The sequence below is a fragment of the Bos indicus x Bos taurus genome, chromosome X, assembly GCF_003369695.1.
Source record: "Bos indicus x Bos taurus breed Angus x Brahman F1 hybrid chromosome X, Bos_hybrid_MaternalHap_v2.0, whole genome shotgun sequence".
In the NCBI taxonomy this organism is placed as follows: domain Eukaryota; kingdom Metazoa; phylum Chordata; class Mammalia; order Artiodactyla; family Bovidae; genus Bos; species Bos indicus x Bos taurus.
Window position 1 is genome coordinate 58,068,367 of NC_040105.1, and position 142,166 is coordinate 58,210,532.

Here is a 142,166-nt window from a genome sequence, read left to right on the forward strand (position 1 = left end):
TATTTCTACCTACCTACTGTCTCTTTTGATCAAACTAAATATAATTGTAACTATATGTAACATGAGATGATTTACCAAAAATAATTTTTTAAACTCACAAAGTTTTCCTTGTAATCATCTTGTTCTAAGGGTAAAGAAAAGTTTGACTTGCTCGTTTTGAGCATTTAAAACAAAGCTTGGTTTTAGACCGCAAACCCACAAATTATCTGGGAAAACTTCCCTGATATGGTGGGCGCTCTAGGGCCTGCAGGCGGGAGTATCATTTGGGAGATCCGGCATTGGAGTTCTTCAGGCCTGGACTTACTGAGTTAGATGCTATTATTTGAAAATCTAACATAGGAAATAAATCCATTCGGTAATTTGAGTGCATAAAAATAAATAAAAACTTTACACATTTAAATAAAAACATAGGAACTCTTTCTAACGACAAGATAACCTATCTTGGGCAAAGGACTTCAGCAACCCTCCATTTGACGCCCCGATTAAATGACGTGATCAGCCATGAAATTAAAAGACGCTTACTCCTTGGAAGGAAAGTTATGACCAACCTAGATAGCATATTCAAAAGCAGAGACATTGCTTTGCCAACTAAGGTCCGTCTAGTCAAGGCTATGGTTTTTCCAGTGGTCATGTATGGATGTGAGAGTTGGACTGTGAAGAAAGCTGAGCGCCGAAGAATTGATGCTTTTGAACTGTGGTGTTGGAGAAGACTCTTGAGAGTCCCTTGGACTGCAAGGAGATCCAACCAGTCCATTCTGAAGGAGATCAGCCCTGGGATTTCTTTGGAGGGAATGATGCTAAAGCTGAAACTCCAGTACTTTGGCCACCTCATGCGAAGAGTTGACTCATTGGAAAAGACTCTGATGCTGGGAGGGATTGGGGGCAGGAGTAGAAGGGGACGACAGAGGATGAGATGGCTGGATGGCATCACTGACTCGATGGACGTGAGTCTGGGTGAACTCCGGGAGTTGGTGATGGACAGGGAGGCCTGGCGTGCTGCGATTCATGGGGTCGCAAAGAGTCGGACACGACTGAGCGACTGAACTGAACTGAACTGATTAGACATAGTGCGTTATCAACCTCTGCTTGAACTCCAGTCATGGACTGTGGGCTACAGAGCTGGAGTCGTCAAAGGTGCATGTCAGAAAATTTGTCTCCTTTTCAAAACTTTTTTTTAATGCTGACATTTATTTCCATTATTGGAAGTCAAACCCAAGCTTCCCTTGTGAAAACTCAAAATCCAGGGCGATACTTGCCTTTTTACAGACCAGATTCATAATCTTTTCTTGCCCGACTGCTTCTGAAGCTCTGACTTTTAAATACCCAAAGCTCTACTCGCTCTGTGTGTCCCGCCTCCTCCGGAACCCGCCAAATCCCATCAAACCCCACCCCCAGCAACAGTGCACTATCCCCATAGGCTTGTTGCGCAGTCCAGGTTCCCACGCTCTGCAGCCTTCCTTAATCAGCGGATTTCTTAAAGCCCAGCCCTTTCCTTCTCTCCGGCGATTTTTTCCGTTCAGGACCGCCTCACCCCACCTGGTTATTTGGTTGGCCAGCGCCCCCGTCGTACGTCATTTACCCGCGCCACCCGGAAGCCACGGTTCTTACTAACAGTTCTTTTTGCCGGCGGCTTTCAGGTAACGGCCGCACTTGGGTGTCCCTGTGTGATGGGGTCCCAGAGCTGGGAGGGGCGGAAGGCTGAACTCTTGGCATAAGCCGGACGACCCAACTCCCAACACTGAAAAGGTGCAGTTGTACTGTGCTTGAGACCAAACTGAGACCAGTGGTCTTCAACGTGGTCTTCTCCCTCCCCATTCCTCAGGAGCCCATCATGGCGACGCCCCCTAAACGGCGGGCGGTGGAGGCCACGGCGGAGAAAGTGCTGCGCTACGAGGCTTTCATCTCTGACGTGCTGCAGCGGGACTTGCAGTAAGTGACAGAACAGGGGGCGGAGCGATTGGAGCGGTCCACGTGGTGAGCGGGGCGTTCGAAGTCAGGGCCTGGCCTTCTGATTGGTGGGTGAGGCGTTCAGAGCCCGGCCCCGTGCGCCATTCGAGGAGGAAGGAGGGGCGATATCCGGGGTGCAACGTGGGGTGAGGAGGGAGACACGGTGATTTAATGGTGCCTGTGTCCGCGCTTGCGCGGCTTCCGATGCCCCCTAAAGGGTTAAGAATTAGATTTCTGAAGCTGGAGTTTTCAGGTTCGAATCCTGGCTTGACCATTTTGCTTTCCGTGTGAACACATACTTTGCCTCCACTTTCTGTGCCTCAGTTTCCTCATCTGTGAAATGGGGAAGTTAATGCAACCTTCCTCACGGCAGTGGGTTTGGGTTTTCAGTGTATTCAGTCCTTGTAAAGGGTTTAACTTGGATACTAGAGGCTCAATGAGTATAAAAAATTATTATTACTGTCATTATTAATCTGAGCAGGAAGGAGAGTGTTCAGGTCTAGGATTATGAGCATCCTAAAAGAGACTGAGGATTTTTTTCTAGGGTGAGAATGGCATATTCTGATTGGAGGGAGGCATTGGGAATAGAGTGTAATAATAATACTCATAAATAAGAGCTAACGCATATAGAGAACTTTGTTTGGAGGGCACTATTCTAAATGCCTTATAGTAAATACTCATTTAATCCTCTTAATGACTCTATGAAGTAATACTCCTCATTCCTATTTTAAAGATGGGGAGATTGAGTTCCAAAGAGGTTACTCACTTGCCAAAGTCACACAGCTAGTAAAATGGAAAGCCTGGATTCAAACCGAAGCAATCTGACCCAGAGTCCAAACCTTGACTTCTGCACTAAAATTCCTGTTTAGACCCTGGTGACAGGAGAGTCTCAGGGGGTCATGATGTGAGATATTCCAAGAGGGACAGGGTTTCCTCTTGGTCACCATTTTACTCTTGTCCTGTCATGTCCCATCAGAAAGGTCCTGGACCATCGTGACAAGGTATATGAGCAGCTGGCCAAATACCTTCAACTGAGAAATGTCATTGAGCGACTCCAGGTAAAGATGCCAGGGTTAGGTACTGTCTTTTTGTGGGCAAAGGAGGGGGAAGAGAGGAGATACCCAAGACCAAAACCTGTCACCTGACCTAAAAGTTGACCACTGATCCCTACCTCTTTTTCCCTGGCCCCACAGGAAGCTAATCACTCGGAGTTATATATGCAGGTGGATTTGGGCTGTAACTTCTTCGTTGACACAGTGGTGTGAGTGTCTACCTGCCCCTCTGAGCCCACAGGGTTCAGCTTCCCTTTTCCTTCATTCAACAAATATTTTTGTTAGTATTTGCTATGAACCCGACACTGCTCGGTGCTAAAGATGTGACAGTAAATAAAATAGGACAGATTCTCTGCCCACCCTTACCTTCGGTTTGGGGAAGATGTGGGGTGGGGAATAAAAGAAATGTTAAACTGTGTAGTATGCTAAACAGTGACAAGGACTTCTCCACTTCCTATCACCACTGTTTCCTTAGCCCAGACACTTCACGGATCTATGTGGCCCTTGGATATGGTTTTTTCCTGGAGTTAACACTGGCAGAAGCTCTCAAGTTCATTGATCGTAAGAGCAGTCTCCTCACAGAGTAAGTCCATTGCATGAGGATACTGTCTAAAACACCACCATTTGTAACCCTTCTTCCCCCTTTCACCCTGGCTACCTGGGATGGTACCTAGGAACCACTTTCCCCTCTCTCTAGGGGAGAGAACAGTGGGGATGCAAAGCTTAGCCCCAGGTGTAGCACATAATAAGTACTCAATAAATGGTCTCTGTATTGTTCACTCACACAAAAATTTATTGGGCATTTGCTGTATGCCAGGCTCTGTGCTTGGTGTTGGGGAGGCAGCATGAACAAGACAGAAGAATTCCTTGAAAGCTTATATTCTACAAGGGCTATAACTGTTACACATCAGCACAGTTTTGACCAGATCCTGGAGGTCTCAGTCTGTATATCAGTAACAGTAAAACAAGTTACCTCTGACTTCACCTCCTGCTAATTTTCCTGCTCATTCACTGTGCTCTCATCACACTAACCTTCACAGGCTTCTTTAAATGCCCACAGAGTGATCCCACCTCAGTACAATTGCAGTAACTGTTCTCTGTCTGCCTACAGCACTTTCCCCTCTGATACATGCATGGCTTCCTTTCTCCTTATTCACTTGAAGTCTTGCTTAAATGTCACTTCCCATAACCTAACTTGAAAATTTCAACCCTTGGCACTCCTGATTCCCCTCCCTTGTTCTACTTTTTCTTTTTTTCCATAGCACTTATGACCTCCTAATGTTTACTGTGTGATTTACTTTTTTGTAATGTTCATTGCCTGCTCCCATTAGGATATAAGCTTTGCAAACGGAGAGATTTTCTCTGCATCTCAAGTCACTAGAATAGCACAAAGCATATAGGAGGCACCCTGTGTTTGTTGAATGAATTTCAAAGCATATGCTGGAAATAGATTTAAGTGGGGATTGAAGGATTAGTAGATCTCTGTTGGTGGTGATGGAGGTAATGTGGGGATAAAGGATGAACTCTGATGAGTGTAAGGTTCTATGCAGGAAAGGGGAATTGTGATTGTGGAGAGATTTCTGAAATGTGGCTAGGGAAGGCCTTCCAGAGGAAGCAGCATTTGAGTTCCTTGGTTGAGTGAACAAACCATAGGGCTCTCTAGGGAAGAGCATTCCTGGCAAGGGGACCAGTGTGCCTGCCATGTTAGAGGAACTGCTGAGAATGGTGAGCATTCAGTCACTCAGATGGAGTGAGTGAGGGGACGCTGAGAAAATACACTTAGATTAACAACATCTCACAAGTGTGAATACTACTGATCTAAAATTCTACCTTCTAGGTTATATTTCCCTTTATGTCTCGTTCATTTCTTCCAGAGTTGCCTACCTTAGGTTTTAGTAATTCTTCTCTTTTCAGACCTTTTCGAGGTTTCAGTATTCATAAACTCAAATGAGCCTCAGACCTGTGGAGATTTCTAAATCTTAGTGATCCGATCAGTTGGTGAATAGTTTGGTTGAGGGGACTGCTTTAATAGGCCAGTATAATTCTGAACCAGCAGCCATTTAGACCAAGTCTGTTTTTGGTTTTTTTTGTTTTTTTGTTTTTAATGACAAAGCCTTCCTTATTATGTCACCGGATTCCTGAGCCTTTCAAATAGATTTTAATTTTTTGAGACTTGATGTGTTTCCCCAGAATGAGGTATTTGTCATTGCCTGCTCCGTTTGGTCTTTCTGATTTATTGATCTGGTCTAATAGTGTGATGAGAAATGTGAATTCCTTACTGTGCTAAGTCGCTTCAGTTGTGTCCAACTCTGCAACCCCATAGACTGTAGCTGGCCAGGCTCCTCTATCCATGGAATTCTCCAGGCAAGAATACCAGAGTGCGTTGCCATGCCTTCCTCCAGGTCATCTTCCCGACCCAGGGATTGAACCCACGTCTCTTACATCTCCTACATTGGCAGGCGGGTTCTTTACCACTAGTGCTACCTGGGAAGCCCATGAATCTCTTTACTTTATTATAATTAGTAGGACTCCCTAGTAATTGAAAAAGATGAAGATTTGAGAATGCTTGATTGGAAGTGGGGTGTGAGAAAAAGGAGTCCAGGTCTTCAGCTGAGCAAAGGATGGAATTGCCCTTTTATGAGATGGAGAAGATAAGGGGAGAGCAGATTTGGAGGGGAAAATCAGGAGTTCAGTCTGGGACCTGTTAAGTGTGAGGTGATCATTAAACATTGAAGTAAGTTTTCTGACTATGTAGTTAAAACTCCCAAGGCTGGAATTCGGGAGAGAGGGCTAGACTAAAAATACAACTTTGAAAAAAAAAGAAAATACAACTTTGAGAGATAGTGATATATAAATGGGTTCATACTATTTTTTCCCAATTTAATATCCTTTGTTGTTGCCTTCTACTTTTCTTAACAGTATTTCATTTCCCTGAAACTGACTCTTACATTGACAGATAGCTCAACACAGTAAAATCCATATTCCTCTCATAATATCAAGATTACATGATCTGTCCCCTACCTACCTCTTGGATCCTAACTTGTGCCACTTTTCTTCCACCATTCACTTAGTTTCTAACACTCTGGCCTCCTGACTATTCCTTAAAAAGCTCTTTCCTGTCTTTTGGACTTTTTGTGGAAAAGACTATCTCCTACTGTTTTACTCATTCTTCAGAGGCCTTCCTTGATCCTTTGGGTGAATTAGGATTGTTTGGGTGAGACTGGTGCCAGTTGGCATAGAGAGAAAAAAGTGACTGGTTCATGTAAATGGCAACCCAATCCAGGATTCTTGCCTGGAGAATTCCATGGATGGAGGAGCCTGGTGAGCCCCAGTCCATGGGGTTGCAAAGAGTCCAACATGACTGAGCAACTAATACTTCCACTTTTTTTCTTTCATGTAACTCAACAGCCCAGAGCCGGCATGGTTTCAGGCAACTCTGGCTTCCCAGTCACTTAGACTTGGTGTCTTCCTTGAGTTCTCTTTCTCACGCCCAACACCCTCCTTTGGTAAATCCTGTTGACTTTACCTTCAAAGTGAAAGTGAAGTCGCTCAGTCGTGTCCGACTCTTTGCGACCCGTGGACTGTAGCCCACCAAGCTCCTCTGTCCATGGGATTCTCCAGGCAAGAATACTAGAGTGGGTTGCCATTTCCTTCTCCAGGGGATCTTCCTGACCCAGGGATTGAACCCAGGTCTCCCACATTGCAGGCAGACGCTTTAACCTCTGCGCCACCAGGGAAGCCCCCATGTATCCCAAATCTAGTCATTTCTTATCACCTCAACTGCTGCCACTGTGGTCTGAGTCTGCCTCTCTCACCTGGACTGCCTCCTCACTGGACTTCCTCTTCCACACTAGCTGTCCTTATCCCCAGTCAGTTCTCCACACAGCAACCAGATGGATCCTCTTAAACCCTAGTCATGTCACATCCCTTCTCTGATCACAATCCTCCTCTGGCTCCCATATCACTTAGAATAAAAGCCAGAGTCCTTACCATGGCCTGGTAGGTCTTACATGATCTTTCTCCCCTGCTTACCTCTGTGACCTCACCTTCTACAACCCCCCTTCACTGATCCTTCTCCAGTCCTGCTGGCCTCTCTGCTGTACCTCAGACATGCCAGGTGCACTCCCACCTCAGAGCCTCTGCATTTGCTGCCCCTTGTGTCTGGAACACTCATCCTCTATCTAGCCACACAATTCGCTTCTTCATTTTAAGTCTTTACTCAAATGCGCTTCTCCATGAAGCCATCCCTAAGCACTGTAATTAGAATTACAGCCCCCCACTCCGGCACTCGTTATTCTCTCTTAACATTTAATTTTTTCATTGTACTTATAACCATCTGACAAACTGCATATTGTATTCCCATCATTTTCCCCCCATAATGAGAATTTGAGTTCCACAAGGCCAAGATTTTTGTTTGCTGTGTTTGCTGCTATCTCCCAGTAACTAAAACGACCTGGTGTAGAGTAGGCACTCAGTAAATGTCTCTGAATCAGTGCAGTCCAGATGGCAGCCAGGCATCTCTGCATAGGAGCAGCTCAGGTAGTAGGATGTCCTACCACCTACCGTGTGGAAGTCATACAGAATGTAGGTAGTTCTTGAAGTGATGAAGCAGCATCATCCTCCTGCCCACTTCACCTTTCTTGTTTCTTTTCTCCAGGCTCAGCGACAACCTCACCAAGGACTCCATGAATATCAAGGCCCATATCCACATGTTGCTAGAGGTGAGAGCAGCTCACTCCATTCCCAGACTCTATCTCCAAATGTTTAGGGTGGTGACCCGAGAAGGAGAGAGAGCCAGAGATGGGAAGGACCATATTTTCGTCTAAACTGGAGTCAAACTGGAGCCAGGCTGGCTCAGAGGGAAGAGAGTTCTGAGCAAGCCTGGGATGGGGCCTGGACCCAGTCTCTGTTCAGTCTCTTATGTTCTCTTTTTCAGGGGCTTAGAGAGCTACAAGGTCTGCAGAATTTCCCAGAGACTCAGCACTGACTTCTTCCTACCTCCCCTGACATTAAAGAGCCTGAATGTCTTTGAGTCACACGGCCCTTCTTTCCCCCCTTAACCCCTACTGTTTGCTAAAGTGCCCTGTTTCTAAAGCACAAAGTACTAGGAGGCCCAGAAATCCGGTCTGTGTGGGACCATTAATGCACCACTGAAGTCCTGCCATTTGACTTCTGTGCCCTCTCTACCGTTGCCTTGGCAACCTGGGCCCCCACCTGACCCATTTCTTTTCATGTACACTACTCTGAATTACCAGAGAATGGGCCGATTCACGGTGGAGGTTTGTTCCCCAAAGCAATTCAGCCTTTCACTCCTGGCCGGAAGGTTTACCTTTCTCCCACACCCCAATCGTTCCTCAGGTACCTTAAATTACACTCACGCCCATCTAGGCTCAACCTTGGCCTTGCCCCAGCCGCTAAGAAGTTCCAGCTTCCAGCAATAGGGCTGATCCCGCCCTCCCTGGTCTGGTTTCTATTCTAGGTTGAGTCCAGCTTCCGCCAATCCATGCAAAGCCAGGTTCCGCCTGTTTGTAACTGGTTGCAGCTCGACCCCGCCCCCGTAGGTATTTAGTTTCCCCCACTCAGCACACACTTTTATATGTCTGGCAGCTGCTCCGTTCTAAATTCGTCTTTTCCAGCCAATCACTACACAGTTACCCTGTCCGCCTACGCAGTACCCAGACCTCCTCCCTCTGGGCTGGTATGCCTGTGTACTTCTATACAAGTCTTGCTTCCGCTGAGCTGCGTGGAGTTCGGCACCGCCCCGTTGGGGTTTTGGCAGCCGTCTAGGGAGTCGCTCGGTAGCCAATCAGCAGAAAGCAGGACCTAATCACCCGTATCCTCGGAGGGTGGCTGTCTTCCATCAATCCCATATAGGCCAATCCATGCGAGGCAGGCGCCCCCAAAACCTTGTCAATCGCCCCCGGCCTATCAGTCTGTCTTGAGCCAATCAGCATGAAGCACCGCAGAGCCGAGCTCTCCTCTTCGGAACCCAGGCGGCCATCAGCGTTCCATCAGTTCCCCTCGGGCCAATCACAGCATAGGTCTGTGGAGCAGTGCCCGCCTCCCCAGCCCTGGAAGCCGCGCGGTCGATCCATGGTACTTTGGCCAATTAGCGAGCGGCAGAACGCTCGGCTCCTCCTTCACGGGCCCACGTGAGCGATGAAGAAACGCAGGGGCGGCTTCTAGGTGCTGCCGCCGCCGCCGCCGCCGCCGCCGCCGCCGCCGCCGCCTCCGCCTCGGAGCCCGGGCCTGGGGGGCGGTGGGGCAGCGCATGGAGCCCCCGCCCCCCGGAGCTGCCAACACCGCCGCTGCTCTACGCGCAGGTGAGTCCGGGGCCTGGAGGTTGGAGGGCCTGGTCCATGACCCCAAGTATCCTTCCCGCCCCCGCGGGGGGAGGAGGGGAGATGTGGCTTGGCCCAAGCCCTGCGAGTGTTCGGCTCCCCACCACCGCCACTACGGCTGGTGGACTTGCCTGTGGCATTGTCCCCTCCCATCGCCCCTTGTAGTGGATCTGACCGTGGCCTAACCCCCCTTTCTGTTTTATAATGGATCAGTCTTCGTGCTTGTGTTTCTCCCCACCCCACCTTACAGTAGACTGGTCTGTGGTCTTGCCCCCCCACCCCACGCTTATAGGGAACCAGTTTGCGGCAGTGTCCGACTCCTTGACCGTAGGTGCATCTGAGTGTTTGTATTTATCCTGTCCTCAACTTTCAGGGGCCCCTGCTGTGGCCTTGTTTTTCCACCCTTACTGTTCCTGTAGTTAGTCAATCCGTAGCGTTGTACCCTCCCCCCCCCAAACAGTGAGTTAATCTGTGAACTTGTATTCCTGCCTCCAGTGCATCAGTTCATGGATTTATCACACACACACCACTGTACAGTGGATCCGTCTACATGCTTGTTTTTCACGTGCCCCTGCTTATTAGCCCGTTGCCTTATTCTCCCTTTTTTGTAAACTGTCACTCCAGTCCTTGGGCTTCTCCCTTCCTTAAGAGTGGATCAGTTTAGTGCGTTTTATCTCCCCATTTTCAGTAGCCCAGTCCATGGCCTTGTCCCCCTCTCCTTTTAATCAGTCTGTGGGATGGCTCTCCACTATTGTGCAGGAGTCAATGTGCTTTCTGATCTCCTTGCTCCTAGTAAATAAGGTGAGCCTTTACACACATACACACCTTTACTGTGGATCTGTCCATTGGCCTTCCTGCCACCCTTGTGCTTGGGTTCACACCCTTCCCTTCTGTTATAACCTCCAATGAGTCCAGTGCCTTGTAATCCCTCCAGGAGGGTCAACATGTGTGCTTTTATTTTCCCCCTCCTTTCATGGTGGTGGATCAGTCCATGGCCTTCCCTGCCACCCTCCCTCCTTCTTAATCGTGGATCAGCCTGTGTGCTTGTTGAACTTAGGTCTTTTTTTACCCTAGAACACACTTTCTCATACACACTTTTAACCACTGAGACATCCTACCTCACTCCAGTAAATGAATACATTAGTGATAGTGATATTGCCAATAGATGCTAACATTTATTGAGCACCTACTTGTACCAGGCAAAATGCTTTATGTTATGAGCTTTTTTAATCCAGCCTTTAAGATAGGTACTGAGGGAATTTCAGCATAGGGATACCTTACTCAAAGGTGATCCAGTAGGTATCAGATTAGATTGCTCCTCAGAACATAGGATAATTTTTGACGCTTTCCTCTCTCACTTCATCTCACCCCACTTGAGGCCCCATTCCTTAAAAACCAAATTAGTTCCTGTCTCCACGCTTTGGTTTTTGCTGTTCCCTCAGCTGTCTCCATTCCACACCTTGTCTCAGGACATATCCACACCTGATCCCAGCAGCTATGTGACCTTTGTGATTTAACCACTTTCTCTCGTGTTTCCTCATTGGTAAAGTGGGGGAATCAGAACTAGAATCCCCTCCAGGGTAAATAAAGAATGTGCGTGTGCAGTTGCTCTGTCATGTCCTATTCTCTTGCCACCCCATGGACTGTAGCCTGCCAGGCTCTGCTGTCCATGGAATTTTCCAGGCAAGAATATTGGAGTGGGTTGCCTTGTGAATTAATAAAACAAATAACTTCTCTGACCTTACCTCCTACCCACCCCTAACTCTGTTCCAGCCACAATGACCTCACTCATCCTCAGAAATACCAGGCGCAATCCAGCCTTGGGGTCTTTGCCTTGCCTATTTTTTCTGCCTGGAACAGTCTACCCCCATCTCTGCATGGTTCCTTTCAGGACTGTGTTCAAATGTCACCTGTCCCTGACCATCTGAACCTGCACACCTAGCAGGACTCAGGCCCCTTTTCTGCTTTATTTCTGTTTTTGCCCTTTATCACTGTCAGGCACTCTGTTTACCAATTTATCATATTTGTCTTTCCCCATTAAAATAGGAGTCCCATGAGGAACTCTTTCTGTCTGCTTATTCATTGCTAGGTCTCCAACACCTAAAATTCTTACCTAGTACTTGATAAGAATTTATTGCACAAATGAATGGAGAAAATAACAATTTCAGACAAATCAGAGTTGGGGACAGATGGAGATGAAGAGGCCATAAGAGAGTTAGTTAAGAGGCTAGTCAGGACTGTTTATTCAACAAAAACTTACTGAGCACCAGGCATTCTTCTAGGTGGTGGGGACATGAAAGGGAACAAAACAGGCAGAAATCCCTGCCTTTGTGGAGCAGACATTTGCTAAGAGTGCAGACTATATAAATAAGTCAATCTAATTAGTATGTTAGACAAGTGCTAAGGAGGAAAAGTGAAGAAGGGAAGGTAGGAATAGAGTATCAGGGTGGTTGGAATCTTAGGCACAGGGCAGGCCTCATTTAGAAGGTGATGCTTGAATTAAGGCTTGAAGGAGTTCAAGAAGGGACCCATGATGTGTAAGGGAAGAGTGTACCAGGCAAAAGGAACAGCCAATGCAAAGGCCCTGAGGAGGGATTGTGCCTGGCGTGTTCAAGGGCCATGAAGGAGGCCACCGTGGCTGGAGCAAAAGTCCTTTACATATCAGTTCAGTTCAGTTGCTCAGTTGTATCTGACTCTTAGTGATCCCATGAACCACAGCATGCCAGGCCTCCCTGTCCATCACCAACTCGAAGAGTTTACCCAAACTCATGTCCATTGAGTCAGTGATGCCATCCAACCATCTCATCCTCTGTTGTCCCCTTCTCCTCCCGCCCTCAATCTTTCCCAGCATCAGGGTCTTTTCAAATAAGTCAGCTCTTCCCATCAGGTGGCCAGACTATTGGAGTTTCAGCTTTAACATCAGTCCTTCCAATGAACACCCAGGACTGATCTCCTAATGTCTTTGCTTTTTAATATATTGTCTAGGTTGGTCATAACTTTCCTTCCAAGGAGTGTCTTTTAATTTCATGGCTGCAATCACCATCTGCAGTAATTTTGGAGCCCCAAAAAATAAAGTCAGCCACTGTTTCCACTGTTTACCCATCTATTTGCCATGAAGTGATGGGACCAGATGCCATGATCTTAGTTTTCTGAATGTTGAGTTTTAAGCCAACTTTTTCACTCTCCTCTTTCACTTTCATCAAGAGGCTCTTTAGTTCTTCTTCACTCTCTGCCATAAGGGTGGTGTCATCTGCATATCTGAGGTTATTGATATTTCTCCTGGCAATTTTGATTCCAGCTTGTGCTTCATCCAGCCCAGCGTTTCTCATGATGTACTCTGCATATAAGTTAAATAAGCAGGGTGACAGTATACAGCCTTGATGTACTCCTTTCCTTATTTGGAACCAGTCTGTTGTTCATGTCCAGTTCTAACTGTTGCTTCCTGACCTGCATACAGGTTTTTCAAGGGGCAGATCAGGTGGCCTGGTATTCCTGTCTCTTTCAGAATTTTCCACAGTTTATTGTGATCCACACAGTCAAAGGCTTTGGCATAGTCAATAAAGCAGAAATAGATGTTTTTCTGGAACTCTTGCTTTTTTGATGATCCAGCGGATATTGGCATATATTGACATTTAATCCTCCCAGAAACCTTTCAGGTAGGTGTATCTTGAAGATACTTAACTTTGAGATTGGCATATCCCCCATTTTATAGGTACGGGAACAGACCCAGAGAGGTTGAGTAACTTGCTCATGGTCACAGAGCTAGAACAGGACAAAGGAGTATGAGGCTGGCAAGCCAGAGAGAAGAAAGATCTGCTGGGGTAGACAAGTTATTCATCACACAAAGGAAGAATTAATTCTGCCTGGGAGATCTCAGAACTTGATGATGTGTATAACAAAGGGTTCATCGTATGTTGAGAAGAGGGAAGGACATTCCTGGCAGGGAGAACAGCACATGCATATCCTTAGAGATGGGAACTGGATGAACTCAGGGTGCCTACGATGTAACATGCCAAGCTTCAGTCCACCTCAGAGCCTTTGTACATTCTGTTCCCTGTGCTTGAAAGACCCTTCCCACAGATGTCAGCATAGCTTGCTACCTCCCCTCCTTCAGATTTCTACTCATATGTCACTTCCTCAGGGAAGCCCTCCCTGAACACCCTCTGTAAAATAGCATCCCTGTCCCCCTCAAGGATCTTACCCTTCAGTTTTGCTCTATGGAGAGCTGATGGAACAAAGTGGCTAGGATCACTGCCTAGAGCCAAACTGCCACAGTTTGATTGCTGTCTCTGTGTGACCTTAGGCAAGTTATATTACTTCTCTGTGCCTCCATTTCCTCATCTGGAACACGGGAGGGTAATAAGAGTGCCCACCCATGGTGTTGGTTTGAGGATTGAATGAGTTAAATGACTAAAATGGTAAGGGCTGTGTGGCTGGTTCCTGTTTTTTAAATTGGTAATGCTATTCCTGGCATACATGTAGGTGTCTCACAGGCCTCTGAGACTGACCATCTCCAAATCTGACCCCATGTTCTCCCTTCAAAACCTGCTCTCCCACAGGGCTCCTATCTCAGGTGATCAGGCCACAAACCTAGAGTCATCTCTCACCCCACCCCACCCCCAATGCTATCTGTCAACAAATTCCATTCATTCTGTCTTTAGGTTTTATCCAGAACACAGCCGCTTCTCACCAGTTCCACTGCTAACACCACCATCTCTTACATGGACTATTGCAGTAGCCTCTTCAGCCCCTACAGCTGGTTCTCCTCCCAACAACCTGAGGGATTCTGTTAAAATCCAAGTCACATCCTGTCACTTCTCTGCTCACAGCCAGCTCATGGCTCCTATCTCATTCAGTCAAGTCAAAGCCCTTCCTGGCCTAAAAGAGCCTCACACAGTCTGGCCTCCATTGCCCCTCTGTTCTCAGCTCCTACTGTTGATACTTTCCCCTCACTGTTTTCTCTCTGACCGTGCCAGATTCCTTTCCCTTCCCCTGACCTGCCAGGCTCTCCAGCCTCAGGATCTTTCACCCTAGCTATTTCCTCTGCCTGGATGACTGCTTTCCAGGTTGTCACAAAACTGACACCTTCACCTCTCTTAGGTCTTTGCTCAAATATCACCTCCACAGTGACTACCTTTTCAGAAAATAACTTCTCCCCTGCTTCTTTGTTTTTTTCTCAGAGCTCTTATCACCATCTGAAGAATTCTTGTTTATCTTGCTTCTTGTCTGTCTGCCCCACTAAAACGTGAGTTATGCCAGAGCAGGGATTTTTGTTGTATCCACTGCTGTCTCCCCAGCACCTGGCCCACAGCAGGCCCTCCATAAATGCTTGCTAAATGAGTGAAATAAAGAGAAGTAAATGCATCTGAGAGAGGCATATGACTAGAACTCTTATTAGGGGTTATGTGGGAGATGTGATAATAAACAAAATACAAAACCTCGTGTGCTGCTGAGGCTTGAAGCCAACTGTCAGGTTTCACCTTAAGTGATAGATTCTGTGGCTGCTGAAAGGGGAACTGATAAAATTGCCTGTTGTCACCACCAGGAGTCACAGTGGACTCTCTGCCTCTGAAACAAACAGGCCTTCCAAATAAACCAAGCAAGGTTTCTGATGACGGGACTGTAATCTGAATACTTTGTGGCCTTATGACTTACATAATTGCCTAAAATTGTATCTGCCAAATGAACTTCGAAACAGCTCAGACATAAGAGGATCAGACTGTATTTCATTACAGATTAAAGACTCAAGCTATAAATTATAGAAAGAAGTTCTTTCTTAACCCAGCAGTCCCAGTTGGGTAATTGATGAAAACTCTTTCCTTAAGAAATAGGAAGCTCATGTTTATTTCCAACTCACACTGAGCAAAAGGAGCAGTTATAGGTTGGGGGAAGAAGGCCAGGGAAGGTCCTGTTCTGTGCATTACATGCTGAGGGAATAGTCAGTATGAGGGGCAGTTTAGTCTAATGGTTGAAAAGCTCAGACAACAGGAACTTGGCTGCCTGGGTCCAAATCTTGACTATGCCACTTAGAGCTGTGTGGTACATAAATGTCATTTAGAAATTTTGTGCCTCAGCTTCCTCCTTTATAAATTAGAGATAATAAGAGTACCTATTTCCCAACGTTGTGATGAGAGAGAAGTGAGTCAATAGCTGTAAAAATAGCAATCCAGGTCTACATGCCCTTATCTAAAACCCTTGGGGCCAGATGTGTTTCACAATTTTGAATTTTTCAGATTTTAGAAAAGTAACAAGGTACACATACAAGATGTTACATAATACTCTTAGTGGGCTCTGTAATCAGCTACATTCAGATTTCTGTAGCAAGATGTATGAACAATCACACCAAGTGAAGATCCATAAAGACCACAAAAGGCCTTACTTTGTTTCAAATCAGGTTTTAGAGTAGCAGATAAGGAATTAGGAACAAATTAGAAATGGATATTTTGTAAGAGCTTATACCCCAGGCATAGTATATTTACTGTACAATAACCCTGTGAGCTAGGTGGTATTACCATCTATTTTAGAGATGGAAGAAATGAGGCACAAAGAGGTTAAAGAACACACCCAGGGTCACACTGCTAATAAGTAGCAGAATGAGGATTCCAGCCCTGGCAGTCTGGGTCTGGAGCCTGGGTGATCGTCCAATAGGCCATATTGCCTCTAATTGGTACAATGCCTGGCACATATTTCAGTTCAGTTCAGTTCAGTCGCTCAGTCGTGTCCGACTCTTTGCGACCCCATGAATCGCAGCACGCCAGGCCTCCCGGTCCATCACCAACTCCCGGAGTTCACTCAAACTCACGTCCATCTAGTCAGTGATGCCATCCAGCCATCTCATCCTCTGTCGTCCCCTTCTCTTCCTGCCCCCAATCCCTCCCAGCATCAGAGTCTTTTCCAATGAGTCAACTCTTCGCATGAGGTGGCCAAAGTACTGGAATTTCAGCTTCAGCATCATTCCCTCCAAAGAAATCCCAGGGCTGATCTCCTTCAGAATGGACTGGTTGGATCTCCTTGCAGTCCAAGGGACTCTCAAGAGTCTTCTCCAACACCACAGTTGAAAAGCATCAATTCTTTGGTGCTCAACTTTCTTCACAGTCCAACTCTCCCATCCATACATGACCACTGGAAAAACCACGTATTTAGCACTCAGTAAATGTTCATTATTGCTGTTGTCAAGAAGGAGAACCAGAAGGAAAGGAACAGGTCAGAGGAGCATGGGGTAGACAGAAGAAAGCAGACATTTCAATGTCAGAAATTTTCATAAAGTCAAGGCTCCTTGGGATGAGACTTGAACGATGGAGAAGACTTGAAAGCAGAGGAAGGGAACCCAGTATGGAGTAAACAGCCTTTATGAGACGCTGACAGAAGGAACCTCCTGGGAAACTTGGTATTTGATGTGGTAGAAGGTACAAATGAAAATGTTCAGGTGAGGGGCATTGTTCTGGTTTTCTATTCATGCTGTAACAAATTATCACAAACTTTTAACTGCTTTCAGTTCAGTTCAGTCACTCAGTTGTGTCCAACTCTTTGCAACCCCATGGACTGCAGCACACCAGGCCTCCCTGTCCATCACCAACTCCCGGAGTTTACTCAAACTCATGTCCATTGATTGAGTCTGTGATGCCATCCAACCATCTCATCCTCTGTCGTCCCCTTCTCCTCCCACCTTCAGTCTTTCCCAGCATCAGGGTCTTTTCAAATGAATCAGTTCTTCCCATCAGGTGGCCAAAGGATTGGAGTTTCAGCTTCAGCATCAGTCCTTCCAATGAATATTCAGGACTGATCTCCTTTAGGATGGACTGGTTGGATCTCCTTGCTGTCCAGAGGACTCTGAAGAGTCTTCTCCAACACCACAGTTCAAAAGCATCAATTCTTTGTTGCTCAGCTTTCTTTATAGTCCAACTCTCATCCACACATGACTACTGGAAAAACCATAGCTTTGACTAGCTGGACCTTTGTTGGCAAAGTGATGTCTCTGCTTTTTAATATGCCGTCTAGGTTGGTCATAACTTTTCTTCCAAGGAGCAATCATCTTTTAATTTCATGGCTGCAGTTACCATCTGCAGTGATTTTGGAGCCCCAAAAAATAAAGTCTGTCACTGTTTCCACTGTTTCCCCATCTATTTGCCATGAAGTGATGGGACCAGATGCCATGATCTTAGTTTTCTGAGTGTTGAGTTTTAAGACAGCTTTTTCACTCTCCTCTTTCACTTTCATCAAGAGGCTCTTTAGTTCTTCTTCACTTTCTGCCATAAGGGTGGTGTCATCTGCATATCTGAGGTTATTGGTATTTCTCTCAGCAATCTTGATTCCAGCTTGTGTTTAACTGCTTAAAACAACACAAATTATTCTCTTAAGAGTTCTGGAGGTCAGAAGTTCAGCACAGGTCTTACCAGGCTAAAATCCAGGTGTTATCAGGGCTGCTTTCCTTTCTGGAAGCTTCATGTGATTAGATTGAGCTCACCCAAACATCTCTCTAGCTTAAGGTCCATAACCTTAAATCCATCTGCAAAGTTCCTTTTGCCATGTAACATATTCACAGTTTCCAGAAATTAGAACGTGGACATCTTTGGGTGGGGGGCATTATTCTGCCTAGCACAGTCTGCCCTTTGGCCCCCAGAGGTTCAGATTTGTCCCACAGGCAGAACACGTTCACACTATCCTATCATTTCCAAAATTCTCATCCCACCCCTCCGTCATCCAAAGCCAGGCTGAGGGTACTCAGGGAATGATGGTGGTGGCTGGGGTCAGAGGTGGAGACAAAGTGGAAAGAAAGGAATCTTTCTCCTACTGACCTCTTCCCCTTTATGTATTCACAGCCGCTTAGCTCTGAGCTGTCTGCCCTCCAGGTACCCCTGGGATGGCGTGAGTACTTCCCCAGCGATGGACCCTTCTGTGACGCTGTGGCAGTTTCTGCTGCAGCTGCTGAGAGAGCAAGGCAATGGCCACATCATCTCCTGGACCTCACGGGATGGCGGTGAGTTCAAGCTGGTGGACGCTGAGGAGGTGGCCCGGCTGTGGGGGCTGCGCAAGAATAAGACCAACATGAATTATGACAAGCTCAGCCGGGCCTTGCGGTACTATTATGACAAGGTAAGGTGTCTGAGACCAGGGCTGGGAACGCACTCCCCCCGCCCCAACACCAGCAAACATTTATACCAGTTATTTCATTTTCTTGTCTTAATTTGATCTAGCTCTAATTTTGAAAACAGTATTAAAATTTACCATTTTTTACCCCATCCTCTGGTACTCTCAGACCAATATTGGGGCCCCCAAGCATTTATTCCAGTTATTTTATTTTCTTGTATTTTAACTTTGGCTAAAACCTTCAAAGCAACATTAATACTGACCCCTACTCACTCCATTCTTTCTGAGATCCCCAGAATCCTGCTGTCCCAACCACACCCCACACAACATTTCATTTTCTTGCCTTATTCCTTATTCCTCTGACCAAAACTTTTGAAAACACTATTAATAATGAGTCTTCCTCATCCTGGAACAGTCCTGGGCTCCCCCAGGTATTTCATGGTTTGCTCTTATCCAAGAATAAGAATTCTAGAATAGCCTTATTCTTAGAATCAAAACCTCCATGATAGCATTATCCTAACCTTTGCTTATCTCATCCTCCAAGACCCTCAACATTTTTATCAATTCTTTTCATATCCTATTTCGTTAGCTAAGACCTCCAAAACAACATGTATAATGCCCGCTCCACGCCCCATCCTCTTGTATTCCCAGAGCAACACTAGTCCTCTCCAATATTCACATCAGTTATTTTATTTTATCATCTTATTCCTGTAGCTAAAATTGTAAATTTTCCTTTTCCTCTCAGACTGCCAAACCAGTGCTAGATATCCCACCTCACATTTATACCAGTTATTTCATTTTCTTATTTTTTTACCTGAAACTTCCAAAACAGTGTTTTTCTTCTTCCAATTTTATTGCAGTATGATTGACACACATTACTGTATAAGTTTAAGGTGTACAGCATAAAGATTTGACTTGTATACATCAAGAAATAATTATCACAATAAGTTTAATGAACATTCACCAACTCATACAGACACAAAATAAAAAGGAAAAAAAATCTTTACACTCTTAACTTTCATATATAACATACAGCAGTGTGAATCATATTTATCATGTTGTGCATTACATCCCTAGTATTTACTTTTCTTATAACTGGAAGTTTGTGCCTTTTGACTGCCTTCATCCAATTCCCTTTCCTCTCACCCCACACTGAAACTTCTCAAACAATATTAATGAGTCTCCCTTTTCATTCCTTTTCTGAGAAACACAAACCCACCCTGTGACATTTGTGGCCAACATGAAGATGTCTTCAGGGTGCCCTAATGCCCCCCAGATGCCTCTTGTTCCTCAGAACAGCCCTAGACCTGTGCTGCTGCCCACCCTTACTCACTTACAGCATTTATTTCATTTTTATATTTTAAACCTTTAGCTGAAACCTCCAGAACACTATTCATAATGAGTCTGCCTCATTCTATGCGCTGAAACCACCAGAACATACCTGAGATCCAGCTATCCTGAAATACCCCAAACATGCTCTGTGACCCACCCAAGCCAGCCTTAAGATTCCCACAGTATTTATACCAGTATTTTAAATTCTTGTTAGTTGCTAACAGTTACTTCATTTTCCAATTGTCTCAGCTTAAACCTCCCCAGTGGTATTAAGAATAAGGCTCCTCATCCTGTCCACCCTGATGACTTTGCCCTGTTTCACGGCTATGTCAAGAGCTTTAAATCATCCTCTAATAATTCATATTTATTAACAATTCATCACCATATTCTTCCACATTCAGTCTCTTCCAACATTTATATCAGTGACTTCATTTCCCTGTCTTACTGCATTAGCTAGACTCCAAAACTGTGTCCTGGCAGCCACCCCCAAGGCCTGGCCCTATTAGCCCACAGACACCCCTGGTTCCAGGAGCCAAGAGGAAAGCCTGTTCCTAGATCTACTTCCCTAGTTGGGCCTCAGTGTGGAGAGGAGCCAGTGGGTGTGGCCGTGTGTATCTAAGGTGAGGTGGGGGAATCGAACAGAAGGAGGTGAGAGTATGACAGAGGGAGACTTGGAGGGGGATGGATGGGACTGAGATGTGGAAGGGAGAAGGGCAGTAGACTAAAGGAAGGATTATGCAGTGGGGAGAGAGAGAAGGGGAAGAAGCTGGGGGAGAAGACAGGGAAATTGGGTTGGGGAAGAGTAGTAGAAAGTAGGGGAGAAGGGAGGAGGCCTCAGATTAAGAGATGAGTGAGATGTGAAAGAAGCTGGGAAGAGGACCCCATGGGGACACAGACACTGAGCAGGGACAGTGTATATGTAAAAGGACAGGAGAGGCATGCAGGGGAAAAAACACCAGGAGACACTCCTCACCGTCCACTCTCTCTGGCCCTTTCTTCTAAGACACTCTATCCTGTCTCTTCCCCCTTACCAGAACATCATCCGCAAAGTGAGCGGCCAGAAGTTTGTCTACAAGTTTGTGTCCTACCCTGAGGTTGCAGGGTGCTCCACTGAGGACTGCCCGCCTCAGCCTGAGGTGTCTGTCACCTCCACTCTGGCAAATGCAGGCGCCACAGCTGTACACGCCATACCCGGGGACACTGCCTCTGGGAAGCCAGGCACACTCAAGGGTGCAGGAATGGCAGGCCCAGGCGGCTTGGCACGCAGCAGCCGAAATGATTACATGCGCTCAGGCCTCTATTCCACCTTCACCATCCAGTCCCTGCAGCCACAACCGCCCTCTCACCCTCGACCTTCCACAGTGCTCCCCAACACCGGCCCTGCAGGAGTAGCAGTGCCTCCCTCGGGGAGCAGGAGCACCAGTCCAAACCCCTTGGAGGCCTGCCTGGAGGCTGAGGAGGCTGGCCTGCCTCTGCAGGTAAGGACTGGAATATGGAATTTCAGCAAGGGGAGGGATATACAGTTCCCAAATGAAGAGAGGGACTGGGAAGAGGAGGGACATAATGTCCTGTTAAAGATAATATAATGGAAGGAGGGACACAGAAGTCCCCTTGGAGAAAGAGATGGGGAGGAAAACTATTCAAACCCTGGGAAAGAAGAAGGAAATTGAGTGCACTACAATTAGCAGTACACCCAATATGTAGTAGGTGCCCTTGAATGTATTTGGTTAATGCACTGGCTCTCACACTTTTAGCACTCATCAGAAAGCACTTGGAGGGCTTTTTAAGCCAGAGGTGCTGAGGGACACCCCCAGAGTTTTTTTTTATGTGAGTCTGGGGATGAGCCCAAGAGTCTACATTTTTAACAAATTTCCAGATGAGGTGTATGCTGCTGCTCCATAAAGCAAATTTTTGAGAACCACTGCTTTTATAAATGGGGGCAGTATCTCCTGGAGTCCCACCCCTGAAGGCATCCCAGATAGGAGGACCAGAAGAAGCCCCATTTTCTTGTCAAAGTACCACATCTTGTTAAAGGACCAGCCCCTACTCTCAGGTCCCACTTTCCATGGGAAATAACTGGCTTCACTACCCCAGCAATCCTTAGGCATCCCCTCTGCACTCGTTCCTCTCCCAGGTCATCCTGACCCCACCCGAGGCCCCAAACCTTAAATCCGAAGAGCCAAATATGGAGCCTGGGTTAGGCCGGCCACTGCCCCCAGAAGTCAAAGTGGAAGAGCCCAAGGAAGAGTTAGAAGCTGCAGCCAGTGGGGAGGCGGGGTTTGTGCTGGAAGCCGTCAAGGCCGAGCCCTTTGAACCCAAAGTCGACCCAGAAGTCCCTCCAGCAGAGGGCGTGCCAGCCCGGCTGTCTGCTGTCGCAATGGAAACTGCGGCGCAGGCGGGCAGCCTCACGGCTTCCACAACACCCAGCACGGAGATCGCCCAGCCTCAGAAGGGCCGGAAGCCCCGGGACCTGGAGCTTCCACTCAGCCCGAGCCTGCTGGGTGGACCAGGACCCGAACGGACTCCGGGATCGGGAACTGGTTCAGGTCTACAGGCGCCAGGTCCAGCTCTGACGCCTTCCCTGCTACCTACGCACACATTGGTGAGAACTTTCGAAGGGGCGGGGCCGGCACCTGGAACAAATGGGATTGGGGCAAGGTGGGGGAGGGAGGAGTTAGACTTACTGTGAAGGCCGATGCGATTACCTCTGAAAGAGTGGGAGGGTGGAGCCTTTGAGTGGGGTTGGCTGCGTGGAGGACAGCAATCCTCCATCCAGGATTGCTACTGGACGGAGGAGTCTGCAATGCCAAGGATCAAGTGCCCAAAGAAGGGCAGTTCTGGGGAGTTTGGTGGGCAGGGACCGAGAGGCTTTCTGCAGGAACTGTTTCTAGTTTGAGGCATGGCTTGAGGAACCTGAGTGGGGCTTTGGGGTCTGGGATTTTCTCAGCGGGTTTCCTGTGAGGTATGCACGTAGGGGATAAGAGTTGGAAGTTGATCCTGAGCTACTGGGATTGTGAGGTTTGAAAACAGCATGTGGGTGGGCTCTTGGAGGTGGTCTTGCCTAGTGAGGCTGGGGTGGGCCCTCCAAAGTTAGAAACAGTTGTCTGTGTGAAGTCAGAGAGCTGTCACAGACATGGCCTCAGTAGTTATGGTCTAGGCCTGTGCACTTTTGAGGAGTGATCTTGGAAGTATGAGTGGGAAATCAGGTGGGGCCAGAACCAAGTTCCTTTGGTTTTCCCACAGCTGCCCTCTTGCTCACTTGTGCTCTTACCACCCCTTCCCCACAGACCCCGGTGCTGCTGACTCCCAGCTCGCTGCCCCCCAGCATTCACTTCTGGAGCACACTGAGTCCCATTGCACCCCGTAGCCCGGCCAAGCTCTCCTTCCAGGTAGGATCAGCTCCCCCATCTCAGAAAGGGTGAGTGACCCTAGCACAGTCCCCTTCCATGACCTCTCCCTATTTCTGTCCTCAGTTTCCGTCCAGTGGCAGCGCCCAGGTGCACATCCCTTCCATCAGCGTGGATGGCCTCTCAACCCCCGTGGTGCTCTCCCCAGGGCCCCAGAAGCCATGACTATCACCACCACCACCACCACCACAACCACCACCACCCCTTTCTGGGGTTACTCCTTCCATGCCCTGAACTTCTCTCCAGCCAGCTGTCTCAAGGAGAAACATAGTTCAGCTGACAGACTCGTGCTCCAGTCGTGGTTGGGTAGGGATTCTTAGGAAGAAGGATCTCTCAATAACCCTTCCACAAAAAAACATACAACTTCTCTCTTCTTGATCAGTCCCCCAGTGGCCGCTCTTATACGTCTCCTACTGCAGTGGTGGGGATGGTTTATTTATTTATTTTTTGAAGGCCACTGGGAGGAGCCTGGCCCAACTCTTTTGGAGGGGGTGGCAAGGGCATCTCCCCCGTATTCCACATTTTTTCCCCAAGATGAGACAATCGGGGTCTGGCTTGAGACAGGCCTTTCTTTATTTATTTCTCAGCCTGCCCTTGGGGAGCTGAGGGAGCCCTGTCTTCACTTTGGGGTATGGGTAGAAGAGCTAGCTTGTTGTAGTTTATTATTCCTGGCCCTCCCCAAGGGTCCAGGAAGAATTTGTGCCATTTAATGGTTTGGGAGTCTTGGCCAAGGAAGACTCACACCCTTGGAGATGGGAATTTCCACCTCCCCAGCCTTTCTCTCAGACAGGTTGTCCTTTCTCAACCACCTTTTCGGCCAGGGAGGAATGCCTCTTTTGTTCTTCTCCCCCTGAGAAGCCATTCCTGTGTCTGCCAAACTCCTGGGGTCCTGCCTGTTACCTCCCAATGGAGGGATTTTTGGGGAGTGGTCCCCGTCTGGGGGGCCCCTCCAGCCAGTACTCCAGGTCTCCCTGTCCCCCACCCCCTTCCATTTTGATAGTATAATCTATTTTTAAACAGGGCTTTTCAATAAGGGAGAGGGAGGTATCTCTTCCTATATCTGAGATGGGGTGGGTGGGAAGGAAGGGATTTGGGGGATCTCCCTGCCACCCCCAAGTGTTTATTTTTGATACCAAATGTGTATTTTCAACTCCCTCCCAGCCCCCCAATTTTCCTGCGGGCGGGTACAAAGGACCCTTTATGTGTCCCTGGAGTTGGGAGGGAGGAACAAGGGACATAAAGCCTGCTCAATCTGAATTCCAGGCTGGAGGAGGGTGGGTTCAGAGGACTCCTGGGTTCACCTCCCATCAACACCGTCCCAGCCCAGGCCTATGACCTGGGTCTTGGTGATTTGGGGGACGGTGCTACACCTGTCTCCACTGTTTGTTTTACTTCCTCCCAAATGAATTTTTTTTCTAAGAGTCCCAGAGAATGGGGAATTGTTCCTGTAAATATATATTTTTAAAGGTGATGCTGGAGGCTGGTAGCATTTTTTTCCCTGAAGCTGTTGGGAATAACTGTGTGCAAAGGCACGACTCTGTGTGAAAGGCCATAAGGGTGTGAGATTGATCATGGGGGAGAGAGCATAATGGTGTGTGTCAGAAAGAGTAAAGACTGCAGATTGGTAACCAGGTATGAGAAAAAGAGAAAACTCTGGCAAGCTGTGATTGCACGTGTACATTTGTGAAGCCATGTATTGAGAGAGTGGAAGTTGTAACCACAAACTTGACGTTGTGTCTATGTGAGAAATTGTGGCTGGGTGGCAAAAAAATACAAAAACTGAATGAGTGATTAAGATAGTATGCCAGAAACTGGTGCTTTGTGTGAAACAGTGTTTATGAGAAGGAAGTGGGGATTGCACATCAGTCACTGTTGGACAAGCTGACGGTGAGCAAGAGAGAGTAACCAAAACAACATGTGAGAGCCTGTATAGGCATGAAAGTGCAGTGGAGATTGTCAGGGACAGTGCATACGTGAGAAACTTCATTATAAGTAAGCAGGTGACTCAGTGTTTAGGAGATGGGTTGTGTGTGAAACCGTTCATGCAAGGCTGTTGGATCAACTAAAATAATGAGAGCGTATGTGTGAGAGGTTGATTGTATGAGAGAAAATAGCTGTGAGGCCAGATGGGTGCCTGAGATTTAAGATACCAGAATGCGTGATTGTATGTATGAAAACTTTCTGCGAGATTAAACTAGCAAAGACTGCATGAGAAACAGAAGAAGTGGCTGCAGCTGGGAGAGCATGAGAGGCTGTAATTTGTGTGTGTGTGTGTGTGTGTGTGTGTGTGTTCGTGTTCCTGAGCCTAGTGGCAGATGGATGCAGTTAGTACTCCAATCTAGCCAACAGGTTCAGGGACCATGGAAGTATAAGAGAAGATGATGGTGAGACAGAGTGAGTGGAAGTGTGCTAGAGACTACTTCACTGTGAGTGAGAGGCGAGGAGTAAAAAGAAGGAAGGAAGTGCCACGTGAGAGAAAACTGATGACTGAGCAGTGTGTGAGAGTGAAACATTTCATGAGAGACAGTAAACCAGAGAAAACATGCTGGTGAAAAACTGAGAAGATGAAGCTGAGCAAATGAGACACTGAGAGACTATGCGATCAGTTTGTGCAAGAAATCTGGGAGGCTCTACTTGTGTTTGAATGTACAGGATACTCTGGCTGGATGGTGTAAACAACTAAGATGAGCTGTGAGAGACTGTGTGTGTGAGACTTGCAGAGAGCCTAGTAACAGTTGTGAATTAGTGACTACAGGATGTCAGAGGGTGAATGAGGGCAAGTGACTGTGACACTGTACCTGTGACAGAATGTCTGACAGGCTGAGGGTCTGTGAAAAACTCTAAAAGAGACTTTAAAGACTATAGAACAAAGACTGGGCATGTTGGAAGCTGCTTGCAAAGAAATGTGAGACTAGGTGACTAAGACAGTGTCTGAGACACTGATTGTGCATGAATGAAATTCAGCCTAGTCAGGCACTCTAGGTGTGTGAAATGGGCATGAGTATGGAGAGGTGGGAGAGAGAGTAACCATGTGTGTGCAGGGAACTTCCGGAGGAACTAGCGGTGGCTATAAATCACCAAACATTTGTGTATATGAGAAAATGATGGCCCGAATGAGCAGTTGAAACATCAAAACGCATGACTGTGTGTATGTGCAAAACTGACCGGTGAGAGTCATTGTGGCCTTGGCTGAAGGACACAGGCTAGATGACGTGACTGTGTGGGAAACTGTTCTTGAAAGAAGACCACAGTCAGGCTGATGTCAATGACAGCAAATGACTCCCTGAAAGAGTGGCTGAGAAAGGCTGTGTGTTCAAGTATGTATGTGATCTTGTTTGTATGTGGCTGTGGTAGAAGCTGTAAATTCTGAAGTGTGTGTATAAATATGTAAAAAAGAAGAGAGATCTCAAGAGAGAATGACTGAAACTGAATTAGTGGGTGAGAGCTGGTGGATGGATTGTGCCAGGCTTAGGGGAAAGCTCTCTTCTGTCTGTCTTCTTCCTCCTTGGGCCCTTGGGTTGGCTTCTCCCAGTTCTCCACAAGGTGAAATGCTGGAGTTTCTCAGGGCTTAGCCTGGGCTTCCCTTCTCTCTTCTCACAAGCCAAGCCCTCTCCAGATTGTTTGGTCCAGTTCCAGCACTTGAAACACTGCTGCTCCCCGCCATGATGATCACATTTTCACCTCCAATCCAGATTATTCCTCTAAGCACTTTTCAGAATCTTGAAAGCACTGTTTGTTGCATTTACTTACTCATTCAGCAGATGTTGATTGAGCACCTACTGTTTGCTGGTGCCCATCCAGGCCCTGCAGATACAGCAGTTAACAAACCAGACACAAATCCCACCTTTGTGGAGCTGGCATTGTAGTGGAGACAACAGACAAGCAACAAATGCATCGTGGTGGTGTTGCAATGATTACATGAGATAAGACTCTCAGTCTTTGTTTAAATAAGAAATCTGCAGTCATTTTATTGCCTAAACGTGTGGGAGAAGATGAAAGTAGCGACAGTCCTCTTCCCAGGGGAACCAGTAAGTAGGTACAGAGTTTAGGAATAAATGAAGTATCGATTATAACATCATTACCAGGGCAAAAGATGATTAGATAAAGCAACCAACCAGAATTACAGGTTTCTTGAGGAGTTTGTTTTCATAGGATAACAGCACTGAAGTCCTGGAAACTTAACAAGACCGCTTTGTTCAAAGACAGGCTTATGTTATCAGAAAACAGTACATCTGTAACGGATATGAATTGTCAACATGCCTTATCACCCATAAAGTAAGACCAGTATTCTTGAGAAAGCTCTGTTTTAACACACCTGACCGAATCAAATCATTCAACCTTGTTTTAATTTGCAGAATAGTGCTCCTAAATGGATGTAGAGGAAATGAGACATTGCCTTCCTAACTTTCTTACACTCCTTTTTGTTAATTAAAAGATTTCTGTTTTTAAAGCAGGCTCTGGAGTTTCACTCATTAGGCTTATTTTAAAAAAAAGGGCTCTGTGGAGCTTAGGCTGAATTGGAATTAATTATTAACAGTAAAATAAGGACTACAACGAACAGTTTTCCTACATGAGACCCACAGAGAAAAGGGTCAGGAACTAGAATGATGGCTCTTAAAGTGTGGTCCTCGAACAGCAACATCAGTGTCAGATGGGGCTTATTAGAAATTCACCTTCTTGAGCCCCACCTCAAATCTATAGGATCAGAAACTGGGGTGGCCTGGCAATCTGGACTTAATGAACCTTCCAGATGATTCTGATGTGTACTTAGATTTGAGAGCCTCTGGGCTAGAGAGTGACAGATACCCTTTTGTGAGGGAGGTGACCTTGTCTCCCTCTCTTAGAACAAAAGTCCTTTGAGGGCTAGCATTTGGGGCTTCTTATTGTCTGCTCCATCCAATGTCCAGAACAGCACTTGGCACCCAGTAGTTGCTCAATAAATGTTTAATCAATGTATTTAACAAACAGCACCTGCTGTTTGCCAGGCACTAAACTAAGGACTTTTAAATACCTTAACTCCAGATCTGCTCAAAATGCCTTATGATGTTGGCTGTGTATGGGATGGGGAGGGGGGCAGTTATTACCTATCCAAGATAGTCGATGGAACGTGGCCAAGCCAACCACCCCCTCCTTGGGACCTGAAGGTACCCCCAGCTGCCCGTGGGGCAGTGGATAGCACCAGTTCAGTCCTGAATTCTCCCCGCACTCTTGCCACTTCCCCTTCTCACTTCCTTTGTGCTGACCTCCCCTCCACATTGCTGACCATGAAGAATCTCACTTTCAGGAAAGAGGAGGGTGGTGGTGAAGGCAGGATGGAGAATGAAGCAATTACCTCGATGCCCGCTCCACCCCATGAGGCAGGGCACGCTGAGCACACCGTGCTCACTTCACTAATGTTCAGCACCCCCGTAGGGTTGGCCCTGTCATTGTGGTAGAGGGCATGCTTTTTATAGGTGGGGAAACAGGCTCAGAGAGGTTCAAGTGACTTGCTCAAGGTCACACAGTGAGGAAGTTCTATCTTGCTTCCAACTGCCAGGCTCCATTTCCCCCTCAGTAAGAACTTGTCCAAGGTGCATTGAATGAGTGCCCATGGGCTGCTGGGCGGGGCCTGGGGTGCTGGGGTGCTGGGGATATGGTGACAAACACAATAGGACCTCACAAGAGTGATGCAGGAAGTAGGGAGGGGAGAGGAGAGGAGGAAGCTCAGGGACAGAGGTGGCCAGGAGAGTTTGGAGCTGAAGAGACCAGCACAGTACCCTCCCCTCCCCCCACTCCTCCTCTCCCACACTGCCCTTCGCCCTCCTAGTTCCTCCTGCCCCTGGTTCCTCTTTTCCACTAACTCTGGGAGCAGGTCAGCGCACATAAAGCCAGGCCTCCTCCCTGGCGGGGCTGCAGGGGTACAGTGCTCAACATGCCCGCCCAAGCACAGGCCCTGCTGCTGCTGCTGCTGCTGCCACTGCTGCTGCTCACCTTGCCAGCCACAGGTGAGTGGGTGGGGGCCCAACTGGCCCCCAGGGGTGCCTGGGCTCCTCACAACCCTGACCATGCTCCCCCACCCTGTTACAGGCTCAGACCCTGTATTCTGCTTCGCCCAGTATGAGGAATCTACGGGCAAGTGCAAGGACCTCCTTGGGAGAGGGGTCAGCGTGGAAGACTGCTGTCTCAATGCTGGCTATGCCTTCCAGAAGCCTGGCAGCAATCTCTGTATGGCGTGCAGGTCAGGGGGAGCCTGGGGTTTGTGGGAGGCAAAAAGGACTGTATGTGGGGCAACACAGAACTTGGGCTCTTGCCTTCTCTGAGATTCTCCAGCATGGCTCCAAGGCCCTGATCACAACTGTAGCTCCAGGTCTCTCAGCCTTGGCTCTGTTGACACTTAGGGGCCAGAAAATTATTTCTTTGTGAGGGGCTGACCTGTGCAGGGCAGAATGTGTTATCACATCCCTGGCCTCCCAGTAGTTATCAGTAGCAATCTGCAGCAACTCAAATGTCTCCAGACAGGTGAAAGTCACCCCTGGTTGAGAACCAAGATGGCTTACACATATTGCGCACTTCTTGCATACCAGAAGCATTGTGGGTGGGTTGCTGCTCGGCTATTTCTGGGGGTAGCTCAAGCCCTCATAAATGGTGATGACAGCTCATATGGCATGTTCATACTGTATAGAGACATTGCAGGAAGGGAAGTGTTTGGGCAATTCTGAGGGCAACTCCAGGCTCCAAATTAAAATGACACTTCACATTCATTGAATACTTCCAGCATCCTGATTCATTGCAGATACTGGGAGTAGTAGAGGATTTTTGAGTAGCTCTAGTCTCTTAATCATAATGCCTGCTGACATATATTGAGCCCTTTCTGTATGTCAGACATATTTTCTAACTGCTTACTATATATTCCATATACACCACCAGATACACTGTGTATACCCCAGATACACACAGCTGCAGGGATGTGTAGCTTGGGGATTTTTGAAGGCAGGCCCCTAGTTGTTAACAGGTCTCATCTGTTTAGCATTATGCCATGGTGGGGGTGGGGTTTTTGAGCTCATTGGGATGATGGCTCCTATTTATTAAACACTTCCTGTTTGCCTGCTGCCATGCATAGTTGTGGCCTGGTGGGCTTTTGACAGCAGTTCTGGGCCCCTAGTCCTTATCCTTGTTTACTGCGTGCCTGGCACTGTCCTTGGGAGTCTTCAAAGGGTAACTCCAGATTCCTGATGATGAAGGTAAATGATAAGTGTTTACTGAGTGTTCACCTCTTCCTGTTCAATCCCCCAACATCACTAAGAGGTAGGTACTCCCATCATTCCATTCTGCATACATTTATCCCGCATTCCTGCCTGTGCCTACACACACTCTGGTCCCGTATACCATCCTTGCCAGAGTGTGCCAGGGTGGGACGTGTGCTTCTCCCTACAGGCTCCCACAGTGGTCACCGTGGTCCGCATGGACCCCCTGCTCAGTGACCTGCACTGAGGGCTCCCAGTTGCGGCACCGGCACTGCACAGGCTGGGGTGAGCAATGCTTCCCCGAGAAGGTGGAGCCTGGAACCTTCCAGTGGCAGCTACAGGCCTGTGAGGACCAGCCATGCTGTCCTGGTGAGGAAGATCAGCAAGGCGGGCGAGCACTGTCAGTTACCTGGCACCGGGAACAATCAAGGCAAAAGCCCTGAGGGTGGAACTGTGCTCGATGTTTGTGAGGTGTCAAGGAGGAGGTCAGCATGGTTGGGGTAGAGTGATGAGAGGTGAGGTCATAGGGTGACTGACCCCTGTAGGTCATGGTGAGGATGTCAGCTTTTATTCTGAGTGATGTAGTGATGGCAGAAAAACGTGATCTGATTTGGGTTGTGACAGATCCCTTTTGCTGTCAGGAAGACAAACTATGTGCTGAGTAGCAAAGCAAAGGGACCAGTGTGAAGGCTACTGCAATAGTCCAGATGAGCAATGATGGTAGGCCAGGTATGGCAGAAACTGTGGGGATAGGATAAGCTGATGTGGGGTACATGAGGAAGCCTGGACCACTGAGTAATACCACCACCTCCATCTTGTTCCTTCTTTTCTCTTCCACAGAGATGGGTGGCTGGTCCGACTGGGGACCCTGGGCAGCTTGCTCTGTCACCTGCTCTAGAGGGATCAAGATTCGTCGTCGAGCATGTAATCGCCCCACCCCCAAGTGTGGGGGCCACTGCATAGGAGAGGCACAGGAGTCAGAGCCCTGTGACACCAAACAAGTCTGCCCCAGTGAGTGAGGGCAACCACTGGGCAATGATGTGGGCACCCAGGGTGGGTCCAGGGGTTACAGCAGGGAACTTCCATGTTGTGAAGACTTCAACATGCATGACCACACTTGGTATCTCCCCACCCCTACCCCATCACAGCACATGGGGCCTGGGCTGCTTGGGGCCCCTGGGGCCCCTGCTCAGGCACCTGCCACGGTGGACCCAGTGCAGCTGTGGAGAGACGAAGCCGCACATGCTCTGCACCTGAGCCCTCCACACAGCCTCCTGGGAATCCCTGCTCAGGGTCACCCTATGAGCAGCGGGTCTGCACCGGCCTGCCACCTTGCCCAGGTACTGGGGAATGAGACCTCTGCTCTTAACGTATATGGAGATTGCTCTGACATTTCAAGAGACAGAGATCTGAGACCATGTGACCATGGAGCTTTTCGTTTGGGAGCAGTCTGCCTCATGGGTCTAGGGGCTGAGTCAGGGAGACTGAGGTGGCCTTTCTCCTCACTTCTGTCCTCCCGACAGTGGCTGGTGGCTGGGGGCCATGGGGTGCTGTGAGCCCCTGCCCTGTGACCTGCGGCCTGGGTAAGATCCAGGAACAACGGACATGTGATCACCCTGTGCCCCAGCATGGGGGCCCCTTCTGTGTCGGTGATGGCACCCGGACGCACGTCTGCAACACGGCTGTGCACTGCCCTGGTCAGCACCCCAAGATGCCCGATTTCCATGCCTAAGGCCCCCGGCCATCTCTGCTGCCCAATTCCTGCTGTTAATGACTTGTTCCTGCCTCTAATCCCTCCATTCCTGGCCCTAGTGCCTTGATTCCATGTCTGATCCCCCTTTCCCACATCCAGTCCTTCCCATTGTCTTCCTCAGCCCCCCTTCCTTCCTCTGAACCCCCTGACTCTCTTCTTTGGTGCAAGCCCAGCTGCCCCTGTCTCTGCAGTGAATGGACAGTGGGGGCTCTGGGGGGAGTGGAGCAACTGCATCCGCCCAAGCATTAAACAGATCAGCTGCCAGGAGATCCCAGGCCAGCAGACACGCTCCAGGATCTGCAAGGGCCGCAAATTTGACGGACAGCGATGTGTTGGGAAACAGCAGGATATCCGGCACTGCTACAACATCCAGCGCTGCTTCTGTGAGTGCCCCCAGGAACCATGCTGCGAGGGTGGGGCAGCCCATGCAGGGACAGGGGCTTTCTGACTCTGCCGCGGACCCCATGTTCCTGCAGCCTCTCTCTCACAAGCCCCCCACCAAGACCTCTAATTCTGACTCAGGAACCTCTCCCCTCTTTGCAGTGCAAGGCTCCTGGTCGGAGTGGAGTACCTGGGGGCTGTGCATACCCCCATGTGGACCCAACCCCATCCGCACCCGCCAGCGCCTCTGCCAGGCCACGCTCCCCAAGTTCTCGTGAGTGAGGAGGCAATGTGCCTTGGAGGGGGTTATGATAGTGATATGTCAGCATATAGGGCAGGAGGGTTGGTCACCACCAAACAGGGCTTCTGTCACTGGGTCCAAGGTGCCTGCCTGGCTGAGTGCCATCTTCCAGTTGTAGGAAGAGGGGAGAAACTAAAGAAGAAGCTGAGAAAGAGGATGTTGAGGGGAGAATCAGTAACATCTGTGCCCTTCAGTCACTGTTTCAGTCACTCAGCCATTCTCCCATTCACTCTGTCCTTCCTGTGTCCATATGCTCTGCTTCCTTAGTTACCCAAGCTTTGATTTGCCCATTCAGTCACTCATGCCCCCATTCACCCTCTCATTCCCTCTGTCACCTGTGCCCCAAGACGCTCTAAGGCCTTTTTGGCAACAGTTGCAAACACACAGAACCCAGATCCCATGGGTTCCCCTCAGGAATACAGGCCCACTCCACCCTGACAGAAGACATCTGAGGAATGGTTGACATGTTGGGTCTGGGTCCAGGAAGCTGATTGGGCCTCCCCTGGCAGGAAGGGGTTGGGAAACACTTCCCCACCATCAAAACTGTGAGCAGAGTCCTGGACACAGGTAATCAGCTGCCTGAAATGTTTGCAGATGGCCAGGGTGGCCCAGGTGTTGGAGAGGGTTAAAACACTTATGCTTCCTTATTTCTACTAGGTTAAGTGGCCTCTTCCCAACTCGTGGAAGGCCTGCTACCTGGTCACCAGGTGTGGGGTTTAGAGTGGGTCTGGAAGAAGAGTTACGGGTGTTGAATGGAGACACAAAGGACTTGACAGAGGGAGGGAATGAATGGAGAAAGGACTGATTGGGAGAATCGGGATGGGAGTGAATGGAGGGTTTGCCTAGTGGAAGAAATGACCCAGGCGAAGACCGTTTTGGACATGGGGCTTAGTCTAAATAAAGTGTAAGAAAGAACTAGAGATTGACCTGGGGGCAGAGATTTGGGCCCAACAACAAGGCTTTGAATGCCAAAACAAGGCATTTGGATTCTTCCCAGTGGGCAATGGGGAAAGAAAGAAAAGGTTTTAAAGGTAAGAGATGGTAGCTCGTATCAATAATTACCAACATTTATTGAGCACTTACTGTGTACCAGACATGACTCTGAGCACTTTACTTGAATCAACTCATTTATCCTCACTCAGCCCAGTGAGGAGACTATTATTATTCCCATTTTTCAGATGAGGAAAACTGAGGCACAGAGGAGATAAATTGCCCAGTATCTCCCAGCTAAAAATATACATATAATGTATCCACTCAGTAAGAGTTTGTTGAACGCATTCTTGCCTTCCCTGAGCTTTTCCTCTTCATCCCCATCCCTACTAATGCACCAGGCCCACCGTTACCATGGTCGAAGGTCAGGGTGAGAAGAACGTGACCTTCTGGGGGAAACCGTTTGTACAGTGCGATGTGCTGCAGGGGCAGAAGGTGATGGTGGAGGAGAAACGGCCATGTCTACACGTGCCTCCCTGCAAAGAACCCTGAGGATGAGAATTCTTACATCTCTCTCTTCCACTCTGACCCCCGACCTCTCAGACTTAAATAAACTAGCCTTTTTCCCAAGAGTGGGGCCATAGCATCTTCTAGGCCAAAGAGCGCAGCACAGGCGAAGTCGCAGTGGCCTGTGGTGGAAAACAGTACTTTCCACTGTGGCCACGGTATGACGGAAGTGAAGGTGCGTATCCGAATACTCATCCCTGCTGTAGCCTTGATGTCTGCCCCCTTCTCTGTCAGTGCCCTGGGGCACCCAGCACGTCCCTCTGCAGAGCTCTGATTTATGAGCTTTCTGATTGGCTATATGCCTTGGCAGGCACTTTCTGATTGGCTGGAGTGCTTGTTTTCCTTCTCCCTACTAAAGGCTCCCTCAGCTGGCAGATTCTGCGTCAATCCGGCAAAGAGGCGTGGCTGGGGTTGGAGCCCCGCAGAGCGAACATCTGCACCCACCCACTCCCAACAGCCCAGCTCCAACACCACAATTAGTGGCGACAAATAGCTCCGCAAGGCAGAGGTGGGGGGATGGGGGACCGAGGAAGTGCCTATGAGGGGCTCTGAACTGGGACAGGAGCAAAGAGAAGGTATAGTCAGCATCTGCCAGGAGGAGCCCCCAAGACACTCAGACACATTTCTTTAGGGTTCGTTCATTCATTCAACACTTATTAGCATCTACTGTATACTAGAGCTAAGTCTGGGCTTCCGGTGAAGGAAGGCTGGTAGAGAAGACATCTGAGCCAGGGAACAGACCAAAATGGGAGATCCTTTCATTCGAACATTTATTTAACATTTAGCAACGCTTACTGTGTAAATAGCGCTGGACATCATGGGAGATGGGGAAGAAGAGTCAGAGCGATATGTATTTCCCCAGTGAAGAGAACAAGGATGTGTGCCTGGTAGTGTTTTAAGACTTTCCATAGCATGAATTCATTTAACCCAAACAAACATATGAGGTCAATATTACTATCTGCATTTACCCAGGAGGGAACAGGCATAGCAAGGTAATGGGCTAGACATTTGGGAAACACCATGCCAGGAGCAGAGTTTAGGAGTTTGTCCTGTGAGTGGAGGGGCGCCTTTGTGTGGGAGGCTTCAGATGGGAGATCTGTGACACCCAGAGTCTGTCAGGCTGCTCACTTCTCTGGGTCAATTTTCCCTTGTGTAAAATGGATCAATTGATGGGTAGGGGTAAAGATGAAATCAATGCATATTAGTTATCATAAGAGGAATGAGCCTGAGTGAGGGAGTCTGGTTGCTACTGCAGGGTATGAGAAAGTTATACGTCTATAAGAAAGTGGAAATTTGGCTGTATGTGTATATTGTGAGGCACATATCTTTGTGTATGTGTGATAGGAAGACCTATAGGGTCTCTGCAAGAATTAAGGATATATTGAGTATGTGTGGAGTGCATGTGAAGTTACAACTGTGTGCACCATAACAGTGTGTGAGTTATAAGGGTGTGGGGGTATATGTGTGCACATGCTCATACACACATACACAGATGGTGTGAATATGTATTGTGAGTTATAAACATGGGTGCATGTGTGCTCAGTTGTGTCTGACTCTTTGGGACCCCTGCCAGGCTCTTCTGTCCATGGGATTATCCTGGCAAGAATACTGGAGTGGGTTGCCATTTCCTCCTCCAGGGGATCTTCCTGACCCAGGGATCAAACCCATGTCTCCTGCAGCTCCTACATTGGCAGGCGGATTCTTTACCACTGAGCCACCTGGGAAGCCCATAAACATGGGTACAATACTGATTACAAACATATGTCAAGGGTGTGCGTTTCAGAGTCTGCTCACCAGTGCACAACAAAGAAAAACATTCTTGGAGCCCCTTCTGTATGTTCCTTCCTGCTGGAGAAGATGAAGTTAGTGCAGAGTTGAGACACTCCTTCGGGGTGGGGGTGGGAAACTCTTCATTCTTCTACAAAAAATTAATTTCTGGAAAATGAGCTACCTGGAGAAAGGGGATGACACTGAGGGGCATGGTACTATAAACCTGGCAACAGGGCCACTGGGAAGAGGCAGTCTAGAGACAGACTCCTAAGGAGCCCGACTTCTTACTCCTAGAGGATCCAAAAAGGTCTGTAGACCTGCAGCTGCTCCTGTCCCTCAGAGAAGTCACCACAGACCCAGCAGAGCTTGTTTGCTTCCATTACTGAGCAAAAACTGGGGAGCATATACTTTGCAATGTTGGGAAATACCCAATTTCTGGGCAGTTCCCCATCTGGGGAACACTGGAATGTGGGATGCCAAAGGGCTTCCATGAGAGAGAGAGAAGGAATGGCCAAAGCAAAGGCCTGCAGGTGGACTGAAGCTGGCTGGGATGGAGGAGGGAGCAGAGGCGATGGACAGTTGGAGCCTAAGGGGAGAGGGGACTTCCTGGAGACCTTGGCCAAAAGTGATCCTTGAGAGAGAAAGAAAGGACACTCCTGGCAGAAGTCACAGCACTCCTCCACCCCTATCTTTTAGAGTTGGTCAGGTGATTGTTTTTACAGGTGAGGAAGCCGAGTTTCAGAGATGTTAAGTCACTTTTCCAAGAGTATAGTAGAGGGCCAGTTTGAATCCAGGCACTCCGACTCCAGACCTCACACCATGACCTTGTTTGTACACGCCAAAGATTTAATAAATGGAGAATGTACAAACGAATAAGTGGATGATTCATTTGAAAGTCCTTCAGGCAGAAAAGACTCCAAATCTGCCTATGTCTCTGTGTGTCCGTGTGGTGCCTCTGTGTGTGTGTGTGTGTGTGTGTGTGTGTGTGTAGGCGTATTCATGTGCATGTATGCATGTATGCCCATGAGTATTACCCTGGGCTTGTGTCAGTATAGATACTTAGATCGGTGTATTCTATCTCTGTATTTTCTTCAGGCAGAAAAGACTACAAATCTGCCTACTTCTTGCCATATCTTCTTCCATATCACTTGGTCCACCATCATCACTCACTATGCCCCACAAGGCCCTGCTCCATCTGGACCCTGCTAACCTCTCTGACCCCTTCTCCTGCCACAATCTCCCTCCCTCACTCTGCTCCAGCCACACTGACATCCCTTTCTGGCACATTCTTTTTTAAAAAGTATGTATCACAAAGTGAACATGACCCTTTGAGAATGAATTGGAGTTCTTGGATTCCATCTGTAAAACGGAAATCATATTACCCACTCCATAGTTTTGTGAGAATTGGGTACAATCAGTCAGCGAATTATTATTTTTAAATAAATTTGTGTCTTCACTGTAATCAGGATCTTATAGGAGCTTTCACAGCCCACCTCTGCCTAGACTACAAAGATCATTTGCACATGTGGCCCATGTGGCAAACATGTGGCACCTACAGCTTGCATACCCTAGGATGGGTCTGCCTTTGCCAGTGGAAAGCTCTCTGGTACAGAGGATGATAGCCTTGGGCACTGACAATGCCAGGTCGATATCATGGTTTCTGACTGTGTCCAGGGCAAAAGGATGGGGGCTTGTTGGCCGAGTGTGTGTGGGGAGAGATGAACACACGTCAGGACTAGACTTCAGGGAATGTGTCTGTATGGAGATCTGGGTTTGTCCATGATTGTGGGTGCATTTTGTCTGAGGGTGCATGCTCATGTGAGTTTCCCTAGGTCTCTGTGTATCTGTGTGGTGCCTCTGTGTGTGTGTGTGTGTGTGTGTGTGTGTGTGTGTGTGTGTGTAGGCGTATTCATGTGCATGTATGCAGGTATGCCCATGAATATTACCCTGGGCTTGTTTGTGTCAGTATAGATACTTAGATCGGTGTGTTCTATCTCTGTACATGCCTCCGTATGTTTCCCTACTTTTGTGTATTTCTATATGTATCTCCACGTACGTGTCATTCCCAGTGTGCCTCCAGGACGCCCCCCAACCCTGGGCAAGAGTGTACACTCCACGCAAGTGTCCACCTCCACCTGTCTGATGCTGCTACACCACCCCTGCATCCATCTCTCTGCCTAGCTAAGCCTATGTGGACGTGGGAAACTGATCTTGCAGAGTACTGCGTGTGACCCTCGGCTCTCGCTGTGAAGGGGTTATTTCTCTACTTTTGAGTTTCTAAGTATAACTACATTCCCACCCGCCAAATGCCTCCTGTGGTGAATATCAACACTGGGAACCTACTATCCGCAGAGGGTCCTAGGTGTGGGTGCGAGTGCATGTGAAGACCAGGATGAGACAGGGTGGGAGGCTTGCCTGACGCACCCACCCTACCCTCCGGACAGGCTTCCACCCCGCCCCCACCCCCAAATTGCACACCCCCAATCGGAGGCGGGGGAGGGGAGACAGGATGCGGCGTGGCGCTTGCGCACTTATGCCTTCAGCACCGCGGACAGCTCCTTCGCCCCCGCCTGCCGGCGCGCGCCGCCGCCGCCCCAGCACTGAAGGCGCGCTGACGTCACTCGCCGCTCCTCTACAAACTCCCCTTCGCAGTCGCCTTGGTCGCGTCCGCGCTGCCGCCGGCCCAGCCGGACTGCACCACACGGGGCGCGAAATAGGGGGTCACGGGCGCGACCAACCGCGCTGCGGCGGCGGCGGCGACTCAGCGCTGCCTCAGTCTGCAGCGGGCAGCGGAAGAGACGTGTCGTGCCTGAGAGCGCAGCGGTGCTCCTGGGCCCCTCGCGGTCCGCCCCCGCGGCTCCTGACCAGACTGCTCCTAAGACCCCCTGCCCCACGCCGCAGCCATGAACTACCTGCGGCGCCGCCTGTCGGACAGCAACTTCATGGCCAATCTGCCAAATGGGTACATGACAGACCTGCAGCGCCCGCAGCCGCCCCCACCGCCGCCCGCTGCCCCTAGTCCTGGGGCCACGACCGGTCCTGCGACCGCCACTGCCGAGAGGGCCTCTTCGGCCGCCCCCGTGGCCTCTCCGGCTGCCCCTAGCCCCGGGTCCTCGGGGGGCGGTGGCTTCTTCTCGTCGCTGTCCAATGCGGTCAAGCAGACCACGGCGGCCGCGGCCGCCACCTTCAGCGAGCAGGTGGGCGGCGGCTCTGGGGGCGCAGGCCGTGGGGGCGCCGCCGCCAGGGTGCTGCTGGTAATCGACGAGCCCCACACCGACTGGTAAGCCACTGCTGCGGACGTCCCCCCGCGGTTCTGGGTCCCCAGATCATCCCATGATGAGCAAGTATTGAGCGCCGCTTGTTTGCCCTCTGTCTGCCCCCCTCGCCCAAACCCTCTTCCTTTAAATTATTATACGAAGCGCTTACTGTGTGCCCCGCCCTTGCCTCCCCGCTGCCCTCACCCAGGGCTTCTTGATCCATACAGGGAGCAGTTATCAGGCGCCTGCTGTGTGCCTCCATCCCACAAACCTGACTTCAGTATATCCTGTGAGCATTCAAGAGTCTGATGTGCCCTGCACCCCGCAGTCCGTGCCCCCAAAGGTCTTGTCCTCTAATGGATCTTGTGAGCATTTATCAAGTACCGGCAGTGTGCCTCAGTGGGGAGCCCTTCCTCAAGGCGTTTGGCTTACATGAATTCTGTGAACATTTGTTGGGAGCTTGGTATCTGTTTTGTCCTCCTCAGTCCTTGCCCTAAGACCTTCTCTGATCTCGTGAGCATGTATCCAGAGTGCACCCCACCCCAGCCCTCACCTCAAAAACCTTTTAAACTATTCACTGAACATTGATTGAGTGCCTGCTGTGTATCCCACCCCAGCTTTTTGCCAAAACATTGCCTCTAATGGATCCTGTGAGTTTTTATTTAATTCCTTCTGTGTGCCCCAGTTCAGTCCCCCTAAGGGCTTATTTCTCCAAAGGATCTAAGAATCATTTATTAAGGGCCTGGTGTATGCCCCATCCCCAAGCCCTTTCCTCAAACATATTTTCCTTAAATGAGTTCTATGAGCAGTTTTAAACCTACTGTGTGAGGCTTATCTTCACACTCTCTGCTCTAAATCCTTTTCCTACAACAGACAGATCTAGAAGGCATTCATTTGAGTGCCTCCCCTACCACCTATTCTCAAACTACTTCTTCAATGATCTTTCCTTTGGTGGACCCACCAAGCCTTTATTAACTGCCTGATCTAAAGGTGTGAGCCTTCTCTAAAGGTTCTTTCCTTCAGTGTATTCAGCAAGCATTTATTGAGTGCCCACTGTTTATGTCACCCCAGACCCTTGCCCCAATACCTTTTCCTCCAGTGGCTTCAGTCTGTATATATTGAGCACCATCTGCATGACTCAACCTCAGACCTTCTCCATAAAGACCTTTGCCTCCAGTTAATACAGTGATCATATATCTGCACTTACTGTGTAGAGCATTTCAATCTGTCTTTCCATATACCTCTTTAAAAAATCACTCCTGGAGCATTTGTGGAGTACCCACTGTGTGCCGATTCTGTGCCTTCTCCATAAAAGCCTTTCTTCCCAAGGATGGCGAATCAAGCTTACATAAATCAAGTTACTGTATCCCCATTTCCCTTCCCCCAAAGATATTTCCTCCAGTGGATCCAGTGATGATATGCTCTTCCATAGTCTCCCCCCCATCTTCCCCAAAGACCTTTTCTTTTAACGGATGCAGTGAGCATTTGGTCATTGTCTGCCAGGTGCTTGATTCTAGATCACCTTCCCCCAAAGGCATTTTCCTCCAGCGGCTCCTGTGAGCATGTGTGTAGTGCTTCCTGTGTGCTCTATATTCACACCTCTTCCCCAAAGTGCTTTTCTTCCAGTGGGTGCATGAGCACATTTGCAGTACCTGTTGTGTGTAGGAAGTAGATTCCCCTTCTTTACTCTTAGGATAACCTGTGCCAGTCATACAACATCTCCACAGAGTCCTTTCCTTCGATAAATCTAGAACCAAATTTAGAAGAGTTAGCCTTTTCTCACTCTCTTCAGTCTCCCTAGGATTCCCTCTCCCAATCTTAAGACCCCAAAGGGCTTTTTTTCTATTTAAGCTAATAAACACTTAACTGAGCACTTACTACATAAGAGCCATTCTCAACTTCCCCTTTCCAAGTTTGGAAGTTCCTGCCCTTATCTCAAGAGCTCTCTCTCCAGGGGTCCCCTTCAGCCTAAATATATTGAGTACCAGCTCTTTACTGGTTAATTACCTCTCCTCTGCCAGGAGCCCTTACCCAGCAGGATTTCTCTCTATTCAGAGCCATTTATTCATTCTACAGATAGTTGTTGCATACTTCGATGTGTTAAACTATGGGAGGCATTTATTATGTACTACAATACACTAGGAAGAAGCCTCCTTCAGTTTCTTTTCCTTCTAATCCCAACCACTAGTTGGATTCTTCATACCTTCTCCTCCACTCAGCCCCAACAATCTTTTAATGAGCACTTATTCTATACTACTGAGAACCCATAGTCAGTGCCTCTTCTCCCCCTCCTGTAGCCCTAATTCCTCCTTCAACAATCTCCATCCTGCCTTTCACATGACACAATCTCAAAAACTCACGATGTGTACCTACTGCATTCTGACTAGGAACCCTCTCCCATATAGTAGCCATCTTCCCCACTGCCCTTTCCCCCCAATTAATCCAAAAAGGATTTATCGCTCTCTTACTGTTTTCTGTTCAAACAACAACATTCCCATCCCTGCAGCAGACTCCTCCACTCTTTTCTCCTTCAATCCATAAAGCATTTATTGAACACGTGTTTTAATTCCTTCACCAACACCCACTCGCACATATGCCATCGTCCTGGCTAAATTTGCTCTATTGAAGTCAACAAACCTTATTGAAGCCCTTGCTGTACATTGGGGGCTTCCCAGGTGGCGCTAGTGGTAAAGAATCTGCATGCCAATGCAGGAGATGCAAGAGATGTGGTTCTGATCCCTGGTTTGGAAAGATCCACTGGAATATTTTAGTAACCACCCTCCTTTCGACTTACCTTCTTCACTTTGACCCTCCAGGAAGGTTGCTGCTGCCTTTTCCTTCATTCCATTAAGCATTTATTAATTATCTACAGACCACTGACAAGACCCTTCCCCTTTCCATAGTCACAACTCCTGTATTTTCCACTTTTTATTCTAATTTGTCTAGCAAGCACTTACTGAGCACCTGCTGAATTCTGTCAACTATTCTTCCCTTCCGCTTCTGTATCCCGAAAACCTTCCTTTATCCCAGCAGTTACTTCAGTCTTTTCTTCCAGTCAACCTAGCAACTATTTATTTAGTGTCTGGTATAGATGGGGTGGGATGGGTAAAGGGAGAGAGCCTGTGTACACACCAGGTTTAGTGCGAGGAACAGAGACTCTGCATCACCAACTTGCAGACTTTCAGAACCACACAAGCTTAGGGATTTCAGCCTGGAATAAAAGGAATCATGCAAACTCTGTAATGGGGTTGTACACCTAAGTACAGTCTGGTGCTTTCCCCACCAAACCGCACCACTCTCATTCCTTCCTGGGTCTTGAGTCCTGTGTGCTTTAAAACTGCAAACTCAGAGTTGAGACTCATCACCTCTTTTTACAGATCATTTAGTCCAGTGTTTTTCCAGCTGTAGGTCACCTCTTGGCTTGTGACCAGTGTTTCATTTTCTTCATGAAATGAAAATAAAATGATGATAAGTGATAATATTGATACATGAAAATAAAAAATGAGAGTGCATTGCACATAGTAAGTGGAATTATTATTTAGTGAAACTGTTACTCCAATAAGAAATATAATCATTAATGTGTACCATATATATTATATGTATTCTGTAATATATTTGTTATACAATGGGTTTATAGTATCACATACATATATATGTGTATGTTTCTTTTCATGAAATGAAATAAAATAGAATAGGAAATATGACCCCATTGTACATATTAAAGGTAATTATTTACTGAAATTTTCATTCTACTATATGCATATTTATATACATTCTAGATACTGCAACACATGATATATAATATGTAATATGTTATGTAAGACATCCTATATTAAATTTTCTGTATATGTGTCTTATATAATATATATTATATATATAGAACATGCTTATTGTGGCTTCTTTTCTTAGACTTCCCTGGATGCAGACCCTGAGACTCTGAGATTTGTGTGCAGATTGATCGGGGAGAGCTCTTGGGAACAACGCGTGTTGCAGAGGAGGAGTGGGGGAAGCAGGACTTGGCAGATGGAAAGGTTGAACAGCTGTGATGCTGTGCAACAATTACTCCAGCCGATCATCTGGGGAGCTCTGGAGATGGGATGACCCTTCAGAGTTGTCCCAGTTGAGATGGGATGGCCAGGCTTTTGTAGTCCTGCATTAGTCAGTCAGTGACTACAGGTTGCCCTCTGGGGGAAGGCATAATCTTGCAGAAGGTGAGTCCCTGCTATAGGGGGCAGTTCCCAGTGATGGACAGCACTGTGAGCCTTCAGCAGCAGATACTCCCAGAACCTGTAGGACAGTTATGACAAGAAGGAAGGGCTTGAAGATCTGAGTAGAGCACATAGGCAACCCCCAGGACTTCTCAGATTCACTTGCTTTTCAGAAGTAAGTTCATTCCATCTGGGAACAGAGTTTCTAGGATTCTAATTGGTCTTGTTTTCTGGAGTGCACTTGAAAGAACACAGTTAGTGGGACAAACTACAGCCTCCACTGTAGTTTGATAAATGTGGCATAAATAAATGATACATTGTTTCCTTCCTGTACTACACAATCTAGATTCCCCTTACCCTCAGCTAGCACCTCTCTTGGTCACAGTGACTTACCTGGTGAGTGATCCTCATCCTTGAGGGATCCCTGAGCTCCTGGTCCCCATCTGCTCAGGCTATGACTGCTGTACTTGTCCATTTGCCTTCAGTGTTGAATAAGAAATACCAACAAAATGTCAAAGCAGATAGCCTGGGGGCCAGATATATTCCTCCCTGCCCTCATTGTTTAATGGCAGCCCTATCAACTCCTGGGCTTCCCTGGTGGCTCAATGGTAAAGAATCAACCTGCTAATGTAGGAGACTTGGGTTCAATCCCTGGGTTGGGAAGATCCCCTGGAGAAGGAAATGGCAACCCACACCAATACTCCTGCCTGGGAAATCCCATGGACAGAGGAACCTGGCAGGCTACAGTCCATGGGATTGCAAAGAGTCAGGCACGACTTAGCAACTAAAAAACAGCAACTATCTCCTGATGATCAGGGTCTATGCGCCTGCTGAGACAGACTCATCTTCTTATCCATTGGCTTGTGAAACCTGAAGTGTCCAGGTAACAGTCAAAGCTTAGAGTGTAATGGGGTTCTTGCTGTGTCCCCTGGTAGCAGTGTTCCCCCTTGTAGAATCAGGACCTTTAACCTTGCAGAGCCCTGAGGGAACAGGAAACACACATTCCAAAAGTGGATCCAGGGATTGATGGTAAGCTAGGCCACTCCTACTTTCACCTCTGAGTTCCCAAACCAGTGTATTCTACCTGTAAGGAACACAGCCCAAACAATGTTCATTGATTTAAGGTATATACTGTGTTTTGGAGGATGGTACCCCATTCTTGCACAGTATCACCTCCAAGCTGAAATCTTAGCTGTGGATATACCAATTTGTTCCATCACTCTGTCTGACTAGCAGCTTCTGCATGGTGTGGTATAGAATGTCATCTGTATAAAATGTCAGTTGATTTCATGGTTGTGGAGTGTGTCCTTCAGTTTGTTTCACTGTTGTGTGGGATGCCATACTGGTGGATCAAATATTATGTAAGCCCTTGGACAATGATGCTGGCTAAGGTCCTATAGTCAGGAAAAGCAAACTCATATATAGAATATTCCAGTCAAAATGAATCATTACTCTTTCCAGAGTAGAAGGGGTCCAGTGTAGTCAGCTCACTACAGAGTGGCTGGTTGCCTTCCTAAGGGATGGTGCTGTGTTGGGGACCCAATATTGGTCTCTGATCCTGGCAGGTTGGACATTCAGCAATGATGCCATAGGCCCCACACTCAGCCTCCACCTCTGTTACCCTTGCCACTTCATATGTGTGCCCATCTGCCAGTGCTGGGGCAGCTGATTCTAGAAACTGGCTGACATCATTTGGCTGAGTCATTCTAGCTACCTGGTTGCTTAGTGCCACTTTCAGGGTGGATGCTATCTGGTGGGTGTTAACACACAATACAAAGATCTTCACTCTGTTTCATCTCCAATCCCATCTGTCCACCCACATTTCGGTGTCCCAGACCTCCTTTTCCTGATCTTCCAATATTGTTCCTTCAAGGCCTCTGCCTAATCAGCCAAGCCATTTACCACTGCCCATCAGTGAATATGTATTTGAATCTTGGGTTGCTGCTCTTTCCCAACAAAACAGATGACCAGGTGCACAGCCCAAAGCTCTGCCCCTTGGGAGTTTTGCCACTGTTTTTCAAGGCCACTCTGAATGGGGCTATAGGATCACCCCTGTTCATTTTTGTCCATTCCACCCACATAGCAAGCCAACCCATTTGTGAACCAAGCTTAAGATTTTTCTCCCTTCATCTGCTGGTTCTAAGGAGTTATCTTAGTGAGCTGAGGGAGGCACTAACACAACAGTGTGGATGACACAGGCATCCAGGTTACTTGCTCAGAGAGCTTGCTTGGCCCTGTCTGGGATCGATCCTGGCTGCTGGGCCTGACTTCATTACTTGGTGGGCCTGGCACGACCCAGCTCATAACAGGCACCAGGATACATGGTTCCTTGGTACCCTGTGGTCAAGAATTCTGTCTCACCCAGGGTCCAGTACTGTACCAGGATTTGTTTCTCAAAAGCTGTGTAATTCTCTGCTGCAGATGGCATGGCCTTGGTCCAGAACCCCAGGGGCCTCCCAATCAGGCATCCCATAAGCTCCACACTGCATTTTCCCCCACAATGCAGTATCGTAGGATCTGCTGGATCATATACCCTGAGTGGCAGGACTGCTTGCACCACAGCCTGGACCTGTTCAGGACTAGCAGCCTTAGATGTCACCTGAAATATAGATCAGAGCAGTATTCCCAGGTGTGGAATATGCTGCCTCCAGAACCTGAGGAATCTTCCCAACTGTTGTGTTTTTATTCATCATAGTGGGCGGTGTGTGATGCGATGCTTTGCCTTATGATTTGGAGGGGCTGTTCTGGCATACCTTGGACACACAAATCCCTAAAAGCTGTACTAATATGGCAGGACCCTGAGTGTTTTTAGGGTTTACCTCCCACCCTCTGGAGTGCATGTATCTTACCAATGCAGTGTGCTAACCAACTCTTGCTCATCTTGCCTATCAATATGATGTAATTGTTATAGTAGTCCAATGTGATAGTCCCTGGGATGTCCAGATAGTCCATTTCTCCTTCGACTATATGATAACATAGGGTGAGAAAGATAACTTAGCCCTATGGCAAGACCATCAATGTATATTGTGGTCAGTCCCAGATGAATGTGGAACGTCTCTGATCTTCTGATCAAAATAGAAAAGGCATTCACTATATCAGTGGCCACCTGCCATACCTGAGATCTTTTCATTTGCTCCAGCAATGTCAGCATGACTAGTACTGCAGCTTAAATCAGTACTACCATTTGGTTGAGCTTGCAGTATTCTACATTCTCAAGGATCTATCCAGCCTCCTCAGGGCCCAAATTGGTTAATTCAGCAGAGATATGATGGGACTGAGCTTCCCGGGTGACTCAACTGGTAGAGAATCTGCCTGCAATGTAGGATACCCCTGTTCAATTTCTGGGTCAGGAAGTTCCCTTGGAGAAGGGATAGGCTACCCACTCCAGTATTCTTGGGCTTCCCTGGTGGCTCTGATAGTAAGGAATCCACCTGCAATGTAGGAGACCTGGGTTTGATCCCTGGGTTGGGAAGATCCCCTAGAGGAGGGCATGGCAACCCACTCTAGTATTCTTGCCTGGAGAATCCCCATGGACAGAGGAGTGTGGCAGGCTATAGTCCATGGGGTCACAAAGAATCAGACATGACTGAGCAACTAAGCACATATACATGATGGGACTAACACCCCTGCATCCTTTGGATCTTTCAAAGGGACACTAGTTTCTACCATCACCCTTAGGATAGATACAATATTGTCTTTGATTTATAGCTTTGCTCAGGGAAGGCAGCAATAGTTTCCAAGGCATCCATTTGAACTTCCCAGCTACCATAGCTCTTCCCCCATAGGCCAAGGAACTCATGTAGGGGTTCTGAAAACTACAGATATGTCCATTCCAATTAGGTGTTTGTGAGCTGGGAAAGTGATCACTAGGTAGACCTGTGGACCGAGTGTACCCACTGTGAGCAGGAACTGGGCTGGGACTTCATTTATGACCTTCCTTCTACTGTGCTTCTCAACATGTCTGGTGCTACTCTCACCAACATATCCCTCATTTGTAATTTGGGTATATGCTCTGGGCCCTCCCATAGAATATAGTCAGCTAGTTGGTTTTCCATACTGGAGTAGTGTATCTTCTCTAACACATCAGCTTCTCTGAGCCCTTTGATCCTTTCTTCCACAATCTGCCATTGAAGTCTGGTGTTTCTACTTCACTTGGTGTGGGCCACTATTCTTGCCAGGCTTCCACAAGTCATCCAAAAATTGTATCAGCAACATTTCCTAGAGTCCTTACCGTGGTTTTAAGTTCTGTGTCCTGGGACAGTGCTCCAAGTTCATGCTTCATTCCCTTGATCCATTGTCCTCAGCATCCAGTCTCAGGCATGCTTTTCCAGCTCCTGCCAATACATGTTAGCCAGATTCTTCAGCTTCCACATATCATTCCTTTCCTTCCTTTGCAAGCTGAGAACCTCTCCAGTCAAATTGTGCTAGGATTTGACCCTGGTTATTAATCTAGTTGCCAGGAGGGGAAGGGAAGTTGATTCTGAGAGGAAGAAGAATTGTTTTATAAGGCACATGCTTCACTCAAGGCCTGTGCATCATCTTCGAGCAAAGGGAAGGTCTATATTCTAACAAGGAGAAGTGGGCTACTTCTGCAGACCCAGTGGGTTCAGGTGAATCTGTAAGGTCAGGGTGTTAAATGCATCTTCCCAGATATCTCCATCCCAATCTCAGGGCTCCACTCATGTCCTATTAGGCCCCTGAGCATGGAATAGGGGATGTACTGGGCCTGAGAATTCAACCTTCTCTGAAGTTCTGCTACCCTTACAGTTAAGTCCTAAGTCTGATCTTCTCCTCTGTCTGCCCTCTGGTCACAGAAGATTGAGGTTTCCTTAAATATACCCAAATTTGCTGCCATATTGAATGCAGCACTTTCACAGCATCATCTTTTAGGATCTGAAATAGCTCAACTGGAATTCCATCACCTCCACTAGCTTTGTTCATAGTGATGCTTCCGAAGGCCCACTTGACTTCACATTCCAGGATGTCTGGCTCTAGGTGAGTGATCACACCATGGTGATTATCTGGGTTGTGAAGATCTTTTTTGTACAGTTCTTCTGTGTATTCTTGCCACTTCTTAATATCTTCTACTTCTGTTAGGTCCATACCATTTCTGTTCTTTATTGAGCCCATCTTTGCATGAGATGTTCCCTTGGTATCTCTAATTTTCTTGAAGAGATCTCTAGTCTTTCCCATTCTAGTCTTTTCCTCTATTTCTTTGCACTGATCACTGAGGAAGGCTTTCTTATCTCTCCTTGCTATTTGGAACTCTGCATTCAGATGCTTATATCTTTCCTTTTCTCCTTTGCGTTTTTGCTTTTCTTCTTTTCACAGCTATTTGTAAGACCTTCTTAGACAGACATTTTGATTTTTTTCATTTCTTTTTCTTAGGGATGGTCTGATTCCTGTCTGCTGTACAATGTCATGAACCTCCATCCATAATTCATTAGGCATTCTGTCTATGAGATCTAGTCCCTTAAATCTATTTCTCACTTCCACTGTATAATCATTAGGGATTTGATTTAGGTCATACCTGAATGGTCTAGTGGTTTTCCCTACTTTCTTCAATTTAAGTCTGAATTTGGCAATAAAGAGTTCATGATCTGAGCCACAGTGAGCTCCCGGTCTTGTTTTTGCTGACTGTATAGAGCTTCTCCATCTTTGGCTGCAAAGAATATAATCAATCTGATTTCAGTGTTGACCATCTGGTGATGTCCATGTGTAGAGTCTTCTCTTGTGTTGTTGGAAGAGGGTGTTTGTTATGACCAGTGCCTTCTCTTGGCAAAACTCTGTTAGCCTTTGCCTTGCTTCATTCTGTACTCCAAGGCCAAATTTGCCTGTTACTCCAGGTATTTCTTGACTTCCTACTTTTGCATTCCAGTCCCATATAATGAAAAGGACATCTTTTTTTTTTTTATTTTAGTTCTAGAAGGTTTTGTAGGTCTTCATAGAACTATTCAACTTCAGCTTCTTCAGCATTACTGGTCAGGGCATAGACTTAGATTACCGTGGTATTGCATGGTTTGCCTTGGAAATGAACAGAGATCATTCTGTCGTTTTTGAGATTGCATCCAAGTACTGCATTTCAGACTCTCTTGTTGACTATGATGGCTACTCCATTTCTTCTAAGGGATTCTTGCCCACAGTGTAGATATAATGATCATCTGAGTTAAATTCACCCATTCCAGTCCATTTTAGTTCACTGATTCCTAGAATGTCGACATTCACTCTTGCCATCTCCTGTTTGACCACTCCAATTTGCCTTGATTCACGGACCTAACATTCCAGGTTCCAATGCAATATTGCTCTTTACAGCATCGGACCTTGCTTCCACCACCAGTCCCATCCACAACTGGGGGTTGTTTTTGCTTTGGCTTTGTCTCTTCATTGTTTCTGGAGTTATTTCTCCACCAATCTCCAGTAGCATATTGGGCACCTACCGACCTGGGGAGTTCATCTTTCGGTGTCCTATCTCTTTGCCTTTTCATACTGTTCATGGGGTTCTCCAGGCAAGAATACTGAAGTGGTTTGCCATTCCCTTCTCCAGTGGACCACATTTTGTCAGAACTCTCCACCATGACCTGGAAGAGGTCAGTTTAGATTCCACTCCCAAAGAAAGGTAATACCAAAGAATGCTTAAACTACCGCACAATTGCACTCATCTCCCATGCTAGTAAAGTAATGCTCAAAATTCTCCAAGCCAGGCTTCAACAATACGTGAACCATGAACTTCCAGATGTTCAAGCTGGATTTAGAAAAGGCAGAAGAACCAGAGATCAAATTGCCAACATCCGCTGGATCATCAAAAAACAAGAGAGTTCCAGAAAAATATCTTTCTGCTTTTAAAGCCTTTGACTGTGTGGATCACAATAAACTGTGGAAAATTATTCAAGAGATGGGAATACCAGACCACCCGATCTGCCTCTTGAGAAATCTGTATGCAGGTCAGGAAACAACGGTTAGAACTGGACATGGAACAACAGACTGGTTCCAAATAGGAAAAGGAGTACATCAAGGCGGTATATTGTCACCCTGCTTATTTAACTTATATGCAGAGTACATCATGAGAAATGCTGAGTTGGATGAAGCACAAGCCGGAATCAAGATTTCCAGGAGAAATATCAATAACCTCAGATATGCAGATGATACCATCCTTATGGCAGAAAGTGAAGAAGATCTAAAGAGCCTCTTGATGAAAGTGAAAGAGGAGAATAAAAAAGTTGGCTTAAAGCTCAACATTCAGAAAACTAAGATCATGGCATCCAGTCCCATCACTTCATGGCAAATAGATGGGGAAACAGTGTCAGACTTTATTTTTCTGGGCTCCAAAATCACTGCAGATGGTGACTGCAGCCATGAAATTAAAAGACGCTTACTCCTTGGAAGAAAAGTTATGACCAAACTAGACAGCATATTAAAAAGCAGAGACATTACTTTACCAACAAAGGCCCATCTAGTCAAGGCTATGGTTTTTCCAGTTATCATGTATGGGTTTGAGAGTTGGACTATAGAGAAAGCTGAGTGCCAAAGAATAGATGCTTTTGAACTGTGGTGTTGGAGAAGACTCTTGAGAGTCCCTTGGCTTGCAAGGAGATCCAACCAGTCCATCCTAAGGGAAATCAGGCCTGAATATTCATTGGAAGGACTGATGTTGAAGCTGATACTCCGATCCTTTGGCCACCTGGTGTTAAGAGCTGACTCATTGGAAAAGACCCTGATGCTGGGAAAGATTGAAGGCGGGAGAAGGGAACGACAGAGGATGAGATGGTTGGATGGCATCACCGACTCAATGAGCATGAGTTTGAGTAAACTCTGGGAGTTGGTGATGGACAGGGAAACCTGATGTGCTGCAGTGCATGGGGTCACAAAGAGTCGGACACGACTGAGTGACTGGACTGAACTAAATACACCCAAGGAGGTCTTTTGTCTTTTACATTTTGCTTTTTTTAAAAAAATTATTTATTTATTTGGCTGTGTCAGGTTTTAGTTGCAGCACATGGGATCTTTAGTAAGTATGTAGGATCTAGTTCCCTGAGCACGGTTTCAACCTGGGCCCCCTGTCTTGGAAGCACAGACTCTTAGCCACTGGACCACAGGGAAATCCCTACATTTTGCTTTGAATTGGTGATTATTCACCCTGAGCATGTCATATATTTCTTCAGCTAATCGATGGTGTTTAGTCCCCCGAGTCTGGTTATCATTTCCCTCACACCTGTCAAGTACCAGCAATATTTCACCAGCTGGTGCATTCCCTTCCACTAGTATCTCATTACAGTCCACCATCAGTTAAGTTACTGCTGCTTCAAAACCCCATGGGCCTGCACTATAATTCTCCCACTCGAGAATCCACTCCATGCCACATCTTCTCCCTGAAGACATCTCCAGTGTCATAGGGTTTGCTACATCTTATGGTGCAAGTGGCATCCTGCTTGTACCACAGCCCAGACATGCTACAGGGCACTTTGTGTTACTACAGCATGTCAGAGGCTATCTATGCTGCATGCGTGCATGCTAAGTTGCTTCAGTCATGTCCAACTCTTTGCAACCCCATGGACTGTAGCCCACCAGACTCCTCTGTCCATGGGATTCTCCAGGCAAGAACACTGGAGTGGGTTGCCATGCCCTCCTCCAGGGTATCTTTCCAACCCAGGGATCAAACCCACGTCTCCTGAGGCTCCTGCATTGCAGATGGATTCTTTACCACTGAGCCACCAGGGAAGCCCTCATCTATGCTCCACCAGCACAAATGATGGCTCCTTTTTGCCTGCGGGCTGCTGGATGGCCCAGCTCCAGAAAGGCAGTAGAGTTTTCTTTGTTGTTTGACTTCTCTGACCCACTGTTTTAGGTTGGGATCTCTGAAACAGATTTTTCAGGCAGAGAATTGCATGCACAGGCTTATTTGGGAGTGCCTTTGGGATCAACAAGTGGTGCTAGTGGTAAAGAACCCACCTGCCAATGCAGGAAATGTAAGATGCTGGTTCGATCCCTGGATCAGGAAGATCCCCTGGAGGAGGGCATGGCAACCCACTCCAGTATTCTTACCTGGGAAATCCCATGGACAGAGGAGCCTGGTGGGCTATAGTGCATGGGCTCGCAAAGAGTCAGATACAACTAAAGCAAATTAGCACACATGCATTGGGATCAACAGCTGTAAGGAAGGCAAAGTTGAGCAGTTGGAGAAGTGAGTCCACAGCGCAGTTGCCTCTGAGGCCTCGGCTGATCCTCGGGAGAGCTTCTAGGGAGATCCTAGGGTGGTCCTTCAGAGTCAGCCTATAGTTGAGACAAAGAGGCTGGCTTTCATACTCACTCACAGACCAGATGTAATCCATGGCTGTCCAAAATAGGTATAACCTTGGGCAGGAAAGTTCCCTATGGTAGAAGATAATTCCCCAAAGGACACAGCTGCAATCTGTCAACAGCTGATACTCAAGGTGCATTGGCCCTGAAGAGGAGACCTGAGAAGAGCACCATAGTATCCACTACATATATGGTCAAAAAAGTTTGAAAAAGAAAGTTGTGATATAGTCTACACTCATCATCATTTTCTAAATGAAAAAATGCACAGGTTTAAGAGACTCTCTTCCAACATCTGTGAGGGGACAGTGTCAGAGATGAGGTGGGAGGTAGGAGGGAAGAGTGAAAGAGAGAAGAAAATAGCTTGCGGTCTTTGGGGTATGTCAGTGAAATCACCAGAGCTCAGTTGTGCAGCATGTATATCAGAGACCCTGATGGTGTGCATGTAGGCGATCCCAGGAGTGGCTCCTCCCCTCAGTCCCTGTCTATGAAAAACCTGATTGGTGATGAGCTTCTGTTTGTGGACAAGCCTGTCGGATAGGAATCCTGGGCCTGGTGGAGGAGTCTAGCTGGGGATGGGCCCAGGGACAGTGACTTAGCAATTCGTGATATGCCTACTGCCATTCCTACCCCTCTTCACTCCTGTAGTTTCCCCTTATCCTCAGCGGCATTTCTCTCCAACCTTATCGTGATTGACTCCAGCCTCTATTGATCCCTCACCAGCCTGCGGCCCTTAGTCTGCTCTTCCTTTTCTGATGCAGCTGCCCACTCATGGCTGCTGTGTCCCTCTCGGTGCACAACAACACGTGGTAAATGTGTTCCTCCTTGGGAAAGGACCCAAGCAAAGAGATGCTGCAGCCCACACAGACTGGCACTGACACGCACTTGGACACACTCCATATATATATATGGTGGCTCAGCTGGTCAAGAACCTGCCTGCCAATGCAGAGATGCAAGAGACTCAGGTTCAGTCCCTGGGTTGGGAAGATCCTCTGGAGAAGGAAATGACAACCCACTCCAGTATTCTTGCCTGGAGAATCCCATGGACAGAGGAGCCTGGCAGGCTGTAGTCCATTGGGTCACAAAAGAGTTGGACACAACTGAGTGTGCACACACACACACACACACACACACACACACAGATAGATATGTCCTCTAAGAATCTATGCCATTTTACAAACCTCCATGCTATTTCAAAGTATGTTACAGTGTACAAAGTACTCCTTGTTTTGAGAAGTTTTTCAAATAGCACTGTGACAAGCAAACCATACTTTGGGAAATGCCTGCACTCTGTTTTAAGAATTCATAATTTGCAGTGTCCTTTGACATTTAAGTCACCCTCGTGGCTCAGATGGTAAAGCGTCTGCCTACAATGCGGGGACCTGGGTTCAATCCCTGGGTCGGTAAGATCCTCTGGAGAAGGAAATGGCAACCCACTCCAGTACTCTTGCCTGGAAAATCCCATGGATGGAGGAGCCTGGTAGGCTACAGTCCATGGGGTCGCAAAGAGTTGGACACGACTGAGCGACTTCACTTTCAATTTGACATTTACAGGGCTTCCCTTGTGGCTTAGCTGGTAAAGAATTCGCCTGCGATGTGGGAGACCTGGATTTGATCCCTGTGTTCGGAAGATCCCCTGGAGAAGGAAAAGGCTACCAATTCCAGTATTCTGGCCTGGAGAATTCCATGGACTATATAGTCCATGGGGTCGCAAAGAGTCAGACACGACTGAGCGATTTAGTACCTTGATATTTACATACCTCCACAAGGATTATAAGAGACTTCATTGTTCACAAACAACTGTTAGGTTTTTTCAAAATATTTCAACCATCATAAATCACTTTATAGTTTCTGTAGTGGCACTGAAGGAGCAAAGGGGTCAAAGGACCGGTCTGGGTTTTGTCTTTCTGAGATTTGAGCATTGACAGATGTGCTCTGCTTTTCCTCTCCAGGGCGAAATACTTCAAAGGGAAAAAGATCCATGGAGAAATTGACATTAAAGTAGAACAGGTTAGTTGGGGCAGGTGGACCTGGGGGGTCAACTGTCCATACTGCAAACTGAGTTGTCTTTTGTGTGTGCTGTGAGTGAATCCCTGATTTTTTTTTTTCCTTCCCAGGCTGAATTCTCTGATCTCAACCTTGTGGCTCATGCCAATGGTGGATTCTCTGTGGACATGGAAGTTCTTCGGAATGGGGTGAAGGTTGTGCGGTGAGTGTAAAAAGGTTACTTTGGTATTATGGGAGAGACATAAGGGCTCCCTTAGAGCTGAGGGAGATTCCCCACCTCCTCTCCTATCTTTCTGTGAACAAGACTTAGGCACATTACAGTAGCCAAGATATGGAGACAACCTAAGTATCCATCAATGGATGAACAGATAAAGAAGAAGTGGTACACACACACACACACAAAGGGATATTATTCAGCCATGAGAAAGAAGGAAATCCTACCATTTGTGACAACATGGATGGATCTTGAGGCCATTATGCTAAGTGAGATAAATCAGACAGAGAAAGAGAAATACTGTATGATATCACTTATATGTAGATTCTAAAAGACCCAGACTAATAGAAATCACCTTTCTAGAAAGGTGATTGCTAAAGGCTGGGGGAGGGTGTGTAAGAATAGGAGAGCTGTTTAAGAGTCCAAGTTTGCAACTGGTAGATAAATAAGTCCTAGAGGTCTAATTCACAGTATGCATGATATAGACAATAATACTATATCATAATCAGTAAAGCTCCTATTATAAAAGACTAGACCTTAATTATTCCTACCATGAAAAAAAGAAATGATAATTTTGTGACATGGTAAGCCACTCCAGTACTCTTGCCTGGAAAATCCCATGGATGGAGGAGTCTGGTAGGCTGCAGTCCATGGGGTCGCTAAGAGTTGGACATGACTGACTGACTTCACTTTCACTTTTCACTTTCATGCATTGGAGAAGGAAATGACAACCCACTCCAGTGTTCTTTCCTGGAGAATCCCAGGGACAGGGGAGCCTGGTAGGCTGCCGTCTATGGGGTCGCACAGAGTCGGACACGACTGAAGTGACTTAGCATCAGCAAGGGTACTAACTAATGCTACAATGGCAATCATATCATAATATATTAATGTAAATGTATCAAATAACATGTTATACACCTTCCCTGGTGGCTCAGTGGTAAAGAACCTGCCTGCAATGCAGGAGACCCCGGTTCCATCCCCTAGGTCGAGAAGATCCTCTGGAGAAGGGATTTTCTACCCACTCCAGTATTCTTGCCTGGGAAATCCCATGGACAGAGGAGCCTGGCTGGCTACAGTCCATGGGGTTGCAAAAGAGTTGGACACAACCTAGCAACTAAACAACAACAATACACCTTACACTTATATTATAATTGACATATAATATGTCAATTATATTCCAATTTTTTAAAAGAACTTAGGAACAGAATGAAAAGAGATAGCTTCTCTTCTGAAGAAGAGCCAAGGATATCAGAAGACAACAAGCCAAATTTTTCAGTGACTAATTCAACAAGCATTTCTTGAGCGTCTACTGCATACTGGGTGCTACTCTCAGCATTTCACATTCAACAAATATTTACTGAGTATCTGTTGTGTGCCAGGAGCTATTCTTCATGCTGAGGTCCTGGAAGTGAACAAAACAGACCCCAAAAAGACCACACAAAAAAATCCTCTGTTCTCATGAAGCTCACATTCTACTGTGGGATACACATAATAAACAAAGAAGAAAATGTCAAAGTGCTAAAAAATATATATATATGTATATCAGCAAAGGGCTGTAGTGATTGTTAGATTATGAAGAGTCTGCAGTTTGGTTGATGTAGACCAAAAGAGTGAGAGAGATTTGAGGAAAGACCTGAAGGAGGTAGAAGAGTGGTGCATGCAGAAATCTAGGGAGGCTACATTTCAGGCTGAGGGAATAGCCCATGTAGAGCCCTGAGGCTGGAATTTATTCTGGGCAGCATCCTTTGTGTACAGTGGTAGTCTGAGAGATTGTGATGGGGAAACTGTGAGAGCTGAGTAGGCAAGCTGCAAGCTTACCTTGGTGAGGTAAAAGAGCAGGCAGGAAAGGCTTAAAAGGGGGTCACCAGATGAAGAGATGTTAGGAAGGGTGCGTGTGGTAGAGGGAATAGCTTGTGTATGTGGCTGAGGTAAGAAACCACTATGCCATTTCTAGGAGCCGTGGAGATTTCAAAACTTGACCTTAGGATGGGGAACACATGTATACCTGTGGTGGATTCATTTTGATATTTGGCAAAAAAAGAAGAAAAAAAAAAACAAACATGATCCCCCCCCCCCCAAAAAAAAAGCTAGTGAGGCCAAAAAATAAAAAAATAAAAAATAAATAAATAAATAAATAAAATAAAAAACAGATGCTGGTTGTAAAAAAAATAAAAATAAAAAGTAAAAAAAAAAGTAAAAAAAAAAAAAAAACTTGACCTTTATTCTAAAGGTGGTGGGGAGCTTTTGGGGGGGCCCTCAACACTCTTACCATTGCCACCCCAGGTCTCTGAAGCCAGACTTCGTGCTGATCCGCCAGCATGCCTTCAGCATGGCACGGAATGGAGACTACCGCAGTTTGGTTATTGGGCTGCAGTATGCCGGGATCCCCAGCATTAACTCTTTGCATTCTGTCTACAACTTCTGTGACAAACCCTGGGTGGTAAGTGACAGGATGGGTGCTACTGGCAGAGGGAATAGCTCATACATGCATGCGGGAGCTTGAACCCACTGTGATTTGGGGGATCAGAGGAAGCTTGGAACCTTGAAGTCCCAGCTTACAGACTCCCTCCAGGTGAAGGGACTTGCTGACTCATCTCTCCTGGCTCTCATAGTTTGCCCAGATGGTTCGACTGCACAAGAAACTGGGAACAGAGGAATTCCCTCTAATCAATCAGACCTTCTACCCCAATCACAAAGAGATGGTGAGTCTAGGGGAAGGGAGTGGGCAGGAGGGAAAAGCATCATGCCTATTGCAATAATGTTGCCAATGGATGTGTTGCTGGTGGAATACCATCAGAGAGTACAGCTGACACATGCACATGGAGGGCGATGTTGCTTTGTGATAGAGTTTATTAATACCATACATTTATGTATGTAGTTACAAGTATGATTTAAATCATTGATCCTGCTATAGTGTCTATTCTCATCAGTATTAAGAAACTGATTTCCGATGTAAACAGAATTAATGTAACAATTCAGATTACATTACATATACAAATCAAGGCATTGTTACTAACATTATCAAATATTCCTCCTGATAGAAATGTTAACAGTGTTTCAAATTAGGGTTGCCAGTAAAGATTATCAGTAGCAATGTTATGAATTAAATTGTATTCAAATAGAAAATTTGACTGTTGGCTACTATTATCACAAATATAATCACTAACATTATAAATTATATCCATTACTTCAAACTATTCCTACTGATGTAAATTATGAGTACCAGTGTTATAAATTATAGTTCCAAATAGAAGTAATCATTTCTAGTATCACTGAATATTATAACTATTATTTAAATTATTGTCAATATATAAATTATGCTCTAATACAAATTATAAGTCCCTGTTTTGAATTATGTCATACTTGATAATAAAAATTATATTATCATTACTAATGTCATCAAATATTATAACTAAGATTATAATTTATTACCAGTGTTATAAATTAAGGTTATCAATATAAGTGATTAGAACCTATTTTGTGAATTAAGGTATAATTACTGAAAGAAATTAAGCTATTAGTACAAACATTGTAACATACTGTTATAAATTATTGCCAATATTTATAAATTAATATTACTAATATAAATTATGAATATATATATTTTGAGCTATCCTACAGTTACTAATAGAAATCACTATTAATATGGTTAATAATCTTATTGATATCATAAATAGTTACTAATATTAAAGTTATGATTATAATATGTTAAGAGTAGAGCAGTTATTAATCAAATTTTAGTTCCAAATAGAAATTGAGTCACTGTGCCTAGTGCCATCAAATTTTATAGTTAATTTTACAAGTTTTTTATGATTTTTACAAGTTATGTTTACTTATATAAGTTATCATCACCAGTTTTATGAATTAAATTATGATTAAATATCAATATTGACCCAGCTTTATCAACTTAAATAAACATTGATTAAAGTAGTAAAAATTCTTACAAGTATTACAAATTATGGTCACTGATACAAATCAGTAGTGTTATGAATTAAGCTTACTTGTAGATGAAAATCAAATCATTACTTTGAAACCAAATTTGTTCATCATTATTATTATCTTATATTCATTGAGAAACTATGGTTAAGAACACAGACCCTAAAGTCAGAATTTTTGTGTTGTAATCCTAGCTCCACAACTTGCTAACTTCTGACTATAAGAAACATTAGTTAAATGCTCTGCACCTCAGTTTTCCCATCTGTAAAATGTGGGTAATAATAGTTCCTGCCTCATAGAGTTAATGTGAGAATTAAATTATTTAACAAACATAAAGTGGTTAGAACAGTGCATCTAGCAAATATACTAACTGCTACCTAGTGTTGATGAACACTTGTTTGTTGTCCCTTCTGAATTTGAAGTGTTTTTATCATGGAAGGATGTCGGACTCTGTCAAATGTTTTTTCTGTGTTTATTGATATGATACGGCTCTTGGCCTTTATTCTATGAATACGGTGTATTACATTAATTGATTTTTATCTGAATTAAGCCACACTTGCATTCCTGGGTCAGATCCCACTTGATCTGGCATATAATCCTTTTTATATGCTGTGGGATTCAGTTTGTTAGTATTTTGTTGAAAATTATGCCGTCAGTAATCATAAGGGACATTGATTTGTAGTTTTCTTATGATGTCTTTGTCTGGTTTTGGTATTGGGGTAATAGTAACCTCATACAATGAAATAGACAGTGTTCCCTCATCTTCATTAACTCTTTTAGGAAGAGTTAATGAAAGATTGGTGTTAATTTTATTTAAAATTTTTGGTATACTTAACCAGTGAAGATGTTTTCTTATTTACTAATTCAATCTCTTCATTTATTGTAGGTCTATTCAGATTTTTCATTTCTTCTTGAGTTAGTATCCAAAGTTTGTGTCTTTCTAGGAACTTGTCTATTTCAGCTAGGTTTTCTAGTTTATTAGCATAGAATTGTTCATAGTACTCTCTTATAATCCTTTTTATTTCTATAAAGTTATTAATTATGTCTCTTTCATTCCTAATTTTAGTAGCTAGTTTTCTCTTTTCTGAAATCTTAGTCTAAAGGTTTGTGCATTTTGTTGATCTTTTCAGAGAATCAATTTTGGTTTCACCAATTTTCTCTATTTTTTTTTCTATTTTCAACTTCATTTATTTCCACCCTAATCTTTATTTCTTCTTTTCTTCTGCTTGCTCTGGTGTTTGTTTTTGTTTTTGCTTTTTGTCTAATTTCTTAGGAAGATTATTGGCTATTGATTTAATATTTTTCTTCTTTTTAAAAATAGAAGTTCCCGAAAAAAAAATAAAAATAGAAGTTTACAACTATGAATTTCCCTATAAGCAATTTTTATATGTTGTCTTCATTTTCTTTTGTCTCAAAGTATCTTCTAATTTTCATGATGACTTCTTTGACCCATTGTTTAAGAGTATGTTGTTTACTTTCCACTTATTAATGAATTTCCCAAATTTCCTTCTGTTATTTATTTCTAATTTCATTCAGTTGTAGTCAGAGAACATATTTTGTATGGTTCAGTCCTTTTACATTATTGAGATTTGTTCTGTGGCTTAACATATACTTTGTCCTAGAGAATGTTCTATGTACACTTGAGAAGAATACATATGCCGCTGTTGTAGGATGGAGTGTTCTATAGACCTCTGTTAGGTTTGGTTGGTTTATAGTGCTATTCTAGCCTTCTCTCTCTCTTAGGAGAAGGCAATGGCACCCCACTCCAGTACTCTTGCCTGGAAAATCCCATGGATGGAGGAGCCTGGTAGGCTGCAGTCCATGGGGTCGCTAGGAGTTGGACACAACTGAGCGACTTCCCTTTCATTTTTCACTTTCATGCATTGGAGAAGGAAATGGCAACCCACTCCAGTATTCTTGCCTGGAGAATCCCAGGGACAGAGGAGCCTAGTGGGCTGCCATCTATGGGGTCGCACAGAGTCGGACACGACTGAAGCGACTTAGCATCAGCATCATCAGCCTTCTCTTTCCTTGTTTATCCTCTGTCTAGTTATTTTATGCATTATTTAATGTGAGGTATTAAAATCTCCAGCAATTATTGCTGAATTGTCCATTTCTCCCTTTCAGTTCTGCCTGGTTTTTTTGTTTCAATATGACTCTCTTGTTAGGTGCATATATGTTTATAATTGTTAAATCTTCTTGATAGATTGACACTTTTATCAATATAAAATGTCCTTTTTTATCTCTAGTAACAGTTTTTGTTTTAAAGTCTATTTTATCTGATGTTAGTATAGCAATGCTAGTCCTCTTTTGGTTACTGTTTGCATGGTAAATCTTTTTCCATTCATTTACTTTCAACTTATTTGAAAGTATAGTTCAACTTGTTTCTAAAGTGTATCTCCTGTAAATAGCATATATTGGGTCATGTTTTTCATCTGTTTTGCTTATCTCTGCCCTTTAATTCAGAGAAGGCAATGGCACCCCACTCCAGTACTCTTGCCTGGAAAATCCCATGGATGGAAGGGCCTGGTGGGCTGCAGTCCATGGGGTTACTAGGAGTCAGACACAACTGAGCGACTTCACTTTATTTTTTCACTTTCATGCATTGGAGAAGGAAATGGCAACCCACTCCAGTGTTCTTGCCTGGAGAATCCCAGGGATGGGGGAGCCTGGTGGGCTGTCGTCTATGGGGTCGCACAGAGTTGGACACGACTGAATTGACTTAGCAGCAGCAGCCCTTTAATTGGAGTGTTTAATTAATTTACATTTAATGTAATTACTGATAAGGTAAAATTTATGTTTATAATTTTGCTATTTGTTTTCTATATTTCTTGTGCCTTTTTTTGTTCCTGTATTTCTCTGTTAATGCATAACTTCGTGTTAAATAGATATTTTCCAGTGTGCCATTATAATTCTCTTCATATTTCTTTTCCATATTTAAAATATAGATATTTTCTTTGTAGTTTCCCTGGGGATTACAATTAACATTTTAATTTATACACTCTCATTTAATTAAAGCCAGTTTAATTTCAATAGTATTAAAAAAAAAGTTGCCTCTTTATAGCTTTATTCACTCAGTCTGTCTTTGTGCTATTGTTGTCATACAAATTACATCTTTATACATCATATGCCCATGAATATAGACTTATGAATTATTGCTTGATGCAGTTGTATTTAAATCAGATAGGTGGGGAAAAGTGTCAGAGACAAAAAAAAAAAAAACATAACAGTATGCATTCATACTGTTACAGGTGCTCATTTCTTCACGTTTTTACAACTTTGCTTAGCCTTCACTTCCTGCCTGTGCAGAGCCTCGGGGTCAGCCAGAGATCCTATTCAAGCACACAGCCTTATGCATATTTATGGCTTTTTAGATTCCTAGGAATATGTCGGAACTTTTCAAAGACTCCTATGGATGTCTTAGTCCCCAGATTTTTCTGTTAAGTCTTTTGGTCAGCTTGTTGTTTGTCTTAACTATAATTGTTGCCTCAAGCAGCTGCTGTGTTAATAATTGCTGCTGATTATTTTTGAAAAGCATCCTCCCAAAAAACTTCTCACATCAGGTGAACTCTGAGTCAGGTCAAATAGATAAGTCCTGTGTGTGAAGTTTTCTAGGGAAGTCCAAGACAGGTCAAATAAAGACAGTTCTTTGGGAATGGGGCTTTGGAGGACTCCAACCCTGTTCTGCTTCTTCCATTGGCTGCTAGCCTGCCAGTTTTCTTCAGAATTGCAAGACTGTTGATTTTCAAATCTGTTCGGAAGGTGGAAAGAAGAGAATAAGTACAGAAAAAGTTCAAATGTCACAAAACTTAACTGTTCTTAGTGAGATTCAGCCTTTTTCTTGAATAAATACTTCTTGAATTACTGTAAGCCTATGCTCAATTTTCAGAATTCTGACAAAGTTCATTGTGACCACTTTGGCCAGTACTCTCATTGCTTTTACAGAGGAGAGGACTGTTATAGGCACTTACCCTGGCATTCTGCTGACTTCTCCTCCAGGTATATCTTATTCTTTCCCTGCCCTAGGATAATGGCATTTCAAAGTCAGGATCTGGGAGCTAGATCATTGCTACTGGAATGTCCTTGCTTCTAAATTGTCTCATTGTGCAGAGCTAGGAAATATATTTTTGTTGCTGTTTAGTTGCTCAATCATGTCCAACTCTTTGTGACCCCATGGACGTAGTCCACCAGGTTCCTCTGTCCATGGCATTTTCCAGGCAAGATTATTGGAGTGGTTTATGACATATATACATATGAAATTATATATATACACATGTATGAAATTATATGCAGTGTGCTCATACTGATACTTTTTTTGCCATGCCACACAGCTTGTGGGATCTTAGTTCCCCAACCAGGTATCGAACACAGACCCCCAGCAGTGAAATTGCCAAGTCCTAACCACTGGACCACCAGGGAATTCCACAGATACTTTCAATTCTAATCCAACACAATATAAGGTTCCTTCTAGCCTTTCCCCATTCCATATTTATATTTCTCTTCTCTAACACTGAGAGCCCTAGCTTCCAACATCATCAACATATTTACTCATTTGCTCAATCCTACAATACACAGAAAATATTTTTAGAGTTTCAACACCCTTACCACTGTAAAACACAACCACAGTAAGGTATAACTTGAGATTTGTTTGCCCTTTTTATGTCTTTAGATGAGACTATACAAAGTACTGTATTCAAATGCTACATGGTTTAGTTCATTTTGTCATCCAAAACAGTTGTGTTACTCATTTTATTTCAAATGTAATTTGTTTCCCTTTATATTAAATTTTAGTTTTTTTACTATCTATACTGACTTAATTTTATGTATTTAAATGTAATATGTTAGCATGATTCCAAAAGTCAAAATATAAAAAGGCATTCCCAGATAAAAATTTAAGCCTACAGGAAATGGATAATTTCATTAGGGGAACACAGTTTACCAATTTCATTAGGGGAACACTTTACCAAAATTTACCCCATTTGAGTTTACCACACCAATTTCCATAGAAGTAATAGCAAGGAGAGATAAGAAAGCCTTCCTCAGCAATCAATGCAAAGAAATAGAGGAAAACAACAGAATGGGAAAGAGTAGAGGTCTCTTCAAGAAAATTAGAGATACTAAGGGAACATATCATGCAGAGATGGGCACAAGAAAGGATAGAAATGGTAGGGACCTAACAGAAGCAGAAGATATTAAGAAGAGGTGGCAAGAATACACAGAAGAACTATACAAAAAAGATCTTCATGACCCAGATAACCATGATGATGTGATCACTTACCTAGAGCCAGACATCCTGGAATGTGAAGTCAGGTGGGCCTTAGGAAGCATCACTGGAGGTGATGAAATTACAGTTGAGCTATTCCAAATCCTGAAAGATGATGCTGTGAAAGTGCTGCACTCAATATGCCAGCAAATTTGGAAAACTCAGCAGTGGCCACAGGACTGGAAAAGATCAGTTTTCATTCCAATCCCAAAGAAAGGCAATGCCAAAGAATGCTCAAACTACCACACAATGGCACTCATCTCACAGGCCAGTAAAGTAATGCTCAAAATTCTCCAAGCCAGGCTTCAACAATACATGAACTGTGAACTTCCAGATGTTCAAGCTGGATTTAGAAAAGGCAGAGGAACCAGAGATCAAATTGCCAACATCCGCTGGATCATGGAAAAAAGAAGAGAGTTCCAGAAAAACATCTATTTCTGCTTTATTGACTATGCTAAAGCCTTTGACTGTGTGGATCACAATAAACTATGGAAAATTCTGAAAGAGATGGGAATACCAGACTACCTGACCTGCCTCTTGAGAAACCTGTATGCAGGTCAGGAAGCAACAGTTCGAATTGGACATGGAACAACAGACTGATTCCAAATAGGAAAAGGAGTACATCAAGGCTGTATATTGTCACCCTGCTTATTTAACTTATATGCAGAGTACATCATGAGAAACGTTGTGCTGGAGGAAGCACAAGCTGGAATCAAGATTGCCAGGAGAAATATCAATAACCTCAGATATGCAGATGATACCATCCTTATGGCAGAAAGTGAAGAAGAACTAAAGAGCCTCTTGATGAAAGTGAAAGAGGAGAATAAAAAAGTTGGCTTAAAGCTCAACATTCAGAAAACTAAGATCATGGCATCTGGTCCCATCACTTCATGGCAAATAGATGGAGAAACAGTGGCAGACTTTATTTTTTGGGCTCCAAAATCACTGCAGATGGTGATTGCTGCCATGAAATTAAAAGATGCTTACTCCTTGAAAGGAAAGTTATGACCAACCTAGACATCATATTAAAAAGCAGAGACATTACTTTGCCAACAAAAGTCCATCTAGTCAAGGCTATGGTTTTTCCAGTGGTCATGTATGGATGTGAGAGTTGGACTATAAAGAAAGCTGAGCGCCGAAGAATTGATGCTTTTGAACTGTGGTGTTGGAGAAGACTCTTGAGAGTCCCTTGGACTGCAAGGAGATCCAACCAGTCCATCCTAAAGGAGATCAGTCCTGGGTGCTCATTGGAAGGACTCATGTTGAAGCTGAAACTCTAATACTTTGGCCATCTGATGCTAAGAGCTGACTCATTTGAAAAGACCCTGATGCTGGGAAAGATTGAAGGGAGGAGGAGAAGGGGCAACAGAGGATGAGATGATTGGATGGCATCACCGACTCGATGGACATGGGTTTGGGTGGACTCCGGGAGTTAGTGATGGACAGGGAGGCCTGGCGTGCTGTGGTTCACGGGGTTGCAAAGAGTCAGACACTACTGAGTGACAGAACTGAACTGAATGAAGAAATTTATTAAGAAACTACCACCTTAAAAAAGCATCAGGCCCAAATGATTTCAAAGGGGAATTCTACCAAACTGTTAGAGACCAGTTAATCCCAATGGCACGTAAATTATTCCAAAGAACATAAAATGAAGAGCAACTTCCACATTACTTTTCTAAAGCAGTTATAACTTGGACAACAGAAAAAAGAAATGCATAGGCAATTTTCAGTCATAAATATCAATGCAAAAATCCTAAAGCAAATATTAGCAAACAAATCCAAAACTATATTAAGAAAATAATATAATATAACTGTGTAGTAAGTTTCCCCCTTGGAATGCAAGAATGGTTTGTTATAGGTAATATACTGGGTTGGCCAAAATGATCATTTGGGTTTTTCTGTACCATCTTATGGAAAACCCAGAATGAACTTTTTGGCCAACCCAATATAATGCAACATATTAATTGATCTGAGGAGAAAGTCATATGATCATTTCCATAGATATTTTTGAAGCCTTTAACAGAGTTTAGCACCCATTCTGATAAAATCATTCAAAAACAGAAATCAACTCATGCCTTCTTAACATGATCAAATTTGTATACCTCAATCCAAAAGTTACTGTTAACTTAATAGGACAACATTGAAAGCGTTTCCATTAAGGTGAGGAACAAAGCAAGGTGCCCACTCTTTCTACTCCTTTTCAGTACTGTGTTTAGAGGTATTGTTGTTGTTTTTCAGTCGCTCAGTCTTGTCTAACTCTTTGTGACCTCATGGACTGGACTCCAGAAAGCCAGTCCTCCCTGTCCATCACCAGCTCCTGGAGTTTACTCAAACTCATGTCCATTGAGTCAGTGATACCATCCAACCGTCTTGTCCTCTGTCGTCCCCATCTCCTCCTGCCTTCAATCTTTCCCAGCATAGGGTCTTTTCTAATAAGTGGGCTCTTTGCATCAAGTGGCCAAAGTATTGGAGCTCCAGCTTCAGCATCAGTCCTTCCAATGGATATTCGGGATTGATTTCCTTTAGTATTGACTGGTTTGCTTTCTTTGTAGTCCAAGGGACTCTCAAGAGTCTTCTCCAACACTACAGTTCAAAAGCATCAATTCTTTGGCACTCAGCCTTCTTTACGGTCCAACTCTCACATCCATACATGACTACTGGAAAAACCATAGCTTTGACTATATGGACCTTTATCAGTAAACTGATGTCTCTGCTTCTTAATATGCTGTCTAGGTTGGTCATAGCTTTTCTTCCAAGGAGCAAGCGTCTTTTAATTTCATGGCTACAGTCACCATCTGCAGTGATTTTGAAGCCCCCAAAATAAATTCTGTTACTGTTTCCACTGTTTCCCCATCTATTTGCCATGAAGTGATGGGACCAGATGCCATGATCTTTGTTTTTTGAATATTGAGTTTTAAGCCAGCTTTTTCACTCTCCTCTTTCACCTTCAAGAGGCTCTTTAGTTCCTCTTTGCTTTCTGCCGTAAAGATGGTGTCATCTGCATATCTGAGATTATTGATATTTCCCCTGGCAATCTTGATTTCAGCTTGTGTTTCATCCAGCCTGGCATTTCGCATGATGTACTCTGCATATAATTTAAATAAGCAGGGTGACAATATACAGCCTTAACATACTCTTTTCCCAATTTGGAACCGGTCCATTGTTCCATGTTTGGTTCTAACTGTTATTTCTTGACTTGCATAGAGGTTTCTCAGGAGGCAGGTAAGGTGGTCTGATATCCCCATCTCTTTAAGAATTTTCCACAGTTGGTTGTGATCCACACAGTCAAAGGCCTTAGTGTAGTCAATGAAGCAGAAGTAGATGTTTCTCTGGAACTCTTTTGCTTTTTTTATGATCCAACAGATGTTGACAATTTGATCTCTGGTTCTTCTGCCTTTTCTAAACCCAGCTTGAACACCTGGAATTTCTTGCCTTATGTACTGTTGAAGCCTAGCTTGGAGAATTTTGAGCATTACTTTGCTAGCATGTGAAATGAGCCATTGTGCAGTAGTTTGAACATTCTTTGGCATTGCCTTTCTTTGGGATTGGAATGAAAACTGACATTTTCCAGTCCTGTGGCCACTGCTGAGTTTTCCAAATTTGCTGGCATATTGAGTGCAGCACTTTAACAGCATCATCTTTAAGGATTTGAAATAGCTCAGCTGGAATCCCATCATCTCCCCTCGCTTTGTTTGTAGTAGTGCTTTCTACGGCCCACTTGACTTCACATTCCAGGATGTCTGGCTCTAGGTGAGTGATCACATCATCATGGTTATCTGGGTCATGAAGACCTTTTTTGTATAGTTCTTCTGTGTATTCTTGCCACCTCTTCTTAATATCTTCTGCTTCAGTTAAGTCCATACCATTTCTATCCTTTATTGTGCCCATCTCCCCAGCAAATGTTCTCTTGGTATCTCTAATTTTCTTGAAGAGATCTCTCGTCTTTCCCATTCTGTTGTTTTCCTCTATTTCTTTGCATTGATCAGTTAAGAAGTCCTCCTATTCTTTGGAACTCTACATTTAGATGCTTACATTTTTCCTTTTCTCCTTTGCCTTTAGCTTTTCTTCTTTTCTCAGCTATTTGTAAGGCCTCCTCAGACAACCATTTTGCCTTTTTGCATTTAGAGGTATTAGACCAATGCAGTTAGACTAGGCAAAACAATTATAGATGTAAAAATGGGTAAAGGGGATGTAAAAATATCTCTATTTATAGATTACATGATAGTATACCTAGAAATTCCCCAGAGATTCAATAACAAATTCAAACAATAATAGTAACAGCAGAATATAAAATCAGCATACAGAAATCAGTAGTTTCCATATATACAACTAACCAGACAGAAGAGAAAACCCCAGTTAAGGTAACAACAAAAAAGATAAAATGCTTCAGAATAAGTTTAACAATATATGTGCAAACTTGCTGCTACTGCTGCTAAGTCGCTTCAGTCGTGTCCAACTCTGTGCGACCCCATAGACTGCAGCCTACCAGGCTTCTCCGTCCCTGGGATTCTCCAGGCAAGAACACTGGAGTGGGTTGCCATTTCCTTCTCCAATGCATGAAAGTGGAAAGTGAAAGTGAAGTCGCTTAGTCGTGTCTGACTCTTAGTGACCCCATGGACTGCAGCCTACCAGGCTTCTCCATCCACGGGATTTTCCGGGCAACAGTACTGGAGTGGGGTGCCATTGCCTTCTCCCATGTGCAAACTTTTATGAAGAAAAATTTAAAACACTCCTGAAAGACTCAAAGGTAGATTTACACAAATGGAAAGGCATTCCTTATTTGTGGATAGGATAAATTAAGATCATAAAGATATCAGTTTCCCTTCTTAGATCTCTATTTTTAAATTATAAATGTAATATGATCTCCCCAAATATACCTACCTAATAAGCTGTTATCTGGAGCTGGATAAGTTGATTGTAAAGTTCATATGAAAAAGCAAACATGCAAGAATAGCCAGGAAAACCTGAAAAAGAAGAGCTTTGAGGGGGGACTAGCCTTTCCAGTCTACAAGGAGTTTAATGCTTTTGCAAGCAAACATTTTATGAAGCTTTTCTAATTTAAACACTATGACACACATGGATAGACAGACTGAGACTAAAGGAAGAAAAATTCAAAGTCCAGATTTAGATCCATGTACAATGGAACTTTAGTAGATGATACAAGTAGCAAGCTTTGTTTTTGACATTTAAATTCTTCATCCATCTGAAATTGATTTCCTTTCTCTTTTTAGCATTCTTACAAACATCTTTATTACATTTCTTTAACACTTCTCTACATGCATTACAGAATGGCTGTTGCATCCATTCACTTACATAATGCTGTTCTCAATATAGCAGTCCTAGCAGTCTTCCAAACATCTTTATTACATGTGTTCTTTAAAATTGATTTTCATATACAGTATGAGATAGGTAGGGATCCAGTTTCATCTTTTCCTTTATAGATAACCCTTTTTCCCCATTGATCTGGTATGCCACCTCCATCCTATTCTAAATTCCTATGTATGTGTGGGCAAGTTCAGGAGTCTGTTCTAGTCCACTGGTTACTTTCTTTATACCTGTTCCAATTCAGTGCTATCTTAATAGCTATATTTTCTCATTAATTCCTGATAGTACCTCCTGGCTGTTTTGTAGCTATACAAAGGCTATTTTTGTCAGGGACAGAAAGAACGGGCCTTCAGAGGAAGACAGTTAATGGTGGGTAATGGTGGCAAGTGATGGCAGAAGCATTAGACTTTTTGCCAGCCAGCTTGCCTCCCCTATTTCCTCTTTTGTCCTCAACAACACTGTACAACATGGAGGGGTAAAAGGTGGCCCTGGATTTGTGGGAGCAGCCTTGCCCAACCCCATACTTGGAAGCTGAGATGGTAGACACATCAGGACTCTGGCCCCGCTTTCCTGTCTACTCCCATCCAGTTTGCAGACCACCAGGAATCCTCTAGGATGCTCAGCTCAGTGTGTCTAAATATTTCCCAGTCAAATGTGGGGTACAGTTTGACTTCTCTTCACCCCAACTTCCCTAGCCTGGTGATCTACTTACATCAGCTTGGTTATGCAGACCTAGAGGGTGGGTTGCTGTGGGAGTAGGGACTTCTCTTTCCTTGCTACCTGCACTCCAGGTGATTTACGGCTCAGCAAATGTTTGTAGAGGGTTCATGATGTGACAGGCAGAGTCCGAACCCAAGGCCTTTCTAGATCCAGTCCCTTCTCTGGGCCCAGGATTCATGGTCCCTGTGATATAAGGAAAGAGAGGGTGCTTCATGGTCAGAATCAACAGGGTAAGTGACTTTGGGATTGTGTGAAAGAGAGAGTGCAGTAGTAAGGGAGCAATTGAAGGAAAAAGCAAGGGAGATATGTTAAGAGGGTGGGGGACTTCATTTATTCCCTTTCTTTTTTTAACTTATTTTTTAATTGAAATATAAGTTATTTACAGTATTTTATTAGTTTTAGGTGTATAGCATAGTGATTCACAATTTTTCTTGATAATATTCCATTTGTAGTAATAATAAAATATGGCTATATTCTCTGTGCTGCACAGTATATTTTTGTAGTTTACAGGGTTTTCTTTTGAGGGGCCAATTTCATTGAAATGTAACAAGTTCAGAAAAGGGAACATATCATAAGTATATAGCTCACTGAATTTTCACACAGTGAACATAGTCCTCTCTTCTGCATCCAGATCAAGAAACAGAATGTGAACCAGATAGATCCCCAGCACAGTTAGGAGCTGGGAGTCTTTCGGAGGCTTGAGGAGGTGGTGATGGGATGTTGAAGGGCTGGGGGTGCTTCACCTTCTTCAACAACATAAACCAATATAAGCCCTTGCAATCTTCATGTACAATAGCCTCTGAGCAGGAGTCTGGGTCCAAGGCCAGAGGCTATTGTACATGAAGATTCAATAGCAGATATCAGGTCACCAAGGAAAACATCAAAGTTTATGCCTTCATAAACATAAAGCAAGGAACAGAAAGAACAAGGAAGAGCTGGATCTATGTCTGCAGGCGTTTTGTTGGTCAGTCGCCAAGTCGTGTCTGACTCTTTGTGACCCCATGGACTTCAGCACACCAGGCTTCCCTGTCCCTCACCATTTCCCAGAGTTTGCCCAAGTTCATGTCCATTTAGTTGGTGATGCCATTCAACCATCTCATCCTCTATCACCCTCTTCTCCTGCCTTCAATCTTCCCCAGCATCAGAGTCTTTTCCAATGAGTCAGGTCTTCCCATCAGGCGGCCAAAGTATTGGAGCTTCAGCTTCAGTATCAGTCCTTCCAATGAATATTCAGGGTTGATTTCCTTTAAGATTGACTGGTTTGATGTCCTTGTTGTCCCAGGGACTCTCAAGAGTCTTCTCCAGCACCACCGTTCAAAAGTATCAATTCTTTGGTGCTCTGCCTTCTTTATGTACAGTGCTCTCACATCTGGAAAAACCATAGCCTAGACTATACAGACCTTTGTCGGCAAAGTAATGTCTTTGCTTTTTAACATATTGTCTAAGTTTGTCATAACTTGCCTGCCAAGAAGCAATCTTCTAATTTCATGACTGCAGTCACCATCCACAGTGATTTTAGAGCCCAAGAAGAGGAAATCTGTCACTGCTTCCACCTTTTCCCCTTCTATTTGCCATGAAGTGATAGGACCCAAAGCCATGATCTTAGTTTTTTAATATTGAGTTTTAAGCTGGCTTTTTCACTCTCCTACTTCACCCTTGTCAAGAGGTTCTTTAGTCCTTCTTTGCTTTCTGCCATTAGAGTGGTGTCATCTGCATATCTGAGGTTGTTGGTATTTGTCCCAGAATGTTGATTCCAGCTTGTAACTCATCCAGCCTAACATTTCTCATGATGTACTCTGCATATAAGTTAAATAAACAGGGTGACAATAAACAGTCTTGTTGTACTCCTTTCTCAATCCTGCACCAATCAGTTATTCCATACAAGGTTCTAACTGTTGCTTCTTGACCCGCATACAGGTTTCTCAGGAGACAGGTAAGATGGTCTGGTATTCTCATCTCTTTAAGAGTTTTCCACAGATTGTTATGATTCATGCAGCCAAAGGCTTTAGCGTAGTCAATGAAACAGAGGTAGATGTTTTTCTGGAATCCCCTTGCTTTCTCTGTGATCCACCGAATGTTGGCAATTTGATCTCTGGTTCCTCTGCCTTTCCTAAATGCAGCTTGAACATCTGGAAGTTCTCAGTTCATGTAATGCTGAAGCCTAGCTTGAAGGATTTTGAGCATAGCCTGACTAGCATGGGAGATGAGTACAATTGTCCGGTGATTTAAACATTCTTTAGTACTGCCCTTCCTGGGAATTGGGATGAGGATTGACATTTCCCAGTCATGTGGCCACTGCTGGGTTTTCCAAATTTGCTGACATATTGAATGCAGCACTTTAATAGCATCACCTTTTAGGATTTTAAATAGCTCTGCTGGAATTCCTGCAGGCATACTTGTAGATGATCAGGATCCCTCCCTGATACACTCCTCCCTGAGCCCCTTCCAACACTACACAACTCAGTGTACATTCTCATCCATCAAAGAGCATAAAGGGGGTGAATGCCATTCCCTGATGGTCAGTAAAGTGTGACCAGATGTCCCTTGGCTGGGACAGATTGTGATCCCCAAGTACCCAGTCCCAAAGATCCAGGACACTATGGGTTGGGGACAGAATTTTCTGTGGATGGCTGAAATCAGGAGCACAGCATGCTGGGATTAGGAGTACTTGGTGGAAAATGCTCCAGGGAGGGGACACTTTGTTCTAGGGCTGGGACAGAGAGAGGCCTGAAGATGAGGTATCCATGCAGGGTAGGGACATGCAGGCTGGCCTGAGATAAGGAATTCCTAGAAGAAAACTTCTCCCCAGGGATGTCATCACTGCTGTGGTGTGTAGATAGATAGATATAACCACATTGCTCTTTATATTTGAGTACTTTCATGACCCAGAAACATTGATTCTGGGTTTTTTAGAACATTGATTGTCTGTGAGGGGGGGGGAAGGGAGAGGGACCCTGCGACTGAAGAATATTTAATGGATGAGGGGCTGGGTCTTAGTATCACATCTCTAGTTTTGAGGCCTCAAAGACCCATCCTATTCCCTCAGCCAGAACAAGGTCAGGGGCCTGTATTTTGGTGAGGAGACAGATATGGGGAAGGAGGTGAGCGGGGTGCCTTGATGTTTTGAACTCATAATGCTTCATGGTCTCAGTAAGAATCCCAGGAATTAAGCCACAGGGATAAATGGTGGGAGAAATGTGTCAGGGGATCCCTTGGGTTTCAAACATTCAAGATTTTCCCTGTCCCAATACTCTTGGGGAAAAACAAAAGTTTGCAGAGCAACTGCCATTTAGGTTCAACCACCTCATAGGGCTTTATCCACTCTTCTGGAACCTCACTGTGAGTCCCTGCGTTAGAGGCCTTCCTGAGGTCTGCCCAGACTTACCCACATCTGAGTTACAATAAATAGTGTGGGGGTGTGGTTGGTAGCACCTGAGGGCCAGCCTGAGGCTGGTCAGGGGCAGAGCCAGGAACAAAACAGGGACCAGCAGGAAGTTGGGACTCATGGCAGGGACCTGGAGATACAGTGAGGGTGAGTGGAGTTGAAGCATGAGCTTTTCCTGGCCCAGCTCACCCTCAAACAGGAGAGGATTCAAGGAGCTTTCCAGGGGCCTGGAGTCAGAGGAGGCCCTCATGATATGATGGGGGGAAAGGACACTGAGACTTGCCCTCTGGTACCAGTGGCCCCGCCTCCACCCATCAGAGCTGTAACTCTTCACAAAGGTTCAGCAGGAGGCCCAGGCTCAGTGGTGGATAAATAGATAACAACAAAGAGGTGTGGCCTGGGCGTTCCTGCCCATATGAACTCTCTATTTTGCTTTTTTAAGAGCTCATATCTTCAGCCTTCTATTGCAGTGGGGACTGGTATTTGGGGAGTGTCTGGGGTTCTAACAACTTCTTATGCAGACTTTCAACTAATCTCTTTTTTCAAGCTCAACCTTCACCTCTACATCCAGAGAGTATGTGTGCCCTAATCATTTCCTTTGGTGGGTGCTCTATGGTATAACTGGGGTTAGTCCTCAGATTTCATCACTACTGGCATAGGAGGTGTCCCAGGCTAGAGAGTGAGACCTAAGTGTCAGTCAGTATTGATGAAAAGGAAGAATTGTTCTACCTCTTCATCTGTCATTGGGAGTATGGAGAGATGTTTCAACATATAGGGTAATATATTGAGAGCTGTTCCAGCAGGGAGATTTTCCAACTAGAGATATCTAAGGATGGGGAAATGTGTCAGTGGAGAAGGGTGGTCAATCAGTAGGGGCTATATGGATGGATGAGGCTTTATGAATGAAAAGGCTTTTCAAGTGAGTTTAGCAATGAGGTAGATATCAATGGTGGGTATTTCTGAATGGTTCTGAATGGTAAGATTTGACAATGAGAGCATTTTGATAGGCATGCCTGAATGGGGAGATATGCCAGTATAATGTATTCTTGGGAAGATTTTTTGATAGAGGTTATCAATGAGAATTATGTCATAAAAAGGTATTCATGAGTAGAAAGATTTTTCAACTGAGTGGTCATAGGAGATATGTCAACGGATTGGGAAATCATCAAGAGAGATATTTGTCACTAGAGTCCATCAGTGGATGATAGATTGCTCCTGGGTATTTGTGAATGGGGAGATTTGTCAGTGGGAGGTCATCAGTGGAGATTCATCAATCAGATGTTTATGAATAAAGAAGGTAGCTCAACAGAGGTATTTGTTACTGGGATATTTGTGGAAAAGGGAATTTGTGCAGTGAAGATGAAAGGTTGTTGTTGAATCACGCGAATACACCAGGATTCTTGGCCCCCGGAGGAGAAGAATTCAATCCGGGGCCAGAGACGAGGCTTGATCGCTCGGAGCTTTTGTGTAATAAAGTTTTATTAAAGTATAAAGAAGATAGAGAAAGCTTCTGACATAGGCATCAGAAGGGGGCAGAAAGAGTACCCCCCTGCTAGTGTTTAGCTGGATGTTATATAGTCACTAGCAGTCTGTTAATGAAAGAAAGGAATGTCTTAAAATTCAGAATGGCACCAGGCCCCTCACCCATAAGATGCATTTTGGGATAAATGGTTTATCCTGGGCCATAAAATGATTAACTTGAATCTTGAAGAAGGGCAGACCACCATACAAATAGTTTCATTTACATAGATTAGGGGAACAATATCCATACTGGTTTGTCAAGTAGGTTCTGGGCCAAGAGGCGGAACCGACTTGGAGACAGAGTTTTGGGGTAAAGGCATAGTACATTAGCATAGCTTAAGACAAACATTTCCATAAGAAAAAGGCATTGGTTATCTCTAGACTGGAGAATAGCTAACTTCAGGCGAAGCCGGGTGTCATTATGGCAACACAGTATTTTAAGAGAAACCTCCCTTTAAATTTGTATAGAGAAGGAAAAAATATTGCTAGTTTGTTTCCTCCTGCCGCTTAAGAGAGATAAAAATGTCTGACACTTGCAGGCTATTTCCTCCATTTGGAGACCCCTGGCCTTCCTGCCTGTTACCCTCTCAAAGAGAGGGGACATTTCAAAGGAAAAAATACGCCAAGGGCTTAGAGATTTGTCACCTATAGTTTTGGCAGCAATAGAGATTTATAAATGTGATGATTTGTCCACAGTGAGGACTTCATAGTGGGGAACGCTATCACTGGGAGGGCTTGCCCTCAGAAGTCTTTGAAAATGTCAGTATTTGTAAGTGGGGTGATTTGGACATTGGGAAGCAGTGTAAAAGTCTCACATGATAAAAAAAAATTAACACATGAGCATATTAAATATTTGTTACATCTCTGGGGAAGATATCAGGATGATGAGTTAAACTAAGTTTTCCAGGGTGCATTCAATTATTACTACTGATATTATACATTATTTCTAATATTGTAAATTATCATTCCCAACATTAAACATGATTTTCAATATTGTAAAGAATCATTAGTGATACAGATAATCACTATTAAACATTAAATTACATTTATCATACTACTCCTAATTAATACTTACAAGTGCTATGTACCTAGCACTGTTCCAGGCACTTTACACGTAAAGTTACATGCCTATGAGTTAGGCATTCATTTTATACCAATCTTACAGAGGTGGAAACAGGTATAAAGAGGTAATGTAATTTTCCCAAGGTCACAGAGCTAGTACATGTAACGGGCAGGATTTGAATGCAAATGACGTGGCTTGAGTGTTTAGATTCTTAATCACTACACTACACTACCGGTCTAGAAATTTAAATTACTGTAACATTATATAGGAAGTTATTGTTATGAGAGTTTCATGTGTTTTGACACCCCCAAAATACCCAGTGGGTGAATGCACTCATTAATCATCCTCCAACGCTAGCACAGACTTCAGAAGGATTCTGGGTAGGGACTGCAAGGCCCATCTTTCAGGGAGATGCTGGGAAAGGTTGAGGGCAGGAGAAGAGGGCGTCAGAGGATGAGATGGCTGGATGATATCACCGATGCAATGGACATGATCTTGGGCAAACTTCCGGAGATGGTGAGGGACAGATGCTGCAGTCCATGGGGTTGCAAAGAGTCGGACACAACTGGGCGATTGAACAACATCAACAACTGAGGCTTGGGTGAGAAGGGCCAGCCCCCAGGCTACCGGTGGAGCTGGACCCCATGCTGCACACCTCACAAGACTGCCACCCCCCCCCCCCACTTGCTTCTTCTCAGCCATCAGAGTCTCTTCCAATCAGAGCTTCACACACAGACATGTGGAATGCTAGGGGTGAAGGGCAACTCAGTTTACTTACTTTAGTGGATTTTCTTTCTTTTTTTTTTGGCTGCAGTGCAGCATGCGGATTCTTAGTTCCCCAACCAGAGATCGAACCTGTGGCCCCTGCATGGGGAATGTGGAGTCTTAACCACTGGACCACCAGAGAAGTCCTTTAGTTGATTTTCCAGAAGAGTGATGGGGGGTGTAATGACCCCAGGACTACGCGTATCTTGCCTGGAGGTCCTACTGGGGTCTGGGGGAGGTGATCTTGTGTGCTGAGACTCTGTGAAAAGGGCTGCAGTAGGGCCTAGTGGTTATCCCATGAAGTATTGAGTCCTGATCCAGGGCACTACCTGTAGGTGGGCAGGTTGGCAGGAGAACCATTTCCACAATAGGCTTCATCCTTCTTCTGCCACTTTCTACTTCACCTTCCTCCCAGGGGTAAAATAATGGAGAGCTTAGGGCACTTCCCAGGTGTCTCGGTAAAGAATCTGCCTGCCAATGCAGGAGATGTGGGTTCGATCCCTGGGTTGGGAATATCCTGGGAGAAGGACATGGTTACCCACTGCAGTATTCTTGCCTGGAGAATCTCATGGACAGAGGAGCCTGGCAGGTGATAGTCCATGGGGTTGCAAAGAGTTGGACACGACTGAACACACATGAATACATGCAGAGAACAGGCCCTGGGGTCAGGAAACGGTGTAAGAGTGCAGGGAGCTGGTACTAGGGTTTAGTGAACTGTCAGAAGCTGCCAGACTCTTGCAGGCAGCTGAGCCAATAGAGACAAGGCCACCAGAGCCCAGGTCCTTTCTTTGTACCCATCAGCAGAGGCTGCCATTTGCCCCTTTCGGTGGACAGGGTTCAGTCCTCCCAGGGCATAACCAACATGTCAATATTAAGACACAAATTGTTGCTGGAAATATCTGCACAGGTAGCCATTGGGTGCTGAAAATCCCTCCATCCCTGGGACATACCTTGAGCCCTGGCAGAACCTTCCAGGAATACAAAAGGACATGGACCAAGAGGATCCAGGGGGCCATACTTGGTGACCCAGAATGTCCTGGAGGAGACCTGGGTTCTTACTGGTGGCACCAGTAGGTAGTCTGATGGGAGGGAATTTGGAAGTCTTTTCCTGCGACAAAGTAAGTGTTAGTCACTTGGTTGTGTCCAACTTTGTGACCCCATGGACTATAGCCTGCCAGGGTCCTCTGTCCATGGGATTCTCCAGGCAAGAATACTGGAGTGAGTTGCCATTTCCTCCTCCAGGGGGATCTTCACGACTCAGGGATCGAACCTGGGTCTCCTGCATTGCAGGCAGATTCTTTACCACTGAGTCACTTGGGAAGCCCTTCCTTCGACAAGTATCTATGTAAAGCAGATTCCAGTCAACAGGACACTTGAGTGTTCTACTGAATGTTTGCACCAATCTGAAAGCCCAGTTCCCAGGGACCTCACTTCAGTTGGATCTCTGGAGTGTAAGGAGCAGGTTCTAGGGACTGAGAAGGGCCTGGGCCGAGCTGTGTAAGCAAGAAGTCATGAGGAAGGGAGTGTTTGGAAGGTCTCTCACTCAGGTTTTTGGGAGGAAGATGAACCAGAAAGGTGAGGCTTGAGTCTAGAGGCCTGTTTTGGTGAATGGACAGCTGTGTAGGGGAAGGTGGAGGTGCGGGTGGGCTGATGCACCTGGTTGGTCCTGATTTTGGACCCTTGCTGCACTTCACTGCTTCAGTTGATCAAAAGAGTGAGGGGAGCAGAAGTAGGGGGGGAGGGAGAAGGGCAGAACTTGGGGATTTTCAGATCACACCTTCTCCCCCTCCCTCCTTGTCCCCAAATGAATACTTCCAAGAAATCTCCCATAGGCCGTGGGGGCAGGGGCAGGGCTGCCCTTACTTCCAGAGTCCCTGGCTGGGTTATGTTGATGGGGGTTGGGGGGGACCTCTGGGCCTACTGGAGGTCTCCCTGTTCACTCAAGTCAGACTCACAGTACAAAACCTAAGGTGGCAACAGTGACACCCACAGGTTTGGATGGGGTAAAACGTCCTCCCTGGATGACATCAGGACAGCACCTGAAGCGAGAGCTGTTTACAAATGATTGATAGGGCATTCGTCAATGAGCTGGTCCACTGGAGGTATTTGTGAATAGGGGAATTTGCCAGTGAGGTTGCCATTTGGTATGCATGCATGCATGCTAAGTCACTTCAGTCATGCCCGACTCCATGACCCTATGGACTGTAGCCCGCCGGGCTCCTCTGTCCATGGGATTCTCCAGCAAGAATACTGGAGTGGGTTGCCATTTCCTCTTCTAGGCGATCTTCCCGACCCAGGGATTGAACCTTCGTCTCTTACATCTCCTGCATTAGCAGGCAGGTTCTCTACCACTATCGCCACCTGGGAAGCCCCCGCCATGTGGCAGCAGTAGGATAATTTCTGAACTAGAAAGCTCAATGGAGTAGGAACGACAAATTAGTCTGGTAAAATGCTTTAAAGTATTGAGTAGAGAGATAATCCAGTAACTCATGGTTGGTAAGGCAGGTTACATGACAGCAGTGCTAATGCCAATGTACATAATAATTATCAATACCTCAAACTGTATATAAAATATAAAAAGCATTGGACACCCCTCACTCCCTCAGCATTGGTCCCCGGGTACCCCCACCAGGTCATCAAGTGACATAGGTTTGTTCCCAGACACTACACAGGGAGACTGCCTGCTGGGTGGTAGTTCTTTATTTCATCCTCTTGAAGAAAAAAAGGTGGGAGTGGAAACAGGGGCGAACACTGTGCGGGCTTCAGCTTCTGCTGGGGGCAGGACTCAGGCCATCTGGGCCCGCAAGGACTGCCAGGTGCACAGCCCTGGCTCCCGGGGCAGGCAGGCCAGGTGGCGGCTCTGGAACCCCTTGTCAGAGCCTGTGAGCAGCTGGTCCGTCCACAAGCAGTGAGTGTCGCTCTGCAGTTTGCAGGGGATGGATGAGCAGGGAAACACCTGGAGGAGGGGAGGGAGGAACAGCTCTGAGGGCTTCTCCTCCTGCCCCTCCAGAGAACTTTGCACTCCAGCTGTTAACACAGAGCTGCTAGGGAGACCTGGTGTCACCCGACATGGCTACAGACTCAAAAACAGTCCCTCCCATTGTGAGGAACAGTCATTGGGCTTGGTGAGATGACAGCAATCCATGTCAAAGATCAGTTTCCTGGAATGGTGGTAGGGGAGCAGTCAGGCAGGTCACCTGGAGGGACCGTCCCATTGGACGGGGAATAGCTGGCAGTAGCAGGGAACAACTGGAATGCAGGAAACTTAAACCTAAGAAGGAGACATGGGGCTCAGAGACAGTCACTGGGGTCAGAGGACTTCCAGGGCCATCAGGGAGCAATCCTGGAACCCTCAGAGTGGCAGAGCAGTCACAAGGGGGAGTGAGAGGAACAGAAAGCAGGCAGTCTGCTGCTGCTGCTGTGTCACTTCAGTCATGTCCAACTCTGTGCGACCCCATAGACAGCAGCCCACCAGGCTCCTCCGTCCCTGGGATTCTCCAGGCAAGAACACTGGAGTGGGTTGCCATTTCCTTCTCCAATGCATGAAAAGTGAAAAGTGAAAGCAAAGTTGCTTAGTCGTGTCCGACTCCTAGCGACCCCATGGACTGCAGCCTACCAGGCTCCTCCGTCCATGGGATTTTCCAGGCAAGAACACTGGAGTGGGTTGCCACTGCCTTCTCTGGCAGATAGTCTAGGGAACTGCGAATCCCCAGGTATCAGACACAGGGCAAAGGAACAAGCAGAATGTCCAGAGGAACAGTCTCGGATTTGAGGAAACAGCAAGAGAGATCAGGAATACCCCTAGGGTTTGGGGAGCAGCCATGGGGACAAGGAATAGCTAGAGGGAGCAAGAAACAAGCCGTGGTTTGGGGACACGACAAAGGACTGCTCTCCAGGAGGTAGGCAGGCTCCAGGCACTCACTGTGCATTCCTCACAACCAGCAGCATAGGTCTTGGTGAATCCCCGGCGCTGAGCAGAACTCATGCTGTTCCAGGGAGCCACAAAACTGCAGGTGGTGATGTGCAGGTGCCCATTCGACAATTGTCCTGTGGCGGGGGAGGGGAGGGGTCAACAGGCAGCTTCTGACTGGCTGAGCCAGGGACAGAGTGGCACCAGATTGGTGTCCCAAGACCACTGACACCCGCTGGGCAAAGCCCCAGCCTTCTGATAGGCTGAAATTAGGGCATTCCTTATTTCAATGGGGACCATTCTTTTAGAGCCTCCCTTCCCTTGCACTTGAGCAGTTGCCAGGCAGCAGCGGAGGGTTGGCGTGGCACAGGGCAATGGGGTGGAACCTCACCAGCTATGAGAAACTCCTCACTGCGGTTCTGGGACCTGTGGAAGTATCCGCAGACGCTCTCCATGGCAGGGGTGTAGATGAACCGGATGTCAGGGGCATCCCTCAAGGCACTGAACCCTTTGAACATCTGTCAGTGGATGAAGGGAAGAGTCTTGTACTGACACAGTCCTCCCACTCCACATTCTTCCCTGAAGTCAGATAGCATCCTGAGATCACAGCTAACTTTCCCGCCAAACCAGTGGCCAGAGGCTTTTATTCTGACGGGGAGGAAGATGTTAGGAACTGCTGGGGCAAGAACTGAAGGGTTACCTTAGTCATCTTGATCTCATAACGCTGGTATAAGGCAGTTTCATTGACTTCTGCGGTCCCCACGAACTTGGCCCTGATGACTACAAAAGAAGAGGGGAAACAAAAGTCAAAGGGACTGCAAGGGGCCAATGCAAATAATCACAATAATACTAGCAAAGCACATCCTTAAATAGGGATTGCTGGATGCCAGACAGCACCCTAGAGATTTATACATTTGTTAATTGCTTCATGTGTATGTTGAATGCCTATTCTTGGCCAAGCACTGCTTCAACCCTTTTTCCTATATTCATCCTGTGTTTGTTCACACAACAAATATTTTAGAGCATCTCCTCCGTGCCAGGGCACTGTTCTGGGTGTCAGGGACACAGCAGGGAACAAAACACAGAAATCTCTCCCTTTGTGGTGCTCACAGTCTAACTAGGAGAAGAGAGACTAAACACACGTGAAATAATTAAGTATATGGGAAGCTAGAAGGTAGTAAGTGTGATAGGGAACTTCAGAGCTGGGTGAGGGGGATCAGGAGTACTAGGGGACAGGGGTTCAAGTTTTGAATAGGGTGGTCAGGGAAGGTCATCCTGAGAAGGTGACATTTAAGGCAGCCACTTATGTGGATACCTGGAGGGATGGGTATACTAGGCAGAAGCAGCAGCCAGTACAAGGGCTCTGAGGTTGGTCTGGGCCTTGAGTAATCAAGAAAGCATGAGGATGCAGAGCAGCTAAAGCAGAGTCAGTGTGCTGAGTGGAATTGTTCTAGAGGTAGGCACCCTCGTGCACCCTACTGAACTGAGAGGGAAACCAAAGCTGGGAGTGTGTGGGCGAGGTGGGCACACTCACCGACATCGGAGTTGCAGAAGGCCGTCTGTGGGTGGGGTGGGACGCAGGTACAGGCTCGGCTGGGGGCTGTGAGCCACAGCAGCAACAGGATGCCAGAGGCCATGGGTGCAAAGGGGGCCATGGTGCGTTCTGTTGGGGGGTGGGGAGGAGGGTTCAGAGGGCCCCCAGCCCAGGTGATCCACATACCTGGGCAGGCCTCCCACCCTACTCTACACCACACCCCTCCACAGACACAGTGGGGATTTTAAGGGGCTTGGGGATTTGAGAACCCAGGAGAGTTTAGGGGGATAGGGAGTCAGGAGAGTTTAGGAGTCATGGAGTTTGAGCAATTTAAACTTTGAGCACTAGGTAAGTGGGTAAGTTATGGGGCTGCCGTGTTTAGGGGGCTGGGGGAGTTGGAGAATTTCGGGGTGCTAAAGAAGTGGGAGGGTTGAGGAGTTGGGGCTGAAGAATTTGGGGTTAGGGGAGCTGAAGGAGTTTGCAGGGAGGCTGGGAGTTTGGGGGTTGTGCATATTGAGTTATAGAGGAGGGGGGGCAGTTGAAGGAAGTTGAGGAATTTGGAGGAGCTTGGGGATTAAGAAGTTGACAGAGTTTGAGGGCTTAAGGGGGTGGGGTGCCTGAGGAATTAGGGTGCAGAGAAAGCTTTGAGTTTAGGGAGTTGGGAATTTGGGAGGCTAGGGATTGTGGGGGCTGAGGGAGCTTCGGGGGTTTGGGTTGCTGGGGGACAAAGAGGGAATTTAGGGGACTTGGCAGCTTGGGAGACAGCTGTGGCTTTAGGGGCTCGTGGCTTTCGGGGAGCTGGGGATGGATGTCAGGGGTTCAAAGGAGTTGGGAGTGTTGGGATTTAAAGAGCGATTCCAGCCCCCCTCCCCCGCCCCCGCCCTTTTCCCCTGCTCCAGCCCAAGGTCCTGGTACCCGCCAGCCAGGCTGAGCAGCCGAGTATCAGGCAGGAACGCTCCAGCCCAGTTCCAGGCCCCGCGGGCCGCCCAAGCCCCTGCCTACCTCTGGTGTAGCCTCTCTGGGCGCTGGGTCTGCGGCGATGGCGGCAGGGCCTGAGCTGCGGAGGATAAATATCCATGCGAGGGCGGGGTAGCAGCAGCGGTAGGAAACCACAGGCCTCCAGGCTTCCTGGATGCATTACTCATCCGCCCACCATCCGCGGAGGCCAAGGGGCGGGCCCTGGACTCCAAAAAGGAGATGCATCCTTCTCCTCTCCCTTCCCCGGAGCCTCGCCCTGACCACCCCCTCCCCCGTCTCCACGTCAGGCACTATCCCTCCAGGCGGTCTCAGCGGAGGGTTACAGGCAGGATTCCGCCCAATGCAATTTCCTAAAGTCTCCAGAATCTAACTGATCACCCACATCCCCCAAAACCCCTCATGGGTGAAGCCCAAATGATTCCTTCCTTCAATAAACACTTTGGTGTGCAACTACTGTGGGGGGAGGCAGAGAGCAAACAAATAGAAACAGTGGAGGGAGATAGGGCAGGTGAATGGAGGACGGATACAGTGGGGAAACTGAGGCACAGGCGGTTAAATGATTTATCCAAGCTCACAGTTAATAAGTGGCAGAACTGGGATTTGAACTCAGGTCGTAGAGCCAAAACCTGGATCTTAACCCCTCTCAGAAAAAAACAAAAACAGGCAAACAATCAGCATTTATATAGCACCAACTCACTTCATGGAGAAGGAAATGGCAACCCACTCGGGTATTCTTGCCTGGAGAATCCCATGGACAGAGTAGCCTGGCAGGCTACAGTCCATGGGGTCTCAAAGAATCAGACACAACTGAGCAACTAACACAACTCACTTCAAGCTCATGATAAGCCTCTGAGATGGTTATTGATATTATTCCCATTTCCCAGAGGAGGCAGAGAGGAACTGAAGAACTTTCCCAGGACCACAGGGCATGGCTGGGATTTGAACCTAGGCTAACTGGTGCCAGGATCTTAACCCAGGCAGAGCACAGTCCTGGCAAGCAGGGAAGCTGCCAGTGAATGAATGAGCATTGGGGTGGGGGGAGCTGAAAGGTGGTGAAAGAGGCCAGTGAGTCAGTAGAAAACAGATCCCCTCCCATCCTGCCCTCCCCTTTCCCCACCAACCTTCCCATGCCCCTGGTGGGGGGTGGGGTGAGACAATCTGTCCACCAGCTTCCAGATGCTGCCTGGATCTTCCCTGGGTCCTGGGAAAGGGCTCTGAGGGCCAATTAACATCCTTGGTAAGTTCAGGGAGGACAGGCCAATAATAATGATGATAGCAGCCTCTTCCCGAGCACTTACTATATACTGTGCCCTGAAGCCTTCGTGTAATTCTGTCGTCAGATCTCTGTTACCTCCTTGCTAATTAAGCTTGATTAACTCAGCAAGGTTAGCACAACCATCACCATCACCAATACCACCACAACAGAAACTACTGCCAGCACTAGGGAGTTCTTACTATTACTACACATCAAACACTGCTCTGAAATCTTTGTAGCTACTCTATGTCATCAGTCCCGATTACCTCCTTGTCAATTACTATTGGCTAACGACAGGGAGGCCTGGCATGCTGCGATTCATGGGGTCGCAGAGTCGACACGACTGAGCGACTGATCTGATCTGAACCTAGGGATGTTAAAATCAATAATAATAATAGTGCTCAACACCTTTTGAGGATGGAGGCTTCCTGTGTGCCAGATACTAAAGCCAGCACAGGCTTTAGCATGCCAGTGCTAAATGTTTTGTCTGAAATAGCTGTTGTGTTCCTCACAAAATCTGTGAGTTAGAGACTATTCCTGTTCTCATTATCCTGATGAGGAAACAGACAAAGGGGTCGAGTGATCTGCCCAGGAATGAGTGAAGAAATGACTCTTTGGGTTGGGGCGGAGGTGGGGGGAGGACTAGATAAGGGGGAAGAGACATAAACCAGGAATTTAGAGAAGCTGATTGTGAAAGTGGGGAGTGAGAGTGATGAGACGGGGGCTGAGTAAGTCGGTGGTGGGGCAAAGGGAGAAGTGAGGGCAGGGAAAGTCCTGCTGCAGCCCCTCGCTAACACTGCTTCTGACGCCAGCTCTCTGAGTCTGAAACCTGAGTCAGCACAGAGTTTTGCCCACTGTCTACACGTGAGGGGTTGTGTGGATGCAGGTTATTGTGCAGATCTCGAAACCAGTGGGGTTTTCTGGAGGGGTAGTCCAGCTGGTGTGGCCACCTGGTGAGGTGGGTGTGGGGGATGTGGGGTTCAGCTGGGTGTGCAGACACCTGACAGTCCTCTCACACACCACGTGCTTGGGCCTGATTGTGCCCTATGTACAGATCAGGAAACTGAGGCCTGGAGGGGGTTAAGTGACCTACTTGGGGTTAAACACGGCCTTAGGAAGAGGAGAGGCCAAGATTCAAACCTAGGGCTGGCTCGGGGATCCCAGTGTTCAGAGATCCCTACAGGCACAGCATGTGTGGGCACACACACACATACACACAGTGTTGTGTTCAGGCTCAGGTCCAGAGAAAACAAGGTTTATAAAAGGGGCCTAAAGACTTCGGGGGGGGGGGGAGTGTGCATGTGCGCTTACACACAGCATCCTGTTGTGTCTCTGCTTCTGAGGGTTGTGTGTGTGGTTTTAGGTGGTGTGTGCTCCTCTGTGTGGTGTGTGGTATGTGTGTGGTGTGTGTGTGGTGTGTACCTGAATGTTTCGGATAGCCCACTATGTTTGTGTTGCTTCTGGAGTTGTATCTGCCTCTGTAAAGCAGGTCTGGGTTGCGCACCGAACTAAGGGTGTGCTGTCACCTCTGTAAGCTGGGTGTGCGCCTGTGTTACATCACCTGCCATTTCTGCCTGGTTTGCCTGGAACGCTATCTAAAGCATCCTGGCAACAAGGTAACGACTTGGTGCTTCTCAGCACCCCATCGTGACGCCACTAATTTGGGAAATGAGGAAGGTGGGGGGGCGGTGCAGGGAGGGTGAGGCCTGAAGGTCAATCGGTCACCCTGACCTTGCGGGCTTCCTGTGCCTGTGTCGGGAACTGAGAACCGCCACCACCCCAGCAGCCCCTCCGGGAATGCTGCTCTCTACCCTGTCGACACAGCGGAGGGAGGGCACAACGCTGTGTGTGCATCCATGTGTGGTGAGGCTGGGGTCAGCTAACTCAGTTCCCTCTACCCTGCCCAGGGTTGGGGGAGACTTGAGGTATCCTCACACCTAAATGTGTGTGTGCGTGCACATACACACCCCAGAGTGTTGTTCATGTACTTAAGAGGTTGTGGGTGTCCCTGGTTGTGTACATGCCTGTTTGTATATATGGCAAGGCAAGTTTTATATGTATGTGTGTTCCTAGATACATTTTGTATGTGTCCAGGAGGGTGGTGTGTCTCTGTGTTGTGGGTCTCAGTGCTTCTGTGAATACCTAGAAGTGTGTGTACCTCTGGATGTAGGGTGGGTCTTTCCGTTCGGTATGCATATGCCTAGGAATATTGCATGTGTGAGTGTTGAATATGTACCCAGTTCTGTTGTATGTGCCTGTCACACTTCTGTGCGCCTCTGAGGGTTGGGTCTCAGTGTTGCACAGGTAATCTTCGTGTTGTGTGTCCCTCTGTTACATGGCTTTGGGTGAGAGGAGGGCTGTGTGTACGTCTGTGCCCACAAGTATGGACTGCATGTCTACAAGTGTTGAGTGTATACTGCTGGGCTGGCTGGCTGGCTGTGTGGCCAGAGAGCAAGGCGTGCTCCAGAGCTTGTGTTGGCGGTGGGTCTTTCCACTGCCTGGGTCTCAGCGTGTGTGGGAACCTCTGGGTGTGGCAGTGTACATCTGAGTTCTGAGGGTTTGTCTGTCTCTGGGTTGTGTATGTGTGTGGAAGAGATGCACACACAAGGCCTGGCTGAGGGGTCCAGTTGCTACATGCTCACCACCACACCCCTACACACGCACATGCACATACTCACTTCTCTATCATCCATCCATTCACTGTAAAAATAAACTTTCCCTTTTCCGGAAAAGTCCCCCACCCCTTACCCATGCCTCTGCCCGGGAAAGCAGAGGCGGGAAGTCTGGGACTCGGGGGTGGTGGAGGGAGGGAAAGGCAGGCAGGGCTCTGGGTTGGAGTCTGAGCTCCCAAGTGCTGTGTGACCCCCAGCTGCTAGCTGGCTATCTCTGACCCACCTCTTGTGGGAAAATGGCTCTGAGTGTGGCTCCCACTGGATGGGCTCCCCTCACCCCTGCCCCAAGCTGTCAGCCCTCCTGCCCTGACCACTGACCACACTCTGCCTTTCCACCCTACCAGCTCAGCAGCACAACGTACCCTGTGGTTGTGAAGATGGGGCACGCACACTCTGGGATGGGCAAGGTAAGTCGCCAGGTGGGGTTTGGACCTGTGTGCTTGTAAATGATGCATGCTCCTGGCACTGTGCAGGTGTAAGTACAGGCATACCTCGTTCTATTGCACTTCCCTTTATTGCTCTTCACAGGTACTTTTTTTTTTTTTTTACAAATTGAAGGTGCATGGCAACCCTGCATTGTCAGATGATGGCTAGCATCTTTTAGCAATAAAGTATTTTAAAATTAAGGTATGTACATTATTCTTTTAGATATGTATTTCACTTAACAGAATACAGTGTAAATACAATTTCTATATGCACTGGAAAACCAAAAAATTTGTGACTTGCTTTATTATGACCTGCACTTTATCACGGTGGTCTAGAACTAAATCCACAGTATCTCCAAGAAAGTATGCCTGTAGAAGTATACTGTGTATTCAGTGAATAAAATAATTCTGTATGTGTGTCCTTTATCTATTTGTATTTTTCCACATATGCTTACATTTGTTAGCCCAATTTTCTCTCCTGCACTCAGCCAGTTTTGTGTGTCCTGTTATTTGTTAGTGTTTCCAGCACTGTGTTTGTATGTAGGCAGGCCTCTTTGTTGAACACATACTATGTCATCTTTTACATTCAAGGGTCTCGGGGTCCTGTGTGCTGTCCACCCATCTGATTTTGTCTGTGTGTTCATAGAAAGCAGACTTGTAATTTTTATGTTTGTGTCCATGCTCTGTTTATATATTGTATATACAATGGATTTTGTGTCTGGGTGCCCATATTCATATACTGTATATACACACAATTTTCTCACTGCTTTATTGAGATATAATGCACATACCATAAACTGACCCATTTAAAGTAAAAGAGTCTAAAAATCAGGTTGTATGTACTCACACCCCATGAGGTATCTGCATGCACATGTAAAAGCCAGGAGGCCCAGAATGAATACATGCTTGACTGCCTTGGGGGTATCCACTGAATTTCTGTGCACTCACCTCACCTGTGTCATTTGCCCCAAGGCACCCCCACTGCCCACTATCGCCTCGTCCTAACCAGGCCCTGACTCCCACCCCACTCCCACAGGTCAAGGTGGACAACCAGCACGACTTCCAGGACATTGCGAGTGTCGTGGCACTGACCAAGACGTATGCCACCACCGAGCCCTTCATTGATGCCAAATACGATGTACGCATCCAGAAGATTGGGCAGAACTACAAGGCCTACATGTGAGTGGAAAGACCAAGGCTTGGGGAAGGGGTCCCCCTGCCCTGCCTTGTGCAGCCCAGGCCCCCTGAGCCTCTCTCCTGTCTCCTTTTGTTCTCCAGGAGGACATCAGTGTCAGGAAACTGGAAGACCAACACTGGCTCTGCGATGCTTGAGCAGATTGCTATGTCTGACAGGTGGGTGGCCTGACCTTAGTGGGGGCTGATGGGGGGAAGAGTGGAAGTGTGGCTGCCCAGACCAGGTACTGACAGGCTTCCTTGCCTTGCATTTTGGCAGGTACAAGCTGTGGGTGGACACGTGCTCAGAGATTTTTGGGGGACTGGACATCTGTGCAGTGGAAGCGCTGCATGGCAAGGATGGACGAGATCACATCATTGAGGTGGGAGCACTCCAGAATTTGGTGGGGGCACAGACACACTAGCAGGTGCAGGGCAGCAGCACTCTGTGAAGCATGCCAGGGCCCAGAAAGCCCTGAATGAATGGCAGTATGTAAAACTGTAAAGTGCCTTGTGAACTGGGATTTCCCTGGCAAGTGGCAAAATTCTTAGTAAATTCTAAACTGCTCTGTGAAACTTGGACATCTTTAGTGAATAGCAAAATATTTGTTCAATTATAATGTCCTCTGTGAACTGAGACACCATGGTGAATGACCAAGCACTTAGTAATCTTTAAAGTATTCTGTGAACTTGCACTTGGCTGACAGCAAAGAACTTTGTAAGCTATAAAGAACTTCAGAGAGTGGTGGCTGATACTAAAGCATTCTGTGAACTGTAAAGTACCTTAAGAAGGTACTGCTTCATGAATAGCAAAGTGCTTTTAAAATTCTAAAGCTCTTTGTAAGCAGCAGTGTCCCTAGCAAACAGTAAAGCAATTTGTAAACTAAAATACCTTGAAAATTCAGAGTGCACAGTAAATGGTAGCACTTTATAAATGGTAAGCATCTTGTAAACAGTGGTGCCCTTTGCAAAGTACTTTCTAAAGCCTAAACACACCATATATGCAACAGTCCTTTGTCAAGGGCAAGGAGCTTTGTATACTGTAAAGTAGCACATAAACCCCAAAGTTCTTTGTAAAGGACAAAGCACCTAGCAAACTATAAAGCAGGGATTGGCAAACTTTTTCTACCGAGGCCAGACAGTGTGTATTTTTGGCTTTGTGGGCCATATAATGTCTGTTGCAGCTCCTCAATTCTACAAGAGCAGCCACAGACAATATGGCAAGAAAGTAAAGGGGGTTGTGTTACCATGAAACTTGGTTTATGGACACTGAAATTTAACTTTCATATAGTTTTCTCAGGACATGAAATCTTTTGGTTTTTTTCTCAACCATTAAAAAATATAAAACCCACCCTTAGTTCAGGAGGCGGGGGGGCGGGGGGCAGACTGTACAGAAACAGGTGCTGGGCCAGATTTGGCCGGTAGGTAAGCCCTCATTTGCTCATCCCTGTTTGTATATCCTAAGCTGTAAGGTATCTCGTAAAAGACAAGCCTTCCCACACTGCATAATCAGTGCCTCTCAAACCAAAGTTTGTTTCCTGGCCAGCTGCCAGCCATGCCTCTTTCCAACTTTTCAAGCACTTTGTCATCCTTGCCCTCCCATGCACTTCCTGCTTCTCTCCTCACCGGATCCCTCTCCTCCTCCAGGTGGTGGGCTCCTCCATGCCGCTCATCGGTGACCACCAGGATGAAGACAAGCAGCTCATCGTAGAGCTTGTGGTCAACAAGATGGCCCAGGCCCTACCCCGGCAGCGGCAGCGGGATGCCTCCCCTGGCAGGGGCTCCCACAGCCAGGTCAGGCCCCTGGCTCTGGCCCTCAGGGGCTAGATGTGGGCAGGCCAGCCCTTGGTCATGCTGTGTCATAAAGCTGATAACCAGCAGGCTAAGAGTAACACAGGGACACACATGTGTTGCGGCAATGACCAACTTTTTAAAATTGTCCAATATTTAAAAATTTGATAAATAGTTGCTACCCTGACTTCCCTGAGTACCTCCTGACCCCTCCCCTGGGAATAAATCTCCGCCCCCCACCCGACCCCACAACCTGCCATCCCTCAGCTCAGCCACAAATGCGGCAACACCCAGCATACAGGGAACCCGTGTCATTCTGATTGGCTGATGCCCCACTGGCTGGTAACTATTTTTAACCTCTCCTGCTCCACTCCTCTGCCGCAGACTCCGTCCCCAGGGGCCCTGCCCTTGGGCCGCCAGATCTCCCAGCAGCCAGCGGGGCCCCCAGCTCAGCAACGACCCCCGCCACAGGGTAAGTGAGGGGCCAGCTTCCTGGGCCCCGACTCTGCCCGGCAGCCTCCTACCTCTCACTGGCTCACTCTCACATGTGCACTTTCTCTCTGTCCCTCAGGCGGCCCTCCACAGCCGGGCCCAGGCCCCCAACGCCAGGGACCCCCGTTGCAGCAGCGCCCGACCCCACAGGGCCAGCAGCACCTTTCGGGCCTTGGACCCCCTGCTGGCAGCCCCCTGCCCCAGCGTCTACCAAGTCCCACATCAGTGCCCCAGCAGCCTGCATCCCAGGCCACACCGATGACCCAGGGTCAAGGCCGCCAATCCCGGCCAGTGGCTGGAGGACCTGGGGCACCTCCAGCTACCCGCCCACCAGCCTCCCCATCTCCTCAGCGCCAGGCGGGCCCCCCACAGGCTACTCGTCAGACATCGGTCTCTGGTCAGGCTCCGCCAAAGGCCTCAGGAGTTCCACCGGGTGGTCAGCAGCGCCAGGGCCCACCCCAGAAACCCCCAGGCCCTGCTGGCCCCACACGCCAGGCCAGCCAGGCGGGTCCCATGCCCCGCACTGGACCACCCACTACACAGCAGCCGCGACCCAGTGGCCCGGGTCCCGCTGGACGTCCCACCAAGCCACAACTGGCCCAGAAACCCAGCCAGGATGTGCCACCACCTGCCACTGCTGCTGCCGGGGGACCCCCACACCCGCAGCTCAAGTAAGAGGATCCCACAGCAGCCCTCACCTTGCTGCTCACAAAATGGGCTCCTGCACGTGGAGGGCAGCCCTGGGATCCCTGGCTCCTCAGACCCCGGTCCTGCACGGGGTCCTAACAGCTCTCTCTCCGGTTCCAGTCTGAGCCAGACCCTTCCTGGTTCACAGAAGCTCCTACACTCCATTCCAGAGAACCCCTCTTCAGTTCAGAATCCTCCCTGTAGGCCCTGGGAAAGCCCCCTAGCCCAGCTCCTCTTGGCCTACCCCAGGCGCCTTGCTAACCCTTCTTCAGTACTTCCCTGCCCAACTCATTCTCCTCCTACCCAACCTCCCTGCAACTGAACCCCCAAACCCCTCCCAGCCCAATCCACAATCCTCCTATGTTACTTCACTTTCCAGTCATCCTCCTACTTTCTCTAGAGTCTAGGCTCCCTTCTGGTCCATCTGAGTCTCCTCCCAAATCACACTATCCTCTCTGTCCATTCCAGACCTCCTCCATTACCTCAAAAGCCCTCCCTGCCCCATCCAACTGCTCCCCCCTCAGATCTTCCCCTTCCAGCCTCTCCTTGGTCCAAGCCCTACACCACCCCTCTTTCTGGACTCCTCGCTCTTGGACTAGAAACCTTCCTGCCCATCATCACCTTATATCAAACACCTCCCAATCTGGTCTAGAATTCTGAGAAGATTCAGCCCAGAATTCTTCCCATACATCCCAGGCTTCCTCACCTTGGATCCAGATCCTCCCACCCAGCCCAGGACTCCCCTACTCCTCCTGAGAATCCCTCAGGGTCCAGGCCTGTGCTGCTGGGTGGGAGGGTAACAGGCACAGCCCCAGGACCAGAGGGGCAGGGCTGGGGCCGGGCCTGGGGTAACGTTGTGTTTCTCTCCCCCTCCTCCCTTCCTCTTCCCCCTTCCTCCCACGCCTCCACCTTGTTTCTCTCTAGCAAATCCCAGTCTCTGACCAATGCCTTCAACCTTCCAGAGCCAGCCCCGCCCAGGCCCAGCCTTAGCCAGGACGAGGTGAAAGCTGAGACCATCCGCAGCCTGAGGAAGTCTTTCGCAAGCCTCTTCTCCGACTGACACCCTACCCTGAGAACCCCCAAATCCCTGGGAAACCCCTGTCTGGGCCTTGAATCTATTTCTCACTTTTGGAAATCTCATCCCTTGAGAAGTCCTCTCCTGGATCATCAAGATCCCTCTTCTCACTCCTCAGAATGCTCAAGTCCCTGGGGAAACCTCACTCCTGGTCCTAAATCCAATCCTCACATTTGGAATTCCCACGTCCTTTGAAAAACCCACTCTCAGTCATCTCAAGAACTACTTCTCAGTTTTAGAACCTCCAGATCCCTGAAGACCTCAACCCTCCGAGTGCATTTTCCTTCCTGGAAGCTTCCAAACACCAGGCAATCACTCCTGGAGCCCTGAAATTCCTGGGAAACCCCACTCCTGCCCCCAGAGCTCTCCAGTGCACCTTGTTCCCCAGCAAAATTTCCCCAATCCTTAAGAAACCCCTCCCTTTGATACCCTTTCTTTGGATTTCCCATCTCTGGGGATCCACCTGTTCAACTGTCCCCACCAAGCCCCTCAAGGTTTTCCCTTCAGTCCTCCCTGCCCCCAACCCCATTCAACACACTGAGAGCTCCTCCCACTGCTAGGACCCCTCAGTTCCCCAGGGACCCCTGCCTCACTTTCCTGCCTCTGACAGCTGTCTTTAAATATGCAAACCCCACCCATCCTCCCAGCATCCTGTGCACACAGAAGGCCAGTGGTCTCCCACTTCCCCACCTTTGCCGTGATGTCTGTGTCTGTGACTGACGTGGCCTCCTCTCGTGCCCGTGCTTGGCATATGTGGTCCTCGTTCATCGTGCCGCCTGTGGTGATGCGTGCAGTGGCACTGTTTGTGTGATCCGCACCTCCCCCCAAACTCCACCCTTGCCTGGACTCACCCTCACCCTTCAGCGGCTCTGAACCCCATGAGAAGAGTCGGGAAGCAAAATAAACAAGCAAAGGCCCAGCAGAATTCTGTGCTTCTTGGTGAAGAAAGAGGGGAGTCCTTGAATGGTGGAAAGGAGACAGAGGGACCCCCAAATCCACATGGGGTGCTGGGACCCCAAAATCCAGTGGAAGGCACATCAGGCACAAATTACAGAGAGGTGCTCAGTGGAATTCTTGCCACAAATCCCAGCCATTGGAGATGGAGGAGCTCCTGAATTTAAAAGTATCCCCAAAGCCAAGAGGAAACCAAATTATGGGTTTGGTCTCCAAGGGTCCCCCAGTTCCAGAGGAACTGGAAAAGTACATGGGCACCCCTCATCTCCCAGGGCAGGGATGGGGGATCCTGAGGCAGTATCAGGGCAGAGACAGAACATTGATTGGTTGGTGGGAAGGGCTCCTTGGCATGGGAGGCTGAGATGGGCTCCCTGGTGGCTGGGGGTGGGGCCTAAGGCACAAGGCGGGCTGCGCTGAGTAGGCAGGCAGGCAACTCATCAGCCTGGGTACGGTGCAAGGAAGGTTCGGAGGCACTCCGCTCAATCTTGGGGAGTGACCGCTGCAGCAGCTCAATCGTGGCCAGGATCTGGGGGCAGGGGCAGGTGAGGAGGGGGTGTCCAGAGCCACGTGGGCATCCAAACACCCCCAAACCCCAGTCTAAAGGGGAAACACACACTCACACACATTGTACACTTCGGAGCCTTGAACACACACAATTCACATTCGCTCCTCAGAGGCTCCCTCCCCAGGGTGTCCAGCCCTCCTCCTCAGCCCACCTGGGGAAAAAGGGGCCGCTCCTCCCGCTGGAACTTCAGGCAGTCAGACAGCAGGCGCCTCATGGCCTTGGGGCAATTGCTGGAGATTTTGCTGAGGTCCGGGGACAGATAGCCACGGCCCACCATAAAGATAATCTGGGAGAAGGGACAGGAATGGGGTGATCTGGGCTGGGAAGCCCAGGGAATTCTGGGTCTTGAGGGACCTCGGGGACTCCTTTTGGGAGAACTGGGGTATTCTGGATATTGGGGCCCAGAGGACTGTGGGTATCTGGTGGATCTAGAGATTCTGGGTCCCTGAGGACTTGGAAGGATTCTCTGCTTAACAGAACAGAAGGATTTAAGCTTGGGGGAATCAAAGATGGTTAAGTGTCTGGGGCCCAAAGGATTATGGGTCCACAGGTTTCTAGGGGGCTTAGGGGCCTGGAAAGAACTGAGCCTGGGGGAAACATGAAGTTCTGGGTCTGCAAGGAGTTAAAGGCTGGTAGTCCTCAGGAACCTGTATCTCTGTAGTGGTCCAGGGCTGAGAGGACTATGGGTCCAAGTGGCCTGTAGGACAGTGAGTGCTCAAGACCCAAAGACTATTGGTACCTGGAACCTAGAGGATCTTGGGTTTCTGAGGGCCTGGGAGATTCTAGTCTTTGAACCTGGAGAAATATGAGAGTCTGGGGCCTCGAGTATTGTGGATTCAAGGGCCCTAGAGCTTGACCAATACCCAAGGCCTCAGTGGTTGTGGGTATCTGTGGGGATTCCAGAAGCACAAAGGGATTGTTTCTGGGATAAATGGGATTCTGGGCTTTGAGGAGTTTGAGTACCCAGGTCAGAGGACTGTATGTGTCTAGGGGGACTTTTGGGGACGTGGGGGATTCTGGGTATAGGGGACTCAGGAGATTCTGGACTTTGAGGACCCAGAGAAGTGGATATGAGTGAAGGAAATAATTCTGGGTACAGAAGACCCAGAAGAGTCTGGGAGTCCTCAGCTCTGAAAATTTGGGGTTTCTGGGGGCAGAGCGGTGTTGGTGGTCTGTGCAAAGGAGATCTGAGGTTTGGAGACTAAGGGGATCCCTTGGCCTGGGATAAGGCAGGTAAGGTATGGGGCTCACCTGGTCTCGGCTGCCAATGTGGCTGTAAGGCAGTGAGCCGGTCATGAGCTCATAGAGCACAACCCCATAGGCGTAGACATCTGACTGGAAGCTGTAGGGGTTCGGGTCCTGCATACGGATCACCTCAGCTGCCTTCAGCAGACCAGACCGGGCAGAAGGAATGTGCAGGTCAGCAAGTGACTGACCTGCAGGCCCAGATCCCACCAGCCACACTGAGTATAACTCAGAGCCGCCCCCACAAGGTGAAGCATGAGTGGTCCAGACACCCACACCTGGTGCAGGAAACCCTGGCCCCACTCCACCTTCCACATCTTAGCCCAGCAGCCCATGTCCCTATACACCCCCAATCCAGCCTGGTCCAACTCACCATCCATAGCACAGAGCCCGAGGGTTGCTCCAAGGGCTGGGCCCCACTCCACCGCGTCTTTACTGTAGCCAGGCCGAAGTCCCCGATCTTCACCGTAAGCCCCTCGTGCAGGAAGATGTCCACCGGGGTTAAGGGCCACTACAGGGTCTCCCAAGAGCCATGCTTCTTGCCCTGACTAGGAGGCTCTCATCGACGCCTCCACACCAGTCATTGCCTCTAATCCTAACCGGAAGCCCCCCAGTGTCACACAAACTAGCTACAATCTTGACTTGGAGGGGAGCTCTAATTAATACTCCCTATACTTGGCTCCCCTGCGACTCCTGACTAGGAAGCTCCTCTCATGGCACCCACACTCACCATGCCTGTGACACTGACCAGGAACTCCCATAATGCCTTCCACCACTGTCACTCCTCAGACCCTGACCAGAGTCCCAAAGAATACCACCTGAACCAGCCACAACTCTGGCACTTGGCAAAGGAAAATGCAACAGGTGCCCCTCCCTGTTTGCCCCCCAGAAGGGCCCCCCCACAAAACCCATCCCTCTAAGTCCTCATCCTGTTTGGTGCCGTCTGCCCCAGCCCAGCCCCAGAGGGACAGGTAGATACTGTTAGACTTGAGATCTCGGTGGATGATGTTCTTGGCATGGAGGTAGCTGTAGGGGTACAAGCAGGTGTCAGACTGTCTAGGGGCTACCTCATCTCCCTACCCCCAGCCCCCTAGCCCCTTCCCTAGTCCCTGAGCCAGAACACTCACTCCATGCCCTGAGCAGTCTGGCGGGCCACATCAATGAGCTGGACCATGTCGAAGCGTGTGTCAGCCACATGCAGGTGGTGGTAGAGACTGGAGCCCTCACACCACTGTGTGATGATGGCAAATCCTGGCCGGGTCATGAAGCCCATGAACAGCAAGATGTTGACGTGACGTGTCTTCCTGCAGGTGGGGCAGGCGGTATCAGGGCAGGGAGGGCAAACAGCAACTTTCTGAGCCTTTGGAAGGGCGCTTTCACTGCTGCCTTCTGCCATCATTTCCACCCTGTCTTTTAGGAGGCTCAGGACCAGACTATGGCCAGATTCAGTGAATTTCTGAGATTTATTTACTGGGCTGAGCATTTATATCCTGAACTTCCTCATCCAAATCTCCCAACAAAAGCAGGAGGGAGGGATAACCCTTCACTCCCTACTGACCAGGAGCATCTTAATCATCCAACTTGCCACACCTCTACCCATGACCATGACTTGAGCCTGTGACCATTTGAGATAAGATGAAAAAGTGGAATGCCAACCTTCATCAGCAATATATCAACATAACATTGATAACTGCTGAGTAAAAACATCAGTGATGTGTGACTATGTCCTGTTAACCATGATAGGCTTAGAGGTAAAGAGTTTGGGGTTTGGACTAAAATTATGTTCTAATCCGGGCTTCCTCAGGTACTCACTGTGCAATCTCAGGGAGGACACTTAAGCTCTCTGTGCCTCATTTTCCTTAACTGAAAAACTGTGATTATTCTATGAGATACCTGGCACGGGCGTTGGGAGGACTACGTAATAACCTGTAAGGTGCTCTGAATGGCCAAACACAAGCAAGCACCCTAAAAACACCACTGTCCCTGCTGTTATCGCTACTGGGTACCTGGATCTACCTGAGAGAAACTCTGTCATGTACGAACAGCCACCCTCATTTAGAAGAAAACTTTCATTCCTTATAGAAGGATTACTACAGTTACAATGGTAACATACATGCAAAGAACATCAATGATGGTCCACAGTTTTGCACACATCAGAGTGGATAACAGCACATGAGTTCTTCATAGCAGTTAGGTTATGGTTTCAGTACAAACACAGTGCAAATTCACAGCCTGTTCAAATCACTGCCATTTGACAGAAAGGAGCAGAGACTGAAAACATCAACTCTGCAACATAATTGTGTCCATTTGTTAAGAGGGGAAAGCCCACACCAGCAACCCCAAGAGTGGTAGTAACTAGGGTGACAAAAGGGAGCACCAGGGCTTCTCAGTGTGAACGAATTAATATAGTAGGAATGATACATTAAGCAGAGCAATCACAATCATTAACCAAACAATGATTAAATTATGCTTATCATAGTTTTAATACTGTTCTTTAAAGAATAGTATTATTATAATTAATAACATGAATATAACACAGTAAACACATACTAATGGTGTAGAACAAGCAGAGGCCGCCAGGCTGCCAGGAGATGCAGTTAACTAACATTATGCTATTGATGTCAGTACATACAGTAACACTGCAGTGATACTCATTTCACAAGAGGCAAGCAAAAAGAGTCACATTTTGGAGGCAGGGCCATTAATTAACATCAGTATTTACACAAACAGCCTCATCAGAGGTCCTTTAAACATACCCGTTTCCCAGAGGGGAAAGGCACTTCTCTGATAAAGAAACAACTTCTATTATGGTTATAACCCAACATAAACATGGGGGATGTGAGGAAGCACCCCCAGCAGGGCCTTTCCCCAGAGAGGCACGGAGGCCGTGCCTGCCGCCCCCGCCCCATCCACACACACGAGCAGTCTCACCTGAGCACCTGCATCTCGTTCTTGAAGGCCTGGGCCTGCTCAGCTGTGGGTTGGGCCACCTTGAGCACCTTCACGGCCACATCACCATGCCACCGCCCGCGAAACACGGTGCCAAACGAGCCCGTCCCGATCCTCTTCAGCAACTGCACCTCACTGGGTGGCACCTCCCAGTAATAGCCCGAGTCCCGGTACCCCAAATTCTTCTGTGGGCCACATGGGCGGCATCTCAGGGGCCTGCCCACACCCCTCATCACTCAGCCTGTGGTGCCCCCACCAAAGGTGTCCCCTGGAGCTCACCACTTTCTTCTTGTCATCAGCCAACGACTTCCGTTCCCGCTGCTCTGATGGGGACTTGGAATGTGGGGACTTCCTTCCCGAGGACACACTGGCTGGGCTGGGGCTCCCCCGGGGGGCTCCATCACCACCACCTCTATTCCCAGCAGCTGCAGTTACAGAGAGGATGTGAGTGGAGCTGGGTGGGGTGGGGTTGGGGGCTCAGGGCACAGGCAGCGGGAGGCTCACCATCAGTGTTGAAATTCTGGCCAGTGAGCTGGAAGAAGAGGGCTGGGAGTCAGAGAGAGGACATGGAGGACAACAGGAATGGCCCTCCCCTCTGCCTCGTGCTCCCTGGTGACCGCCTGCCTCAACACCAACCTGGATGAGGCCGGAGTCCATGGGGGCTGTGGTGCTGACCATGTGGACATTGGGGGTGGATGTGGAGCGGATGCGCTGGAGAGGGGTGTTGGCCTGGGCAGGGAAGGAGAAGTGCTCGGGGTCGCGGTGCTGGGTGCAGGAGCTGGCAGGGGAAAGGCTGTGAAATCACTGTTGAGTGAATGACAGAACCAGTAGAATGCCCCCCCCAACCCACTGCCCCTTCCTAGGTATGTGTTTAGCTCACACAGAGTAAATGTCCACTGTCATTACTATTATGCATTTGTTTAAGAAACACTGACTAACTGCCGGCTGTGTTCCAGATACCGTTCTAGACAGTGGAAATAAAACTGTGGACAAAACAAATAAAGGTTCTACACACATGCTGATTTAAACTGTACTAAAATTTTTAAATTAAAAAAAAAAGAAATGAAAAACAAAGGTTCTCGCCCTCATGGGACTAACTGCAGTAGGGAGAGAGACAAATAAAAAACAAATAATATTTCATATATTCAATGGTGATAGAAGCAATAAAGCAAAAAATAAAGCAACATAAGAAGACAAGAAGTGTCCCTGATCATGTCAGGAAAGGCTTCTCTGAGCAAGCGACATTTGAGCAAAGACTTAAAGGAAGGACAGCAAGCCACACAGTTAGTAGGGGAAGAGCAATATGTAATATTGTATAACTATATGCAGTACTCAAATATAGTATGCATTATGTAATATACAATGTTATCTATATTAAAATGGCAATACTTTACATGTACATATAATAATGTTAATGTTACATACATACATGTGTTATATATGATATATATTAAATATATTATAATGTTATAAAAATATTTCTTAATGTTTTCTTCACTATCCTGAAATGCAATTCATAGATAATTAATTCACATGTGCCCATAATTAAAAATAACATAATGCCCTAACTTTACTATTTTATATATTACATAAAAATGTTTAATATTATACATTATACAAAAATATTATCAACATAACACATAATACAATAGCATAAATATCATATAGATATTGACATTATAAAATACATATACATATAAAATGCATATCATATAAACATGATATATTAGAGTGATAGTATATTTCAATATTAAAATATATTATAGTATTATTATACTTAAAGGAGAAGTAAAAGTGAATTTATGAGAAAAATAATATGTATTCCAAAGTAGAAAGGCTTGAGCATGGTTATCCTGGAAAAATTAACAAAGTAGTTAGATAATATATACATAGATATATATTATAATTAATAAGAAGAACTTATCCTGTGCTAGATCATGTTCTAAGCATTGGACCCACTTTATTTAATCCACACCAGAACCCTATGTGGTAAAAGTATCATTATCCTTTCCTTACAAATAAGAAAACTAAGGTCCAGCGAGACTAGGGAACTTGCCTGAGGCCCCACAGCTCCATACCCTTACTTACACTTGTAGGTGCTCACTAAATGTTCATTGAGTAGACAAAAGAATTAAGTATAGCTTGATCTCTACCGAGGCCTCCAGATCTTTTTCTTCTGACAGTAGCCCTTCAGCTAAGGCATCCCCTACCTGGGACTCTGAGGGGTGAGCGGCTCATTCAGGGGGCGGTTTGAGGGAACCTCGTGCTGTCTGGAGCTTCCGGACAAATCCTGGACACTGTGGTAGAACCTTGAGGGCATTTGGGGTATAAAGCAAGGGAACATGGGTCAGCTGTCTGTAAAAGCCTTGTGGCTGGGCCTCTGTCCTCCCCATCTCCCCACCCACCCCAGGCCAGGCTCACTGTCGGCGGTTGGTACTCATGTCGACACAGACTGTGGGGACCTTGGAGGAACAATGCTGGTGGAACTTGTATCCACAGGTTTGGCAGCGGAAGCCATGGAACAGAAACTTAAGGCAGAAGTCACAAAAGGCCAGGCTGAAGAACGTCTTCCGTACCTGTTGCCACAGAGTAGAGAAGGTTGAAGCCTGGTCACGGACTCTCCCGCCATGCCCACGGTCTGCCCCCACTCTCCACTCACAAAATTGTGCATGGTCAGGGGGACGTCTTCGAGGACCTCCACAATGAGCTCCTCGCCATCCAGGGGAGCAATGGCTGTGTCCCAGGCGGTGACTGTCTTTCGCCTGCAGAAGGCATGGAAGGGAGTGAGTGGGAGGGTGGCCAGGGGCCACAAGGAGGAAGGGAACCCACCAAAAGTCCTTACAAGCCTGCCATCCATGGAAGAATAGATGACATGTTGCATTTTTAGTATGGTAACTCTAGGAACCAGTACTATCCTTACCCCTATTTATGTATGGGGAAACTGAGGCAAAGAGGGATGAAATGACTTGCCCAGAGCCACAAGGGACTGTGAGTGGAAGGACAGTGTGAAGAGTCCATGTTCTTAGCTACAAGAGGAGGAGGAAATGAGACAGTGAAGAAACAACTAAATCTCAGAGGTGCTAAGCAAGCCCCTGACAAAGCAGCTGGTAAGGCACTGAAATAACAAATAAAAAGCAATGCGTGAAAAAAAAAAAAAGCAATGTGTGAACTGAATACAAAAGTTAAGGAACTCTAAAACAGAGGAATAACTGGAAGGTCAGCAAGGCCCACACAGCAGACAGAGAATGAGGAGACGGAGGAAGGAGGGAGTTGACAAGTTGATAAAACAGTGAAAGAATGAAACAGATGAATTCCGGGAGCAGACGACGGAGCATGGTGAGGACTCACGATCTAAGAAGAAAATGAATCACTGACCTTACAGGCCAATAAACTAATGAAGCAATAAGACAAAAGCTGGATGGACTCATGGATTCACCAAATGAAGGGAAGACTAACAGAGACTGCACAGCAGAGTGGAGGAGTCGGATGACTCTGAGAAGGGGGTGGAAGGCTGGGCACCCAGTTGAGGGTGGGAGAGCCACACTTACCCCTTGATGAGCCGGTAAACCACACAGCAATCTTGATTGAGACCCCGCACCTTGAGTGCCTTGTCTAGAGAGTCATAGACACTCATGCCATCCCGGACAGTCACCTGTGTGTATGTGCACACATGTAAGGAGTCAGCACCCAGAGGGGTCCCCAGTGGACTCTCCCAGCCCTTGTCACATTTCTTATCCCAGATTTACAACTAGGTCCATGCCCACCCCCAGCCAGTTTTGCTCCCATCAGACTCACCACCGTGCGCTGCTTGTTGGGCAGGTACACTTTGACGGTGCCCACTGACCGGGAGGGCTCGGCCCCGTTAGCAGGGGGGCCCCGTGGTGGCTCCATGGAGCCTAGGACTTTGTCAAGATGGGCTAAGGTGGGGCTGGGTAGGTGCCATGGGGCTCCTAAAAGACAGAGGAAGAATTCAGAGGTCCTATAATGATAGTATGGAAGCAAAGTAGCAGAGGACAAAAAATTCAATCTTATTTCCACACCGCTCAAGGGATCCAGTTCCTCCTCTGCTCAGCCCCTCCAGTTGTTTGTCTCATGCTTAAGTGCCAAGGTCTCAGATTCACTGCACAGGGCGGGGTGGGGAGGGGTGGGGGTAGGACATAGTGAGAGGCAGCACACACTGTCCCGCAGGGCATAGGAGTACATAAGTCTCTGTGCTGGGGACTAATGGGGAAGTCAGCACGCACTACACTGGGGCGTGTCAAGTACATAATGGACATGAACAGGCTGTCCTGGCTTTTGAATGGAGAAGGGGGTTACCAGATACTGTGGTGTGGGAGGAGTCAGACAGGGTGATGGGGAACTAACCGAGGATCATCAGACACTGCCCTTAGCTTGGGGAAAATGGAAATTGCACCAAACAGTATTTGTAAGGACATTGTGGGCATCCCAAAGCCCTGGACTGTAATGACAGTAGGTTCACAGGTACTGTGCTAGGTGCCTAATGGGAGTCACCAGACTGTGATAGGGAGTTCATAAAGGCTCAAAGACACTATGCTGAGGGGAGATGTAATAGTCATCACTAGAGACTGTAAGGAGTCTGTAAGGAGTCCCCTGGACTGCAAAGAGATCCAACCAGTCCATCCCAAAGGAGATCAGTCCTGAGTGTTCATTGGAAGGACTGATGTTGAAGCTGAAACTCCAATGCTTTGGCCACCTGATGCGAAGAGCTGACTCATTTGAAAAGACCCTGATGCTGGGAAAGATTTAAGGCAGACGGAGAAGGGGACGACAGAGGATGAGATGGTTGGATGGCATCACCGACTCAATGGACATGAGTTTGGGTAAACTCCAGAGTTGGTGATGGGAGGCCTGGCATGCTGCAGTCCATAGGGTCGCAGAGTCGGACACGACTGAGCGACTGAACTGAACTGAGAGACTGTAATGGGAGGAAGAGTGGATAACAGGTATCACCAGACATTGTAATGGGGGAAATGAGGGTTATCGAGAATCACCAGATGTGGCTGAGGTGAGATAAGCAGGGGTAAGGCGTAGATGAGGCAGAGGGCGCTCCAAAATTCTCCTTGACAGCTAATGAAAGGGTCGCAGACATATTACTAGTGATAATGGATGGAGGCTGGAGAGGGTTAAAGAGGAGGAATGTGAGAATCCTCAAACATTCTCCTATTGGGTTAGACATTGATCCAGAATAAGGAAAGCGAGGAATGAGCCGTGTCTTCACGCATTCCCCGTTGTTGGTAAGGAATGGGCATCAGATACCTTAAAGAGATTAAGAAGAACTCCACAAGACAGATACCACAACCCAAGCCACATTCGGCCCGGCTCCGCCCACCGAGGGCCTTCCAGCTTTGCGCAGGCGCGCTGCCACACGCGACGGGCGAAACCATCCCCCGCAGCCTTGCACCCATTCCAATCCGCCCCCCCGCCGTCGACAATGGTTTCGCCCCGGGTCAAACCATTCCTCCGGTTCCGGGTGGGGGGCGTCAGGGCCCAGGCGCAGTCATCCTGGAGCTGAGCTTTCGTTCCCGGCTCCCTACCCGTGCCCAACAGTAGCTCCAGAAACCTAACCCTACCGGGCCCGCCCTCACCTGTCACGCCGCTACAGCCACCGCCGCCTCCATCTTGGGCCTGTCTTCTTGTTTCCTTACAGAGTCCGCCTCCACCGCCCCTCGGACTTTGGCCATTGGCTCCGGAGGATTCAGTCCTCCATCCTTATTGGATTAGGTACACGCCTGTCAAGGCAGGGCCGGCGGAATGTGGGTCGTGTTCCGGATTAGGAGAGGCTGCCTGAAACGTCAGGGTCTAGGGCAAATTCGCTCGTCCGGATTCGCGCAGGCGCAGTCGGGAAAAGACCTGCGTGCCAAGGGTTTTAACCCCAATCTTGCCGCAATGGAATAAGGCAGGGCTTTTATTTTTTTTTTGGTCACTTGGGGCTGACTTTAGGGGTTCCCGAAAATGGGTGGGGGATCCTTAAGCGCTCTTTTTGCTCCAGTGACCCAGTGCCCTAAGTACCATTCCTGGGTCTCAGTTTTACCGTCTTTGAAATGGGTTGGAATCACACCAACCATCTGCAACGTTTTCCAATTGAGAGACTGTAGTCATAGCTTTTGATAACAGCGAGTCTCTAGTGTAGCCGGGGCTGGAGGTCTTACCCTAGCAGTGGCGGAGGCTTCCTTCCTTTAGGAATGGAGTTGATACGGGTTTTGAAAGACTAATCCTAGACGTGAAGGGGAGTTGTGGACCTGGAATGGTGCATAACGCTGGGAAGCGTGTGGAGGTATTGTAGGGTAAACACAAAGTTTTTAAAAGTCAAATAGTCTCTGGTGTTACAAATGAGACTTTCCATCTTCCCTTTTCTTGGTGTAGTTCCCTTAGAAAACTTTAAATTGTAAATTTTTTCTCCCTCCCTTCAAGATGTATGTAACTCCTTTTAATAAAAGCTAAATAGGCCTCCTGCCAGTTTTACAACTCAGGAATGTCGTTCTTGAGGACCTGGGAGCCATCTCTTTGAAATGTGAATGTCAGCGGAGATAGCGCCCTATCTTCTGGTCCCTAGGAATTTGACCTAGGCGGCTGGCTCCAAGTCGCTGTTTGTCAGAGAGATATGTGTTTTGTTTTTCCTTTGCCTAAAGGCAGATGGCTACACCAATAACCAGATAAATTTGAGATGAACTGTGTGTAGCAAATAGTGCTGTCAAGTTCTCTTGAAGGCAAGTTATCATGTCTTAAGAACATGTATGAAATGGGTTGTAAGTGCCTGGGTATATAAAAGGATGAGGTTACTTTCTCCTAAGTCACTTTAGTGAATTGTTTGTAATACACTTCACTGCCTGTTTTAATGCTTACTCGATAATAAAACCAGTTCATTCTTTTCTACCTTTGTGGAGAGAATTCATTGAGTTGGCACGAGATTTTATTTTTAATTATTCCCCAACATCATGAACATGGCCTGTTATGTTTGAAGTGACCACCTTCTCCCCTTGGTAGCATCAACATTCCTCTGCAGTGAAATGGGAACATCAGAGAAAGGGTATTATGTGAGGGGATCCCAACATGCTTCTACTTGTATTTATTTGAGGGCTTTCTCCGTCTGTAAGAAGAGAAAACAAATGTATGGCTTACTGGGCTGCCATATAACCTCCATTTCCCATCACCCCTCTTCTATTCAGATCTTCATTCAATGGCTAAAATTAAGACTGACAATACCATGCACTGATGAGAATGTGGAGCAACTGGAACTTTCATACGTTGCTTTTGGGAGTGTAAAATGTTACACCACTTTGAAAACAGTTTGGCAGCTTCATATAAAGTCAAACATAGATACATCATGCAGTCCAGCAATTTCACTCCTAGGTATTTACTCTAAAAAAAGGAAAAAACAATGAAAACAAATATGTCCGATGGTGTGCTGGTATATGTTTACCAACCAGCTCTCCAGGGAAATAAAGCTCTAATTTGTAGCGATTGCCAACTATGGTATAAATACTCCCATCTTGGCTTATTTCAAACTGTGTACTAATATGACATCACAGAACCAGAGCTGAGAAGAGATTGGCAAAATTGACTGTGGTGAGCCAGCCACAGCATACTACTGCAATATGTTCACACACACAAAAAAACTTGTGCCCAAATGTTCATATTGGCTTTCTCTTAAAAAAAAAAAAATTTGTATGTTTATTTGATTGTGCCAGGTCTTAGTTGCAGCACGTGAGTTCTTCTATCTTCGTTGTGGCAGGCGAGATCTTTAGGTGCAGCATTTGAACTCTCAGTTGAGGCATGTGGGAGCTAATTCCCCAACCAGGGATGGAACCCGGGCCCCCTGCATTGGGAGTGTAGTCTTTGCCACTGGACATCAGGGAAATCCCACATTAGCTTTCTTCATGATAGCAAAAAACTGGAAACATCTCAGAAGTCCAACAACTTAAGAACTGACAAACACAACAATGGGATCATAGAATACTATTTACCAAATGAAAGAGACAAAGTACTTCATATGTCTATGAAGCTCATAAACATAAGGGTGAGTGAAAGAAGCCACAGACAAAAGAGAAATGCTGTTATTATTCCATCTGTATGAAATTCTAAGCCAGGAAAAGTAATCTGTAGTTGTTGTCTTGGGGAAGAATGATTGGAATGAGCATGAAGGAGCTTTTGGAGGTGATTGGGCTGTTCAGTATGCATTTGTCAAAACTCATTGAAATCTGTACTGAAAATGGGCATGTTTATTTATGATATTGTAGTTTTATTTTTGGCTTCATCAGGTCTTAGTTGCTGCACACGGGAACTTTGAGACACACAGAGTCCCTAGTTGTGGCTTGCAGGCTCAGTGGTTGTGGCCATGTGGGCTTCGTTGACCCTCACATGTGGCGTCGTAGTTCCCTGACCAGGGACAGAACCCTCATCTCCTGCATTGGAAGAGGGATTCTTAACCACTGCACCACCAGGGAATTCCCTGCAAATGGGCATATTTATTGTATGTAAAATATACCTTGATTTTAAAAAATTCATGGCAAAAAAAAATGGCTTCAAAAGTAATTCTAAACGTTTGATTTCTTATAAATTCTAATTGGTTAGAGGATTTAAAAAAAAAAAATTCACTATTCTGAAATTGAATCCCTGGACCAGGCACCCCATTTCCCAGTGCAGGAGCCCTGGTGGCAACCTCAGCACCACATAGGGTCAGGAACAACTTCAGTTGGAGCTCAGTGAAGGGCTCCAAAATGCTTACCAGGAGAAAGAATAATTTCATGGATGGGGAGAGTGTATTTTAGATTTCAGTTCATCTAAATATTATTTAATTTGTTTAAAAACTTTAATTTCTAGGCAGTATTTGAACACAGATTTCTGACTCCGTTGCTCAACGTTTACAAAAAGATGAGCAAAATTCCAGGGTAAGCTCACTGCACAGGTGCTGTGTAGGGAGGAGGTGGGGAGGAGGCGAGGCTCACTCAAGGGTAATCCTTTCTCTCCAAAGAGTCATAGGCTCACTCAAAATCCATCCCAAACTAACACGATTTCAGTCATGTACCTCACATGTGACTGCATATACATTTTGCTGAGCGACAATTCAAAATTTGCTAAGTGTCCCAAAGCCCTGACTCAGCGTCCTCAACTGTTGGCTCTTCTGAAGGGAGTCACTTTGAGCCCAAGGCCTCCGACAGGCAGCGAGATCAACTAACGGCGATGGAGTGGAGGGCGGGCTTTGGGATGCCTGGGGCCATTGATAGGCCCTACCTCACCGCCAGCGTTTAAGAGTGAAAAAAGAGAGGCCATCCAGACCTAGGAGCCACTGACAGACCAGTAGTTAGGCATAGGAGGTGGGTTTTGGGCGGTCCCAGCCAATGGGAGGTGGTGCTGGACTGAGTCTTGCTACTAACCAGCAATTTAATGTTGCTTTTAAATGAGTGCCAATGCAATTGTAGTTGTTCCATCTACAGCAGAGTATGGAAATTTCCACTTCTGAATATTCCTTGAAGAGATTTTTTTAATCTACAACCTCGGGGTCAGAGGTGTGGGAAATTTACAAGTGAACTGAAATGCTACTTGTAACATTAATATTCCTTATTAAAATGTCCTACAAAATGCAATGGGTGGTAATTTTAATTTGCTATCTCTGTGAACCAAATTGATGGAAACCACACTATTAAACCAACAGACAGGGTTCTTAAATTTTTTTAAAGTTCCTTATATTATACATATACTTCTGTGTTTTTGTAAAATCAAATGTGCAGTTTTATATATTTTCAATTTCCAAACCCAAGGATCAGATGAGTTTTAAAAAAGATAAATTATTTCTCAATAAAGCTGGGTAAAAAAATAAACCAAATAACAGCCTTGTAATTTAAGTTTACTCTGATAAGGAAATCCTTTGGTGGGTATGTTTATTTCTCAGAAATAAAGCAAAATTCAAATATGAAAATACTCAATAGTTGAGCAAAGGGATCAATATAAATCTACAAACTGATCAGTGGAGCCATCTTTGAGATGCTATAACAGTGACAAACACCTCTGACCCTCCATGGTAGCTCCCTCCGTAGGGACTGCAATTCAATATGGTCAGCAATTATTTTTTTATTTTAATCAATTAATTAAACAAACAAAAAGCAATTTCCCCAAAGGAAGTGGTCCTGAAATGTCTGCTTTTGGTTTTGATCAGAAATGCATTTGGTAAAAAAATTCTCAAGGTTAGCATATTTATTCCAAACACATGTACGCTGATCCACAGGCCCATCAAGGGTGAAAAAAAAGAGTTTAATATCTGTAGGTTTACCTCACAGTTATTTAATAAATTTTTATTCAATTTGTAAAACCATTGTAAATTAGATTTCAGATAAATATGCTCCAAATAAATTTTCATTATTTCTGCATAAATGACCAACATGTGGTCTTTGCTATATCATCATTGACATATGTATTATATTTAGTCATTTGTATATATAAAAGGGGATGGCTTCCCTGGTGTCTCAGACTAAAGAATCCACCTGCAATGCAGGAGACTTGGGTTCGATCCCTGGGTGGGGAAGATGCCCTGGAGAAGGGAAAGGCTACCCATTCCAGTACTCTTTCCTGGGAAATCCTGTGGATCAAGGAGCCTGGCGGGCTACAATCCATAGGATCGCAAAACGTCAGATATGACTGAAACCATTTAGCACACACATGTATATAAAAATTCCTCATAGTTTTTGTGCTACCCATATAAATGTGTCACATCATGTGGTATGAGAAAATCAATTCTGAAGTTACCCAGAATGCCTTAGGAGTTGACCTTTTGTCTAATTGGAGTGTGTGAGTATCTCCATGTCCTGGTATGTAATAGCATGACCTTGGATGAATTATTTCCTTTCTCTATGTCTCGGTTTCCTTATCTTTAATATATTTTTAAAAAGTACTTCCGTGATAGAGTTGTTGTAAAATTCTGTGAACTAATCTATATCAAACTATATCAAGTTCCTGGTGCATACTGGCTGTGCAGTAATTGTTAGCTACTCCTATTATCACTATCATCACCGCCAATATTAATAAAATATCAAAGCAAAGATCTTTGTCCCTTGGCAGAACCTGATGTATGATCCAAGTTCAAGGATTCTCACAGGATTACAATAGATTAAATATCTCCAAGAATCCAGTACGAAGGCTAGTTTCATTTCAGAAGGCTCATTCCCAGCACTGACATGTTTTAGCAATCCTGGTGGCCTGCAGTTACCCTGCTTAGCCAGTGCTATGGCCTTCAAAAGCTCTGCTCCTTTCTTTCCCTTTCCTTTCCTTTTCCCAGATACCCTATAAAATTTTCTGTTATCCTAATTTTCTTGGAGTTTTCATCAAAATAAGTATCAGATTTTGTTAAATATTTTTTTGCATATATTTAGATGATTATGGTTTTCTTTTCTACTTTGTCATTATGGTAATTGTGAATCACATTAATTGCTTTTCAAGTGTTAAACCAATTCTCCATTCCTGGGATAAATCCCACTTGGCCACAAGGTAATACGATTTTAACATATTATGGAATTCTATTTGCCAAAATTTTGTTTACAAATTTTGTGTCTATATCACTGAGGGATATTAGTGTGTAGTTTTCTTTTCTGGTAATGGCATTGTCTGATTTTAATACGAGGATAATGCTGACCTTATAGGATGAGTTGGGAGGTATTGTCACCTCTTCAATTTTTTGGAAGATTTTGTGTAAAATCGTTATTTCCTCTTTAATATTTAGTCGATTCACCAGTAAAGTCATGGCGTGGAGATTTTCGTTTTTCTATAGAAACATTTTTAACTACAGTTTCGATTTCTTTAAGGCTACTCAGGTTATCTTCTGGAGTGAGCCTTGGTAGTTTATGTCTTTCAAGGAATTAACCCATTTCATCCATGTTGTCAAAGTTATTGCCATAAAATGGTTCATAATATTCCCTAATTATCTTTATTAATATCTGTAGAATCTGTAGTTATGTCACCTCTTTCATTCCTGATTTTTGTAAGTGGTGCCTTTTTTTTCTCAGTCTATCTAGAGGTTTATCAAGTTTATTGATCTCAGAAAAACAACTTTTGATTTCATTGTTTTTTTCCTAATTTTTCAGTTTTCTGTTTCATTGAGTTCTCCTTTGATCATTACAAATTTCTTCCTTCTGCTTAATTTGGGTTTAATTTGCTCCTCTTTTTCTAGTTGCTTAAGGTGGAAGCTAAGCTCATCGATTTGAGATCTTTCTTCTTTCCTAATATAGGTATTTCCTCCTAAATACTGCTTTTGCATTATCCCACAAATTCTAAGATTAAAAAAATTTTCTTCCTGATTTCTCTTTGATCCATGGGTTATTTAGAATTGTATTATTTAGTTCCCAAATATTGGGGGATTTTCCAAGGATCTTTTAGTTACTGGTTTCTGCCTATTGGATCTGTCCATTTCTGAAAGAAAGGTGTTTTAAATCTTCAAACTATGATAGTGGATTTAGAGGACACAGTAAGAACATGGCCATCTGCAGCCAAAGAAAGAGGCCTCAGGAGAAACCAAACCTGCCAACACCTTGATCGTGGACTTTCAACTCCTAGGACTGTGAGAAAATAAATTTATGTTATTTGAGTCACTTAGTCTTTTTTTTGTTATGGCAGCCTGAACAGAATACTACAGTTGTTGTTCACATCTACTGCATTCCTGTTAATTTTCTGCCTACTTGTTCTATCAGCTTTTGAAACAAAGATATTGAAATTTCTATTTCTTCTTGCATTTCAATCAGTTTTTGCTTCATGTGTCTTGATCCACGGTTATTAGGTACATAAATGTTTAGGACTGTTATGTTCTCTTGATTAACTACTTTATCATTATGAAATGGCCTTTTCTGTGATATAGTCTTTGCTCTGGTATCTACATTGTGTGATATTTATATAGTCACTCCACTCGTGTTCACTAGTGTTAGAACAGTGCATCTGTTCCCACTCTTACTTTTCACCTATTTCTGGTTTTATATTTAAAGGGTGTTTCTTGATACAAATGAACTTACTTACAAAACAGAAGAGACTCACAGAAAATGAACTTATGGTGGCCAAGGGGGAAGGGATAGTTAGGGACTTTGGGAAGGTCAGGTACACACTGTTGTATTTAAAATGTATAACCAACAAAGACATACTGTATAACACATAGAACTCTGCCCAGTGTTATGTGCCAGTCTGGATGCGAGTGGGGCTTGGGAGAGAATGAATACATGTATATGTATGTCTGAGTCCCTTCACTGTTCACCTGAAATTGCCACAGCATTGTTAATTGGCTGTACCCCAATACAAATGTTTTGGTGTTAAAAAAATAAAAAATTTTTAAAAATAAAGTGTGTTTCTTATAGGAAGCATATAGCAATGTCTTGCCTTTTTATCCAGTCTGACAATCTGTGCCTTCTAATTTGGCTGTTTAGACCATTTATGTTCAGTGTGATTATTGACACGGTTAGGTTGGAGTCTGTCCTCTTGCTAATCATTTTCTATTGTCTCTTCTTCTTTGTGCTCTTTTATCTCTTTTTCTACCATCTTTTGGATTGATAGTTTTATGATGATTCCATGTTATCTCCTTTGTGGACTTACCAGCTATAATTATTTATTATTTTAGTGGTTGCTTTAGGTTTCAGAGTAAACATATTTAACTTATCATAGTCTACATTCAAGTTACAATATGCCACTTCATATAGAGTATAAGAACCTTAAACAGTATACTTCCATTTCTGCCCTCCTGAAATTTATACTATTGTTGTCATGCATTATATTTTTACAACTGTTATAAACCTCAACATGTATTAATATTTTTGCTTAAACAGGCAGTTGTCTTTTTAAAAAAAGTATTTATGTATTTATTTTTGGCTGTGCTGGGGCTTCGTTGCTTCAAGGACTTTTCTCTAGTTGTGGTGAGCAGGGGCTACTCTTCGCTAAAGTGCGCGGGCTGCTCATTGTGGTGGCTTCCCTTGTTGCAGAGTCTGGGCTCTAGGGCGCAGGCTTCAGTAGTGGTTTCCGGGCTCCAGAGCACAGGCTTAATAGCTGTGACGCACAGGCTTAGTTGTTCTGCAGCATCTGGGATCTTCCCAGACCAGGATTGAACCCATGTCTCCTGCATCGGCAGGCAGATTCTTTACCACTGAGCCACCCCCATCAGGGAAGCCCAGGCAATTGTCTTTTAAAGGGATTTGAATATGCAAAATCTTATATATTTATATATGTAGTTACATGTCCAGTGTTCATCATTCCTTTGTGTTCATCATTCCATCTGACATCATTTGCCTTTTGCCTTAACGACATGCTTTTAACATTTCTCATACTACAGATCTACTAATGATTAATTTTTTCAGCTTTTCTATATCTGAAGCACCTTTATTTCTCTTATTTTTAAAGTTAAGATTTTTAAAACTTAAAATTTAAGACAAATTATCTTGAGATAATTGTAGATTCACATGCAGTTGTAGGAAATAATAAAGAGAAGTCTGTGTACCCTTTTTCCAAATTTCTCCCAATAGTAACATCTTGCAAAACTGTAGTACACTATCACAACCAGGAGATCTGTTCAACTAAAGGAGTCTGTCGGGCTTCATCTCTTTCTCTGATGGTTTGCTGGGCATGGAAGCTCTCTCAAGGCAGTAAGGGAGGGCAATCACAGGTCTCACCTTATGTTCCATATCTCATGGATCATTCTCCTTCATTACCTGATAGCCAGTGTCTTAAAAACCCATTGTTTCATTTATTTTATCCATTTTTATTTATATTGTTTCATTTATTCTGGTTCTGTTAGATGGAAGGTTATATCTATTACCTGTTACTTCATCTTGACTGGAATAAGAAGTGCCTGCTCCTTTTCCTAGTGGCTCCACGTAAACCCCTAAATCAAAATCTTGGAGCTTTCCCCAAAATAACGATATAAGTCTGGTTAAAGTCTCTTTAAAAGCTGTTTCCCCGAAAATTTTTTTTCACATTGGCAGCAGTTTTGCTACACACAGCATCTTTTCTCTTGAAAAACTCTGTCTGTTATTCTTGGGTTTAATTCTAGGTTAGCAGTTAAATGCTTAATATAGAAATAGTCTAGGTATATAACATGCTTCAGCACAGTAGTTCTGTTAATCAGCTGTTTTATAAGAAACATAAATACCTTTAGGCATAGAAAGAATATTCTCTGAGCCTTCTGAAAAAATTTTACTATGCTGTAAAATTCCATTCTTAGCTTTAATATTTAAAGAGATTTTACCAATATACTTATTAGGAACATGTATATCAAGTACATTCAGCTCCTTATTCATGGAAGAGAATGAAGGCATCTTCACCATATGTTAGGGAGTGAATGTTGTGTTGCCTCAAAATTCACATGTAGACGGCTAATACCCAATGTGCTATATTTAAAGATGCAGCCTCTAAGGCAGTAATTACAGTTTAGTGAGATCATAAGGGGGCTTCCCAAGTGGCACTGGTGGTAAAGAGCCGGCCTGCCAATGCAGGATAACTAAGAGATGTGGGTTCAATCCCTGGGCGGGTCAGGAAAATCCCTAGAGGAGGGCATGGCAACCCATTCCAGTATTCTTCCCTGGAGAATCCCATGGACAGAGGAGCATGGTGGGCTACAGTCCAAAGGGTCACACAGAGTCAGACACGACTGAAGCAACTTAGCAAGCATGCATGACATCATAAGGATGGAACCCTGATCTGCTGGTTTAGTGTCCTTATAGGAAGAGACATCAGAAAGTGCTCATGAGCTTTCTCTCTTCCTCTCTATCTCTTCTGTCTCCCTCCTTCCTTCTCTTCCTATCTCTCTTCTTCTTATTCCCCTCCTCTTCACAAAGAGGTCATGTGAGCACACAGAGAGATGACAGCTGCTTAAAAACAAAGAGAAGAGGTCTCAGAATGGAATTCACTTCACAGGCAGGTTGATCGTGGACTTCCAGCCTCCAGAAGTGTGAGAAATAATTTCTGTTGTTTAAGTCATCCAGTCTGTGGTATTTTGTTATGGGAACTTCAGAAGCTAAATACACCATATTTCTCATTCAAGGATAAGGATCTGGGAACATTTCTTTCCTCTAAATTGCACAACATTTTTGTCTCTGTTTCATGTTCTCAGCAAATGCGTGAGCAAAGATGATGTTAGCAAATGGCATGGAAGGAAAATATTCAAAACATCTTCTTATCAGTGTTCCCTTGAGAAATCACTGAAAAATAACAATTCTTGGCATTCACAAATGCACACACATTTGAAAATCTTTACAATTTTATAGATGATGCCAAATTTTCCAGTCTAAATGTTATTCTACCTCATGGGAAGCCTTTTTCAATGCAAAAGAGAAAAGCGATGTCTTAAGCGATGTAGAGTGAGGTGTCCTAAGTTGGAGTCAGTCTAGGCAGAGGCTGGCAAACATGAAGTTGGAACAAGTGAGGAGAATCAGATCCCATTTCTTTCCTCCCTGGTCCTAAGTATGAGGAGGCCAAACTTCCCAGGGACAAAATGAGGGGGCCTAGATCTGCCTTTCCCAGCAGGGCCTAGCCTAGCTCTCTAAACCTGTGTCCACTTCTTTATTCCCAATCTTGCTCTTAATGTAATTTGCATCATAATATTAGGAGAATTCTAACAGATGCTAGAGACAGTGCCAAAGCTTTTCAGGATGCCAAAGAAGGGTGAGTTTCTTTTACATTTTATTTTGTAAAATACTTAATTTATTTGGCTGAACCATATCTTGGTTTTTGCACTCAGGATCTTTAGTTGTGGCATGCAGACTCTTAGTTGTGGCATGTCAGTCTAGTTCTCTGATCAGGGATGGAACCCAAGCCTCCTGCATTGGGAGTGTGGAGTCTTAACCAATGAACCACCAGAGAAGTCCCCAAGGGTGAGTTTCTTTTAACCTTTTTTCTTTAAAAATTCAGGCTCCCATAAGAAATGGTACTTCTTAATTCTGAAGAGCAATATTGGCACTGTTAGGCCCTAGGACATTTAAGATCCTTCCTGTAACCCATCAGCTTCCCTGATGGCTCAGAGGGTAAAGAATTTGCCTGCAATGCAAAAGACCCAAGTTCAATCCCTGGGTTGGGAAGATCCCCTGGAGGAGGAAATGGCAACCCACTTCAGTATTCTTGCCTGGAGAATCCCATGGACAGAGGAGCCTGGCGGGCAGCAGTCCATGGTCTCAAAGAGTTGGATACGACTGAGCAATTAACACACTTTGTAACCCATCAACACCTAATGCTTTGTTGTCACTATCTACCTCTCTGTATCTCTCTCTTTCTTATTTCCTTCATGCAGGTTATTTTCTGTCTTAGTTTTTAAGGCTTTTAAAACCATCAATTGCTAAACCTAGTAATCTCTACTATACCTAGTGTTCCTAAGGTGCAGGCCCTCTGGTGGCACTGTTGAAAGATTTCAACAAAGACTTAAGCATTTATATTGCACAAAAAAATGTCTATTTCAAAGAGATGCAGAGGCAACATACAAATTAGAGGTTTGGGATTAACAGATACACACCACTCTATGTAAAACAGATAAACAAGAGGACCAACTGTATAGCACAGGGAAATATATTCTATTAATATATCTTGTAATAACCTATAATGGAAAAGAATCTGAAAAAGAATATATATGATATATATAACTGAATATATATTAATATATAACTGAATAATTTATAGCAAAAATAAACAAGTGGGATCTAATTAAACTTAAAAGCTTTTGCACAGCAAAAGAAACTATAAACAAGGTGAAAAGACAACCCTCAGAATGGGAGAAAATAATAGCAAATGAAAAAAACTGACAAATAATTAGTTTCCAAAATTTACAAGCAGCTCATATAACTCAATACCAGAAAAACAAACAACCCAATCAAAAAATGGACAAAGACCTAAAAGGACATTTCTCCAAGAAAGACATACAGATGGATAATAAACACATGAAAAGATGCTCAGCATCGTTCATTATTAGAGAAATGCACATCAAAACTACAATGAGATACCACTTCACACCAGTCAGAATGGGCATCATCAAAAAAATCTACAAACAATAAATTCTGGAGAGGATGTGGAGAAAAGGGAACCCTCTTGCACTGTTGGTGGGAATGTAAATTGCTAACAGCCACTATGGAAGACAGTATGGAGATTCCTTTAAAAACTAGGAATGAAATTCCCATATAACTCAGCAATCCCACTACTAGGCATATACCCTGAGAAAACTAAAATTCTAAAAGACAAATGTACTCCAATGCTCATTGCAGCACTATTTACAATAGCTAGGACATGGAAGCAACCTAGATGTCCATTGACAGATGAACAGATAAAGAAGTTGTGGTACATACATGCAATGGAATAATACTCAGCCATAAAAAGGAATGCAATTAAGTCAGTGCTACTGAGGTGAGTGAACCTAGAGCCCATTATACAGAGTGAAGTAAGTCAGAAAGAGAAAAACAAAAATTGTGTATTAACACATATATATGGAATCTAGAAAGATGGTACTGATGAACCTATTTGCAGGGCAGCAATGGAGACACGGACATAAAGAACAGACGTAAGGACAAGTCCAGGGGAGCGGAAGAGGGTGGGACGAATGAAGACAGCAACACGGAAGCATATACACTGTGCTGTGTGCTTGCTCAGTCATGTTCGACTGTTTGCAACCCCATGGACTGTAGCCTGCCAGGCTCCTCTGTCCATGGGGATCCTCCAGGCAAGAATACTGGAGTGGGTTGCCATGCCCTCCTCCAGGAGCATATACACTACCATGAGTAAAATAACCAATGGGAATTTGCCATGTGACTCAGGGAACTCAAACCAAGGCTCTGTAACAACCTAGAGGGGTAGGCTGCGGAGGGAGGTGGGAGGGAGGTTCAAGAGGGAGCAGGCATATGTATACCTATGGCTGATTCATGTTGATGTATAGCAGAAACCAACACAATATTGTAAAGAAATTATCCTTCAAGTAAAAATAAATAATTTTTTTTATAAATTTTATTTTATTTTTAAACTTTACAATATTGTATTGGTTTTGCCAAATATCGAAATGAATCTGCCACAGGTATACATGTGTTCCCCATCCTGAACCCTCCTCCCTCCTCCCTCCCCATACCATATAGCTGAATATATATTAATATATAACTGAATTATATATATATATATATATATATATATATATATATATATATATAAAACTGGATCACTTTGCTGTATACCTGAAACTAGCATAAGATTGTAAAAAGTTGCAAATATTTACTCTGAGTTCAAACGTTTCTATTCAGATTAATCTTAAAATTTATGTCACACTAAAATATAAGAAACAAAAAGGGCTAAGATGGTAAAAAACCATTTCACCTTCAATATGAAATTTTAATTCAGATAAAATTCTTGTATTTCTAGAGCATCGGGTTTTTTTTCTTTTTCTTTCTTTTTTTACAATTAATGGGAAGATTTTCAGGTTTAATCCAAGAATATGAATACCTTAGCATTTGTACAAACTAATTTAAATCTAAGCTGAGTTAAATGATTTTTTTCCATTTATGTCTTCAAAATGCACACATTTCACAGCAGGCTGAAGCTTTGCAACTTGAGGTGTATTCTAGAATATAGCTATGTTATATACACAAGTTTGTTGAAACCATATACCTTGAAGCCATAGACTCATCCATCTGATCTGGTAGTTGCAATGTTTGTCATTTCTTTTAAAACCTGACAGCATAGGCAGCAAGATAAGAAGCTGATGTTTCAGGTGGGGCTCTCTAACAAGCAGTCCCAACCCATGATGGAGTTTAATGTTCAGATGATTTATACTGGAATGTTCTTGTTATTGGTGCATGTGTAGGGGAGGCAGAGAGGCCAGACTGGACAGAGGGACAAGTCTAGCTGTTACTAAGATAGCTTTCATGATCATCCAGGACCTTTGATCATGTGGGACCTTTGATCTTTGTTTCAGCATTCAAGATCTTTTTTTTAATCTGCTTATTTTTTAATTGAAGGACAATTGCTTTACAGAATTTTATTGCTTTCTGTCAAATCTCAACATGAATCAGCCATAGGTATATATATATCCCCTCCCTTTTGAACCTCCTTCCCATCTCCCTCCCCATCCCACCCCTCTAGGTTGATACAGAGCCCCTGTTTGAGTTTCTTGAGCCATACAGCAAATTCCCAGTTGGCTATCTATTTTACATATGGTAATGTAAGTTTCCATGTTACTCTCTCCATACATCTCACCTTGCAGCATGCAAACTCTTAGTTGTTGCAAGTGGGATCTAGTTCCCTGACCAGGGATTGAACCTCATCCCCTGCATTGGGAGCACTGAGTCTTAGCCACTGGACCACAAGGAATTCCTTAGGTGGGTTGATTTTAGCTGACACTTAGAACAACAAGTTATTCTAATTGAGCATTCCCAGAGCAAGGAGAGTGAGCTAGCATTTGTTCAGGAAGGCCTCACTCTGGAAGGCTACTACTGGTTATTCATCTATATTCTCTCTGATCAACGTTTGAGGCTTTGCTAATTTGCATAATGAATATTTAAAATGTCTTTTCATTTGCAAAACAAGTGCTTGTTATTAGCTTGTGGATGTTAGAAATAGGGTTTCAATGGTCAAATTACTGGGGTTCAGGAAATGTACACCAATTGAACTATTTAGGGAAATCCTTACACTTGCATGGATTAAACTGCTGCAGCCAGCCTATGGCACTTTATCCTTATGAATGACTCTAACAGAGATGTGTTTATATCTCTGTGTCATAGGGAGTACATATCCATAAACTCATTAGATAAAGGTGCAGTTTTTACAGTTCTATCAAACTTCAAAATGTTTGACAATCTCTTGAGTGGGTAGTGGCATTGTATTATGGTTTTAATTGGCAATGTCCCTACTACTAGTAAAATAGAGCACTTTTTCATATGTTTATATGCCATGTCATCTGAAGTTCCTAGTTATGAGTTGCCTGTATGCACCCTCATTGTTGGGTTGCCCATTTTTATATTGATTTGCAAAAACTCTTTTCACCTTTTCATAGCTATGTTGCAAATATTTTCTCCCATATTGTGGCTTATCTCTTTATTTTAATTACAGTATAATTTGATGAACAAATCTCTTAATTTAATAGAGTAAAATAAATCACACATTTAAGATTTGTGATTTGGAGTTTTCATTTAAAAAGAAATTCCTTGCCACCAACTCATGAAGATATTCCCCTATCTTATCTATTAAAGGATTTATAGTTCTGCCTTTCTTATTCAGATCTATAATGCCCTGATAGTTGATGCTTAGTGGACACTGTGAAAGAGGGAACCAGTTTCAGCCTTTTTCCATATAGATACACAGTTGGCCCAGAGCCAATTATTGAAAAGGCCTACCTTCCCCATTGCTCTGTAATAACACCTTGCTCATAGGTTAAGGGTCTACATTGGACACATTGTTATACTTTCCATTCAACTTCATTTATTTGCTTGCCTGCTGTGTCACTTCAACTGTGTCCAACTCTTTGTGACCCCATGGACTGTAGCCCACCAGGCTCCTCTGACCATGGGATTCTCCAGGCAAGAACACCGGAGTGAGTTTCCATTTCCTTCACCAGGGGATCTTCCCAACCCAGGGATGGAACCCACATCCCTTACGTCTCCTGCACTGGCAGGCAGGTTCTTTACCACTAGCAGCACCTGGGTTAGTATTTTCTTGCCTATCCCTATAACTATTAATATTGCCCTAATTTGTCAACATTCTGAAATCTGGTAGAACAAGTCTTCCAAACTTGCTTTTCCTCAGAAAGATCATCTACACAATTTAAGGCTGCCTCTATCAGATCTTAAAGCAAGAATGAAGATACAGGCCACATACTCTCTCTATATATAACACACACACACACACATATATATACACACATATCAATAATGCATATGTATATATATATATATGCTGCTAAGTCGCTTCAGTCGTGTCTGACTCTGTGCGACCCCACAGACGGCAGCCCACCGGGGCAGGCTCCCCCGTCCCTGGAATTCTCCAGGCAAGAACACTGGAGTGGGTTGCCATTTCCTTCTTCAATGCATGAAAGTGAAAAGTGAAAGTGAAGTCGCTCAGTCGTGTCCGACTCCTAGCGACCCCATGGACTGCAGCTCACCAGGCTCCTCCATCCATGGGATTTTCCAGGCAAGAGTACTGGAGTGGGCTGCCATTGCCTTCTTCGATATGTGTATATATACATATTTAAAAGCTATAAATCTAACTAAAAATTTAACAAAACGTGTTGTCTCTTCCAGCCTTGACAAATTTCATACTGATCAATGACAGGTTTTTTTCACACTTTAAAAAATTAGTTTTAAATTTACAGAATAGGGGACTTCCTTGGGCTGCTCCCTTTACCCACTAGTGGTAAAGAATCCGCCTGCCAGTGTAGGAGATGCAAGAGATGCAGGTTTGATCCCTGGGCTGGGAAGGTCTCCTGGAGAATGAAATGGCAACCCATTCCACTATTCTTGCCTGGAGAATTCCATGGACAGAGGAGCCTGGCAGGCTACAGTCCATGGGGTCCCAAGGAGTCGGACATGACTAAGCAACAGAGCACCACTACTAGTGGTCCAGTCTAAGAATCCACATTCCAATGCAGGGGATGTGGGTTGGATCCCTGGTCAGGGAACTAAGATCCCACATCCCATGGGGCAACTAAGCCCAAGTGCCACAACTACAGAGCCCACATGTCACAACTAAGATCTGATGCAGCCATAAATAACATAGTTTTAAAAAATAAATTTACCAAAAAATTGAGCATGGAGTTTCATAGAGCCCTGTCCCCCACATCTCTCCTGCCACTGATACAAGTTTCCTCTCTTATTAACATATTGAATTAATATGGTATATCTGTTACAAGGAATAAATCTTTATTGATACAAAATTATAATTAAAACTCATAGTTTACATTAAGGTTCACTCTTTGTATTATACAGTTTTACACGTTTTTGCAAATGCAAAATGATATGTATCTAGCATAACTGTATCATACTTGACAATTTCACCACTCTAAAAAATTCCCACGTGTCACCTATTTATCCCTTTCCTCCCTTGTACTGAACCCTAGGCAACCACTGATATTATATTGTCTTTATTGTAGTTTTGCTTTTTTCAAAATATCACATACTGGGAACCATACAGTATGTAGCCTTTCAGGCTGGCTTCTTTCACTTGGCAATGTGTTTAAAGTTCATCTGTATCTTTCATAACTTAATAGTTCAGTTCCTCTTATCACTGAATTATATTCTATTATATGGATGTACTATGGTTTGTTTGCCTATTCACCTATAGAAGGACAGTTTGATTCCTTTGGTATTAGTCGCTTAGTTGTGTCTGACCCTTTGTGACCCCATGGACTGTGGCCCACCAGGTTCCTCTGTCCATGGAATTTTCCAGGCAAGAATATTGGAGTGGGTAGCCATTCCCTCCTCCAGGGGATCTTTCCGACCTAGGCATTGAACCTGGGTCTCCCACATTGCAGGCAGATTCTTTACCATCTGAGCCTGATTCCATTTAGTTTTTTGCAATTATGAATACTAATTTTTTTTTAATTTGTTCCAGTTTTATTGAGATAAAATTGACATACAGCACTGTATAAATTTAAGGTGTATGGCATAATTATTTGACTCACGTACGTCATGAAATGATTACCACAGTAAACTTAGCGAACATCCATTATCTCATATAGTTTAAAAAAATAGAAAAAAATTCTTATGATGAAAACTCTTAGGATTTACTATCTTAACAACTTTCATATATAACACACAAGTGTTAATTATGTTTCTCATGTGGTACATTTCATCCCTGGTACTTATTTATCTTATAACTGGAAGTTTGTACCTTTTGACAGCCTTCATCCATTTCCCCCTCCTCCCACCCTGTCTCTGGTAACTACATTTCTGATCTCTTTCTCCATGAGTTTGCTTTTGAAGTATAATTGACCTACAACACTATGTTAGTTTCTGTTATTATACACAACATAGTGATTGTATATTGCTATACATTTCAAAATTATCACCACAATAAGTCTAATTACTGTCACCATTCAAAAATATTACATAATTATTATATTCTCCACACTGTACATTTCATGCCATGACTCATTTATTTTGCATCTAGAACTCCGTACCTCTTAATCTCTCTCACCTATACTAAAAATGATTTTTAAAAATCCATGTGCAGGTTTTTTGTGTGGACATAAGTTTTCAACTGACTTGGATAGTATGGTAAAACTATGTTTACCTTTGTAAGAAACTGCCAAACGGTCTTCCAAAGTGATACCGTTTTGCATTCCCGCTAGCAATAAATGAGGATCCCTGTTTTTCTGCATCCTCACCAGTATTTGATATTGTCAGTTTCTGGATTTTAGCCATTTTAACAAGGACATAGCCGTATCTCACTATTGATTTAATTTGCAATTCCCAAATGACATACTATGTTGAGTATCTTTTCATATGCTTGTTTATCTTTATTCTTTCTTTATTCTTTCTTATGCTCAGATATTTTGCCCATTTTTGTTTTTTATTTTTATTTAATATATTTTTTAATTGGAGGAAAATTGCTTTACAATGTTGTGTTGGTTTCTGCTGTACAATAACACGAATCAGTCATAACCATATATATATCTCCTTCCTCTTGAACCTCTCTCCCACTCCATCCCACCCCTCTAGGTCATCACAGAGCACCAGGCTGGCCTCCCTGTGTTATATAGCAACTTCCCACTAGCTATCCACTTTACACAGATTGTGCGCGCGTGTGTGTGTGTGTGTATATCAATGCTACCTTTTCAGTTCATCCCACCCTCTCCTCCCGTACTGTGTCCACAAGTCCATTCTCTACATCTGCATCTCTATTCCTTGCCTGAAAATAGGTTCATCAGTACCATTTTCTAGATTCCATATATATGCGTTAATATACTATATTTGTTTCTATCTTTCTGACTTCACTCTGTATAACAGGCTCTAGGTTCATCCACCTCATAGAACTGACTCAAATCCGTTCTTTTTATGGCTGAGTAATATCTCACTGTACATACGCACCACATTTTCTTTATCCATTCATCTGTTGATGGACATCTAGGTTGCTCCCACACCTGGTAATTGTAAATAGTGCTTCAGTGAACACTGGGGTACATGTGTCTTTTAGAATTATGGTTTTCTCAGGGTATGTGTCCATTAGTGGGATTGATGGGTCATATGGTAGGTTCCCCAATGGCTCAGCAGTAAAGAATCTTCCTGCAATGCAAGAGATGTAGGAGACTCAGGTTCAATCCCAGGGTGGAAAGATCCCCTGGAGGAGGAAAGGGCAACCCACTCCAGTATTCACTGCCTGGAAAGTCCCATGGACAGAGGAGCCTGGCGGGCTACAGTCCACAGGGTTGCAAAGAGTCCAACACGACTGAGTGGCTGAGCATGCACACACGCATAGCAGATTTATTCCAAGTTTTTTAATGAATCTCCATTTCGTTCTCCATAATGGCTGTATCAGTTTACATTCCCACCAACAATGAGGAGGGTACCCTTTTCTCCACATTCTCTCCAGTATTTATTGTTTGTAGATTTTTTTGATGATGGCCATTCTGACTGGTGTGAGGTGATACTTCATTGTAGTTCTGATTTGCATCTCTAATAATGAGTGATGTTGAACATCTTTTCATGTGTTTATTGGTCATCTGTATGTCTTCTTTGTAGAACTGTCTGGTTAGGTCCTCTGCCCATTTTTTGATTGGATTATTTTCTAATACTGAGCTATATAATCTGCTTATATATTTTGGAGATTGTCAGTTGCTTCATTTGCAATTATTTTCTCCCAATCTGATGGCTGTCTTTTTATCTTGTTTATAGTTTCCTTTGTTGTGCAAAAACTTTTAAATTTAAAGGTATCATTTGTTTATTTTTGTTTTTATTTCCATTACACTAGGAGGTGGATCAGAGAGAATCTTGCTCCAATTTATGTCTAAGAGAATACTGCCTGTGCTTTCCTCTAAGAGCTTAATAGTTTTTCTGGCTTTACATTTAGATCTTTAATTCATTTTGAGTTTATTTTTTGTGTATGGTGTTAGGAAGTTTCTAATTTCATTTTTTTGCAAGAAGCTGTCCAGTTTTTCCAGCACTACTTATTGAAGAGGCAGTCTTTTTTCCATTGTATAGTCTTGCCTCCTTTGTCAAATATAAGGTACCCATATGTGTGTGAGTTTATCTCTGGACTTTCTATCTTGCTCCATTGGTCTATATTTCTGTTTTTGTGCCAGTACCATACCGTCTTGATGACTGTAGCTTTGAAGTATAGTCTGAAGTCAGGACTATTGATTCCTCCAGTTCCATTTTTCTTTCTCAAGATTGCTTTGGCTATTTCGGGTCTTCTGTGTTGCCATATAAATTGTGAAAATTTTTGTTCTAGTTCTGTGAAAAAATGTCATTGGTAATTTGATAGATACTGCATTGAATCTCTAGATCACTCTGGGTAGTATAGGCTTCTTGACAATATTGATTCTTCCAATCCAAGAACATGATATATCTCTCCATCTGTTTGGGTCACCTTTGATTTCTTTCATCAGTGTCTTATAGTGTCTTTCATCAGTGTCTTATAGTTTCTGCATACACGTCTTTTATCTCTTTAGGTAAGTTTATTCCTACATATTTTATTCTGTTGCAATGGTGAGTGGGATTGTTAATTTCTCTTTCTGATTTTTCGTTGTTAGTGTAAAGAAATGCAAGGGATCTCTCTGTATAATTTTATATCATGTGACTTTGCCAAATTATTTGATTAGCTCTAGTAATTTTTTGATTATTTTGTCCATTTAAAAATTTATTTTTTTAAATTTATTTAGGGGCTGTACTGATTCTTCATCCTTGTGCACAGGTTTTCTCTAGCTGCAGGGAGCAGTGGCTCCTCTCTAGTTTCGGTGTGAGAGTTTCTCATGGTGGTGGCTTCTCTTGTTGTGGAGTACGGTTTCTAGGGTGCACAGGCCTCAGTAGTTGTGGCACATGGGCTCAGTAGTTGGGGTTTCCTGGCTATAGAGCACAGGCTCAGCAGTTGTGGTGCACAAGCTTATTTGCTCAGCAGCATGTGGGATCTTCCTGGATCAGGGACCGAACTTGTTTCTCCTGCATTAGCAGGGGGATTCTTTACCACTGAGCCACCAGAGAAGCCCTATTTTGTCCATTTTGTTTGTTTGTTTGTTTTGTCCATTTTTAATTGGGGTGCTTGTTTTCTTGTTGAGGTTCAAGTGTTGTTTGTATATATTAGATACAAGTATTTTTTTTATCAGATATGTGTTTTGCAGATATTTTCTCTGAGTCTGTGGCTTGTCTCTTCATTCTGTTAACAGTATCTTTTGCAGAGCAGAAGTTTTAAATTTTAACTTAACCATTTTTTTCTTTCATGGATTGTGCTTTTGGTATTATATTTAAAAACTCACTGCCAGGTCTAAGGTCACTTAGATTTTCTCCTGTGTTATCATCTAGAAGTTTTATTTGTTATTGTTGTTCCGTCACTAAGTCATGTCTGACTCTTTGCATCCCCATGGACTGAAGCACACTGGGCTTCCCTGTCCTTCACTATCTCCCGGAGTTTGCTTAAACTCATGTCCATTGAGTCAGTGATGCCATCCAGCCACCTCATCCTATGTCACCCCCTTCTACTCCCATCCTCAATCTTCCCCAGCATCAATGTCTTTTCCAATGAGTCAGCTTTTTGCATCAGGTGGCCAAAGTACTGGAGCTTCAGCTTCAGCATCAGTCCTTCCAATGAATATTCAGGATTGGTTTCCTTTAGGATTGACTGGTTTGATCTCCTTGCTGTCCAAGGGACACTCAAGAGTCTTTTCCAGAACCACATTTTTATAGTTTTGCATTTTACACTTAGGTCTAAGATTCATTTTGAGTTAATTTTTGTGAAAGGTATAAGGACTGTGCCTAGATTTCTTTCATATTAATGTTCAATTATTCCAGCTCCATTTGTTGCAAAGACAACAAATCTATCCTTTCTCCATTGAATTGCTTTTATTCCTTTTTCAAAGATCAATTGACTATATTTGTATGGTTTTATTTCTGGGATCTATATTCTGTTCCATTGATCAATTTATGTATATTTTCACTGATACCACACTATCTAAATTACTGTAGCTTTATATTAAGTCTTAAGTTTAGGAGTTAGCTCTTTGACTTTGTTCTGGTTCAGTATTATGTTGGTTATTCTGGGTCTTTTGCCTCTTCATATAAACTTTAGAATCAGTTTATCAGTATCCACAAAATAACTTGCAGGGATTTTTGATTAGGACTGTATTGAATGTAGGTATAAATGAAGTTTCAGAGAATTCCAAACCATGAATACAAATCTCTTCATCTAGTTGTATTTTCTTTGATTTCTTCCATCAGAGTTTCATAGTTTTCCTCATATACATTCTGTCCATATTTTGTTAGATTTATGCCTAAGTAATTTTTGATGTTAATGTAAATGGTATTGTGTTTGCAGTTTCAAATACCAATTATTCATTGCTGGCACATAGGAAAGCAGTTGACTTTTATATATGAATTTTATATTCTGTGACCTTGTTTAATTGCTTATGATGTCCAGGGGTTTTTGTTGTTGTTGCTGTCGATTCTTTGGGATTTTCTACATAGAGAATCACGTTATCTGTGAACAGAGTTTACTTCATTTTCCCCAATCAGTATAACCTTTATTTCTTTTTCTTGTCTTCCTGCATTAACTAGGACTTCCAGTACAAAGTTGAAAAGGAGTAGTGAGAGGAGACACCCTTACCTTTTCTTGATCTTAATGGGAAAGTTCTAGTTTCTCACTCTGAAGTATGTTATCTGTAGGTTTTTGTAGAGGTTCTTTATCAACTTTAAGAAGTTCCTCTCTGTTCCTATTTCACACAGAGCTTTTGTCATGAATAAGTGCTGCTGCTGCTACTGCTGAGTCGCTTCAGTCGTGTCCAACTCTGTGTGACCCCATAGATGGCAGCCCACCAGGCTCCCCCGTCCCTGGGATTCTCCAGGCAAGAACACTGGAGTGGGTTGCCATTTCCTTCTCCAGTGCTTGAAAGTAAAGAGTGAAAGTGAAGTTACTCAGATGTGCCCCACTCTTAGCGACCCCATGGACTGCAGCCTACCAGGCTCCTCCATCCATGGGATTTTCCAGGCAAGAGTACTAGGACTCATCAAACGTTTTTTCTGCACCTAGCAATATGGTCATACCATTTTTCCTCATAGGCTGTTGATGCCATGAATTACATTAGTTGACTTTCAAATATTAAACCAGCCTTACATACTTGATATAAATCCTACTTGGTCGTGCTGTGTAATTGTTTCTTGGATTCGTTACTGTTTTGTTGAGGATATTAACATGTGTGTTTATGAGAGACATTGGTTTATCGTTTTCTTTTATTGGAACGTTTTTATTTTGTTTGGGTATTAAGAATCATGATGACCTTGCTGAATGAATTAGGAAGTAATTCCCTCTGCTTCTATTCTCTTCCTTCACATATAAATTATGCATCTTTTAAAAATTTTATTTTAGTAGTTACCCTAGAGTCTGCAATATGCATTAAAACTAGTCCAAGTCCACTTTCAAATAAAGCTATAGTGCTTCATGGGTAGTACATGTACCTTATAACAGAGTATTTGCAATTCTTCCCTCCCATCTTTTATAGCATTGCTGCCATTCCTTTCATTTATCCATGCTATAATCACCTAATACATTGTTGCTATTATCACTCTGAAGAAACAATTCTCTATTAGATAAGAATAAGAAAAATATTTTCTCTTGATCTCATTTATTCTTTCTCTGATGCTCTTCGTTTCTTTATGTATATCCAAATTTATGACCTATATAATTTTCCATCTTTCTGAAGAATTTCTTTTGACATTTCTTGCAAGTCAAGTCTACTAGCAACAAATTCTCTGTTTTTGTTCACCTGATAAAGTCTCTTTTTCCTTCACTTTTGAAGGACAATTTCACTGGATACAGAATTCTAAGTTAATGGGGTTTCTTTTTAGATTTTGAATATTTCACTCCACTCTCTTCAAGGTTGCATGGTTGACAGTATGCCTAGATATAAATGTTTTGGGTTATTTATCCTGTTTGGTATACTTTGAACTTCCTGAATTTGTGGTTTTGTTTATATCAATAAATTTGGGAAATTCTCAGCCATTATTATCTCAACTATTTCTTCAATTCATTTATTCTCCTGATATTCCTATTACATTTTTCTTACATCTTTCATTAACCATCTTATGGGTATTCTGTTCTGTTTTTCTCATTGGTTTTTTTCTCTTTGCATTCTAGTTTGGGAAGTTTCTATTGACAGATCTTCAAACTCACTGATTCTTTTCTTGATCCTGTCCAGTCCTCTGATCAGTGCATCAAAGTAATTCATTTCTATTACAATGTTTTTGATTTCTAACATTTCCTTTTTATTCTTTCTGGAGTTTTTATTGCTCTGCTTACATTATCTATCCTTGCATGTTGTCCATTATAGTCATTATAGTCTTATTCCATTATAGTCTTTAGCACGTTATCAGAGCTGTTTAAATTCTTGGTCTGATCATTCCAAATCTATGCTATATCTGAGTCTAGTTCTGTTGCATGTTTTGTCTCTTCAGACCATGTCTTTTCTTGCCGTTTAGCATGTCTTATAATTTTTTTGGTTAAAAGCCATACACGATATATTGGGTAATAGGAACTGAGGTAGATAGACCTTTAGTGTGAGGTTTTATATTGATATGGCTAGAGGTAAGCTGTGTTTACAGTTTGTCGTATCTTCAAGTTTCAGGGGCTTCAATTTCCTCTAGTGTCATTGTTTTACAGTTCCTGTTGTTTTTGGGTTTCCCTAGAAACTTCTTCTTAAACGGAGACCAAGGCTCGAATTTCTTTGAGCTTAATCCACTGCTATTATACAGGAACCATGTTGATGGTAGGTGTGGGAGGAAGAGAAACTTTCTATAATCATATGATTAGGTTTCTCTTTTAGTGACTCTTTGCCCCTGGCCCGTGACATACACAAGTGTTTCTCAGCTCCCCCCTGACCCTTAGTTCAGACATAAAGCCTGGAGAGGACTAAAGTTGGGTAATTTCCCTTCCTCCAAGTTGGATAAGGCCCTGGCAAAGACTTTTCCATTGTGGGGTAGTTCTTTGCTATGGGATTAACATTATGGGAGAACATTCTGGGATTATTTCTGAATGGATACTTTTTCCCTCTTCCTTGGCCAAACGTAAACTATTGGCTCCAGTAGCTTCTGCTTCTGGTAAACTGACATGAATTTTCTGTATTCATGGGTCTCTCCAGTTTGGGGGTGGAAGTTTGTCCTGTGACTTCAGTTCTCTGATGGATCTTAGAAGAGTCATCAATTTTCAGTTTTACCAACTTTTTTCTTATTATAAATATGTGAGAGACATCTTCCAGCTCTTACAGGTTGGAGCAACTGTAGTTTTATGACTGAAAGTCAGCAAAATATTATAGGTGGCTAAATGTAATTATGGCTTCCCTGGTGGTTCAGATGGTAAACAGTCTGCCTGCAGTGCCGGGGACTGGGTTTGATCTCTGGGTTGGGAAGATCCCCTGGAGGAAGAAATGGCAATCCACTCCAGTATTCCTGCCTGGGAAATCCCATGCACAGAGGAGCCTGGTGGGCTACAGTCCATGGGGTTGCGAAGAGTTGGACATGACTGAACCACTTAACACCACATGCATCACAGCCAAAAATAAATAAATAAAATAAAAAATTGCTTTCTAATGTAAAGCACTTGGTGCTTTACATTATTATTGTAATGTAATTACATTGTAATTATCATTGCCCATATGTATTCTGTTGATGAATAGCTGATATTTTGATGAATATAAAAATTCACATAAAATGTTTAAGTTATTACATGTACATTCCATATAATTTATTTTCCTTCACTTTAGCAAAAATACTAAAATCAAGATCTTGTGAAATTTTGGTTGTATTGATAGTAATGAACTAAAGGATTAAAAATAAAATCCAACTGAAATAAGTATACAAAATTTTATGTGTTCCATCACAATATAAATTAAATGAAATAGAAAAAGAAATGAAATGAAAATGTAAAAACTTTTTTACATTTAAAATTATTTGCTTCAAAAATAATATTAACTGTTATAAGGAAAATGTAAATTGTAATTGATAAATTATAAATAAAAAGCTTTAACATGCATTTTGTTGTTTAGTCACTAAGTCGTGTCCAACTCCTTTGTGACCCCGTGGACTGTAGCCCAGGCAAGAATACTGGATTTCCCAGGCAAGAATATTGGAGTGGGTTGACATTTCCTTCTTCAAGATTTAATATGCATACAAATCTTGATTTCTAAATTTCATTGCCCATTAAAAGGAACCTAGGGAAGGGGAAACAAATGAAATTGGAACATCTTGTGCAATTAAGTGAGGATGTGCTCAAACAATGATGGAGACATGTCAAAAGGACACAAAAGCCAGCTTGCACCGGCCAAATGTGGTATTATTTGAGCAAATACGGAATCATATGAGCATCAAAATAGACTGTCATCGTAATAGACTGTAACCATTTTAATAAACTAAGAATCCATGAATCCATACCATATATATATTATATATCATATAATATATATGGGCTTCCCAGGTGGCCCTAGTGGTAAAGGACCCACCTGCCAGTGCAGGAGACATAAGAGTTGTGGGTTCAATCCCTGGGTCGGGAGGATACCCTAGAGGAGGGCTTGGCAACCTACTCCAGTATTCCTACCTGGAGAATCCCATGGACAGAGGAGCCTGGCGGGCTACAGCCCATAAAGTTTCGAAGAGTCGGGACATGACTAAAGTGACTTAGCACACATGTGTCTATGTTATATTAGTTTGTTCAAACTGCTAAAACAAAATACCACAGACTGGGTGGCTTACAAATAGCAGAAATTTATCTCACCATTCTAGGGACTCGGAGTCCAAGATTTTAGGGTGCTAGCATTGCTGGATTCTGGTGAAGGCCTTCTTCTGAGTTACACACTACCAACTTCTCTCTGCACCCTCACTTGGTGGAAGAGAAGAGGGAGCTCTCTGGGCCCTCTTTTATTCCATTTATGAGGGCTCCACCCTTGTGACCTAATCATGTTCCAAAGGCTCCACTTCCTAATTCAACCACATTGGGCATTAGGTTTTCAACATATGAATTTAGCAGTATGCAAATATTCAGTCTATACCAAGTGCTTTACACTAGAGAGCACTTTTTTATTTATTTTTGGCTGTGATGCATCTTTCTTGTTGGGCTGGCTTTTCTCTAGTTGCAGCAAGTGAGAGCTACTCTAGTTGTGGTGCATGGGCTTCTCACTGCAGTGGCCTGTTGCAGAGCATGGGCTCTAGGGTGTGTGGGCTTCAGTAGTTGTGGCAGGTGGGCTCAGTAGTTGCAGCTTCTTGGCTCTGGAGCACAGGCTCAAAGTGGTGCACGTTTTCAAGTTGCTCCATGGCTTATGGGATCCTCCCAGATCAGGGATTGAACCCAAGTCTCTTGCATTGGCAGATGGATTCTTTACCACTGAGCTACTAGGGAAGCCCAGAAAGCTGTTATTAAAAGTAGAAAAAAATTTAGAGTTAGAAAAATCATTATTTTCAACCATTCTTGATGTAGGCAAGAATAATCAATGAATGGGCTTCTCTGGTGGCTCAGTTGTAAAGAATCTGTCTGCCAGTGCAGGAGACATGGGTTCCCTGGATCAGGAAGATCCCCTGAAGAAGGGAATGGCTACCCACTCCAGTATTCTTGCCTGGAAAATCCCATGGACAAAGGACCCTGGTGGGCTACAGTCCATGGGGTCTAAAAGAGTTGGACACAACTTAGCAACTAAACAACAAAAACAACAACAATCAATGAATGGGAGGGGAGGAGTTTGAGTCTATAAAATATCCTATTCATCAAAGTGTCTCCTTGCTGCTGCTGCTGCTAAGTCACTTCAGTCGTGTCAGACTCTGTGCGACCCCAGAGACGGCAGCCCACCAGGCTCCCCCATACCTGGGATTCTCCAGGCAAGAATACTGGAGTGGGTTGCCATTTCCTTCTCCAATGCATTGAAGTGAAAAGTGTAAGTGAAGCCACTCAGTCGTGTCCAACTCCTAGCGACTCCATGGACTGCAGCCTACCAGGCTCCTCCGTCCATGGGATTCTCCAGGCAAGAGTACTGGAGTGGGTTGCCATTGCCGTCTCCAAGTGTCTCCTTACAACATACTTATTAATTAGGAAGAAAGAAATAGTAACTTTACAGTAGAGAAACCTGGCAATCATCACCTTACCCAGGTGATCAAAGTTAATACTGAAACAAATCTATTGTTTCAGATTAAAAGTAACTAAAATGAATTTGACAATTAAATGCAATGTGTGATTTTGGATTGTATCCTGGACCAGGAAAAATTGCTTTAAAAGGCATTATTAAGAAAAGTGTCAAAGTCTGAATAAGGGCTGTAGAGTAGACAATATTCATATTAATGATAAGTTTCTTGAATTTTATAATTGAATTGTGATTTTGTAAGAGAAGGCCCTTGTTAATAGGAAATACAATCTGAAGTATTTGATAAAATTTTAATATCTGTATTTATTCATATTATATTGAAAGTAAACATAAGATTTCAAGGCAGGTTATTTACTTACAGGAATAACTACATCAGTTTCCCTTTGCCCCTATCTTTCCCTCTTCTAGGGGAATTCATTAAGAGTTAAATTGACAGACATGCAATACCGGGTTTAGGTTATAAGAGAGGAGGACCAAAATTAAGAATCTTGGAACTTAAGTAGAAATAGGACAGCTGCCCACCCATTTCCTTTCTGTGAAAGAGAGAGAGAATCCATTGTACCTTAGTCCCAGTCCTTCAGAATCCTCTGGAAGGTAAACAACTGGATCTGGATTTCTTCTCACTTTGATATGTAAACTCATATCTTTGGGATGCTGAATTTCTCCCAGTGGTCTCCTCCTATCTAATCACCCTTTAGCTTCTAAGGCTTATCTTTTAGCCTAAATTTCTTGGCTCAGAAAACCATGAATATGCAGAAACATGGAAATATTTTCTTTAAAGTCTCACAATGTTTAAGGGTAAATGGAAATCATGCCAAAATATTATATATATTGTGAAGTGGTGTATTTCCTTTCATATCAATAAACAAGGATGTCACAGCCATCAACTCTCCTGTCCCTCCAAATGTGAATTTCTGGGCCTAGAGGGCACCCAGGAAGAATTGTGTTCTTCTGGCAGCCATCAAGCTGCTGCCATGAGGCTGCAGCCACTCCCTGCAGTGAACTGAGAAAACCAAGGATATAAAAAAGCCAGGATACTGGCCTCAGATGGCTGAGATGCATATGAAAGGAATGATTTTAGTAAGCCCAGACTCTTGCTTCTTCCCATATATAGAAAAGGGCTAAGTTCCTTAACTTTGAGATATCTGGTTTTCCTTAATTAACAATAATCTTTTGATATTCAGACTACCTGCCTCTTGTTGCAAGCTTCTATATAACCTGACTCCTCCCCACTCACCCCTACCTCCTCAGAAGTTCTCTCAGGGTCTCTTAAGATGCTGTCTCCTGAGCTTGAAGTCCTAAAAATTTCCACCAAATAAAAAACAACTCAAGACCTCTAGGTTATGACTATTTTTTAAGTCATCAATATAAATGAAGGGGGGTGCAAAGAGAGAAGGATAAAGCAAATGGGACAAAATGTTAACAAATGAGGAATCTGGACGAAGGAGTTCTTTGAACTGTTCTTACAAGTTTTCTAAGTTTAAAATAATCTCAAAATAAACATTTAAAAATGTAAAATAGAAAGCAAATTTATGGTTACCAAAAGGGAAAGGGAGAGGAGGAGGGATAAATTAGGAATATGGGATTAACAGATACAAACTACTATAGGAAGGATTTACTGTATAGCCCAGGGAACTATATTCAATATGTAGTAATAACCTATAATGGAAAACAATCTGAAATATATTATGTATATAACTGAATCATTTTGCTGTGCACCTGATTTACATGTTGTAAATCAACTATGCTTCAGTTTTTAAAAAGTAAAATAAAATATGGTGGGAAAGAGAAGGAAGACCCATCTTGGAACTAGAGAATGCTTACAAACCCACTTTTTCTATAAGTACAGTTCACTTACACATACATAAAATGCAGGTTTGGCTCAAGAATTTTCTGAGCCCTTCCTTCCTGGTTCAGCAAATGACCTGGTGGTAGAGAGCAGAAGCTAGTTGCAGTGGGGGAAGATGAGTAGATCTCCCTGAAGAATAGTTGGAGAGTGAAATCTAAAAAATAAAACAAATGAATATAGCAAAATATAAACAAACTCACAGATATAGAGAACAAACTAGTGGTTACCACTGGCAAGGAGGGAGGGGAAAAATAGGGGTAAGGGATTAAGAGGTACAAACTACCATGTATAAAATAAATAAGCAACAAAGATACATACTTCAGCACAGGAAAATACAGCCATTATAATAACTTTAAATGGAGTAAGTGTCTAGCTTTTTGTGGCCCCATGGACTGGAACACACCAGGCTTCCCTATCCTTCACTGTCTCCTGGAGTTTGCTCAAACTCATGTCCATTGAGTCCGTGATGCCATCCAACCATCTCATCCTCTGTTACCCACTTCTTCTCCTCCCTTCAATCTTTCCCAGCATCAGGGTCTTTTCTAATGAATCGGCTCTCTTAGCAACAGGTGGCCGAGGTATTGGAGCTTCAGCTGCAGCATTAGTCCTTCCAATGAATATTCAGGACTGACTTCCTTTAGGACTGACTGGTTTCATCTCCTTGCTGTCCAAGGGACTCTCAAGAGTCTTTTCCAGCATCACAGTTTGAAAGCATCAGTTCTTCAGTGCTCAGCCTTCATCATCCAACTTTCACATCCATAGACAACTACTGAAAAAACCATAGCTTTGACAATATGGACTTTTGTCAGTAAAGTGATGTCTCTACTTTTCAATATACTGTCTCGGTTTGTCATAGATTTTCTTCCGAGGAGCAAGTATCAAAAATTTCATGGCTGCAGTCACCATCCACAGTGATTTTGAAGCCCAAGAAAATAAAATCTGTCACTGTTTCCATTGATTCCCCATCTGTTTGCCATGAAGTGATGAGACTGGATGCCATGATTTTAGTTTTTTGAACGTTGAGTTTTAAGCCAGCTTTTTAACTCTCCTCTTTCACCCTCATCAAGAGGCTCTTTAGTTCCTCTTTGCTTTCTGCCATAAGGATGGTGTCATTTGCATATCTGAGGTTGTTGATATTTCTCCCAGCAATCTTGATTCCAGCTTGTGATTCATCCAGTCCGGCACTTTGCATGATGTACTCTGCATATAAGTTAAATAAGCAGAGTGACACTATACAGCCTTGATGTACTCCTTTCCCAATTTTGAACCAGTCTGTTGTTCCATATCTGATTCTAACTATTGTTTCTTGACCTGCATACTAATAAAATATTGCAAATCGACTAGACTTCAATTAGAAGAAAAGAATAGTTGGAGAACCAAAGAATGAAGGAGGCTTGGGTAAGTCACAGCTGGAGTTGGGGAGATAGAGGACCTGCTTAAAGGGGATAAGATGGTAACATGTTTAGTTTCCTGATAAGGGCATGTGATCTAGATTAGGTAGGCAAACCTTTTTTGTGGTTTCGATAGGGGAGTATTCAGGGTGTGAAAGTGCCTGGCACATAAAAGGAATCTAAATATTTGTGGAATAAAGGAGTAAATGATCTTTTAATTCAAAATATATGTTAATGACAGAGTCATCAGACAGGGTTTTCACCCCTCCTTGAAACGGAGATAAAAACAACAGTACTTCATGGTGCATCTTTTAAACTTTGTTTTTGGAAAAAAAGATCCATGCCTTCTTCACATAAGTGGATTCTTCCATTATTTTTCCCTGAAAAGATTAAAAATGACCAATTATATATTGTTGTTATTCAGTTGCTCAGTGGTGTCTGACTCTTTGTGACTCAATGGACTGCAGCTCACCAGGCTTCCCTGTCCTTCACCATCTCCCAGACTTTGCTCAAACTCATGTCCATTGAGTCCGTGATGCCATCCAACCATCTCGTCCTCTGTCGTCCCCTTCTCCTCCTGCCTTCAATCTTTCCCAGCATCAGCATCTTTTCTAATGAGTTAGCTCTCCTTGCATCAAGTGGCCAAAGTATTGGAGCTTCAGCTTCAGCATCAGTCCTTCCAATGAATATTCAGGATTGACTTCCTTTAGGATTGACTGGTTTCATCTTGCAGTCCAAGGGATTCTCAAGAGTCTTCTCCAACACCACAGTTTAAAAGCATCAACTCTTCAGTGCTCAGCCTTCTTTATGGTCCAATTCTATATAGGCTAACTGAATCATTTTCACATACATTATTTTTAACCGTTCTAAAAACTCTTTCAAATAAAGATTGTTTAAAGTTGTTCCAAAAAAAAAAAAATAAAATAAAGTTGTTCCAAATGTTTCGAATCTTTTTGATAAGCATTACACTTCCTGTCTCTTGCTTTTTCATTCTTCTATATTGTCTCTTTTTGAAAGTGGAATATTCAAAAGAACTGCACAAACTGTAAAATTTAGAGAAAAAAAATGTAGCAAAATCAACCATAATCTCTTCATTAATAACCATTGTTCACCACCACTGTGATGTGTTTCTTTTTAATGTATTTTTTCCTGAGCATTTATGTTATATACCTGTATATCTTTCAAATACATTTTAAAATGAAAATAGGAACTTAGGGGAATAAAAGCTGCAATATAAAATACTTGCATGGTTATTCACATAATGGGGATATTTTTCCAAGCTACTAGTTATTCTTAGAAACCATTTCTTCTGACTCCTTGATTAAAAGGAAGGGCAAACACCATCTGTTGTTAGCTGAACAGCTGTAACTAGAACTTGATAGCCCTGTGGTTGGAGTGTGGGAGGTAGGAGCCCTCATTCCTGATTCCCTAACTGGGTGTCTGCAGTGTCTTCTATGTATGCCTGACTGTGCCTCAGAACACACACAGAGCCCTCTTCTGGGCCTTATGCAAAATTCCATCCAGGGAGCTTTCTGGAAGGAAACAAGCCAAGGAGAATGTAATGTAGGGAAATTTTTTTCTGAGAACCAAAGAAGACAACTAAGTATACATTTTATTTTGTATACAATTTGGAAACTTCTTAGAAGATAAAACATTTAAATCATCAAATTAGAAAGTTCATTTTTCCTCTCCTTTTTGTTAGCATCACCTGAGATGTATTGATGCGTTAAGTTTATTTTTTAAATTTACTAACATGGTGCATTTTATTATCACTCTGAAAAGCAAAATTATGTACGTTTCAACATCCATAACTTTATTTTCTTCAGAATCTTAGTTTTTTTAAATACTAAACTTCATATCCACCTGTGGGTGGTGTAAAAAATATGCTTCATGACTCAGCAGTTTTATTTTCAGAATCACTTATTTCCTGCCACTTGTTGGAGCAAAGAATATCAGGAAAGCATTGCATTAGGTGCTTTGAAACCCTTTGATAAGAACCTCTAGGCATTATAAGTGTTGGTGTAGGCTTACGCTTTGTTCCTCCTATAACCTGGTGAGTTAAGATATTAACAAAAGAGAAGAATATAAAAGAATACATTATAGATTTCTATATAATGAGATATATTTTCATGAAAACAAAAGCACTGATTTGGAAAGATGCCATTATTTTATTTCAAAGTGAATAAAAATAAGTTGCAGAGCAATAAGCATTCACTGATCTTATTTTTTGTTAAAAAATTTTGTTGGTATAAGAATAGCAAAATGTTCAGAAGCATACACAAACAATTATATTTTTAGGAGGCTTAATTTATCAATGTTTTTTCTTTCATGACATCCGATCTGTCAATTATAAAAATATTTGCCCTTATTTTAATTTAACACTTTCAAGGTTTTTTTTTTCCTTTGAGTTTTCTTTTTTCTTTTTTTTTTTTTAACATTTAGAGCTTCAAACCAGATAGAATTTTCTTTTTTGGTAGAAGGAGAAGACGGATATCATGTTTTCATTTTTTCCCCAAATAACTACTAGATACCCCAGAAAACTGGAAATATTTCATTTATTTTTTATTTAAAAATCTGCAGTTTTATAAGTAGTGAGATAGAGAAAGAAAATGCCATGAAACAGGTAATTAAAATAATCACTACCAAAAATAGAACAATATCATGGTATTACTTGAATAGGGAAAAGTCACAACACCTGGAAATCATGATGCATGCTATTTTGACATCAAAATCTCAAGTTGGTAGGGAAGAAAAGAGTTCTTATTGCCTTCACCTTAAGTTTATAAGAGAGTAGTTGTTTAAAGGGATTAATAGTACAAGTAAATTTTGCTCTCTGGTTTTCAGCCAACAGAATGTAAGGCAGCTAACTGAAATATATGTTTCCTTTACCCTTTTGTTGGGTAATACAATATTGCTGAATCTGTACCACTCACAAAAAATGAACTCAAAATGAATTAAAGACTTAATTTAACTCTTAGAAGAAAACTCTCAGAAGAAAATGCAGGGAAAAGCTCCTTGACATTGGTCTTGGCAGCAACTTCTTAAATACATCAGCAAAAGCACAAGCAACAAAGACAAAAATAAATAAGTGGGACTACATCACAGAGAGGAAACCAACAGAATGAAAAAAAGAAACCTGTGGAATGGGGGAGGATATTTTCAAATCATTTATATGTTAAGGGGTTAATATCCATATATATTAACAACTCAAACAACTCAACTCTAAATGGGCAAAGGAAATGAATAGACAGTTTTCCAACAAAGACATACAAATGGCCAAAAGATACAAGAAAAGGTAATCAACATCACGAATCATCAGGGAAATTCAAATCAAAACCACAGTGAGATAGCACCTCACACTTGTTAGAATGGCTATCATCAAGGAGACAAGAGATAACAAGTGTTGGTAAGGGTATGGAGAAAGGGAAACTTAGTGCACCATTGGTGGTAGTGCAAATTGGTATAGCCACTAGTAAAACAGTATGGAGCTTCCTCAAAAATTAAAAATAAAACTACATTATGATCCAGCAATCCCACTCCTGAGTATATACCCAAAGGAATAGAAATTGGGATCTTGAGGAAATATCTGCACTCTCATGTTCAATGCAGCAGTATTTATAATAACTAGGAAATGAAAACAACCCAAGTGTCTGTCAACAGATGAGGGGTTAAAGAAGATGTTATATATATATATATATATATATATATATATATATATATATACACACATAAATATATAATGGAAGATTATTCAGCTGTGAGTAAGAAGGACTTTTGTGATGACTTGGATGAACCTTGAGGGCATTGTGTTAAACGAAATAAAGCACCAGACAGAGAAGTACAAACACTGAATGATATTACTTATATGTAGAATGTAAAAAAGCCAAACTCAGAAATAGAGTAGAGTGGTGGTTATCCTGGATTGGTCATAGGAAAATGGGGAGATACTGGTCAAAGGCACAAAATTCAAACTTTAAGATGAACAAGAACTAGGGCTCTTTTGTACAGTGATGAATATAGCTAATGATACTGGTTCATATACTTGAATGTTGCCTACAAAGTAGATCTTAAATGTTCTTGTTACCAAGTCCAAGCTTGCTCTGTTCACGCATGACAGGCCATTAATTCAAGAGACAAGATGTTGAAGCAAGGAATATGACTTTTATTTGGAAAGCCAGCAGACTGAGATGGCGGCAGACTAATGTCTCAAAATAATCCTCTTGTGGGGTCTAGATGCCAATTTCTTTTATAGAACAGAGCTGGGTGGTGAGGAAGTAAAGTAAAAAGGGCCATTAATCTTACAAATATCTCTTGGAGTCACCAGCTTCAGGGTGGGGATGTGTCAATTTCTGCCTTCCTGAAGTCATCAACAGGTGGAAAGAGTCCTAAAGGAAGGCATATCAGATCAACATTCAGGCAGAGGGGCAGGGTTCCTTGAGGCAGGCCATTATGTATAAACAGTATCTTTTTAGTGAACAAAAGCATTAGGAAGCAAACATTAAAGTAAAAGAAACAGATACAACATGGAGTCAAAGTTGGATCTTCCCTGTAACATTGTCACTATACACACAAAAATAAAATGGTAACTATGTGACAGGATGGAGGTGGTACCTAACACTATGCTATGTGTCAATTATTGACTGAAGAAAAAAAATGCAAAACCTAAAAGTTGTGAGTTAGGTGTTATTCAAGGACCTTACTGAGGACTATAGCCTGGGAGACAGCCTCTCAGAGAACTTGGAGGAACTGTCCCAAAGTAATAAGAAAGGAGCCAGGATATATAGGAGTTTTTGGTGGGGGAAATAACCCAACATATAGTCAAACATGAAAAGATTACTACTAACAAGAAAAACAGACATCTCAAGTTAATTACTTTAGTGCTTTTCTATGTATGGGAAGATGCAAGAATCTAGATCCACTGAAATTATTCCTTAGATATGCATCTTAACTATCTAGGGCCAGTGTCTTGTTTTTCTCCATCCTGAATTCCCCTCAAGGTGCATCATCAGTGGTGGCTACAGTGGTTGATGACTTGATGGCAGGCAACATTTGTCATTTGCTTGAATGACAGGCAAGATTCTTTGTTTACTGAAATAGCAAGCAACATTTTTTTCTCTGCACAATTATCTCAATAAAGCTGTTAAATAAATAAATATTGTAGAACAGGTATGAATCACTATGAAGATCAGACACTTTAGCTACATTTACATTTACTCATACATTTACTAGATACAAATCATTTTTATATGTATGATGAGGAAAGCAATCATTTTCTTATTAAGTAGGTTTTAGAGTGTTGGAAAATCTCCAGTATTGGGTTAATAGCACAATGACTACTGCCTCTGGATCTTAATGAGATTTTATTCATGAGCCTGAGCATCTTTTATATGATTATTTGCTCCTTTTTTCAATTGCCTGCTTAAATTTCTTTTTTTTTTTTTTAGATATTTTTAAATCTGGACCATTTCTTTAAAGTTTTTATTAAATTTGTTACGATACTGCTTGTTTTTTATGTTTCGGTGTTTTGGCCACAAAGCATATAGCATCTTAGTTCCCAGACCAGAGATCAAACCACATGGACATGACTGAACAACTGAGCACATTGTCCCGACAGCATTCATTATAGCAAAAGAATCCAGTTTAGGATTAGGTTTAGCATTTAGTTTCCATATCTCTTTCATATTCTTCAATTGGGAATAGTTCTTCAGTATTACTTTATATTTCATAACCTTTTGATGATTATGTGTGTTAGTTGCTCAGTCATGTCCGACTCTTTGCAACCCCATGGACTATAGTCCACCAGGCTCCTCTGTCCATGGAATTCTCCAGGCAAGAATACTGGAGTGGGTTGCCATTTCTTTCTAGAGCAGTTATTTCATAGAATGTCCTTCAACCTGGATTTGTCTAATGCTTCCTTATGATT

General features: G+C 44.5%; 6 protein-coding genes across 10 annotated transcripts; 4 read left to right on the top strand and 2 right to left on the bottom strand.

The window, feature by feature from the left end:
* The first annotated feature begins 1,273 nt into the window (after positions 1–1,273).
* On the top strand, positions 1,274–8,031 carry UXT (ubiquitously expressed prefoldin like chaperone). Its single transcript, XM_027533012.1, has 7 exons — positions 1,274–1,637; positions 1,823–1,929; positions 2,924–3,005; positions 3,141–3,208; positions 3,475–3,582; positions 7,657–7,720; positions 7,936–8,031. The coding sequence occupies exons 2-7, from the start codon at positions 1,832–1,834 to the stop codon at positions 7,984–7,986; spliced, it is 471 nt and encodes a 156-aa protein (XP_027388813.1). The 5' UTR covers positions 1,274–1,637; positions 1,823–1,831; the 3' UTR covers positions 7,987–8,031.
* A 1,167-nt stretch (positions 8,032–9,198) lies between these two features.
* Positions 9,199–24,637, top strand: ELK1 (ELK1, ETS transcription factor). Of its 2 annotated transcripts, none has more exons than XM_027533006.1 (6): positions 9,199–9,322; positions 18,160–18,433; positions 20,794–21,237; positions 21,894–22,361; positions 23,047–23,148; positions 23,233–24,637. In XM_027533006.1, exons 2-6 carry the CDS (start codon positions 18,224–18,226, stop codon positions 23,329–23,331), a joined length of 1,323 nt encoding a protein of 440 aa, XP_027388807.1. In that variant the 5' UTR covers positions 9,199–9,322; positions 18,160–18,223; the 3' UTR covers positions 23,332–24,637. The 2 variants fall into 2 exon arrangements, with proteins under 2 accessions (XP_027388807.1, XP_027388808.1); XM_027533007.1 differs by having other exon boundaries at positions 18,190–18,433.
* A 375-nt stretch (positions 24,638–25,012) lies between these two features.
* On the top strand, positions 25,013–34,386 carry CFP (complement factor properdin). Its single transcript, XM_027533005.1, has 9 exons — positions 25,013–29,150; positions 29,233–29,383; positions 30,580–30,758; positions 31,230–31,400; positions 31,538–31,729; positions 31,913–32,086; positions 32,334–32,525; positions 32,686–32,797; positions 34,156–34,386. Exons 1-9 carry the CDS (start codon positions 29,078–29,080, stop codon positions 34,304–34,306), a joined length of 1,395 nt encoding a protein of 464 aa, XP_027388806.1. The 5' UTR covers positions 25,013–29,077; the 3' UTR covers positions 34,307–34,386.
* A 4,479-nt stretch (positions 34,387–38,865) lies between these two features.
* SYN1 (synapsin I) lies at positions 38,866–93,960 on the top strand. 2 transcript variants are annotated; one of them, XM_027532997.1, is made up of 13 exons: positions 38,866–39,371; positions 54,800–54,857; positions 54,965–55,056; positions 57,352–57,508; positions 57,681–57,770; positions 87,740–87,802; positions 88,857–88,999; positions 89,099–89,173; positions 89,274–89,376; positions 90,641–90,787; positions 91,169–91,256; positions 91,356–91,947; positions 92,888–93,960. In XM_027532997.1, exons 1-13 carry the CDS (start codon positions 38,995–38,997, stop codon positions 93,021–93,023), a joined length of 2,121 nt encoding a protein of 706 aa, XP_027388798.1. In that variant the 5' UTR covers positions 38,866–38,994; the 3' UTR covers positions 93,024–93,960. The 2 variants fall into 2 exon arrangements, with proteins under 2 accessions (XP_027388798.1, XP_027388799.1); XM_027532998.1 differs by having other exon boundaries at positions 92,926–93,960.
* TIMP1 (TIMP metallopeptidase inhibitor 1) lies at positions 79,729–84,658 on the bottom strand. The gene is made up of 6 exons (XM_027533011.1): positions 83,493–84,658; positions 82,491–82,619; positions 81,657–81,736; positions 81,348–81,474; positions 80,969–81,093; positions 79,729–80,002 (listed from the first exon to the last, which is right to left on the bottom strand). Exons 1-6 carry the CDS (start codon positions 83,626–83,628, stop codon positions 79,832–79,834), a joined length of 768 nt encoding a protein of 255 aa, XP_027388812.1. The 5' UTR covers positions 83,629–84,658; the 3' UTR covers positions 79,729–79,831.
* Positions 93,955–104,543, bottom strand: ARAF (A-Raf proto-oncogene, serine/threonine kinase). 3 transcript variants are annotated; one of them, XM_027533004.1, is made up of 16 exons: positions 104,358–104,543; positions 102,547–102,701; positions 102,300–102,403; positions 101,411–101,513; positions 101,173–101,327; positions 100,962–101,060; positions 99,388–99,529; positions 99,256–99,283; positions 99,031–99,176; positions 98,734–98,936; positions 96,930–97,106; positions 96,782–96,828; positions 96,176–96,294; positions 95,809–95,940; positions 94,709–94,843; positions 93,955–94,518 (listed from the first exon to the last, which is right to left on the bottom strand). In XM_027533004.1, exons 2-16 carry the CDS (start codon positions 102,640–102,642, stop codon positions 94,384–94,386), a joined length of 1,821 nt encoding a protein of 606 aa, XP_027388805.1. In that variant the 5' UTR covers positions 102,643–102,701; positions 104,358–104,543; the 3' UTR covers positions 93,955–94,383. The 3 variants fall into 3 exon arrangements, with proteins under 3 accessions (XP_027388805.1, XP_027388803.1, XP_027388804.1); XM_027533002.1 differs by having other exon boundaries at positions 99,388–99,544; XM_027533003.1 differs by lacking the exon at positions 104,358–104,543 and adding an exon at positions 102,792–102,888 and having other exon boundaries at positions 99,388–99,544.
* Between the last annotated feature and the right edge of the window lie 37,623 nt (positions 104,544–142,166).

Excerpts from the sequence above, each read along its gene's own strand:
- SYN1 (XM_027532997.1), top strand. The coding sequence starts at position 38,995 with ATGAACTACCTGCGGCGCCGCCTGTCGGACAGCAACTTCATGGCCAAT. Across the intron at positions 54,858-54,964 it reads TTGACATTAAAGTAGAACAG|GCTGAATTCTCTGATCTCAA; the intron begins GTTAGTTGGGGC and ends TTTCCTTCCCAG. Across the intron at positions 87,803-88,856 it reads CACACTCTGGGATGGGCAAG|GTCAAGGTGGACAACCAGCA; the intron begins GTAAGTCGCCAG and ends CCACTCCCACAG.
- TIMP1 (XM_027533011.1), bottom strand. The coding sequence starts at position 83,628 with ATGCATCCAGGAAGCCTGGAGGCCTGTGGTTTCCTACCGCTGCTGCTA. Across the intron at positions 81,737-82,490 it reads CTTCTGCAACTCCGATGTCG|TCATCAGGGCCAAGTTCGTG; the intron begins GTGAGTGTGCCC and ends CTTCTTTTGTAG. Across the intron at positions 81,475-81,656 it reads ATGAGATCAAGATGACTAAG|ATGTTCAAAGGGTTCAGTGC; the intron begins GTAACCCTTCAG and ends ATCCACTGACAG.
- CFP (XM_027533005.1), top strand. The coding sequence starts at position 29,078 with ATGCCCGCCCAAGCACAGGCCCTGCTGCTGCTGCTGCTGCTGCCACTG. Across the intron at positions 29,384-30,579 it reads AATCTCTGTATGGCGTGCAG|GCTCCCACAGTGGTCACCGT; the intron begins GTCAGGGGGAGC and ends TTCTCCCTACAG. Across the intron at positions 32,087-32,333 it reads CACGGCTGTGCACTGCCCTG|TGAATGGACAGTGGGGGCTC; the intron begins GTCAGCACCCCA and ends CTGTCTCTGCAG.
- UXT (XM_027533012.1), top strand. The coding sequence starts at position 1,832 with ATGGCGACGCCCCCTAAACGGCGGGCGGTGGAGGCCACGGCGGAGAAA. Across the intron at positions 1,930-2,923 it reads GTGCTGCAGCGGGACTTGCA|AAAGGTCCTGGACCATCGTG; the intron begins GTAAGTGACAGA and ends ATGTCCCATCAG. Across the intron at positions 7,721-7,935 it reads ATATCCACATGTTGCTAGAG|GGGCTTAGAGAGCTACAAGG; the intron begins GTGAGAGCAGCT and ends TCTCTTTTTCAG.
- ELK1 (XM_027533006.1), top strand. The coding sequence starts at position 18,224 with ATGGACCCTTCTGTGACGCTGTGGCAGTTTCTGCTGCAGCTGCTGAGA. Across the intron at positions 22,362-23,046 it reads TGCTACCTACGCACACATTG|ACCCCGGTGCTGCTGACTCC; the intron begins GTGAGAACTTTC and ends CCTTCCCCACAG. Across the intron at positions 23,149-23,232 it reads CGGCCAAGCTCTCCTTCCAG|TTTCCGTCCAGTGGCAGCGC; the intron begins GTAGGATCAGCT and ends TTCTGTCCTCAG.
- ARAF (XM_027533002.1), bottom strand. The coding sequence starts at position 102,642 with ATGGAGCCACCACGGGGCCCCCCTGCTAACGGGGCCGAGCCCTCCCGG. Across the intron at positions 102,404-102,546 it reads CCAACAAGCAGCGCACGGTG|GTGACTGTCCGGGATGGCAT; the intron begins GTGAGTCTGATG and ends ACATACACACAG. Across the intron at positions 94,519-94,708 it reads AGCGGCCCCTTTTTCCCCAG|ATCCTGGCCACGATTGAGCT; the intron begins GTGGGCTGAGGA and ends CCCTGCCCCCAG.